Genomic DNA, 144,179 nt, shown 5'->3' on the forward strand with positions numbered 1-144,179 from the left:
GACACCACTTTCTCCCTCTGTGCTGGGATAAGTCCTCCCCACCTGTTAGAGCTGTCCGTCTCCTCTCCGACATCCCTGAACTCACAGAGCTACAACATTACTTCTAATTATTGCAACTTAAATCCCTCACGGGAGAGAAACTGGGGAAAATCTGGGGACAAAAATGACTGCTGCTTATTAAAAATGACTTTCATCGTTTCATGAAATAATTGTCTCAAAATAATGGTGCAATTGTTCTCCAGGTTGGAAACTCTTGTTTTCTTCTACAACAGGCATATTCAAATAACCAAATCCTAACCACCCCATGCTGAAGAAACATCCCGGCTTATGAAAGCACACAGGGAGATTCAGTATGACTCACAGAATGAGCCTGTGTTACATCTGAATTTAGTTCCAAGTTCTATGTCAACTCAACTTTGTTCAATCAACAAACCTGTCACTTCCTCCTCATGCTGTCCAATACGAAGTGCTGATCTTTAGTTTATAAGGCTTTTCCCCGCTCCATTGAAATTCAAAGGCCATTTTTTAAAGGAGAAGAGAAGTCTGATTTGAATTGAATGATTTGGGAGGAACTGACGTTCGAATGTTGCGTGCCTTCATTTAAACACTGAATATGCATCATTGCATTGTTTTTACTAATGTATCGATGCTTGACTCCCATTTGAACTCGTGTCTGGTCGAATCTAAGCTGTTCATAACTCATTTATAAGAGCTAATCATTTGTGAATTCCATCATCAACAATTGCAGTTGATTAATATATTATGTTTATAAAAACTTTGGCCTCTTAAAAGGCTGAAAAAATACAAAGGATCACCAAATGGAAATACTTGAACAAAGTGAAGCAAAGTACTCAATTACAATGCTTTAGTAAAAGTACTCACACAGCAATTACAATGCTTTAGTAAAAGTACTCACACAGCAATTACAATGCTTTAGTAAAAGTACTGACACAGCAATTACAATGCGGTGCTGTAGGCTATATTACCAGCCCTGTAAAAGTGTGATATGTCTTATGAATGTCATATGGCCTAGCACAGTCCACTGAAGACATCCCAACATAAAAAGCACCTAAAAATCTAGCTGACTTAGCGTAAGCTGCAGCTCAGTAAACAGTCATCTAGTGTCCACCTAAGGGTGTCAAAGAAAATCTGATCTTTGACTTGAAATCTGTCTGTTATGCATTTCAAATCATTACAGTGTTTTCATAGCTTTAACAATACAACAAAAAGGTACAGCTCTAATATGTCTGATTTGGACATCACTAATTGTGATATTTTGCTAGCTTTGACTGAAGTCACAGCCTACTGCACTTCTTAACCATTTTCAAACATTGATTCAGAGGCAGTTTTAATTTATATGCTGCAAAGGCTACTGGGGAGGGGGGCTAATAACATGGTATACGATTTTGCATTGACTGACCACATTATGCATTTTAGGCAGTATCAGAGCCTTTTAAGCTACTGGTATTGGAACAACTCTTATTCAGCTGGTGTTTCAAATCCTTTTATAATTGTCCATTTATCCATTTAGATCCAGCGCTATTCCCTCTAAATGATCAAATTCAGCCAGAGAGTGAAAAGACAGCCCCTCTGCCAACACCCTCTCCACTGTCCTTTACCATCACCATATACGTACGTCAGGTTATCGGACACCTCTCCAACACAAGATGGATGTCTCTCTTGTCCTCTTTGTTGTCAGCACAGCTGAAACCAACTGAGTCTGAGAAGATGAATACGTAGGCAAGACAGCTGCCCTTTCCTCCAGAGGCTTCCATGACCCCCGTCCAGAAGCCTATTATCACCTTCTAGATGTTTCTGAGGGGGCTTGAATCCCACCCTTACCCATCAGATACCATGTCAGCGACAGGAGAGAGAGGTGAGAGAAAGATGGAGCTGCTGACTTAGAGGGTTTAATAGGATCTCCGATTATGAGCAGGAGCCTGAAGTGATTAGTAGACAGATAAAGAGGGCCAGAAGTCATTAAGCTGGTGTGCAACTTTACAAGTTTGCAGTTGTTTGAAACAAAATAGTAAGAACCGTCTGTCCCTGTCTCTATGTTAGATCGTGAAATGAGTTTTCACATTTGTTTAAAGAAAATGGTAAGATTGACAAGTATTTATGGAGTAAGTTACCCATGTTTTAGAGGAAGACTGATTTGTTGAACCAATTTGCTTTAACAGCTGTGTGAGAAAAGCGACACAAAAAGCAAATAAAAGCAGCTCGTCTCCAGCTGGAGTTGGGGGCCAACTCCATGTCATCTTATAAAGGTTTTATTAATGTTGTCAGTCACTGACAAACTGAGTCACCACATTGTGAAAAGATGGTTTTAGATAGTATCTATCAAAATACAAATTCAAATTCTTAATAAGATGAAAAAAAAGCATCCTGTTGGCCTTGATACTGTTGAAATACACCAACATGTAATGTTGTGCTGATGGGGAAATCAAGTCCAGATAGCAATTAGGCCTCTGTTTTCAATAATATGATCTTGATCAAGCTACTAGACCTGAATTAAACCCTGAACATGCTGTTTGGAACAAAGAGGCCAGTGTGTTTCAAAGATACAATTTGCATTGAAAGCACATGTCAGGCACAGAATCCAAAGGGAGAAAAAAAAACTAAAATAGTTTTCTCAGTGGGATTTCTTTTTCACAGAGACCAAAGTACAAACTGTTCATAATATAAGCATCATGACTGAAAATGTTGTGAATTCTCATACATGCGAATACAACTTGCCTAATCAACCAGAGATGAGCTGAATAAAAGTTGGACTTAATTCAACTTTCCTATTGTGAGTCACTCATGGTTTTTTATCTCCCAGCTATCCAGCACAGGATGTTGAAAACCACATTGTAAGACAACTTCTGCACATTTTGTGCAAATGGAAACTCAAATTCTCATATCTTTATATACAGAAAGAGCTCAGTAACTTTTGTCTTTGTTTTTAAGAGGTTATTATTTTTACTTTACCATCTGGAACCAAACCCATTTTGTCTTTGGATCAGATCCAAACTGAACATTTTCTCTTGTGCTTTCACCGTCTTCTCTGCAGACTCCCACCACGAATGAAAAGCTACCACAGAGCAAATGGACTGCTCACACCACTTTCACTAGTGATCAGTTTCCCCTGCAGGGCTTCTTCTTTCAACTAAGTTTGGTTCTTAAGCCCCTACTTAGCATCCCTGCCAGCAGCCTGGACCTAAATAGCCTCCCCCATATGATGCAGCACAGCAGTCTCATAAAAGAGGAACTCTCTCCGTGCATGTTGCTCAGCCCGGCAGCTGGGTCAGTTGGAGTTACAGTTAAGAGCGTCAGGTGGGGGATTGTTGGTTAGGGGGCTAAAGGTTTCCATGTATGAGGTTTTGATGAATCAGTACCTGAGAGACATGGAAAATGTTCTGCTTAAAGTGTAAGCCAAATTCATGACCGGTTTGAACTGCCCATCAGTGTGACAGCAGGTGGTAGCACCTCAGCAACAGCCAGTATGGCTAATAAATGACCAGAAAGTGAACTAAATTGGGGTCTAAGGCCACTCGACACCTCTTGTGGCATCTTCCCAAATATTTTGCAAACTCAGAAACTGGATCCTGTTTGTCGATTGCCCTCCGCTGCTTTACAGCTTCTCAAGTTTGATATTCTATAAGCCTACGGAGGGATAGAGCAGTGAGCCCGGCTGTCTGGGATTGAGGTGCTTATTATGCTTGGGGTGTAGGTGACTATGGCAACACGTTGGCAACTCTGAGAACATTTTGCCTTGGTGATACTATAAAGCAGATGTTGTGGTGTGATTCAGCTCCTGTAGAAGCTGACATATGACATTTCCAGCCATGCTTTGCTGAGAAAAGACATTCAGCAGTGCGTTGAACTTTGCAATCTGTAGTTCCATATTAACTTTATAAAACACAGATACCAAAGATTAGTCTGAAAATGTCCCCAAATGAAAATATAAATGATCACTGCTGTGGAAGTTGCTTCCTTCACTTTGGGAAGATGGAAGGCAAAGCTTAGAAAACTATGCAACTTGCAACAATAAGTGCAAAATGTGTGTGCATGCATCCTTCTACACCACATGCATTTGTTTGTGTGTGTGAAATACGCATGGGAGTCCAGTGCATGAGGAAAAACACTTTAGCTTCCGTCACAGCTGCACTTTCTCAAACCCAAAGGAGGCATCCCCAAGGGCAGCTAGTTGCCCAGAGGATAGAGCAGCTGAGGCTGCCACTCTCCTCCTCAGGCCAGTGGAGGACAGTGTGTGATCTGCTACATCAATAAAAAACATTACAAGCCCAACTTCTCCCAGCTGTAACCAACAGAGTTGAAGAGCTGACTTGTTTTCACACTCCTTTAAACAACGATGCTAACACATGTGCTCTCTCCCGCTCTGCAGCATCTATCTGTGTTCCTATGTGGATAAATTTAGTGCTTGTGAAAATCCACCCAACCTTGGGTGCACCATCTTCCTGAGCTGTCACTCAGTATTACAGGCTGTCATCGGTTTCACTTACAGTTAGCGTTCCAATGGATCACTGGTAATCTGAGAACTTAATCAGATGACGGATTGAGCCGAAAGAGGCTAAAGATTCTTTCATAAAACGTGCGTATGTCGTTCTAACACCTAAGAAGCTGCATAGCTTATTTCCTGAACCCTGCGCTGGCTCACATGTACAGCATGTTTGAATTACTTCATCAACAAAAACACATACAAATAAAAAAAACCTGGATGGCAATTCAAATTAAAGAAGGGTTCAAATCAAGTTCAAATACGTATAATTTTGGCTTATTACATCAATGCAGTATGGTTGGGTATTTTCACCTTCAGCTTTCTAGTGCTGGAAATACTGTTTTAACATCTGTGAAATATACATGGGGTACTTGACATCATATAAATTATATTTATTTGTTGATCTTTTCCCGCTGGCATTTATGAGGCCACATTTTTTTCCAAAGGTCATCTCCTTCGCCGTAACTTAATCATAGCAATGAATGGAGGGGAAACTTTATGTCCTGGAGGTAGAGGCCCAGGGCGTTCAGCCAGACTCCTGAGGTCATTATTGCAACTGAGTAGCAAAGTGTGTTGAGACACAGTTGGAGTTCATAGAGCTGAATCACAGCTAACTTAGCAAATTGCCCTACACATGCCCAGTATTCTGACTCACAGGATGTAGAATGGGAATATAAAGGGCTGTAAACGGGGGGCGATGCTGCACTCCTATCAAAAGTTATTCAAGAATCAGACATAGCCAAAATCTCTGAATATTACTGCTTTTAAAAAATATGAGTCACTACTTGAAACAACAATCTCTGAGCTTGCAATCTAAATGCTCAAAGTTTTTATAAAAGATTTGGGTTGTGCAATGAGGAAAATGTTAAGTCTAATATCCTTATGTTGTATAGTGATTGTTATCCTCCATGCTATATGTCTTTTTGTGGAAAATATATTTTTTTGGAAACCTCAGGCTCACCAGCCCACATGCAAATGTTCCACAAAACAAAGTTATCTACTGTCAATATATTTCAAGGACACCATCACTGCATAGTATACTGGGCCAAGAAACACTAAAGACGAAACATCCATTCATACAACAGAACACTTTAGAAAAACTGAGGTGTCAGATGTTATTCAGACGTTAGTCAGCCATTAGTCTTTAACACTAGAACGACCGGCATTCTATCACTACTAGAAAGGCCATAGCGGTCATTTTGACTGTTTACGAATTATTTGCATATCATTTCAATAATCAATCTCAAATATAAGAATAAATGGATCTGTAATGTTGTGAAAGGTATAATAAACTTCAGGACACAAACATTAAATTCTAATGAATCTGAAATTTGAATAGTTTATCGACAACCACGGGAACAGCAGCCGGCGTTTTTTGCGAATGGGAATGATCTCTGTATCATTCTCAGGTTCAATCTCAGAGTCAGTGTCAGATGAAGTTTCAAGAGACCCAGAGACATCACTTTCCGTATCCGAACCTGCGCCTCCATCAGACTCTGCCTCATCAAGGCTCTGGAGCCTCTGTGGCAGCAATCCTCCTCCTTCCTGACATTTCGTTCTATTCTGTTCTAAATCAGATCCTAATTTACTCTATTCAGCCTTTTCAATGTTGATTAATTCAAATGTATGTCTCCTATTCTTTCTATATGGTTTTAGGCCGGTAAGCTTTCTTTCCTCCTTGGCTCGAGCGTTATAAACAATAATTGCAAGGCAACAGCGATGCTCACCTTCAAGGAGTGGTGGGCGATATAACGATCTTAGATCGTAAAGGATTTTAACTTGCTGACGATCTACCGAAGCAGAGAGATCGTAGAACCGGGCTAATGTGTTTATTCTATCATGCTGCAGTTTATGCTCCGACACAGACGTGTCTCTCTCTCTCTCTTACATTACATGTAATGTAGCTGAATGTCAATCAATAACCTGTTTAAAACAATAAGAGAGTCGGAAGACACTTTTTGTAAAATGTTGTAACACCTTGAAATGCACCTTATAGTCTACTGGCAGTAAGTTGAATGTATGTTACTTGTCTGTTGAAAAAGTTATGTTGAATATCAACTGACACACTGTTGACATGCAACTGAATATCTACTGATAGCTTGTTGAGTGTCAACAGACGGACTATCAAAATAAAGTGTTACCAAAAATCGTGATAAAATCGTGATTGTGATTTTGCCAAAAAAAAAATCGTGATATGATATTTTTCCCATATCGCCCACCTCTACCTTCAAGAGCGGGAAAAAGCAGTGAATACTGAAATGATACACTGGCTATAATGCATGCAGTCAATATGACCGCTATGGACTTTCAACGTAGAAATACTCAAAACTCTTTTGTGTTTTTGATAAAATAACAATGCTAGAATAAAATATAGACACATTTAGGAAAAGTCATGGTCCTGTAGTTTTATTTTAAGTAACTTATTACATTGCAAAATTAAAAAAACTGTCAAAATGACTGCCTTGGTCTTTCTAATGTTAAAAGTCTAAAGACTTATAGAGGAAGTTAAAGTCATAACAATTTTTCCATAGGTGACCTTACGCAAGGATTGTTACCATAGCTAGCTACTCATACGTGGGGATTTTGAGGGCCATCGCAATTTTTGGAGGACAGGTCAATGAGACCATTCCTGCTTTTTGCAACTCCACCACTTTCTCTCCCCTTTCCACAGTCCAGGAGAACCACAAGTTTCTTCACCTCCCTGCGATGTTTACTAGTTTGCAGCTCCCTGTTTTGGTGCTGGCCAGACCTCTCCAATTGGTTGGTGACAAAGGTCAAGTCATTGAACAGCACAGTTTGCATAATACAAGACTAAGACTTGCAATGATAATAAACATGTTTGAATTTATCATGACGCCAAGATGAGGAGAAGACTGATTTAAAACAGCTCGTGTTAAGTTTTATGACAAGATCATGCGGTAGCGCTCCCAAACTCTAGCAAAACTCTCACAATTTTATTCAGACTTGAGAAATGTGTGTGACTATGAAATCCCATAAAATGTTGTTTGTTGTAAGGCCAGCATAATTTTATTTGAATCAAATGCAATCAACAAAAAGTGTTTTTCCCCCTTCAGCAAAGTTCTAAAACGGACCTGCTTTAGCACTGGTACTATATGTGCCTGCCTGGCTATTTGAGACAACATGCCAAGATACAAAAAATGTGAATTCCATGCAATAATACCCCTGAAGATAAGCCAGTATTACCTTACATTTATTGACCATTTATTCACTCTTTACTACAGTTTAGAGCTCAGAGTAAAGGAAAGGGGTTATCAATTAATAGTTAGAAATAAAATATAGACAATAGTTACAACAAGAGTAATAATATTTACAATATTGATGATGCAAAATATATTGAACAATATCCTTAAGGACTGTTTCACTTATAACAATAATGGCCTTTATCAGGAAAGGGGATGATTCTAGTACTTTGACCTTTGTTCAATTAATGAAGTAATACATCCTGGTTGTTGTTATTTCCTGTGCTCTGCATTGATCATAAAACTCTTATATACCCTACTTATTTTAGTCTGCACACTTTGAGAAGGCACTTTAAATGCCTTTGGAAAGAACAAAGAATAAACTTGAATCTGTGGTTCAATAAGTGGAGGCAGATGCCCACACTGCAGGATTACATATCAACATATCCACTTCTACTTTCAAACAGGAACAAAAGTGCAATGACAGTAAATCTCTTACAAACAAACAAGAGTGTTGAATTCAACAAAATTAATGAAAAACTAAAGAATTCAACCGTCTAAAAAAGAAAGCATTGAGGAAGTAGAGGGAAACTGAGGAATGCCATTGGAAAAACCACAGTGAGTCACTTTTGGTGAAAAAGAAAAACACCCTGCCAATTCGACTTCAGCAGGGACAGAAACATGTTTGTATAGGGTACATTCTCTTCTTCTGGCACATGTTAGTGTACACATAGTTTTTTCCGTTTAAGGTTGAACATATTTTCACATATGACTGCAAAGCCTTTGGATATTTGGCATGTCGACGCCAAACAGACTCTCACACACTGGCTGTTGTCCTCAGCTGCTATTGTCGAGCAGTGTGGATCCATTTAGCTTGCGGCTGAAATGGTCATAACACTTGTGGCCTGAACGCGATGACTTTTTGAAAGCCTTTCCTGACAACGCACACTGTGTTCCTCCTCCACTGTCTGGACACTGGATGCCTGTCATTGGCCCCTCGGCTATAGGAGTGGTGCACTGTAGGTCTTAAGCAGTCTGTTGACAAGGACTACATTTTCCCAGTCATCATGAAAAATGGACATACTGAAAGCCTCAGTAGTCACTCATTCCTGAATGTGTCATCTTCAGTTAAGCCAGGTCTAACAGCAAGGAGTCTTTCAATCACTCAGTTAGCAGGTACTTTGTTATTGCCAAGACTGAACAGCTAATCTGTGAACCTTTATTCAGGAAGTGTGGGATTATACAGAAGATTTAGTCTTATGACAAAAAAACACTCACTTTTTCTTACTCATTGTTGTCTATCCAACTATAAAGCTGTGTAATTTCCCCTCTGGGACAGTTAAGTATATGAAATATATCTGAGATATCTGCTTCCATGGAAGTAGTTGGAATTGTTAAGTGTTTCCAGGAGCATTTAAAAGGATGCCATTACCAATAGCATTACAAGCAATCAAATCATTAGTTGTTTTATTCTGACGATTCTTATCCTTCCTGTCCAGCCCCTTTAAATAGAGCAAACTGTGTGGGCTAATAAATTCACATTTTCAGTTCATAGAACAATTTCTGTAACACAACACATAGACAGTGCAAAATTAAAATGCAACACTTTGAAAATGACACGCCATGATAAGTGGCTTTGGTTCAGTGGTAGAGTCGGTCGTCTCTCAACCAGAAGGTTGGGGATGATCCCCAGCTCCTGTAGCTACATGCCCAATGTGTCCTTGGGTAAGACAATTAACACCAACTTGCTTCCGCTGATTCATTGGCAGAAATAAATGTGTATGACTGGGATAAGCTAATACTGGTCACTTGACATAGCAGCTATTGCCATAAGTGTGTGAATGGATGTGAATGTGTAGGTCTGACCTGAAATTATATGATTATGGATATATGGATACAAGGTAACTTGTTGGTACACCAACAGTTGATACCTCTATTATTAAGTCATGAATGGTATGACCATAGACTTGTATATGTAAGCATGCCAAGGCTTCTGGCGGCATGTCACATTATTGCACACTGCAGGAAGTTAAAGGTGTCCTAGGGTGTTTTGACCACTAGTAGTGCTTATGAGTAATGAGGCCAGTTTGATAGACAGATCTTGGTGATAACATGCAGAGCTACCAAGTAATATGCTGACTAAGAGAAAGCAAGAAAAGGATTGCAAGATAGCAAACATGGATGTGAACAATGCGAAAAAATTGAAAAGAAAACTACTATTAAGGAATTGTTTTAAACATTTTTGCCAGCCTTCAAAGATCCAAAAGACATACACATTGAAGCATATGAGCTTGACTAAACTGTGTAAAACCCTTTTTTCAAACGTTGTCCCCTGACTGTTCACATTGTGTTCTTCAGATTACCAGTAGTGATAAGGAATTTATGTCTGAATTTTGCTAGGAATTTATTGAAATACATTTTTTTTCCACTGAAAATCACATTACTGTAGTCAAAATCAGGTTAAAAAGCCCAAAACTGCTTGACTAGAACATATTGTAGTGGTGACTGAAAAAACATGTTAGTTTGTTTTTTGTACTTTGGATAAATGAACCCTGTATTCCTTCTGGTTTTCTCTAGATATTCAACTTTGACTTCAAACAAACAAACACAAATTAGAGGCTGTCCTCAACATTGCTCTTTCTGTTCAGTGTCTGTGTTAGAACATGTGTTTTAACTACAACATTTCCACTCTCATTAATAGCCTCTGGTGTTGCTGCTCTGTTTAGTTTGGCTACGTGTGTGTTGCCTATGGACCTCAGTAGCTTTTCAAACTCAAAGGTGGAATGAATGGAAAGGCCAATGTCAATTACGTCTATAATTCAAATACTGTAAACAGCAACTGTCACAAAATCTACTGAAAACTGTCCCCTTTTAGCATTTGTACCCAGAGCCATTCACACATTATACATCTATCTATCACATATGTTCATGTTTGCTCTGCGCATACATATGCTCCCCTTAAGTTATGTTCTCCTTCAAATATCCAGTCCCACAGAGTCAAATATAAGGAGCGTTGGACAACCTGAGCCTCTACTGATACCTGCTGACCTGCAGCAAAGTCCCTTCTTCTCCACAGCAGGAGATGAAGCGGAAAATTGTACTTGTTTACGTTCCTCCCAAGACGTTCGAAGCAAGTTTCAAGATTTAAAGCAGTCACCCATTATAACCCCGCCCTTTAAAACGATTAGTCTCTAATGGGATGCTAAGTAATCAGCAGGGACGTGCCATAGCACTACTTGGAACTGCAACCACGGAGACGTTAGTTTCACCTGACTGAATCTGTTGACTGTGTTGCCTTCAGGCTATAGTCAAACTCAGAGTATGTCTTTTTTGCCTCTAGTGGCCTCGTAATACAGACTAAAAAAATTACATAGTTTGACGACCTCTTGAAGTAAGCTGGAATCATGGGACTTGTTGTCTTCATTCACCACTTTGGCAGAGGAGTTGTACTTCACATGTACTGCCGAGGTGCCCTTGAGCAAGGCACCAACACCTGAACAGCTTTGGAGTGCTCCCTGTGTAACAGAATGTAGCAGCCCAACTCTGACATCTTTCCATTAATGCATGTCCACGGGTCCTGTTTGTGCATGTGTCTAATTCAGGTGCATGTGTGAGAAGCATGTCTCTCAATAACAGAGTGTAAAAACAGAATTTCCCCTCGGGATAGTACAATAAAAAAATGTTTTAATTAGATGTAGATGGGAACTAGTAAACAAAAACTGATGAATAATCCTTTTAGTCAGATCTGGTATGAATAATCTACTTGGAAGAGTAATTTAAATAAAGCGCCAATTTGTAGAAGCTTTACAAAATAGATCTGCATATAGTCAACTGTTATTTGAGTTGATATTTGGCTGATATTTATTTTTCTTTTATTGCTGTTGCATGTTCTCCTCTTTGCCTCATTTAACCTTTTGTTGGCTGCAGATGACAGTAATTACTAACACAGCACCAGCAGGGGTTTGCGAGAACTAAAGGGAAGCACTGACTTTAATTAATGTCACATGGCTCAGTTTTATGGTGGAAATCAGGCAAAGGGGGTATTTAAGGCTAAATGGGTATACAGCAATCTTATAGAAGATAAACAATCTTTTAGAAAAATGGAGAGTGAAAAATGTCTCATTTGGAAAATGTGTTTTTATTATTGCTCACAAACATCAGCTGAAGGGAGTTTCCAAGTGTCAAACTTGTGACCAAAATTAGACGACAAGACTTGTAATTGTTTTTCAGTGTGTTAATCCCAGAAGAGATTACCACAATGGTTAGGACAAAGATTTAATCAGGGAGGTCTGTGGGGAAATCATCATATCTGAAAACGTGTCACACTGCCACACACAGCAACACATTAACTATACAGCCAAATGTAGCACGACTAAGCATGACTTTGGATGCTTTGCCATATTAGAGATGTAAATCTTTCAAAAAGTGTTTATTTTTCAACTAAACAATCATGATATCTAGGTTTGTCTTGGCCACTTAAACAGTCACTTATCTGTATTTAACAGAGCATGGCAGATCAAAAAGGGCATTATCAGAAGTGTATTTTTAAAGGATGACTGTGTGCTCTAAAACTGTCTTTCCTGGCCAAAATTCTTTTAACATTATGGAATGGGAACATTATCCAAAGCTCCAAAATGTCTTCTTTGAATATTTATGCCTGCCTGAAATATTGTTGGGGAAAAGAAAACGGAGTAGATGAATATGAGCGGAGTAAGATGCTGATTTGGTTTCAATTGTTATCTTGTGCTCACCCAGGAAGTGACCATCAAACAAGTCCTTTAGCCTAATGATCTTTTTAATCAGAGCAGTCAGGGCATCGAAGTGATGTACAGAAAAGCCCACATTTTCTGTTTGTTGATCAGCTCTTTTCCTGGAGTGGCTCCCATCCTCTATGATGTGCCAGAATCCCATCTGGGTTTGATTCCTTCTTGTACCGTGTAACTTAAGTGAAAATAACTGTTTTCCCAGAGACGTGCAGCCTTCACTGAAAGTTAATGCAACTAAGAAAAGAAAATATCGATTGACGTCAGATGGTGCGTAATCTAAGACACCATTATGAATTGTGATTTATATTAATTGCCCTTGAGCTATGTTAAACTGTTTAAAGACTGATTAACACTCAATTTGGCAGCTAACGATGGAACACTTAATGATCAACATGCAGTCAGATGTTTCTGTGACTCTGAATCTCAATTTCTAATTTAAAAATGCAACTTATCCCAAAGTGTACTTGGTTTCAAAAGTAATATTGACTTTGCAGGCTTTGAACTGAGGTACATTAGAAAGAACATTCATTTGAAATTGTTTAGGAAATGGTTGTCAGTGCTTAATCACTCGGTTGTTTGTTGATTTCAAACTGAAAGACAATTTGAGATTTAGCTGTTTTCTAATCTTTTAAGCATTTCTTATTGGACAGAGACCTTATGCATAATGACCCAAACATATTTGTTTGGATGCTAAAGGTCTGTTTGCTCTACGCAAGTTGACTAACTTAAGTATTGCTAATTTGAACGGTTTCCTGAAGTCTGAGTCAAGCAGACTTCTTTCAACCAATATGTTCAAAAATAACTTTTTCCCTCAATCAAAAATGTGTAATGAAAGATTAAAAGAATTAAAGAGAAAGAGAAAAGTGGAAACTACATGTCTTTAACAAAGAACCACGTGTTAAAACTGGCCTGCTTTCTTGCTTCCAACACAAATGCTATCTAACATAACTCAACCACTGACAGGTGCCATTGTAGAGAGATAATCAATGTTGTACACGCCACCTGTGAGTGGTTGTAATGTTGTGGCTAATCAATGTGAATGTTAATCCATGGAGTCATCCCAGACAAATCGAAGAAAACCATTTCAAGACAAGTTTTAAATCAATTCTGCTGTGCAGCAAAAAACCAACCAAACCATTTTTATTAGGGCTGCTTGTGGGAAAAACTTTTTTTTTTTCCAATAAATTGTCAGCTGTTTAAAAACTTTGTGGAGTTCCAATGTGCTCACATTATACTATTCTCTCGTGTGAAAGCTACTGTTCCAATGATATAAGCGAACAAACGGTTACTTTGTGCCTGAAATGGTTTAGTAATAGGCAATCGTTTTTTAAAACCTTTCCCTAAGCAGGAAGAGCACAAATAACAATGTTTGACAAAAAGGGGCTCCCAGATGTTCTTCAAGGAGCATGTTTGAGCATCTGGTTTCATTTTTGGTACTGAAAACACTAAGAGTTTGGATATTACAACACTTTCATGTGTGTTTTCTTGGCCTTTGTTGCTTACTGTTGTCATTATTAAAATGGAACGACTTTCCCACAGTCAGAATATGACACACAAACACCGAAACAAAAAAGGAGACTTTACGGTTTCTATTCTTCTTAGCTTGTGGCCCTGTTAAAACAGATTTGGCTTATCATGCTGCAATGATTAAGTACCATTAGTCATTATCAGAAATCTGCAGATCACTTTCGGGACAGACTCCCCTACCATTTGCATCTCTGTATGCTCCTTACTTCTTCATGTAACTAACAATACAGAGGGAGCTGAACAATATACCTCTCAATATGCTGATGACACTGTGTTGTACGTACGTAATTTCCTTAATGACATCAAAATAGAGACACTTTATGCAATACTATACTATAATGTTCTTTCTCAAGAATCCATATTATAGTGTGAATGAATATACAGAATGGCCAGTAGATGTGTTTATGATTTAATTTCATAATAAATGTGGTTTATTTTTCCAGCCACCTATCTGTATTTTTCAGCCATGTTTGATTTTGGAATTAGAAAAGATTTAATACTTTACCTTTCAAACTTATTTAATGCAGAATGATTTGCTTAGACACCTTGAGGACGATCCAGCTATTGACTAATATCACTGAGTATGCGAAAGTTGTGATGAGCCAACCCACCTGTTTTCTCTCATGTTTTAATTTAAAAAATGTGCTTGTTAGACTTCCTCAGAGATGGCTTTTCTTTCTGATGTGAATTAATGTGTTCAAGATTGTTTTCTCAAAGAGTTAAACAAAGTGGCAGGGGCATAAAGAGGGTCAAAGCAGAATCAAACTGTAATGTTATTCTTCAGCTCGAACTCCAATGAGGGAAACATTTCCAGTCTCCTCCACTTCCGAAAGAAACAACTCCAGTAGGAAAAAATGAGGCCCCTTTAGCCTCAACCCAAGCATTTTTTTTTGTTCTTGTCATCCACCTATAGTAGCTATATGATGAAATATTATTGCATTTAACTATAAGTCATAAGGGCTCAGCTGCTGTCTTGCAAATTTGGAGAAAAAAAAAAGTTATTTTCTGTCTGGATTTGAAAAAAAATCTTAATTTTTTGTGATGGCAAAAGAAAAGTGATCTCATTTTATACCCATTCAGTCTGGAGCCAGGGAAAAATGGTTTGCTTTGAATAGAACTACTGTTCTGCTTAGTTCTGTCCTGCTAGTCGTCTCTGCAGGGCTCAGAGATGCTGGATCCAGAGCTACTTCTGTGGCTTTTGGTTCCACTCCAAGGCTCAGTTAAGCGGTATTTCCCCCCTTTTCCCCCTTGAGTCTCTGATCCATGCTGCAGACTGATTCACGGTCTGTATGTACACTTGCTTCAACACATAATGCAGAGAACAGCCACGTTGTCACACATGTTCCATCACTCTCTCCCTCATGTGGATACAAACAACATTTTCCATCTCACAAACATATTTTTGTTTTCCACAACAAGGGCATTCACAGTCTCCCCTGTGCTGCCTCTATGAGGAGTTCCTGTTTGGGGGCAGAGTGAGAGAAAGCTGTCTGTCAGCATTACATCCAAGGCTGTAAGGCTCAGAGAGCTTTCTGCTTTCAGGAATAGCTATGGCGACATACTGCACCTTTGTAAACTCGCATGGCATTCTGAAATTGTTCCCCTCATAAACAACCCCAAGCTTTAAATGATGAAATCATATCAGGTTCATAGGAGGGGCACAGACTTAACCTCCTCTTAAATTGTCTCACCCCTGCACCTTTTAAATACTTTTTTTCTTAGATCTCAAAGCAACATTTAAGTATTGTAAACTGTTGCTCAACTTTTCATGGCCACTGTAAGTAAAGCATTCATAGTAGTTAAACACCTAAAACAAAGATTGCATAAAAGATATGGACGTAGCCTTTGGGTTTAGAAAAGTGAAGCCAGTTAATTGCCTTAAACCTGCATTTTTTCAAATAGCCAACAGGGGGTTTACTCCACTAGTTGTGAATGGACGACAACTAAAGGTAGACAAGTGGCCTAGCGGTTAGTTAGTGCACCATGTCTACAGGCTAGTTGACATTGCCACTGTATGCTCTATCCATTGCCCTGTCAAATAAAGACAAATACAACTATAAGTAGGCATAAGAAAATGACCCTACTATAGGTTTTTGTTGTCCAGCAGCAGTAGCCTGAGTTGACAGAGCTTTTTAAACCTGACAGTCGTAGGTTTTGAATTTCGTTTTTTATTTGATACACAGTGTTGATGTGCTTGTTGTCTAGCAATTATTTTTTTTCAATTACATTATTACACAATCAGTGGATTTTATTTGTTCACTAGTGATTTGATTTAAATGACATGACTCAAATCGAGATATACATTAAGGTTACAGGGCCCATAAGACTCGATAGCAGTAACAATGAGCTCAACACATTACAGATTTTTTTTTTTTTTAAATGCAGAATCTGGTCCTTATGGAACTGGATTTGGATCTATCTAGTTTCCAAATTCTGTTATTTCTGGCTCCATAAAATCAAGACGCTGACAGCCAAGATGGCACACCTCAAGGTTTCAAAAGGGTAGTCCTCAAACAAAAGGTTGTAGAAAGGTTGCTATGTCCATTTCTTATGTTAGATTTCTGAGCTACAGATTTGTGTTATATTATGCAACTATGTGAGTAAAATTCTATTTAGCTAAGAGTAGTCTAAACATGCAGACAGCATATTCCATGTGCAACTTAGCCATAAAGGTATATCTTGAGAGTTCACCATTTGTAAAAGTTACTGATTGTGGTCTTCCTCCAATTCAAAATGAACCTCGAGATGTTGCACAAATTCGACTCAGCATCTGTCCAAGCATTATGCAATGCCAGTCATTGGGAAATGTCTCTTTATGATCGTTGTGTTTAAAGATACTCGGCTTTGCAGGGGGAATTCTAGCACTGGCACTAAACCTCCGGATCTCAATCCCCATCAAACTGTTCTCATCATTTTTTGTATTTTCTGTCCCTAAGGCTCCCACACATTGTCCGTACTTCACAGGAAGATGATTTAGTGCCTTTTTCACACCAGATGAAGAACACATGTAGAGAACTTTTGGTTCTGGTGTTCCTTTTTCCGTGGCCTCTTTTTTTATGGAAAAGGGAAAAAGACAGGATAATGCCCTTTTGTGCAAAAGGTTGCAAAAACCTCAGCATGCATTTTGCATGGAGAACAAACATTAATCAAGTTTTTTGGACTGCACCTTAAGAAACATACCAGGGTACCAAATAAAAGTGGCATGCTCTTGACAAAGTCTTTCTGATGGGAGGCATGGAAAGTATTCATTTGCTGAAAATAACTAATGGAATTTATGCACTTGTTATTCTTACTTTGAGCCCAATGGAAGAAAATGTTACAAGATTGCAGAACCTATAATCAACTTCTTCTTGATACTTGGTGTTTTATTAAGGAGAATAAGACACGTGGGAACACACTGTGCTCCTCCTGCAATGTGCATTCAGCTCAAAATCTGTCAACACACTTTGCACATATTGCCTCTTTATTTCTTCTAAACAAAGCAGAACACAATTCTTAAAGCTTAAAACTTCTCTTTCAGCATGATCCCCTCAGCTGAGCGACACCCCAGTCTAAAAACGGCCGTGTGTATAGTAGTGTGGCAATTCCTGCGACCACCAGTTCTCTGGCTAGCTGCATCCTTTTTTTGGCTGCAGTGACTGTTTTTGGAGTTGAGTTATGCAAGCTCACGATTGTAAACGAGTCCAAACCGATTTTAACGTAACCAGGACCAGCTTACTCCCCTTCATGCCAACCCCAATGCTTCGCCAATGCCAACCATGAGAAAAAATGTTTCCTTGTTTGGGAATATCTGTGGGCAGGCAAAAACTCTCTGCAGGACTCTTTAAAGACCAAGCAGTCTGGAGGCACTTGATGTGATTAGGTAACATGGAAAAGAGAGGCTCAATGACAAAATGGAGTCTGGTGGTGAAGAAGAAGTTGTGGACTTCTGTAGACTTTGGGTCAGCTGCCATGCTGCTGAGCAAACCCCCTTGGAATTGAGAATCTGAGAACATCTGAGGGCAGAAAGGCTGACAGAAGCAATGACCAAATGGATGACTTCAGGTCAGAAGCCTGTGGAGCCACTTGTGAAGTTTCTTTTAAAATAAAGTCCACTCAGAAAGATGTTGAAGGCATTCTGCTTACTTTATGAATCCACAAACTGATCTTGTGGCCTCAAGAACCTCGAGCCTGGTGGGCGTCCTGCAGACAGCTGCTGTTTATTTTTAATTAGTGCTGGTCTTAGGGGATGGAGGAGAACAGTAACCATAGTTTTCACCAAGAAGGAGTTTTGCTTCAGTTCAGGAGCTCTATAACCCCTCATGGTGTGTTATCTGAAGTATTTTTTACCCACGCTATAGGAACTGTCAGATGTTTCACTGGACTATAACCCATGCAGCTGGAATAGTGAAATATACGGTACATGGGAAACAACATGACAGCATGTTTCAGGCTTTTTTCTGATCGGCACCATATGCGTATGGTAACTCCATATATCGTGTCCATGTGTCTTGTAAGTAGTTTTTATATCACAGTTGCTTAAAGTAGTTCCCAGTTCAGGTTCAAATAGCATGTCTTATCTGGATTCTCTTCTTTTCTTCCATTCTTTACTCTACAAACATGCTGTGAGGGGGTGTGGCCAGTGAGTTCACTCAGGGATAGAGAATGCATATTTCATCTGTTTCATATTAAACCTCACTACAGTCCTATTTGTAATTCTTATGTTGGTTTACATCTACGATATACAAACATGATGCAGTTTAACAAGCAATTCCCCAACTTTCTGTCCTCCTGAGAGAGGTCTTTGACTTTAAAGAGGCAATGTGGGTCAGTGGCAGCCGCCTCCAGAAGCCCTCACTCATCTTTAAATATGCTGAGAGATAAATTGGGCAGAAAAAGGCCCGTCTACATCACAACCAGCAGCACCAGACCAAAGACCCAGACAGATGACACTGCTGGTGACTTGGCTGCTGCTCACATGTGAGAAGAAAGGAGCAGGAAACTGAAAAAAAAAGGATGGTACATTAATGGACATGGGGGGATTTTCCACTTCTAAAAGTGAGAACCAGCTGTGCCTGATTTCCCTACTGGGAGCGCGGACAGAAAATTCCTAGTAAATCATGACAATGACCGTCCTCTTGACAAATTGTTATACTCAAAAGACTTAAATAGTTAGCTAGATATTCAAACAATAATGCTTAGTTAGTCTAACTGTCTTACTGCCATGTGGATACACATTATTAAGAGATGATTTTGAAATTGCACACAGCAGGTAGCTGTTTCCTGTGTTTTGCAAAGTTAAGTCTAAAGAATAAAGGAAAATAAAAACTTCCTGTATACCTTTAATAGCATTAATCCTCAAAATAAAGTTCACAAAGTATTTATCATTAGTGGAATTTTTAAAAGCAAAAGATTACAGAATTTTATTAAAAATGTAACTTGCTAAAATACTGACGGCCCGGTCTCACTATACATGACAATTCTCTGGCCCTATTCACTTGGTATTGGACACGACATGCGAGTTGTGCATCGGATAATGGGAGGCGAGATGGTGCAGGCACGAGAGGTGAGAAAGGGGTGGGGCAAAAGTTGAATTCCAGTGAACAATGTCTAAATGAGTGTGATACGTTTGTGCGTTCCGCCATTTGATTGGATATTCTCCATTCTCCCGTGATTTACAGGAAAGATTCAACATTCAAGATGGCGGCTTTTTCGTAATATCAAAATACCTTTTTAAACATTAACATTGCACTGATACCTCATTTTGAAAGTATTTGGTGCAAGATATTTGAAATGTAGTTTCTGAATCTGGACCCATTTGTTTGACCTGTTTCCTGTACTGGTTTAGTTTCTATAATTTATATATCCAAAAACATAATTTTTTCAATTTTAGACAAGAACCTATTTGCAACCTCACAATATCTCACAATGATTCATAGAAAAAAAAATGTGTGTATCTCTTGGATGCTACTTAATGTGCTAAAATATGAATTATCATTTTTGGCTGATATTTTTATAAAATTAGAGCCATATAGAGAGTACACTGCAAGTACATGAATACTTTTTTAACATTGAATGCTTGTGTAAAAAGTAGAAATAATAATATCCAACCCCAGTCACACCAAGGTAACAGAACATCAAAGAGGAAGACAAACACGTCAGGGGACCGCTCACCTGGTGTTTACTGTCAGTTTATGTAAATACTTCTTTATTTTCAGTCTCTTTTTCACACCTCCTTCACTTTGTTTTGATCTCTGGCCCAGTGTGGTGTGAAACAGAGATGTGTCACTGTTTTATTTTTTTAAACTTTCCTTCCTCCTACCAGAATGCTTTCAGTCTGATAGCGCTGACAACTCAGGGCCACTGTCACCGGGTGGATGGTAGTTTCAGCCCCCCTCTTCTGTGTTCTCTCGCTCTGCTCTCCAGGGTCCCAAACGGTTGCTCTCAAATGTCATGCAAACACACTCCCTCGCCGCACAGACACTCCTACACTTTGCAGTATGTGCACACACACATAAAACCATACACAAACAGAAATGTGGGAATGCAAACACAAATTCACACACATTCTCTCACACTGAGTATCTTTTCTCTTCCTCCCACACAGACAGACATCCTCCTACCTAGACATCTCTTACAACCCTTTGTTGACCCCATGACAGTTAATTATTGGGATTCTAATATGGCAAGTCCTCTATGTAGTTTTGCTCTCTAGTAAGATAGATAAAGAAGAGAACGATTTAGAGCTTTTGTGACTTTTATTTAAGAGAAATCAAATGTATTTTATGATCCTGTTATGGAGGTTTGGACTTTAGTTAAGCATGTGAGAAAACAGCTTATTTCCAAAGCTATTTACTTTTGAGAAAATCTCCAAACAATAAATTACAGTGACAGAAATTCATTGGGATAAAAACAGTGCAGCTGCTTGTAACCACTCTGATGGCTGTAATGTTCCGCTGTGTCACAGCAACCAAGACACAACATTTCAACTGAGTGAACATATACCTCAGAGAGACATAAGACACTACAGGTGGTGCCTGGGGGACACTTAGATAAATCATCCATAGGGGTTCTTCTTTAGTGAGCCAATGGTAACACGGGGAGACACCGGGGAGGATCCTGTTTCTACATTAAACATTTGGCCCCAGTTCCTCCGTGTGAGCCCCCGTTTTAGAGTTTTCCTTCCAAATGGAACAAAAAGAAAACTGAGCGATCCAAAGGCCCGAGTGTAGCTGGCAGCGAGTTTGCAATGAGGGATTAATTCTCAGTTATCCCATGAACTGAAAATAACCGAGCTTGCAAGCTGGCAAAATTGAAGCCGCTTGTCCTCTGCGCGCTGATTGGCAGTGATGCTGTAAAGCTGTCAGCTCCAAGATGAAGAGACAACGGATCTTTGAAACTAAAACTGTGTCGATGTCTAAATATGAAACCCCTGGGGTGGTTGTGATACTGTTGTTTAGCCACTAGAGGTGTGGTTATTGGGACATCCAATGTTGGTTAGTCAGGTGGTCTGTTTTTCCACTGGTTTGGTCGAGACTGAAATATCTCCATGACTATTGGACGGACGGTCCTGACATTGTACAGACAATCATGGTCCCTGCAAAGAATCAAGCCAGCTGGTGTTGGTAATCCAGTTGCTTTTTCCCAAAGCACTTTTAAGAGATTTAAGATTTTGAGTTGAGTATAATTGCTGTATAGAAAGAAATCTTGCAGACTTTATTGATCCGATGTTTTTAGTGCCTCAATTTCTGTTGTCGACTATTATGGTTACACAAGTACATTCCCATCAGTCTCAGCTTTAATTGGTCTTTAGCTCTAACTTGAAAATATTAGTATGCTGACAATATTGATGAACATTGTGAATGGTGTACCTGTATAACACATGCATGGTAGCATTACCATTTGAGCTTGTTAGCATGTAGATGTTAACATTTTCTCTTGTGTGCTGATTTTTCTTGAACCACAAAGAATGGAATTTATCCAGTGTTAGGTGTTATAAAAAACATATTCCAATTAGCAAGAACTGGAGCCTTCTGGGGTTTTTGTTCGGACTAGCAGTGAGCATGCTAACAATAGCTGTAAAGATTGTAAATATTACACCTGTCAAACACAAGCATGTGGGCCTTGGATGTTAGCTTTTTGCTCTTAAAGTGCAGATTTTACCTGAGTCACCAACTATTTTGACACTATTTTTTTTATTTTTTAAAAGAGAGTAGAGAGTAGTAGAGTTGTAAAATCCAGAGTAGAAATATCTTCATTTATTTTTTCTAGACTGTACTCTGTGTTTATTTTCAACCTTCAAATATCAGCATGCTAATAAAATGTCTAAAATGGTTAATATTATACCTTGCGTTTGTGAACCTGCCAAAAACTTGCATGGTAACAATTTGATTTGGATCTTGTTAGAATATGGACATTAGCGTTTTTACTTGTTTGCAAGTTTTTCTTGTACAAAAAACAATTTGATTTGTTGGATACTTTGTTTTTTGACCAAGTTCATGCAAAAACATTTTTCTCAGCCTCAGCTATATGTCACATTTAAGTCTTACTAACAAATGCTAGCATGTTAAAAAAAGCATTCAACATTATAAATATTATACCCGCAAACAATAGCATGACATTAGCACTTTGCTCTTATGTGCTGAGTAAAGGAGGATATACTTACAGCATAGCTAGTGTGTCATCTAGCTATGTGTGTTTCACATCTTTGACATACCTGTCGGAGATTTTATCAAGATCTTGAAAACGATGTATACAATTAGCAGAGATTAGTACATCAATAACTTTATTTTATATGACGACATTGTATTTGTTGTGATGCAGGTCCAACTTCTGTTAACAACAGCTACTCGGGTCTACATTTTGCCAAAGTTGTAAATAAAGGAATTTCAATACTGATCAACTGCCAAGCAGATGCGCCAGTAAAGTAATCAGCGACTTGTGCAATAAATATGTTCCCACTTTATTAAGGCATGCGTTTATTCAGTGTACCCAAAGAAAACAACAAGAACGCAGAGTGTACTGAGGTCAGACTCTTAAATTCTTAAGGCTTGGTGGAACATCAGACACCCAGGAGGGACTTCATTAAAAAGCACCCATATCTGACGAGTTGTGATGATGTTCCAGCAGTTGTCCATTTAGACTCAGCTGCTCCCTGCCCCATGTAGCCCACCCCCTGATGTGAGGCCATGGGTTCTCTGTGCAACCTATAAGGGCAGCTTGGCAGTAGCGAGGCCCCGTGGGGGTCGCTCTTAGATCTAGTCCTTTTCGTCAACATTGCTGAATGACTGCCCTGCCCGAAACCGGTTTCCACAGGGATCAAGAAGCAGGCTTGCTGTGAGCGGTGGCCGTCCTGTGGCCTTTCATTAATGGTCTGCCATCTGAGAGCAGCTGTGCGAGGAGGCTGTTGCTGAGCAGACAAAGACGGTTCAACGTGAGAGAGGAAGAGGGGTGTGAGCATAAACACTGGAGAAGGTTGTGGCTGTGGGCTTTGATGGTTGTGATGTATGAATAACTGTAGCCCTGGTGGTCTTATCTGGAGAGGTGTGACCTAGACCTGACCCCCCCCCCCCCTCCCCCATCCCGCCCCCCATCTTGTTTAAAATGGAGGCTGAGCTGAGCACACTTGCTGTTCTTAAACATTTGCAAGATTCCTGCCAGTCCTCAAGTGCAGAGATTTATGTCTGAGACAACAGTGAGCTTGTGTCCCAAACTATGCAGGCTGCATGCTCCGCACAGAGCAGCACCAACACAAAGGTTCGACTACGTGCCTGTAAAGTCGTCACACGCGACAGAATGTGATTAGATCTTCTGCTCTTTTTTTTTTATGATCCGTCCCAAGAGAGGAGGATAATTCGAGTCCAGCCATGGATAGTGACACCTCCAATGCACCAATCAGCGCACTTACACTGTACAGGCTGAGGAGATAATACACCATCAATCACAGTGACATGAGGGGTGCACTGCAATGCCAGAGCAACAGCACACCTTTATTCTTTGACTACAAGGGGCCGTCTGGAGCTTCTTTTGAATCCACATATTGTACTTAATTTATTTTATATCCTCATTATGTGTAAATTTATTCAGAGTCTTGGAACTACTCATCCTGTAACTGTGCACTGCCTCACTGACACCTCCCTAAAAATAGTGCCCACTAATCCTCTAGTCCCCCTCTGAGAAGCACCACACATTACCAGGCATTGACAAGCACACGCACTAGGTCCAAAACCTCTGAAGGCTTATGCATTTTAATTCAAACTGGGCCTTTTTGCTACGCAGACATTAAGATATGGAAAGAAGTGTTTACCATGTTGATGCACTGTTGTATCAAACTACAGGGTAGGCATGAAGCAGGCGAGATGTAACCTGGCTCTCTGTCACCTCCTTGTTGCAGTGCTGCACCCTCTGCTGGGGTTGATGAATACAGCTTTGACAGGAGAGCCATGTGGACAAGTGCAGTAACAACACAAGACACCAGTGGGACCGTGTTGTCGAAACACACACTTAAGGTGTTGGCAGGATTTTCACATCTTTCTCAAGGAAGCTCAGGAAGCCAACTGGCTGTGGCAGAATGTCAGTGTGAGCTGTAGGCTACGAAGTGAAGCGTTTTTAGTTCTTCAGTATAAGCGTTAAAAGCTCTGACGGCAGTTGAGAGTGGAAAAGAAGTGCAGGGCGTTAATGAAAGCTCAAGTTTGCAAACATTTTGGTGTGAATGTGTAGTCATATCAGCGCTTTAAGAATGATTTAGCTTCCAATGAAAACGACCATGATTCAGTGTTAAAACAAAGTTCTCACTTACTTTAAACACTGGTCACATGTATGTTGGGTCTCCTTTATATGACAAGTATTTTCCTTCTTTTCCATCTTTGGGAAAACATCCCTCTCAAAGACAGTTAAAATAGAGTCTCCATGCATTGCTCAGAGCTTTCCATTGCATGGTGATGAAATAATATGAAGCCCACTGGGAGATAAAGAAGGCCAGCCGTGCATCACAAGTTCAAGTTAACAAACTGTACTCCGTCGTACTACTGGACTCCACTGCATTTCACAGGCAGCTATAAGTCATTTGCATCACATGCCTCACTAATCACCATGCAGGACTTGTGTCTTCCTCTTTGATAGGAGGGGGACATAAATTGTGTTTTAGTGCACTGCAGCTGCCTTGAAGGTTGGAAACAGTGTGCCAGGCCTTGCACTGGCCACAGGAGTATAGTGAAAGGGAGGGAGGCAGCCCATAGAGTGGCATGTACCCCCTGTGGGGATTTTGTAAAAGGAGACCCAAACTGAAATGGACAGCTGAGCCAACTCACATGCCTTGTATATCAACTGGAAGGCCCTCCAGTACCATCTCTAAATCTGTTTTCCTGGCGGTTAGCATGCACCGTTTTTTGTGACTCTCAGCGGTGGTCTCAGGGGTTTTTCCCCCCTTGAATGTCAAAATATTGTTGAACTTCAGGAATAAAACAAAGCAAAATGAAACACAAAACTTTCCCAAACTGTCAAATTGATAACACATTATCAATCTTGCATGCCTGTTTTAGATGAAAGAATCTGAGGATGTTTTACTTTAAGATTTAAGTCTGAAATTAGAACATCTGCACTCTTTCCTGTCTTCCCAAAACAAAATCCCCTGATTTCATCAAATGCATCTTTTTTTTTTTTTCAGGAAAAATAGAATCAGAGACGAGTGACTGGACAGCTTGTCTTTAATAAGACTTAAAATACTCCCACTGACCTTGTAACGCACATCAAAATAATTATAGCATATACACGCACCAGCATTTCAAACACATATGAGTCCATGGAATCTCGATGCACACGAGAGAAGACAGTGTCATGCTTGCACATGTGAAATCAAACAGTGTTTACCTGTTAAATAGTGGAGTACATCTCTGTTTTTAAGGAGCATCACCTTTGAAGACTTCTGGTTTCTTTATCGTCGTTGTTGCGTTCTCATTTTTACATCCAGTTCTGCATACAATCAATCAAAGCTGAGGTTTGAGCAGACGGTATGTTTACACATAATACGAAGCTGCTGCGTGTGAATGTACATTTCAAATCTCCTTCTGTGATTTCTCGGTTCAACTTTACAAAAAACTGTTACATGTGGCTTTATACACACCAGGAGGTTCAATACCTGGCTTTCTACTAAGAGTAGCATAAAATGACTCCCTTTCATACACCTTCAATCGTCAGATTAGCCGTCCTCTGTCCATCACACAGTTAATTTACATTATTCACAAAAATGTACCCAGTCTTTTATATTTCTCTTTCAGTTAAATAACTAAAGAACAAAGTAAAACAAACGCTTCAGCTTATTGTAATCAAAATTACACAGCTGTACCTTAAAGTACAAAGTATGATGCCGACACTTATTGAGGTGCATGGGATTTCTGCCACAAAGATCTTCACTAACGCTGCATCCTGTTTTGTCTTCTTGTCTCCTGATGCTTGGTTTGTCACTTTCTGCAGCCCGATTCATCTTCAGAGAGAAGTATGTTTGCTTTCAGGGGCTTAGAAAATAAAAAAAAAAGGGTGGTTGATTGGCACAGGTCACAGGAGTCCCCATGTGAGCGTCGGCAGGGCTGGGAGAGGTCGGCGGCCTAAAAGGTGACGAGCGCTTCAGCACAGGAACATGTCACAGGACCTCTGCGAGAGGGAGGCAGAGCAAAGGGGTTAAAGATCAGCAACCATCGAGGATTCATCAACACATGCTTACAGACAGAAAGTTGTTGGGTTTGCAGTCAAAAGAGGGTCACACCCTTCGATCTGAGCGATGACATGGTCTTTGAACCTTTGACCTTGTGGCAAAACTCAACACAAAAAGACGATGCAGCGACGAGAGCCTGTTAGGATTTACTGTCCTGTGAACATGGGAGTATTTGAAAGAACTCAAATGAATAATTGTCATCGTCAAATGCAGCCAACTTAGGGAACGAGTTCCTAATTGATGTTAGGCCAAATGATTTGACTGACAACGCCACATGTGCCTACTCTAAATAAATACGAACATTCAAATAAACCCTGGAAGAATGCCTCGATATATAAAATGAAGTCCTATGAAGTTACATTATAACATGCAATTAGTCACGCATATCAATCGTCCCTTCTTCATAAATGTCTTACGTGGTAAAAGGCGTCTCGTGTGTCCACATTTACAAGAGTGAAAATGAGAAGAGAGAATGTTTGCTTTTTATACGTCTGCGTCAAAGGCAAGGGACGTAGGACGAAAAAAAAGTTGTTATGTGTTAATTAATGTGTGATAACATTTAAGAGGACTGCCTCTGTTTGCTTTCAGTAATATTTACGACCTCTGGCTTGTCTTCAGGCTATCAGGTGCAGGTTAAGGTCTTGCAGGAAGGGGAGAGTAAGGTGCTGCTGACGTTGACACAGGGTGTTTGGTTGACTGAGGGGTGATATGGTGCTTAATTGCTCCGGGGTCCTGTTTCTAACCCCCTTGCCGTGAAGCACTTGCGGATAGAGTCTCCTCGTCACCTCGGGCATTCTGGGAATTCCTTGCAGGCCCCTGTCAGAGGGGCTGCTGAAGAAAAGCTGTCATCAGTATAAAGATACCCCACTCCTCTTCACCCCTTTCACTTCACTATTTCTCCCCTATCCCGTCTCTGGCCCTTTGTGGCTGTAAGTGTCCACACCGTCCTCTCCTCGGGGGGGTGATGATCTGCACGTTCGGGGAACAGCAAGTTCTGGTTTTGGTCTCTGTGTGCCGTGAGTCACAACTCTATCTATGACTCGTTCTACTACTGTTGTTCTTCAGTAATGAGAACTTGGAAGTGTAGAGCCAATTTGAAATGAACCATGGTTATGTCTGCTGCTCCTTTTTATGAGGTAAAGACGAGAGAACAAACTGTGACCGACACACTGGTGATCCTGGCTTAACCACATGGCTGTTGGGCAATTGTAAAAGTGCTTTCCTCTTATTCCCTGGATTAGTTTATTAATGGCACATTAAGTAAATCAAAAACATTAGATTTGGATTGTGTTGTCTGTGTGGAGTGTGACTGCTGGGTTATTCCTTTCTGATGCTGCACAAATACAGACATACAGTACACTGTTGTTTTGGCTGTACCCATTCAGTAAAAGAAAATCATTTTTTTAAAGTGTGTTATCTATAATTCACTGGTATCTGAAATTTAAATTAACAGTTTATACAAAAGTCTCCATATTTTAGTGAATTTCTACCTCTGGCATCGACATATCTTTAAGATTTGCTCTTCCAACCTTGGGAAAAAGGAGTGACCCTTTCTAAACTAAACTCTGTATCAGGATGTGAACGTTTAGTCGACTCAATAAGCGTTGTCACAAGAATTACTATTCAGTTAAACACATTTCTATATGCCGGTCAAATATTATATCCAAGCTGTAACGCAGTTGTCCACCACTAGCTGGGGCTTGAGCAGTAGACTAGTGGTAGCTAATGGACCTTCTCTTCTGGCGCGCTAGCACAGCTAACATTAGCCACACTCAGCAAACCAAAAAACATTGTTTACTTGCAGACAATTTGAAATAAGTTGCGCTAAATTGTGACTGTCTTCTGAGTGTTTAGTCTGAATTTAAACATGCATTTAATTGATTTTGAATTAGTCATCTTGGAAAATCCCTCATTTTTCATGCACCATGTTGGTAACATTTGAAAACGATGCTAATGCCTATTACACCTTTTCTACCATTCTGGACTGATTTAAATGACAATAAATTATGAGATTATAAAGTTAGCACGGAAAGGATGTTTCTGATATTGTACAGATTAGCTCTGGTAGTCTCAATGGTTCTCCTTGTTTTCATTCCTCATGCTAGGCTAGTTTCATCATCTGCCAGGTTGCTTTGATCGTGTCTTTCTTCTCCTGATTGAACAGTTGATTTTTGTATAATCATGTCGTGAGTGTTGTAAAGCAGTTCATGACTGTGTACCTGCAACGTGCTGAGGCTTCATGGGGCCGGCCTTTTTCAGGAATGAATCCTCACTTTCAAACGACAGGATGGGATCAGAGTCCATGCTGCTTTCAGAGTTATCCCGCGCTCCGTTGGTGGTGTTGCCATGATTTGTGAGATGGAGGATATCCCCAAAGTGGGCGGTGTCTCCTTTAGTGGACAGACCGTTTTCATGTCTTGTAGGCTGGACCCCATTGACCACTGGAAGCGAGGGGCTGCTGAAGAGGGGGAAACACAAAGAAAAATGTGGTTTTAGTTATTAAGGGTGACTCGTATAACAAATGAGTCATCACAGCATTGTCCAATTACGACACTTTTTTTCAGTCTACCCCATGAAGAGTCTTTAAATACAGAAAGTAAACATTTCAAGAAACAATAGCTTTCTCCAAACTCTTCAATTCTTCACTGCAACAAACAAGAAGCAACCGTTTGTACCTTTCTTTGCCATTGGTTTGTCCGTTGTCTGTCTTGTGAGGCAGGTTGACCTCTGGCTTTGGCGGATATTCAGCAGAGGCTAAAGGAGACAAATGAATCAACCATTTATCCAGTGTAAAAACAGACACATTAACATGATCATCTCACATAAATAACCTTTGAACGAACATCAACCAAAGCATGAAACCAATAATGGCCTTCTTCAAACTGTGTCAGGCTAACTGCTAAATTGGCAGAAAAAGGGAGCTACATTTTCCATGGGTTTCCTGCCTGTGTAATCCCCCCCTTTCCCGCTCTGCTGAGGACACGGCTGTGGTTGAAACAGATCTCCACACACACCGACTACAATAGAGGCACGCCTGCCAGACCTCCGACCACATCAGTGGCTGGCTTATGTCTTCCTGTGATGGGGAACTTTGCCTCAAACAGCATATCTCCGTGACCACATTGATCCTCTTTATCTTACTCATCTACTGTATGTGACGTGGAAGCCTGGGCAAAGAGGGTGTACGCTTCTCAGTTTAGTTTGGATTTTTTTTTGGCAAAATTAGAAGCTACAAGATCACACGTGTCCCTGTAGAATAGCTTGTGTCAATAGCTAATAGCGGATAAATGCTGCAGGCTCTTCCTCTCAAAAGTCCCTCTGTCCCACAGTTTGGACAACAAGCAAGCACACATGGGTCCTATTTTACAGAGAAAAAACTAGTTAAACTGCAGCTGTGCAGGATGTGAAGCAGAGATGTATAATCTAATAACTCATTTTCTACAAAATCGTCTCAAGGAAAGCTGACTCAGGCGGAAATTAGAACTTAAGTGCAACAAATACTTGTGACTTTGTTTAAGCTAACATATGGAAGAAGTAAAATAAGCAGAGCAGAGATGATACATGTGTTCTCTAATTCAAGCCCAAAGGATGAATAATAAAGATTTCTTTGTTGAGCAATAACATGAGTCAGACACTGTCTTAAATGTCATGTGTTCATGGTTAAGGTCGATCTGCTAATTGCAAAAATAGTAAAATCCCATTTTTGGGTGGATTCTGCAAACCAGCTGGTCACAAAGCATACACAATAACTGAACATCAGTTAAAACCATTACCCTTCACAATCCAGCTAGATTAAAGGTCACATAATATACTAATTTTCAGCAAGTTTAAACAAGTCTCAGATCTCCCTTAAAACATGTCGGTAAAGTTTCTTCCCCATGATCCATTATGATCCTGTATTTGATCATGCCTTTAAACCCCTCTATTTACACCCTGCTCTGAACAGCCTGTTTCTGTGTTTATACCTTTAAATGCAAGTGAGATGTGTTCAACCACACCCCTCTAGAAAGGTTTGGATGGTTTTTGGGCTTTCTTGAACCATGCCTGATCGTTTATAGTGGAAAGGCGAACTTGGAGGACCGAACAAACACCTAGCTGTGGGAGTGTCACTCACCTGGGGGAGGGGTTACTCCCCTTTGTGATGTCACAAAGGGAAAATTACCAAAGGGCCTGTTTTAGCACACATTTTCAGAAAAGTGGAGGAGGCAAAATACAGAGAGGATGGACTTTTGTCATTGTTGCGAGGTTTATTGACAGGCTAGAGACACAGAGTAGTGTGTCTCAGAAAACAAAGTGTATTTTGCACAATATGTGACCTGTTAAGGCTAGTAGTGGGGTAATGATTTAACTCCATCACTTAATCCCCTGTGAGGGGTTTGAACTGGTTATGAAACAGATTGAAGTTAATACTGATCCCTCACTATGAGTTACAAAAGGCAAATATGACCATCAGCAACAGGAGCAACTATCGCTATATAGTTATTTTTCATGCCTTTAACCACTGCCAGGGGGCAGTTGTCAGACAAAACATTTAACGGCATGCTGAAGAAACAGCCCTTTTGGTACTTTACACAATAGTTACTGTATTATATGAGACTGATATGTGTGATTGTTTACAAAAGCAAGATGAGTTTTTCATCACAAAACACTTCTTACAGATGTACAGGACAAGATATGCAAATACATAGAAGCCCCACTTTGTCTGCATAGGGCGGCAAAATCGACAAGTTCCTCAAAGGAGCTTTAAAGAAATTGGGTTTTTTTCCGCTTACCTTTGCTGCTCTCTGCCTCTTTATCATTGCCATTCGTGGGCGGGGAAGACTTTGTTTCTTTCTGTAAAAAATATATTTTTTGTCACTTTTTAGTCAGATTTTTATTGTTGTTTTATTATTTTTATTACTATTTTTTAAGTAAAAACGGAACAGCAAATGTACCTTGTCGCCGCCATCTGTCTTGCGTGTCCGCTTCATGATCTCGTCCAGACGCTAAAAAACAAAAACAAAAGAGAGAAAAATAAGAAAGGAAATGCCACAAAGAACAAAATACCAATCACAGCACTTTTTTAAATAAGATCACAGGAAAGATCAGGACAGATGTGTTTGTGAAGTTCAAATATAAGGGTTTCTGTTTCTCATTACACTAATCAAATGCATTATTCATTATGGTTACAGTTAGCTAAAGTGCCCACACACTTTGACGGACTCATGTTTCACATTTCACTGTTCTCTGCTGAAAAAGCTTGAGGTGAATGGACCGAGTCAAACTGGGGCCCTTATGTCTCCAGGTGGAGGGCTGTGTCAATAACGAAGCAGCACTTGTGTTTTCAGCTGGAACGTCGGCGTAGGATGGTCGAACAATGAACAGTAAGAACGTCTATGCTTTACAGCCAACAGGATGGAGAGATTTGTCTGAAGATGACGATCTTCATCTGAGGGACACAGCTAGCCTGAGACTACAAGACCGGAACTGCAGCTGTCACTCATAAAAGGGAAACTGTTTTAAGATCCAAGATATTTCATGGATAGCTCATGCACTTTTGGAATCTCATCTTGCTTCTTCCTTTGGCAAAAGACTTTTGTATGTCTAGTTGCTTTGTTTCCCATTGGGCTATACTTAACACTCTGCTCTTGCTGACCACAAAGTCTTTTTTAAGAGTTAGTTTTGTTTGAAGTCAGTCAATCTGCAGCAATATTTCATTAAGTGTGACTAAGCAGAGAGTCTTTGGAGCAGAGGACATGCTGTTCAATTGGGAAAAATCAAGCACAGAGCCAGGCTCGGGCAGTCTGCACCGGGCCTGGCATCTCTAGATAAGAGCCTCTTACACATGGAGCTAGACGAGGGTAAGGAAAGGCTTAGCTAGCATACAAATGCAGATGTGGGTGGTTTACTCTATTAGATGGTCACAGTCATAGAACACACACATAGATCTGCACAAATCCACACAGATAATGATTGGCACAGCAAGGCCTCCATTATTACTGTTTAAATATAGCTCTATGCTCATACACAGTCTAAGCCTTGTTAAATCATGGCATGCAGACGGCCAATCCTGGATAAGCCAAAAACATCATTCATCTTGGTTTCGGGGACCCAACTTTCAAGCCTGCTCTTGTAATGTCAGGAGACAGACCACAGTTTTATGTACCCCAGAATATGATACCCTCCATTGAGGGAGGAGAGCTTATTATATAATGACTGTAGAATTAATTTTGTGTTACCCTGAGGTGTATGCAGAGAACAGACATGGGTCTAGGGATGTAAAATACTTTTAATCAATCAATTTGGACATTTTAAGGTTGTTTGATTCCCCCTTAAAAGGATTTTAAGAAAAGAAACCAAAAAAACCTGATTGAAGGAACAACAATGGGAGGACAGATGCATTGCCCTACCTTTTTCCTCTCCAGCCTCTCCTGCTCCTCCTTCTGGAAGTGTTTCTCCCTCTCCAGACGCTGCTTCTCTGCCTCCTCCCGCGCTTTAGCCTCAGCCTCTTCTTTCTGAAAACACACACACACACACAGGCGACAATCCAACCCAAATGTTAATGCCAGCATAGTGGGGGAAAAAAAATCTCAGCCAAAATAACATGCCTTTTACGTAACAAGGGCGTGGTTGCACGCTGCAATTATTGTTTACAGCCATAAAAGGAATAGTTTTTCTGTATCCTTCAGCCAAAAAGTTATATTTTCAAAATTGACAGCTTTGTGAGAACTACTCAAAGCAAAACACAATACTTTCTTGATTATGCCTTTGCATAATTTTATCAGATCATGTTCAACCACGAGTGCCAATTCTGTGAAAGACCACAGGGGGGTGGCAAAGAGCAATGGCTGGATGTATAGACATTATCTGATGCCAGGGCTGCTCATGCTGCAGGATGACATCCACAATATTTACAAACAAACCAAGGAATGGTGGTTATTTCTATAAGAAAACTCTAAAATAGAAAGGGAATTTTAATCATATGCAAGCTCACCAGTTTGGTTTAATATATGACTAAAAGGACAACAACTTACAGCTTGTCCTGAAAATACTGTTTACAAAAAAAGGTCAAGGTTGAGGTGAGCAGCTGAACTGAAACGGTAAACAAGTGAGGGGAAAAACAGATTGTTTGCTTAAGATAGAAGAGCATGTCATTTGTGGTGTGATGGGCAAAGTGCCTGGGGATAATGTGAGGCTGCAGTGTGAGAGCACCAATGCGTGTGTCTTGACCTTTACTCAAAAGGCAGCAATCATTTTTACACTGGTGCTTTATGGACCTTATCACTGCAACAGCTTCAAGTACTTATGAGTTACTTCAGCCCTGATCTAACTAGCACAGCTCGTCCACTGCACTGTGTTCACACCCAACAACTTCCACTTCAGTCGCTTGCTCTGCTTGCTTGATGAAGACGGTGAAGCGTACCTGTTTTTGCAGGCGCAGGTTCTCCTCCTGCTCGGCCTTGGCTCTCTCCTGAGCTTCTTTCTCGTCCTGCAGGCGCTGGGCTTCGTCCCTCCTCTGTTGCTCCTCGGCCATAGCACGGGACTCTTCCTCCCGGAGCCGCCTCTCCTCTGCCTCCCTCACTATCCGCTCCTCTCGCAGGATCCTACAGAGTATGGACGGGAGTTTCGGTTAAGCAGGTTTTCACTAAATCATTTAATCTGGTGCACACTAAGAAATACAATGACTTTTCCTTGCTTTATTTTACACTTGTCCTCTCAGTGGAGATTAAAGCACCAGCAACAAGAAACTATTTCAGGAACTGGAAACAATCAGAAGTATGAGTGCCAACAGGAGATCACATCTATTCCCGAGCTGTAAATAGGAACTTGTTGCGGTAAGAATCAGTCGACAGGCTATCAGTTTCTTAATGCTTCCACACCATGGCCAGTGAGGACTCATTCAGACACACATCTGATGTGAAAATGCATGGAGCAGTCCTGCTTAGTTTGACAGATGTCTGTTTCATGTCTGGGAAATACAAATACGTCCTGTGTGAGGTTTGTTTTCAATATCAAAATGTCTATAAAAGCATATTGTACACCTGTGATTTCAGAATAACTTTCATAATACATTGGCACTTTTGGAAACACTCTTTATAATGCTTTATCACTATTCAAATGTCCTAATGACGCTGACATTGTCATGTTCCTTTAGTCTCCCTTTAATAACCTTTTGTACAATTCTGATCAGCTTGTTCTCTTAACTATACATTTCTTAAATTATCCTGCCTGAAATCGCAGCTTGGGAATATACCCTTCAACAAGGACACAGACATGTTTATTAAAAAAAAAGTGTTTTGAGGCTTATTTCTAATCCACTGACTTGTCTTTCTCCTCCTGTTCACGTCGCTCCTGCTCCTCCCTCTCCCTCTGCTCCCGGGCCTGTCTGCGTCTCTCTGTCAGGATGCGACCCGCCTCCTCTGCGTCATTGGTGCCTGCCATGGGCTTGGCTGATGGAGAGGGTGCGGGTGATGCTGCAGAAGGAGCTGAATGAGCCGGCTCAGGTGAGCAGGAGGCTGCAGCGGTAGTAACTGTCGTGCTCGTTGCGTGAGGGGAGGAGGCAGCCGTGGCTACTACGATAGCAGGAACCAGAGGAGAACCTAGAAAACAAGGGAAACAGCTGTTACACAGAGACAGACACGTACAGATCATCTGCTGTGTATCAAAGAAATGACCATCAGGTCATCATAAAATGTTCAGCAGCAGCCTTTTCTCTCCACATTCACTGTGAATCATTCTTTCTTTAGCAACTGGAAATGATAAACAGCAGTATCTGCAGTCTAAGAAGTCAGTAATTACATAATTAAGGCTGATTAGTGCAGCCTCTCAGTGCTGTGTGTGACAAGACGCAGAGTATGGAGCTGTGTGTGGCGCTCTAAATACATTTGCATGGCTAATTAAGCCTGATGTAATCTCTGCCTATTGGCTCTTGAAATAGACTGATTTTCCAGACGTTTGTTCACTTTTTCCATTAGATTTTTTTGTCTTCTGGCAGGCCAAAGGAAGAGACCAAGCCAGACAGTGAAGAACCATTATAACAGAATACAATAACACAATATGACTCAGATATGGAGAAGGCTACCAAGTGCTTCTGAACCACAGGACAGGCCAAAAAGCACAGTGGATTACTGTAGACAAAAAGAACCTGCAACAAAGTGCAGATAATTGTGCTGCATTCTGTTCTTAAAAACTTACATAATAACATTAATTACTAAAGATCCTTTGATTTGCTTGTTCCACATCATTCAAACACTTGGTATGGTCTTCCTCAGTGGTCATCACTGCTACCTCGCTCAACGTGTGATCACAGGCGGACAACAGAAGTTCTTTACTTAGTTAAAATGTCAGCTGAGCAAACTCCATCTACTAATGCCCCTCAACGAGATATGGTGGAAAGCTCAGGCAAAACCAGTACGATTTTAGTGTTACAAACAGGCAAACTTTCTCATGTTCCAGATAAAATGGACAAATTGAACTTCATAATTTCTCCTCCAGCACAGAGTTTAGATTGTTATGCTATGAGTCACAGCACTGGGATACAATCAGACCCTAAGTTTATGATTTCTCTATGGAGGTGACCTTCAAAACTGTGCACAGGCAGCCTGACTGTTCTTTTTGATTTGAGAGTAACCACAACAACACCAAAACGGTTTCCTGTACTTACCCTTTCTCTCCTCAGGGGTTGCGGGCCTGCGAGGCTCCTTCACTCTTTCAAGGGGGGCGGGGGAGGATGTACGGGGGTCTATCCTGGCAGGGGTCCTGGCTCTTTTCGGCCGACTTTTAGGGGTGGATGGGCTTCCACGGGTGGATGAAGGCTTAGGGGAGGGGCTTCCACGTGTGGATGAAGGCTTAGGGGAGGGGCTTCCACGTGTGGATGAAGGCTTAGGGGAGGCAGCAGGGCTGGGTGAGGCTGTTCTGCCTTTAGGCGTGGCAGGGGATGACGGCCGTTGTCTTGATAGAGGACTAGGACTGGAAGAAAGGAACATTTGGGGATAAATTATACGACTGATGGGAAACATGTCAAAACTTAACCCAGTTGTTGATTCTCAGAACAAAGCTGAAAATGTAGTTTAGATATACAGATGTCCTGATGAAACCTGACTTCAGAAAACAGATGCACGGCAGACGAGGCACTCAAACATTGCATCATCCTTACAGTGCTTTGTCATTCAGCTACACACAGGCAATGCAACACTTGGAGAAAGACATGCATTATGATAAAGGAGACTTTTTTTTCCCTCCCGCCTTCGGGCATTGTCAGCTCTGCCAAGCTCTTTGATGCTTTTTTTATTGACTCAAAAGAACTTTCTTTTCTCCTCTTCCATCTCTTCTGTCATAAAATGTCATTTATTTCAGTTGCCTAAGGATACGAGAGGGGATGACCACGCGTGTCAGGACCTTTCACTCACTGCCAGGTCTTTAACAGAGCACTAACTATGATGTCATTACAGTGCAGACGTAAACATCGTCGCCCTGGCTCATCCAGCCATGGAGCACAAACAGGCTGTGTACAGGGGGATGTGAGGTGAACATTGTTTAGAATATTGTTTCTAAGACCGGGTCTGTATGTATGTCAGAATTTGACAACAGCTCTTAGGTCATTTTGGGTAATAGGATGTTTTCTAAAGTGGGGGTGGAAGCTTTTATTGGATATAACCCTTACATGGTCCTAATGGTGAGCTTCTCAATTGGATTGATAACAAGAGCTCACACTTGTCTTGCTATATAACAGTGTTAACGCAGCTAATGTTTATTTTTCTGATTAAATACAATGCCCATTATTTACACAATATATGTTTACATTATACATATAATTTAAAAAAATGATTATTAAGATAAGGTCCATTTTCTTTTGTTCTATAAAACCAATGGACAAAAAACCCCGACAGATATTCAATTACTAAAATCATAAAACAGAATCTCTACACAAGTGAAGACTGAACTACAATGATTTGAATTTTTTCCCTTGATGAATCTACAAACATTGAAGTGGAAAAGGTCGGTTGTCCAACATTAGGTCTTGTAACTAATCATGGGCTTTGTCAGTTTTGTAAACATTAGATTTACTATCTCAATAAGAGTTCGGTACTTTTTCAGATTTGTAAATCATTAATAGAATCTAAATCAATACATTATTGAATGTTTAAATGAAGAAAAATAATCATTAGAAATAAGTAATAACATCTTACCTGGGATCAGTTCTGTGTCTCATACTGGGGAGAGACTGTCTCTTCTTCAGCACCTTCTCTTTACTGAGAGCACTTTTCTCCTTCTCGTTCTCCCGCTCCTTATCTTTCTTTTCTTTCTTGTTTTTATCCATCTGTAGGTCAGAGGGATGAAACACACGGTTCACAAATGTCAGTCTGTTCATGTCATTGCATTATAATCACAACAGGACAGATGACTACATATTGGTCTGTATACATTGTCAGTCAGAGGACAGCCAAAGGGCAGAAGTTAATCAGGCAGACTTACGGGTGTGGAGCTCCGTCTGTGTTGGCGCTGCGTGATGTCTGGCGTGCTGGACGTCACCCTCCAGCGGTCGGAGCAGCGGCGGTGGGGCTGGTGGGCGCACAAGGTGAGGGGACTGGCTGAGGCCGAACGGGGGCAGAGAGGAGAGTCTGAGGCAAAAGCGGCTGATGTTAATGATGCTGAAAGATGTTCATCTAATGCAAGTCCTTTTTCTTTTTCTGTATTTTAACTTACGACCATCTTTGCCGTTTGTGAGGACACTGGCAGCACTGCGGCTCCTTGCGAGGAAAGACAGCGTTGGTGTCATCAGGCGGTCCACAATACTGCTCTCCCATGGACTGAGCGTAAGGCCGCGGGCTGCAGGAAGGAAAAACGGAAAGAACTTTTTATTTTATTTAAAATGTGTCTTAAATGGGTGTCCTCAGTTTAACAAGAGGACCGCTTGAAGTTTATCGACCCAAACCGTAGTGAGATTTGAAAAAATTAGAGGAATTGATCTGAGATCGATCTTTACAGAAACCTTTTATTCACAACCCAGACAAAGACAGTCCAAAAAAAAAAAAAAACATCTACATTTTGTCACCACAGGGAAATGACAAGAAACCAGGTTGTAGCTCAGAAATACCAACATGCCCACAAGTCATTAAGACCCCATCACACACAAAATCCCAGTTAGACACTTCAGTGCCACCCAAAGAGAATATAAGAGAACCAACACAAGCTCAGTAAGTGTGTCTGCTATAACCTTGGGCTGCAGTGGTACCACCCAGGAGAGAGAGAGAGAGTTATTTGAAATGCTCATCTAGACTCTGAGTCACTTATTTATAACCACAGCCCTGAGCTTACAAACAGTGAAGAACTGGAGAGTATTGTAGTGTTCTGTATTTTCTTGGGGGGACATATTTGCTTTTTTGGCTTAAGGTGTGCATGTCACACTGACTACTTGCAGAATGTCTTCTGCTGGAATTGTGTTGAAAGAGTTATAAAAAATATATAGTTGTCACTCTCCTGAGCAGCACAGGAACAGGACCTGCTGCAGGGAGTTTTTCAGAATACATTATCTCCTGAAATATGCTGACTCACTCACTGACTTTACTTTTTTTCAAACTCAGGAGTTTCTCATCCTGTGCAAGGATACAAGGTGACCTTATTTACTTCACAAGTATAAAAAAGAGAGCAATAACACATCGGAAATGGTTGATTAAAAGAGATAGAACCCACCTGTGTGATCATCAATACAGGAAGCCAACATAGACAACGTAAGAGACATCCCATAACCAGTTTGTAATGATGACAATGAGCACAAAGGGATCCACTGGACGATGCAAACAGATGTCATTACCACAAAATGAACCAACCAAAGGACAGTAAAAAGACAACAAAACCCAAAAAATGAACACCAATAATTATAACCAAATTACAATATGAGCATGCAGAGCATGTCAAACAAAGCCTCGACCCAAACTCTGGAAAGTAAAAAAGAATTTAGTTATTTGGGAAGATGGAAATGGATCACCTGTAAACCATCAAGCACAAGAGACGGACTGAAATCAGAAAGGGGAAGAACTGAAAAAAACAGGACAATGATGGACGGGTTCGGAGGTGTTGGCGGTGATGAACACATTGAAACGGAGAGGAGGAGGAGGGGGTGGGGGGTCATTCCAGGTGTTGCCTTACTTCTGCTGGGGGAGTTCCAGAGCGTGGCGGAGGACTTGGACAGTCGCTTGTTTATAACAGTGTCCACGTGTTTGGGCAGGTTGACCGTCGACAAAGAGCATCTGCCTAAGAAGCCAAGAGAGCGCCACACAGATGTTCACACAGGGCACATGGTAGAGAGGCGGGGGGAGATTCTGTGGCATCATGTGTTACGCTTGAATCATCGCCCTCTACAAACAAACACCCACAAACTTGAGAGGAAACTACAATAACGAGTTTGTGAGTTGAGCCCCCATGATTAAAGAAAGAATCCTACGCCTGTTTATATACCAACAGACAGACATCTATGGCAGCAAACATGCCAGACATGATATATAAGGGTTTTCAGTTCAACCAAATCACAAAACACTTATTTTTACTTCACTGTAGTCTTATTAGCATTGGTCACTTGGTTAAGCATAACAGAACAAAAGTGAACTAGAAAAAAAAAACGTTTAAAACTACAAAAACAAGTGAAGAGCAAGAAAGTCATTTAAAAAAAGCTGCATAAAAAGAATTGGAAATAAGCTGCAGGAAACATTTACTCATTTCAACCTTGATGGCTTAGACTGATACTCAAGAAAAGGGAAAACTCTGAATTCTTTAAACCATCTTTGTGGAGTACTAGTATCCTTCCCGGTTGTCTATCCATTAAATAAACTGCAACCAAATGAACTCTGCTCTTTTTTTCCAAATGTTGTCAGGCATGACCCAAAGAACATTACTGTACAGGAGGTGCAGTATTGAAGCAGGACTTTCCTATTTACATTTCCATTAAAGTAGACAGGGCTAGAGGATGAGGCAGTTTGCTCTTTTGAAAGAAGCCAAGACGGGTACTTGTAGCATTTTCCTGAATAACATCACAAACTCACAGCCACTCCACTGTCGCCTGTTTACGCTTCTTTACTGCCATAATCTGACAGGCGACAGACTGGTGAGGGGGGAAGGAAGGCAGAGATTGATGAAAGAGACAATAATTCTCCCTGGCATTCAGCAGGGTGATTACATGACACAAGAGAGCGCTCAGGACTCATATTATAGCTTACATTTAGAGCTTCCAGAGGATGGCACAGAGGGGCAGAAGCATCTATCAAGCACTTAAAACAACATTTCTACAATATAACATGGTCTCTGCAGACCCTGTTTCATCGACTGAACCCTGCATACTGCAAGTGTTGCAATAAAGAACTTTAGCGATCAATACAGACCTGTAATGATCAGGGGATAATGACAGCAAAAAAAAAACAGCCAGCTAAGACAGAGTTGTGGTAGCTTATACACGAGGAGAAGCCGTGTGTTAAGGTTTTTAAATGCAACAAAGACACATCAGACTGAAGTGTAACCAAGCAAAAAAACACCTGATGCTTTCAAAGTCTGTTTGGATCCCTGATGTGCATCTGCCTCTGTCATATACCAACCCAGCACTGTGCATAAAACACTGCATACCAAACAGACACAACAGTTCTGCTGTTGGAATTAAAGAACAAAAGAACAACATGGTTTTGTTTGACTCATGTAAAAAAGTAATAACTCACTATTTTCATGCTGCATTGTTTGACTTCCACAAATTGTTCCAGTGGGGGAAAACTAACCAACCAATTAGATAACAGGTTCATTTTTTGAAATATTTATCAAAGCAGAAGTAGAAACGTTTGCAAGTCTGTTTCTTAAATCGGAAGTTTAGTTCTTTATTTCTTCATTTTTAAAGAAGATTGTGTTAACTATTTTAGACAAAAGAAGTCCTTTGAAAAGCTTTCTGATCTTCGAGCATCTGAGATGAACATTTCTCTACCATTTAATACTGTTTAAAAAAACCTCAATCATAAATGACAAGTCGCATCTTCCTTTAAAGTTAGAAAAAAACCTCTGCAAGGACATCACACTGTATTGAAGATCGTCAGAGAAAACCACTGAGAGAAGCTGCACGCTAACTGGTAATTGATTTCCCTCTAATGGACTTATGGGGTTAATGGAACTGGAACTGGATAGCCAATGATGACAAATAAAACCCCCAAATGACAGAATCTATGGCCATTGAAAGGTTCGTATATCACACTGATGCAAGGATAACTGAGGCACACGCTGACTATTATCAGCTTTGTGATTCTTGAGTGGTTACTATTGATTCCTTAAGGTTTGCAGAATCATCAATCTACTGTACTTACTTTCTTTCTGGCTGGAGTTCTGGCTTAGCGCTCCGGCCCAGGACCATCTTTGCTGGCGGATTTCTGCCCACGTCTTCTTGGTTGATCTGTGGATGGCTGCCTCATAGCGTTCCTGGAAAGGATACAGGAGGAGATATCCGTTATTTAAATATCTAATTCAGTAAGTACAGGATCCAGAACGTGGCAGCATTCAGCTGAAAAGCCTTGATTCAACCCCTCAGGCTGGATTATGTGTTCTTCAGCAAAATCCTAAATCCACTCATTTGCAACTGACCCTGTTCAGCAGTTTTTCCAGTGAAGGAGGGCGGCGCACACCGTGCTTTTTGTTATCGATGAACTGTTACACTAACATCACAACCTACTTTATTCTTCTCCAGCTTCTGTTTCTGTCTCTCCTCCAGGGCAGCTCTCCTCTTCTCCGCCTTGATCCTCTGTTCCTCGAGCTTCCTGCGGCGCTCCTCCAGCTGCTGCTCCCTCAGCTGCCGAGCCTTCTCCTCCTTCTCCAGCCACTGCGTCTTTTTAGTAGCTAAGACGGGACAGAAAACGTGCAGTCATCGGGGTAAGTTTTCGCCACAAGAGTACAGGACAAGAAGCCCTCTCACTCTTCCCTGTCCTTTCATAATACTGTTGTCATTGCTTGCACTCTCTCCACTAAAACTCCACTATTTTTCACATCTATTGATGTTTGCCGTAAGTATGTGTAAGGTTCACTTGTTACTTAAAGCGGTTGTTGAAAAAACACTTTGCCCATTACCTCTATTGTGCCTTTTGTTTGAAATATATAAATAAATGTAATTACCTGACCTCTCATGAAATACCGAATAATGCTGAGTTGTTCAGACACTTTTGTAGCACACTAATCACATCGAGCCTCTATGTCAGCTTCAATAAACCACACACTTTGATATGGAAATCTTCTCCTTTTGCCTGAGCCATTCAAAGAAGGTGTGAAGAAGCCTTTAGCAGCTGCCTCTCTGTGTACACAACTCACCATATTTCTTTTTAACTACAAAGGAAAAACCTCCATGAAGAATCGGCCTCTGCAAAAGGCGCCGGGCTCAACTCTCTTAAAGCACTTGATGCAACAAAAGCAACTGGTTGTGGATTTCTGATTATGGTGGAGGATCATCGCAGAGATGCTGCAGGCGAGAGTGGGGTTAAAATAAACGGGGAGGCACACAGTTCAGCTTTTATCGGGTAAGGGAACAGAAAGCTGAGTTATAAGGAGGCGCTGCCTGCCAGCAACATTTGGCTGAAAAAAAAAAAAAAAAATCTGCTGCAGTGCGTATCTCAGCTCATCGCAGCTCCTTGGCCTCGATTTGAGCAAAGCCGTACTTTTACCTTCCAGTGATTGAATTCTGAAGGGACACGCTGTAAGTGAAGTGCAGTGGAAACTGCTTCATTATTCACTGGATGGGCTGTGGTGAAAACAGAGAAAGGAGGAGAAACCTACTTCAACTGCAAACAAACACCAGTTCTAAGGACGGATGAGAGAAAGATTCCAGTTTCCTTTTCCACAAAGTTTCCCCCCTTGTGATATTTTACCATAAAAAAAGTTCTTCTGAATGATTTAATCTCCTGCTTTATTTAATTTAATAGGTGTCATTTATCATCATTCATGTATCTATGCATGGACTTAAAGTGATTCACACGTCTCTTTCTGAATATCTTAAGATGACACAGTTTTAAAATGTATTCCTCAAATCTGTCCAGACATTAATCAGTGCCGACATGTGACATCAGGGCCTACTGTAGTAAAATCATGAAAGAATCATAAACAGAGTGCTGCTCTAACTCGGGTACATTAAGTATTTAAACCCTACCACCAAAGACAGACAAGGAAGGAGAGAAGCTCCGGTTCCTGTGCAGACAGCTCCACGATGCAGGTCTTTCAAAGGTCTACTTGAACGGAAAAAGATTACACCACAAGATAAGATGTGCACCAAGTATTCTGTTTGCTACCAAACTAGTACCACTACTGGTGATGGTTGTTAAGATCTCTTTTAAGCTGCTGATGTTGTAAACACAAGCTTTGGTAGGATCTCATCTTTCATCCCAGGTCTGACAGAGTATTAGATCAGACACGCGCCATCTGGCAAGCACGGCGATCGCCCAATTAGACTGATCCGTGCTACAGAGTGTGTCAAAGTCATCTTACTGCTGTTCAAAACACACAGAGGGAGGGATTAGTTTCACTGAAGAATAAGTATGAACGTTTTGAAGAAATTTGTGTCATTTGAGGCTTTATGTCATCATTATGAAGTCATTCTGTATTTTGTAGAGAAACTTGTGTCTAAAAACCAAAATATTGAGTCATTTTCATGTCTAGCATGTTTGGACTCTTAAAAATTCTCTCTCTGGTTTAAATAAACGGCAATATTTATGAAAATACATGACAATGAAACTATACCAGTCTCTGTTTCTGTGAGATTTCTTGTTTGGCATCACAAACTCACACAGACATAATCTAATTATAATTCACAGCCTATATAAATATGGCTACATCTCTTAAACCTCCACGTCCTCCAGTAAGGTATGGTAATCATAGCACTTGTGTGGGGTGTGGTTCAAACATGTCATATTTAATTACAAAATCCAAAGAGCTCTGTGGTGTCTGCAGCTGGAACATGTGGATGGGCAAAGGTCAAGCTCAGGGCATGCTACATCCTCTCATATCTATAGGATTTAAATTCGGGGACTGAGCCCTGTTTAACAACCAATAGAAACATGAATTTACAGATCAGTGATTGGTTAAGCTACGTCTACATGATTTGTTCCCAAAAGACACATTGATGGTGTTTAGAGAGAACAGCTGTTACATTCAGTTTGAACTTCCCTTGAGGAAAAAAAAAAAACATGATTTTAAAACGATGAACACCATGGGGATTAAATGAATGAAACTGTTCAAGTGCTGGGCAATGTGACCAAAACTCAACATCTTTACTCTCATGTGTCATATTCTTGATAATGACTTATTTGAAGATATATCTTTTTTTACTTTCCATGAGAGCGTCCTGATGAAAATACATCGACATCCTCTCAACACTCTAAATAGAGAAGCGTACACAGAAAAGTAAAAGATGAGGAGCCAAGGCATTTGACATGTATCTTTAAAATCAGACCATTACAGCCATAAGCAAAGAGCTGTCAGCAAACATATCAGAATGAAAAAGACGGTGAATGAGTCAGAAGTGTTTTGGTTTATTGCCCAGCTCTAGTTAAAACTACTGATCTTTATTATATTGAGACATCCAAATGGAAAAGAATGATCATAGAGGGTAACCACTAACACCACCACCACCACATACACATAGGTGAGTGGCTTACCTTGTAACATGCTGAGCTCTTCTGCAGTGGGGGAAGAGGTGAGAGAGAAGACAGAGGCAACTGTCAATCATGCAAAGCAGCGTGTAGCCAGTGTGACAGGCGGCTCAAACAATATGCAAAACCAACTGACACAACAAGTAAAGTCATGTTAGTCGTTACTGTGCAGAAGTAAACGTTCACGATAGAGTGTTAAGAGTATTCACAACTCAAACTAAGCTCAAATGTGGAAGTCACAAGAGAGATTCATCAAAACTGTAAAATAGAGCAAAATATTGTAAATTTGTCGCTTTTTCCCCAACATTTATTTTCCATGCCAGGCGATACATTTAAGAAAACACAGCTGGGCTACACAGAAAGCAAATATTTTGACACAGCTGGTGAGTGTAAAGGCATGCATTAAAAAAAAAGAAGAAAAAAAAAAAAAGAATGCTCGCTTGTCTGTGATAAAATGGTGGTTTTGGCTTTTGTTCATTTTAGCCACTTTAGTGCAGAAGCCCAAACAACCATTTTTCTCCTCCCTGTGCAACATGTGCATGCCATCTGCAGCATGGAGTCCAACCAGCACAAAACCCAGCTGCAAAAATTAAACAAAATATCTCCATTACCCCAACACTAGGGGGAGCTCTCATTCTGTGCAAAGGGTCATCTTCTCCCTCCTCCACTTACCGAGATATTTGGCCTTTTCTTCCCTCCGCTCCTTGGCAAGCTTCTGCCTATCCTCTGACTTGATGAGGTCTACGATGAGAAAGGAGAGTGGGAGAGGGGAGAAAGATTAAATACAGAGGAGGGGGTAAACGAGAGGTGCCTTACTGTAAACATGCACCAAGGTCTAATGAAATCACACTTTGGAAAAGTACATAAATAATTTCTTTATGGATCCTTGCAGCAAAAATAAACAAACACTCGATCATGTTTCTGCAAAACTAAGAGCTTTTGGACTTCCATCTCAGTTACATCCATGACATATTTCCACATAAATAAACAATAACAGTTAAAACACTCTTACGAAGAAGCTAATTAAACCTGTTTAGTCAAGTTTGCCTTCATGAGAATCATTCATTAAAGACTATCTGTGCTTACATAGCATATATGATTTTGTCATAAAAGATGATAGTGTAAGACTGGCCATGTTAATATTAATATTATCCGTTGTAATATTTTGTCGAGTCAACTTTATATATTTAGCACATTTGAACATCCAAGGTTAACCAAAGTGCTTAAATAATCAAATCTATTGGTTTAAAACATGATTAAAAAGAAAAGAATCTGTTCGAATAAAAAACGTTTTCATCGTGAAGGCAGAGCCAAAGAGAAGAGAGAAGTCTTCAGCATTGATTTAAAACATTCAAGGCTAGGGGAAGATCGTATATGAAGAGGTAAACTGGTCCACTGGTTTGGTGCAGCTACAGAGAAAGCTCCATCGCCCTGGTTTTGAGCCTCGTCTTAGGCACATCCAGGAGCAGCTGGTTGGTGGACGGCAGTGCTCTGGCTGGAGCATGTACACTGATCAGTTCACTTCAATAAGGCAGTGACTGATTTAGTTAAGAATAGACGAGTAAAGGGACTGGAATAACCTCCAGAATCCTGTTAATGTCCAGTTTGTCATTCATTATTATAATATATGTTTTGTGTGCCAACTTTCATATCAACTACTGTCCACATCCATCAACTCAAAACCTCTTGATGAATCTTTCTTCTGGTGGCCACAAGAAACATTTGAACATGTTTTCTGTTATTAAGTCAGTGCAGCCGAGAGTTCGCTTCGAAATGTCACCACATGGAAATGCATGCCACCAGACAATGACAGGAAACTGACGACACCAGCATTTCCAAAGTGATTCTAAACAAATAACTAAAGACAATGTGTACTAAATCTTCCATAATTAGGAAAAAAACAATTTGAATGTTTAAATAATATCTACATGGAGGCCAATCTTCTTCAAATAGCAGCTGCAGGATGTTTCGGGCTCACTGAATCTCCTCTGCCATCTGGATGTGGGTGTATGCTTTTTATGTTTGACTGTGAAATGTTATGACTACAGGGGGCACTTACATATATCTCCTCTCCCTGTGACATCCCTGATGTGTGCTCATACATATCATTCCTTCCAAATAGCTCAGGGGAACCTCTCAAAGAAAATGTAGAACAGCAATGCAAGTAAACACTGAACTAAGCCATTTGAAAAATGCAAACTGCATCCTATCAAGATAGCTGGTCCTAAATCCTGATTAAAACAAATATGCTATTAGCTTGACAAAAGCCAATAACAAAAGCAAATATATAACTGATTGATTTATTTATTGACTGTATTTATTGACGTGTCATGCACCAAAGTGCCCGACCCTCACAGGTTTTTAAGATACCAGAAATTCAGTTGCAGTGGTTTACTGATTCATTGATTAACGCATGTATTGTGTTGATCCCTCCAATTCAGTTATCAAACACCTGTGGAAAAGATATGCAGTATAAGGTAATGACAAGATGGTCACTCAACTGGAAAGAAACTGTGCATGTACGTGTGCCACCGCTTGACTCTCTGCAGATTGATAGCGCTTGTTGTAATCCATAGAGCGCCCTCTGCTGGTGAAAGAAAACTGCTAGTGTAATATAACGAAACTCAAATGAAATGCGATTTGACTGGTAAATCAATCTAGTAATATCAGCGCATATCTGTGATAAAATTAGTCGATACTTAAAGTCACTTGATATGCTAATATTGGCCGAAATTATCGGCTGGGTGATTAATCAGTCGGGGTCTAATTATAACCTAAAGTCAAACGGTTTCAGCTCAGAATTTCCAATCCTTTTTATGAAATCACAGCATGTTTTTATAACTGTGTACCCTTTATGTCCCTCATTTTTTAAAACCAATCCAAATAAATTTGCTTGAAAAGAATGTTGACCAAAACAGCTTCCATGTTAAACATTCATCTGTAGTAAACCACCATAAATAGCCTGTCCAATGCTAGGTAAATCTAGCACAGGCTGCAGTCTTGATCTTTCTTGAGTCAGTCTTCATGACCAGATGTTCAACCAAACTCTAACATAAAGGACATCCACCTTCAGCTGTGTCTAATAGGTGGAGGCGTGTATCATACACATGAAAACAATCTGTCATGCTGCCCTCCCTAAGAAAAAACCTCTGACCCACTTTGATATTTATAGAAATATGTAAAGCCCATGTGTTCGGCCTTAGTCAGTGTGATGTGCCGCTGTTTGCAACTCACCACCAGCACCATGTTAATCATAACGTCACATGCACAAAGCTTCAGAGACTAAAAAAGACTGGCCCAGAAAATACTGTTAGGTGTGCTGTTTGGCTATGCACTCACACACTCACGCACCCTGGCATCTTCTCAAAATGTCAGCTCTGCACTCTTTTGTTTGTCTCTAAACGAGGGTGTAAAAGCTGCGATGTAGGATATAAACACATACCGCCTTCCATGCAACCCTTATTAACCAATTCTTACATTTTGCACATATAATAAACAAGAAAAGTAATCCAAAATCCAACTTGATAAACTCAAACCCAACACTGGAAAACTCTTCCACGCCACCTACACAAGGGTATTCTACCAGACGGAAGCAAAACTGATTCTAAAAAGACCCAACCCGGCCTAGGCCTCAGCTCCCATCTGAACTGCAAGCCTCACCGTTTCATTTTACTAATTAAAAAGGGACACAAAGTGCTTTTCATCTCCATCATGCTCCTCCGGGTGCTGCAAAACCTCACAAGTAATGAGATTTACAAAACTAGCAGAAAAGGATGGAGAAAAGCGGAGTGTGGGTCATATTTGGAGACTAATGACTCAACAATATCAAATATATTTCATGAAAATAGACTGTAGAAAATAGATACAAGATACCATTACAGTGATGTTGCTTCATAAAAGTATTGTTACAGTTTTGGGAGCAGTTAGGGACTCTGGGGGGTTATCCATGTCACCTCACACTAAGGGAATAAAGACCATGACCACAGAGAATGGATTAATGGATAAAGAATAAAGGGGAGAGAGAAAAGAGGCTTATACTCCAAAATCCCTTAAACATGTTCCTTAGAGTTTTATGTGATTTGTTCCAGCGGCTGCAAGGAGTTCAAGTAGTGGCATTGTAGAAAACTCTACAGTACCAGGTCAAACTAAATGTCTTGTTGGTATTGCTTATTGAAATGGGAAACGCTGTTAGGTTCCCTTTGCCCACCTTTCATGAGGGCACAGTGCCGTGATCAGCATTAGCGAGCCCCTTAGAGAGTAAGCGCATTTGTCCATATTTTACTGGCATATTTTCTTTACTACTTTAATTCTGCCAAAATCTTTGATCGTTAGGCTCAGATGTTTCCACACAGCGGCTTTTGTTCTGTGTTTGTTTCCGACACTCAAAGAGAAACTGTAGCAGCTCTATTGGATTTAACTTCACGTCTGAAAGCATGTGGTCACTTTTAGTCAGATACTGAAGCATTATCTTAGACTCGAGAGAGCTGACCTAACCCCAACAGACTGCAGATGTAATGGTACCATTAGAGGAGCTGCTCCATGTGAGGCTAAATTTAGCTTCTAGTAGAATTTAACTTCTAAGCAAAAAAAAACCTTCAAACTAAAAGTTTCTCTTTACCTTCCTTCCTTTTCGTCCTGGGGAGAGGTGATGCAGGCGACCCTGGCGATCGAGGGATGATGTCAGATATTGTCGGAGTGGTCAGTTTCTGGTCTGTATCTTTCTTAGCTGGCGACTCCATTCTCTGGGTGATGCTTTCTGTCTTCGGGGGGCTGCTCTCCCCCTCCGGATCCGGCCTTGTAGGATTTGTTTTCAGATCCGAGAAGGGAGCTGGTTAAAGAGAAGGGACAAAGAATAAATACAAGTGAGAAAATGATAAGGCAAGAGGTAAGACAAGCACAGAGAAACAACTCAACCAGTTGGTCTTCATTCCTCTCACGGCTGGGCCTATGAAGTAACTCACTGGGATGACGTAAACTTCCTCCAGAGCTGCATGTATCGAGTGTGAGGGGTGGGGTCCCCGGCTATAGGGAGAGGATTGTTTTCTTTGGGAAATGGTTCAATTTGATAAGTCACAACAGAATGAAATGGAACACCTCAAAGGACATCATGTAAGTTCCTTTATTTCGGTACAAAGTTTCTCCAGTTATTTTATCTGCTGCAGTGATTACACAATTTGTTCAGAAACACAAGATTTAAAAAGAAGTCTGAAGCTTGTTCCTCTTACTCGATGTCTTAAACCATTTCTACTCTACACAACAGATTTATCGACAGACCAGCCTCAGCAAATGGACAAGCTCTCTGGCAGAACAAAACACACTACAGTAATTGCTTTTTGGCATCCTGATGATTCTATTGAGGTGAAATGAACTGCTTACGAAAACAGAATCAGATTGATCATCTTCCCAGTAGACGACAAACAAGTTTTTTTTCTGCTGAAAACTTCTCGATGGGAGCCGGTTCAGGCTCATGAGTCATCTGTACTGTCGGTGTTATTTGATAAGAAAAAATCTGTGCCGGTTTGTTGGGACAGCGGCTTCACTCACAGCACCATGACTCACATTTGGCAGGCTGCTGAACTTGAATCTCTTGCTCAAACATTAGTTAGGCCTGGCTTTGACGGCCAAACAAAGACCCTCACGGGAGGAGAGGAGGGGGGAACTTGGCTTTGTCCACTCAGCACTGTACCCCCACGCTCCCTTTGGAACCGTGTCGGAGAACAGACTCTTCTGCGTAGTCTCTGGAGGTAAACACTGGGGCAACATGCTGTAAATTATTCAGACTTTGGCTAAAAACATCACAGACAGTAGGGGGGCTGTCACACTGGGATGGTGAATGCACTAAAGATTTACTCGAGAAATGCTGTGCTATTCAACAGTTGTAAAGGACCAATGAGCAGCGAGACCAATGCTGTGCAAATTTAAAGAGACTTAATTATAGCTGCAACTGTACTACTATTATAAAAAATCTCTAAGAGGCAAAGTCCGGACAAAGATCTGCATAAATAGCTGTCGGCGAAAATAAATAAGTCAACTTCTCACTTCTACAACTACGAATGTTTAGTCGCAGTCAGTGAGATATAAGGCCCTGTGGCAAAGATTTGTCTGTGCTCATGTATTCACAGAGTGTCTATGTCATGACTCTGATGACCCTGAGTCAGACTAAGCCCAAAAGCAGTACGAGTCCACGAAAGAGCTCATGTGGGAGACAAGACATTGTGTTTCCCCTGCAGAAGCATGCCACTATTAAATAAGCATTCCTCGAGCGGTGATGCGCCCTGACAGAGAGGGGCCATTGTTGTGGTCTCTGCATGGCAACGGGACAGCAGCCAAAACATTGCAATGACAGCAAGAGGATAGGGGAAGGGAGGGAGGGTATGTTGTTGAGATGAACTGAAAGGAGAAGATGAACACTGGAATGGGTTCAGTCCAATTTAGTGACAAAATGCATCTTTGTTGGGGGGAAAGCTAAGTGCTGCTGGCGCCAGAAATGTACTCAGTGATGAGAGAGTCAAAAATAAATTGTTTACAACCGGAAAGAAGGCAAACTATTTAAAACACAGCACCCAAGGCTTGCAAACAGCTTCATTTAAACATGAAGAACTAAAGTAAAGCTGCTTGCTCTTCTAAATGTATCCATGCCTCTGTTTGGGGGAAGACAGAAAACCTCATGAGATACATGACCTGCAATTATTTTCCAAATCCAGACAAAACATTTGCAAACAAATGATGCAAACACACAACCACAGGTGTTCCATTGTGACTGACCGCTCAGGTGCTGAATAACACAACTTTAGTCCATAAATACATCATCTTACACCATTTTTTCACACATGTCGCAGGGTGGACTTGACAGCTGCTCTTTCAAAGGTGGTAGTAGTATGTGTAGCTTTGACAGACAGGTGTATTGTGTGTCATATCCCTTGAAAGTTACCCATACACCTGAGAACATGCATCACAAAGAACTGGCTTTCTGGCAGGACTGTGGGCGACGGTCGGACAATCGCTGTGATCTATACCGTCAGTGACGAGGAGAATGGGAATGTAACACACTCTGGTATGTTGATGGCACAGACAATGAATACCGATGAAACCTGAAGCTCTCAGGAGGAAAATGGGATGGGAGCTGAGGGAGAGGACTGCCGCTGTGCTGCAAGAGACTGAAACAAGCGCTGATTGATGCAGCACTCTGCACAGACTGTCTCCACTACCAGACTACCGGGGGAACAGAGTGTACGATAGATGACTGAAAAGAAATGGAAAATCTGAATATGCAAGTTACATTTTTTAACATTGGCCAGTATAAAAATGATCTACCAGTAGTATTGGTAACAGGTAACTATTTGAATGCTTCAATCACGCAGTAAGAAGACAGCAGACAAGAAAACATCAGCCACCTTTACAAAGCCTGTTCAAGCTGTCACTGTAAAAGTTGCAAAGAAAGGATACTGGTGCAAAGATGTTCAGCTGTTGAGCTGGCATTAGAAGGTGTCAGGACAGAAAAACATTATCTGTGTTTGACATGCTTGGGCTAATTGTTACACACTTGCACCTTGTTTGATTCTGCAACCCTTAATGCTGTATAAAATCACACACACACACACACACACACACTCTGGGACAGATATATGTTGATGCCGTTTGTGATATCATGTCAGAGCTTCATTGCGGCAGTGCTGTTGAATCTCTGTCTGCAAGCAATCCAAAACATATAGATATGTGAAAATGTTTTCTGCAGGGAACCTTATTTTCCTTAGAAATTATGCATGTTGCTATGGAAACTCTGAATGCTGAAAAGCTTGCACTGAATAGTTGATGACTTTGATTCTGGGATGTTTGTCCCGAGCTGACATTGAGATGGGTACAAGAGTAATTGGGAAACTTTGCCCAGTGACCCGTAACTGCAAACAAAATCAGCAACATTCATGCAGGCCTTTGATGAAACTGTTTAGGTAATATTGACACAGATGTACTGAATGCAATGACACCGTCTGTTCAGCCATGGACTCTGTGTCCGGGCTGTTGTCATCAACAAAAACAAACACGGCTTGAGCCAAGCTAATTTAATTACAGAGGTAATTTTGTAATTGAGTTTTCTTGTGAGCACTATTTACTTGTGAAATCATTCCAGAGTATTTGAAACAAGAAAATCAGCCTCTTTCGATAATATTTTTTTTGCAGCAGTGAGTCTATCAGAGGAGAACAAGTACCCTTTGAGAATAACAGCCTCTTTACAATATTCACACTCCAGATTCCCAGAGGCGCTGCACCCAGGGGACGACACCAGCGATAAGCCTTTAGACCACCCTCTTGGGACATCACTTACATTATTTATGGTTATAAAACAATGCACACCAACGTCTTCCGAGATGCTCCAGTCTCCATCAAGTCTGAACACGAAAAAACACTTTGTTGGAGGCGCTTGCCATTGTGAGCCAAGGGGGGAAAAGCCTAGGACAAACATGTGGTCAGCATTTCCAGAGCTTGATAACAGGCCTATCCCAGTCATGTTGAAGGTGCAGTCTGCACAACCAGTAGAATAGAATAGAAGTTTATTTATAAAGCACATTTCATTACAGGAATGACAGGGAATTTTTTAATCAGCATAATACTATAAACAAATGCCTTTTTACAATAGTTGAAATAATGTACAGTATTCCTGTTTTTTTGGACAAATATTGGAGGTGTTTAAGTTCTTAGTTTACTGTCACTATCGTCTTATCTCTTACTTTACATTAATTTGGAGGTTTTATTTAGAAGTACATCAACATTAAGAGCACATAAAAGTGATGATGTCATGGCACAGTAGCTTTGTTTCTTTCCCCTCCCACTGACTATCAAATGGGTATTCAACAGCTACAGGATGAGACCTTTCAAAGTGGGTCAGAGGAGGTTCAGGAATCTGCGGCATGCTGTGCCTGTTCACTGGTTGAACATCACACAGTCACCTTGCACCACAGCTCCGTTAGCCTCATCATGCCTCCCTTGGGGGCCTCTCTAGCTGCTGGTGTCAAACAAAGCCTTAAGCACAAAGCTGAACCCACTATTAACATGCAAAAAAAAGTGCTACAATGGAAGAAGAAGCTACTGTTAAAGTCAGCAGAAATGGTACAGGAGCCCCTGCAGAGGTGGGTATATGCATGCATGCATGCATGCATGATGAGCACAGTGTGATAGTCGAGCGGCAGGTTGGGAATCAGCAGGTAATTAGCACAGACTGTGTGCCACTTTCCAGTCCAAGGCGTGTTCGGATGGATCAAATATGTGCAACTCCAAGTGTTGGTTTGGGGAAATGTAGCACAGGCTCTGCAAAGCTCATTAAGCATTCACTCCCAAAGTGCAATCACAAAGGACTTTAGTACTTTACAATTTGGCTGATGACATTGTGTGCAAGGAGCCAAGCTAAAACTGGGACAACTGGTAATAACTGCCACAAAAATTGTGTTTTAGCAGAAATCCATTTCCACAGCATATTCATTTGTTAGCACAGTTTAAAAACTCACACACAGGGCATCTTCATGTAGTGCAACTTCACTTCCACATAATAAGACTGACTTTCAGAGTCACCCCCAAATCTTGGAGGCACAAGAGCTTTTCAAATGTAACTCTTCCAAAAAAAATGAGGTTTTCAATGTCTTGTCTATAGAGGTAAAGGCGACTTTCTGCTATTTCTCTTCATGTTTACCTACTTAGCATGGGTTTCGTGAATCAAGTTAAGCTGGTGTCCTCAACAGCACAGCAAAACACATGACTCAGTGTATGACAGAATCAGCAAACTATGACAGCACATTCTTATGACAGTGTTTGCTCACTAACAGCTTAGGGAGGGATCCTTTCGGTTGACTAGAGCTGTAAACAGAAAGAGCAACGTGAAGCTACTTGATATGCAAACAAGCAGACATTCCCAGAGCTAACCTGATACAAATAAGTCATGTTAAGTTTTAAAATGACCTCAGTTATATGACAGCGTCAAGTCATAATGATTACAACTTATAACTGATGCTCCTTTTCAATGCAACATCCAGCGCTCTGCTAGAGTCTCACTCCCAGACACTGTGCAGAGTAAATATATAGGGCAAAGCATGGATTATTAATGAGCCCAAACACAACCTTCTCTGTCTCCAGCCGAACAGATAAGAAGAGGAGAGGCTGCACTCTCCGCATTCCAACAGGAATGACTTCAGATATATAATTCAACGACGGAGAAAAGACGCAAATCCCCAAATCCTAAGAAGAAATATTTGTTAAACAGGTTGGAGTTGAAGTATGGTGTCTTGAAAAATGAGACTGAGGCAAACAAGCAGCAAGGAAACAGACCCAAAGTGTGAACTCAAAAGAGTGGAAAAGGAAAAGGGCGGCAACACCCGAATAAAGAAAGCAGGAACTCGGAAAACACACAGAGAATGGATCTGCATCTCATTTGTGATGGGCCAGGGGACTAATGAACTACCTCATCGCTTACACCCCTAACCCGTCGCCCCTTCACCCTGTTGTGTCCCTCCTGCACCGAATAGGGGTGATGTAAGAGGGGCAAAGGGGGCCCAGACACACAGGAAGCGTAGTGTAAACAACAAGCACTGACCCCATGCCAAACTAGGCCCTGTGTATGTGTGTGTGTGTGTATGTGTTTGGAGAACGTTTTCATTACGTGTGCTAACAACTGAGACAAATGGCATTTAATTCCGCTCATAAGCACTGCACATAAACACCACCAGAATGCTTTTGACCTGCGCTGAAATGACCATTTGAGTTCCACAGTATTATTATCTAATATGTTTACAATGAAAGATATAAGATTTTAAAAATAAAAGGCAAATCAAGTTTCCAAGAGATCCAGGTGACATTGCTTTTACAATTGATCAACAGTCGAAAACTAAAAGTTTTCAGTTCAACAATGACATTAAAAAAATTGAAACTGAAGATGCAATGATTGTTAAAATAAGTTCAGATACCTTTGTTTAAAATAAAAAGTTTGCTGATTTCCAATAATGATGTTATTTTCATACTTCTTTGTAATTCTCGGGTCTGTTTTTCAAGAGTCACATATTGCTCCTTTAAACTGATGTCTCTGTCAGTGACTCAAGTAGCTTTCATCCCACCACCTGGCCTGCCTGAGAACAATCTCTTCTATTGCTCCAACAGAAATGGATAAGTGATCTCAAACGTCCAGCCAGGGGGTCGGTGAGAGTGTGAAGAACCGCCAAACTCGAGCCTTTTTCAGTGTCATCAGAGGATGCACAAGCTGCCATTCACAACTTTAAGCACATCCACATACCATCCAGTCGCTCCTGGCAACCAGCTCCCCCCCTCTCTTTTGGGGGTTGAGAAGTGACAGCGTGATCTAACGCTTACTGATGTCAACAGGGTCTTCAGGGCCCCTAGGATTAAATCCATTTGTACCAGTTTGTGAAGAGTTTGTCAGTCGTTTGCTTTGCATGCCCCAGAGATGGGCCAAAAAATCCTACTGACAAGAGGAAAGATGCTTTAAAGTGCAAACAGCAACATTATCAGGCTTTCTAAAAACGATTCTCACGACTAGCCACAGAATGAAACGAAGACGGAAACATGGCGATGAGTAATGGGAATTGTAGCCTACATTAATAAGTGTGAAAATGTAAGGCTTAGGCTCACTCGTATGAGAGCAACACCTGGGAAAGACTGACTATTTTGGTATCTGACTTGTCAAGTTACAAAGAGTCAAATATCCCAGTCAACTTTAAGAGTTCTAAGCAATAAAATGTAAAAATTGCTCTTAGAAAGTCTGCGAATCAGGAGAACTATACTTCTCAGCTTGTGAAATGGGCCCATTAGAGGAGTGCATAAAAGCAGCATTACACAGAAATATTCATTCTAGATTAGAAATAGATGCAATGGGCTTCAGTGGTCTGAGGTAATAAAGTTAAGCGCTCGAAAAACTTGGGTGTGACTGATTTGAAATGCAACATCACAACATTTATCAACGACAAAGACTTCAGATATCTGTAATCCCCTTTAAGAGTTTACTATCTGTAGATGGAGTAGAGAGTCTCCAGTGATCGTTCTTTGCTCTTGAAGTATGTTTGTGATTAATGAGTAGATTCAGGTCATATAACTATTGACATTTTTCATCAGGACGGCCTTGTTGACATTTGGGAAGAGCTGTGACTGTGTGTGTCCTTGTCTGGGGTGTAGCGCTCAGAGCTGTTTGTCATTTCTTTCCAAATGGCTGTTTTTGTAAACATCACCTAAGGCAAAATAAAGCGGAGGCAGTAATCTTGTGCTTCTTTTTTAACATACAATTACACCTAACAGTTATCATTAACAGCAAGTCTGTCTTTCAAAAAAACACAACGTTTTCAGCTTGCGTCAGGGTCCAATCATTGGTTTTATGATAACAGGTGACTCCTTCTCCTTCAGGGATCAAGTCCAAATCCATCAATGTAAAAAACTGCAGTGATTTCAACATTTCCAAAAAAAAAGCAGGCATAACAACCAAAATAACACTAAAATAAAAATAGGTCAGACAATGGCTGCAGATGGAATGTGGTGCACCTGCCAATGAATATGGAGTCCAACATGTGTTTACAGTGAAGGAAGCGTGCCCTTTAGCTGAACAGGGCCTGGTCTAATATTAGCCGATAGGTCTGGTGACTGGATCAGTCAGACGACAGGAGAGCACCGAGCGTCCACGTCTGGGATATATCCAGACTTTGGTGGAGGTGTTTGGAACGAGCGACTCTTTCCACATCAAGACTTCCCTCCCTTTGTCCTTCCTCTCGTGTCTCAAGGAGAACTACAGTACAGCTGACCGACTATAAATGTAGGCCTTACACACAGCGGTATCGACCTTCTCGCTGTATGTCACAGTAAAGACTGAAAGACAGAAAAGGGTCAAAGACGAGCAGATGCCTTCAACATGCCACATGTGTACACATGTTTAGGCTTCTGGTGCTTTAGGGAGGGGGTATTGGTAAAAACTGCATGTTTCTTTGGCATCACTTTCTTACTGCACAGCTGGTGCAGCTGTCAAGCATATGAACAGAAATGAACAGAAAGTTCCTTTGTCCAATTTGAAAAAAAAAAACTGCAGTCTTTCTGCTTCAATAATTCTATGATGCAGTCAACTTATGGGCTATAAATGTTTTCTTGTTATCAATCGGCTTATATTTGTATAAGGAAAGTAGCTAAGATACATGAAATACAAGCAATGTAAGAAACATCTTCACCCAAAGGTTTGCTAAGATTAAGAGGGGAAGTCAGAATATTGGCTTTTCACACCGACTGGAAACAGATCTTAACATCTACCTTGGCTCCGTCAAAAGGTCACAAACTCTGTCCGCCAACCAATGATGCTTAGTAATACGTTATTTATCATATATAATTATAATAATAATAATAATAATAATAATAATAATAATAATACATTTTATTTATAAGTGCGTTTCAAAACTCAAAGACACTGTACATTTGTTAAAAAACAGAAAGAACAGCACAGTAAGGACAGACTAACAGACATTGCAACATTACACACAAATGACAACAACAATAAAGGCACAGCTACAGAAAACAAAACATACATCACACATATATGTAAAGAAACAGGAATTTCCCCAAATATCACCCTATTCCTTTTATCGCCATCAGTCATTTTGACCTGGGTTGTTACACGCAGGCACACGGACACACAAACACACACACATCAAATACTTGGTATAATCACCACAAACTTTAAACTGTGCTATCTCTTCTTACATCTTAAGCTCAAAGTCATCACAGGTGGTCCATGACAAGCCCTAGCTCTCTGAATGATCAACTGTATTTGATATCAAAGATTCCTGTTATGAGGAAGAGACTAAAGGAGCTGAGGGGGTGAAGACAGGTTATAGATCATTAAAGTCATTCTTCAAACATATTTTTTACAAGCCAGACAGATTCTTGGATTAATCTATAGAGTAACTGTGTATTTGATCTGTTGTAGAGGCTAATTTACCAAAACAGTAGCCCCTATTTGTTTTCAGTGTGACTATAAGACCATGAATTGAGCTATTGGGGGTAAGGGAAGTACTGTGGTCAACATAACTGTGCAAAATGTCCAAGGTAAAGAATGAGCTTGTATCAATTGTTCGTACTATATCAGCATTAGAGTAGTTTGTAGGTGAGACTACAAAACAGTCTTTGTTAGGTTTTTGATCCTTTCTTGTTGGAGGTGGTTCAATGGTATAAATTCACCTTTAATCCTGCCTAAATCCATGTTTTCAGACTAAACATCAAGTTTTTTTTCCTGGAGAAATTAGGTTATCTCTGTTGTCCAGGCTCTCAAAACAAACATGAATTGTGCGTGATACATGTATTGACCGCTTTCCGCGGGCAGTTACCTGCAGGTCTAACTCTGACAGAGGCTGAGACTTTGTACAGTTTGAGTGCTGGCTAATGGGAAGGCTTTCAACATGATTTGCTTTTTTCCAGAGTGCTGGGTTAGAGATCTATCTCTGAATTCCCTCATGAGAAGCCAGTGTCTGGCCGGTGTGATTTACACCATCCGGGTGTTACAGAGAGGACTAGCACTGACGTGATGCCTCCTCTATGTGGGGAGTGTAGATCAGGAGAAGGCCTTTTCATCATGTTTTAGCACCTTTTTTGTCTCTGTATTGACTTTTGTCCCCTCTGTTTTGTTTGATTTAAGAACATAATAGAACAGGACTACCTGACACAAACAGGTTCCTTTTCATTTTCTGATTCTTGTACTACATACAAAGGCTTGCAAATATATTATTGAAGCTCCTTTAAGTGAGTAGTAATCGCTCATTATTGCACGAGGAATAATGTGATTATAGAGATTAATTTCACACCTCAACTGTTAGGACAGTGACAGAACTTTTTACTCTGCAATCCAATGCATCTTAAATTGGGGTTCTGTTACTCTCAGGGAGTCAGTTGGAGATCTGCAATGGTATTTTTTATGCAGATTTAAACATATCAGTCATTCATAGTTCTGAAATAACTAGTTCAATATAATCTGTAAATTTAAATTCAATGGGTCACGTTTTACATAGATTCAAATGCAAACGTTCGGGGCCTAAATGTCAATAGTCAAAGCCAACATAATTAAGTTCAAGTTTGTTTGAGAGGTGATTTAAATCGTGTGAAGCCAGTTTTGATACTAAAAGACAGACAAAAATCAAGACAGTGGATTTGTTGATGAAATGAAGCAGCAAAACAGATGATAAAAAAGTGCAAAACAAAGCAAAATAATATAAATTTGAGAAGAAATAATGTTCAATCCTCCCTTGACTTTGTGCAGCATTCACTGAAGCACGCAGAGTAAAAAAATAGCTGTTTCAGTCACAGGACTGTTGATTTGTAAATTGAACAACGAGCTTTGTATTGCACCTCTCTATATAACTGCTGCTGCAATCCAAACTGGATGAAGAGTGTAGGGAATGAAGCCCAATCACATCATGGTGAGCTTTTCAAAACGCAGAGGCTGTGGCTAAAATTAAAAAAGTGATACAGCACTGCTCAAACCAGTACACCGTGAACACCCTTAAATCTGTAACCCCTGTCGCTGTTGCATTTTAAATCCAATGCTCTGTCGCTCATAGAAGCCAAAACCACTTAAAATAATGTCACTCTAAAAAAAACTGCACTGCAGATTCAAAAGCAGACCTCAACGCCACAGTACTGGCAGGACTTCAGGCAGCTCTTTGTGACTCAGATGTTTCTGTTCTTCTCCCTTTCTCTCCAGACTTCACAGGCTCAAATAATGTGCTGAAGGGGGCTTTGAACTCTGGTGAACATACAGAAACTGGGAAGCCCCCCCCCCCCCTCCCCTCCCAGTTATTTAAACCAACAAAACCACCTGAAGTGGCTTTACAGGAGTAATCAATTAATCCATACACTGAAAGAAAAGTGCTATCTTTTTGAAAGAGTATGGTTAAGTATCAGTCTCAGTTAATCATTTTAGCCATGCATACCTGCAAAAAGCCATTTGATTGATAAAGCAAATTGCGATTGCATCCACATACAGTGTATTGAATGGATTAGGAAGTAAGAAGCCAACACATTGGTTGGTTCCTTTCGTGTGCACCATAAAATCGCAAATCGCAAGAATAGTCTGAATGCCATGGCACTTTTTTATGCTTTGGATATATTAAACATTTTTTAATTCAGACTGATTCTGCGGGGGTGAGTGCTAGCCTCGATTAGAGCACCCAACCGATGGCTCTACTTCCCCCATCCTCTTTCTAAGGTCTCTCTTCAGACTTTACCCGTTGTCTTTCTATTTCCTCTTCTGCTCTCTCTGCTGTTATGTTCCATCTGTAATGTTGGCGCCAGGAATAGTTGTGTTTTGTTTGTTGGGGACAATTTGGGCCATGTGGGAGGAAGGTAGGAAGTGTCTGCGTTGTCACTGCCTTGCTAGCTTGCTTAAACTGAGCCTGGATCTGTTAAAGGTGGCAACACTGTTTTGACTGCAGTTGCAACGAGTACTAATAAGGGCCACTAGGTTATGAAACATTATCAGTAGGGTATAGGGGCATAATTGGGATTAGGGTATTTCAAACACTAGACTTTAAATATTCAAGTTTTCAGAAATAATGGCACAACTAAGTCTGCTAATTGACCTCTATAGTAAGGTTAATATCTAATTTATAGTTTCAGTTAAGCCCAACATTACTGCACAATCAAAAATATCCAGAAGTAAATAACTCTTATATTATCACATACTACATCATAGCTTGTTTTCTTTCTACATGGAAGAAGATTTGGTGACACAAACATTTTTTTACCATGTGCTTTACCTGTTGATTAACACAAAAACCCCTCATTATTACACACACACTACTACTGCAGTGCTCTCTGTTTTTTCCTGAGCAAAAAAACAATGGAGCCATCCCATTGTTATCTGGCTCCTTTATTAGGCAGCGAATCTTGGGAGGCCCATTGGGACCCTGCCCGCTGCTAATTTACAAAGACACCAAAGCAGCTCTCTTGCCAAAAAAAAAATTTAAAAAAATGGGACACGGTTGCACGTATTCCCCTGATTACATAACAACTCCTGCAGCTGAAGATGTGTAGCTGACTGATCCTGTTCACTACTGCACAGGCTTGACAGCAAAGACTGCTGAGTTCTCCTATTTAACACGATAAGACAAGGACAACACAGTCTCTCTCTCCACGACAGTCTGCTGAGGTCCATCATCCTCTGTAAGGCTGTAGTAAAGCAACGTTCTTTTTTCAGATTGAAACAAAAGTTTGAAATTACATTTCAGTATCTTATAAACTGTTGCCTCCAGAAAGTATTTTTTTGAGATGGAGTAGCCACTTTCATCTAAGTTGACCGTGAATATCCCATAAAAGGCAAATCCAAGTTTCTATTCATCTCAGCTGGTCACAGATTAGCTGTTCAGGTACGGAGATTAAAGAGGACGACCAAACAGAGCTGACTGTCAAAGATCTGCAGAACGGAGAGCACTGAAAAAAGAAAACTGCATAAAGAAAAGAGGGATTAGACGATCTACTCAAGAAGTCCTGACAGCAGATTTTCACAATGCTGGCCTGGGCTATAGGCTTTCAACAGTGCCGGTTTAAGGACTAGTTTTCAAGCAAGACAGATCAAGTGAGTTTTCTTTATGCCTCTGTTTCAACAAAAGAAGAAGACTTTTCCGATTTCCCAACTGCTTCAAGGTGTGTTTGGCAAAAGGATTTAGCAAAATACAAAGGAAAGAAAACATGTCTTTCTTTTTTAAGATTCTTAGTTGTGGACATTCACTTTCCCTTCAGGACAGGGTAATCATAAAAGGTCAAAATATTTCTCTAAGGCGACTTTGAGCACATTGCACTCCGAGCTTGAATAATGCACAATCAGTGTTGGAACTCAGATGACCAGTTGCACTTTGACCTATCAGAAACAGCTGGAAAAACAACTTTAAACAACTGCTTTTCCAGTGAGAATGAGAAGCAAAGTAGTTTGGCTGACATCGCAGGAATCAAGAGCCCACCTCTGCTGTGAGTCACAACATGTACGCTGCCCGGCCCTCCTATCGTTATGATTATATACACACTATGTTCAAGACTATTCTGTCTACTGGTCAAGACTCTCACGGTCAGGGTGGAGCATGCCTCTCCTCCTGCTTGATGCAGACAGAGCCAAAAACAAGCTGACTTCCCCGCACAAAGCCCCCTATTGGCAGGAAGGAAGTTCTTTTTGTTGTCACAAGGAGGAGGTCACATTGTGTGTGTCCCATTCTATTTCCAGAATGAGGCAACATGTCAGTGCATCGTTCTTGTGCACGAACTCGGACCACAGCCGGGTGTCCTGAAACTTCACATCGGGCCAAGTTTCCAACATGTAAAACTGAGACATTGTTAAAGCTCAGTGAGTAGACGTGACACCGGCCTGGCACTGCATGATCACGCCATCACAGTATTTACAATTGAACATCTGACGCAGAAAGTGAGCCAGATTTGTCCACGAGTTTGAATTGAACCCCTTATCCTGCACTTTACTGAGTCTCTCTTCAACATTCACTTCATGCAAGGCGTTTTGTGACATGCATCTCTGCACCAGAGGCAAAAAAAAAAACAAGAGCTTGACAGCATCTGTGCATACAAAATCTACATCCACTGCATTAGGAAAAACACATCCTGTGGGAAGGCAAGCAGCAAAGAGGAGATATGAAAGGATGCCAGACCGCCTCCTATGGGTCTGCATCACGTTAGTAGTGAGCTAAACATAACATACGGAGGGGGATGGGATGGGATGGGATGGGACTAGTCAGATTACCTCATCTAGCGCAAATTGTGTTATCATAACCCTGTTGACTAAACTCTGTGCAAGAGCAAAGACGTTGTGTCTTTTTCCAGGGACATCAGCAATAGGATGCAGCTGATGATCAGAGCAGTTTTTAGTTTTCATCATCAAAAAGGATTTGAGATTGTTAAATCATATTTCACTGTCACCAGATTACATTCTGGCTTGAGGTTTAGGTGTTAAGCTTGAGGACAACAACAACAACAACAACAACAACATTGCATTAGCTTTTGTGATTTGTGGATTGTCTGTCTGTTTCCGCAACGCATAATGCATCAGTCATTTTTATTCCACACCGCACTGTAGCCTACTGCTTCACCTTAATTGCACCAAGGCTTTTCAGACACCTAAATGAACCTGTCGTGCAACTATAAAGTTAACACAGACGAGACGTTTTTAATCATTTTAGTTACGTAGAGGACGTAGATGACAAAGCACCCGTCGGTATTTTCCTTTAGGCTACACGAGACAGCTTCCAGGTAGAGTGCACTATAGCGTCAATAAACACTTACATGTTGCTCCCGGTAGAATATTATCCTCCATTTCGGCGGCAATACCCTCGCTTTCTGTTCTTTTGTTCATTTCAAACATGCGAGTTTCGGCTCTTCCTCTCCGGCACTCCTCTCATTCCTCAGGCAAGAATAGAGGTGGGGGAGAAACTTGGTCGAGTCACTCCAGCAGGATAGCACCCGAAGTCCTGAACGAGCCGGGGCTGGAAACCTTGCGTCCCCAAAAAGAAAAAAAAAAACGTAAAAGGTTGAAATAAAAAAAATAAAAAACACTGCCAGTACCTGTTAACGCCTATTAGCAGGGGCACTGGTGGCTCCCGAGATAAGTTAAATAGAAAGGTGTCTGAGGGAATGTGGGAGACAGCAAGCAGCAGAGGAGTGAGAGAACTTTCTCACTCTCCGGCACACCACAGCTGATGCTTCGCTTGTGCGGCTGAGTCCCTGACTGGCCTCAGGATCGGACTGTACCATTAGCCAAAGGGGGGGTACTGTTACTAACCACAGCATTGTTCGTTAACCGCTAGAAATAAAAAGTCATTAAATAAAAATAAATAAAATAAATAAAAACGCAGAATCTAAGCGCCGCAACTCAACTACTGTTGTATATTTGAGGGAATAATTTTCGCTTGAAACGAATTTCTTCATCGGAGTAAAGTATTTGTCCCCCTCTCTTTTCATTGGCGCATCCGCCCACAGAACTACAATGCTCGAACAACTAGCCAGTTCACAGTTCACATTCAATTAAACCTTTTCCTTAAAAACCTTTGACCACAGTAGCAGTAGGCATAATGTTTGTCCTCTTTTATTTGGTCATTTGCTGGTTGTGAAAAGTCATTTTTAACATTAGATTTTAATGCAGTACTAAGAATTAAGATCATTAGTATTTTAAGTAGGCTATTGTATTCACAGCTCTTCATTGGCAAAATAACAAATACACTGATTTCCAACGTGTAATAATATAAATTTATTTTAATCACCACTACATTTGCAGGAAAAAAAACACTATGAAATGGAATAGGAGAGGTTGTCAGAACACTTTTTTCTTCTACGCTGACTTGTGCATGAAATCAGAAAACAACAAATTTGGGGGCACTAAGATGAGGATCTTTTCAGCCTTTTAAAATTAAACCTACTGAGACTTAATGAAATGTATAGTGTTAATAATTTGTTGAAGCAAATAGGTTGTACATGCATGTAATTGAAGCGTAACAAGAACACTGGATATTCCTGTCAGCCAGGTTTTGTTTTGGAAGATGGATGTTAGATGCGTTAAACAAGTTACTCCACCCTAGATAAAAAATTTTTTAAAAATACCATCATGTATTTTTATATTTTATGTTAAGTCAGAGCCAGATGCAGCACAAAGAATCTCAAAAACCTTAAACCTCTGAGGAATCTTTGTTACGTAACATGCTTTAAGCACTGGAGAGTGTCCACTCATTCACCACCTGTGGATGTCTCGTAGCATCTGCCAAGGTGGGGGCTGGGCCAGGGGCTGACCGGCACGCTTGAGAGTGGACACCCCCTCAAAAGGAACCTAGTGGGGCTCTTTTGTGCAGCTGTTGAACTGTGTTACCCCAAACCCCCAAGAGCCACCTGTCACTGCAACTGGAAAAAGGGGGATATAGAGGGAAGTGGGGGTTGGGGGTGCTGTTGAATGTGTGGATGGTAGGATCTGCAGCATGAAAGTTTAGAGAGGTGCGTGCACTATGCATGTCTAAGAGTCTACTTTTCATGTTATATTGATGTTATTTAGTGTCCTTGGTGATGCACACTGCCACATCAGTGGTTTTGTCAAAGATCCCAGTCTCCCTGAAGCCAACAGTGTGCAGATTTAAGAACTATATCTGGTATTGAATCAAAGATAAGAATCAATGTTTTGAAACAGGAAGCAATAAGAGAAAGGTTGGAATTATTTTCAAGTCTAAGAAAGATTAAAAGAGAGCATTGGATGTTTTTTTTAATATCAATGTCTCATCAATGCATCAATTCTGCATCATTTTCAAAAGGAAATAGAATAATCCTTTAATAATCTGCCATCTTATCGTTCAAAAGCAGCTCAAGAAACACAAAACAACTCTGCATAAAGGGAAAAAAGAAAGGTTAAACTGAAATATTTTGGATATACTCATATTGTTGGTGTTATTCTCTGTTTAAACTCTTGTGCCATAATTTATTCTGTTTTATTGTCAAAAAGATTTAAACAAATCAAACAGGAAATTTCAGTAACAATTTCATAGCTCCTCTTTATATTTGAAAAGATGAAACAAATTCTTGATTAGTTTAACAAATTCATTGTTTAAGGACCTGTTATGGACTATGAAAAAGTAAACCAAATTCACACACAGACTCCCTTTTCAGTTGCTTTCAGTAGCAGATGCATGTTCTTAGATCCTTTGTGTGGTCTCTTTAGCCAACATTGAAACCCTCTACTCCTTTCATTCAGTCAATTCTCATCTCTATACCAAGCTCTTCAGGCAGCACGTGTCTCCTCCTTTAGACACCAACACCTGTGCACACACACAAAAGATGTGGGTTTTTTTTTTTCAATCCAATCAATGTTACATCTCCTGTAGATGTAAGGTCGCTGGGGGGGATTATTATTTTGAGTATTTTGCATCAAGCTCTGTTGAGAAATCAGATAATACCTTTTATGAATAGATACATCGACCTTTAAATTGATGTGCAATAGATACATTTACTTTCTACAAGACAAAACTGCAAGATGAGTTTAAAGAAAAATGGACCAGAAACAAGAAACAATAATCTTTAATCAATCAATCTTTATTTGTATAGCGCCAATTCGTACCAAACGTTATCTGAAGACACTTTACAAAAAAGCAGGTAAAAGACCTTACTCTATGTTATATTATATTACAAAGACCCAACATTAATACATCATGAGCACAGCACTAAGCAATGTTTAACTTTAGATATGAGTATCAACATGGTTTATTTATTATATGTCTGAGAAGTCACCCACATCTAACAAAAGGATACAACATCTACATCAAAATCAGTCTCTGAAGCTTTTTCCATATTTTACCAAGAACGAGATAACCTTGACTTGAATGTGACTGTGCACTGACATTGTAGCCAATAAGTAATTACTATTCAGCCTTCCAAAATTGACTGTAGTCCAGGTGCTTGAGCCAGCAGTCTGATAGGAAAATGAAAGGCCTCAGTCAGGATGAAAGCATACCTCAGAGTCAGGAGGCGTGTGTCCGTTTATCTCACATCACTGTACCATGCTGTGCTAATGAGACGTTCAAAATAAGGTGGATGCAGATGAAAGAAAAAAGCATGGAGTTGACCTCCATTAGCTGCATTTTTGATGTGCTGAAATGTTACCTGTCATTGTTGCATTCTGCACACAGAAGTGACTGAATGAGATACACATAAGTGCCTTAAAGCAGTCGTTCTCAACTGGTGGGTCGGGACCCAAAAGTGGGTCGCGGGGCCGTTTTCAGTGGGTCGCAAATGTGTTCCTGGAAGAAAAATTGTTGTCAAAACGAATATGAAGCGCTTTTTTTAACAAGTTTGTTTCATTCAGTTTTGTTGTTCTAGTACGCTTTCTACCATTTGAGGTCCAAACTAAACAGTTTTTCTTTAAATATATCTGATTGATTGAAAATTATGAGAAAATTGGGTCACGATTTTTCATGAAAGGGAAGATGGTGTCTGGATGCCCAGTTGAGAGCAACTGCCATTTCTAAAGCGTCTTTATCTTTCTTTCTTTTTTTGTCACATCCCTCTCTCCATTTCTCAATTTGAATTTAGGCTAAATTGCGCAGAAACCTGCGATCGTGTCATCTCCATTTGTGAACCACTTGTTTTTGACTCACTGCACACAGGAAGCGGGGGTGGGGGGGGGGGAAGAACCCCTCCACCTCTCTCCATCCCTCAGTGCTCAAGAAAGGACTTGATGTTGGGGCTGCAGCTGCACTCCCCATCCTAACACACAGAGACCTCCATACAAGCACACTCACACATCTCATTAAACTGCCAGCACCTCATCATGCCTCCTAAAAAAAGGCAAAAAAAACCCCGAGAACACAGTGAATAAAACAGTAGACAAAAATCATTCTTTGAGGATTTGATTGCATCAGTTAATTCACACAGAGAAAAGAAAGGGAAGTAACTGGAGCGATAGGAATGAAGGGTGGGAAAAGCTCTAAAGAAAAGAAAGGAGAGTTTAGGGTCCAGTAAGAGACACAAGAGAGCAACTGATAGGGCAGAAGAAAAGAGAGTTGCTGATGAGGAGTTATCTTGGCATAGATAGTATTCTGAAGACTTCTGTGTCTCTCTTCCTTCTGAACCCCTTTGAGGGATTTGATACTTCAGCAGGAACTGATCGTAGGAGGAAGTTAAAACACAGAAAAAAAAACATTATGAAGCTTGGTTTTTCAAATAGATAAAGCCCTTCAATAGCCTACAACACCATACAGCCTTAAGAAACATAACTCAGAATTTTGATCGATGTGGGCCCAGATTGTGAGGGCACTCACTCTTTCTGCTCAGTGAGAGTGGTGAGAGAATCAATTCATTGCAATCAGGTGTGTGTGGCACTGATTGGCTTTGATTAAGCCCAGGTGTGGGGAGTTTTCATATACCCTGAGTCTCCAGTGCTCTGTGCTGACTCATTATCTCACCGTTGGAGGTTGTGAGAGGTTCTCCCTGTGGTTTCTCGAGTGGTTGTGTGTATCTACATATAAACACCAACTAAGAACTTTCTGCATAAGATTTCCGTTGCTGCTCTCCCAGTGTTTAACTTGTGGTGCTGGATAGTTTTGTGTCTACTCCAGTCTTTTGTGTTATCAAAGGTCTCACTGGATCGTCTGCCAAATGTTGGAAGCTAAAAATACAAAGGGTCACCGATGTTCTGTCTTGAATGTCTGCACCGAATATTCATATTCATATTTAGGAAACCGATTAAGTGGTTGATTGCCTTCTCAACACCACAAATGTTCATCTCATAGTGGCATCAAAGGAAAGTGAGATTGGTTTAGCCAGAGCCCTGAGGAGAAATTACTTATCAAATCTCGTTCGCTTTCCAGAATGACCAACTCTGCCTTTAAGGACTAAAAATGCAATAAGAAAAGTACATTATAGAAGCAACCAAACTGCATTGACATCAGCAGTTTTGACACATAACAAAACTTTTTTTTGCGCCATCACTTTTGCTAAAGAAAGGGCTCCTGTCAGTCTCTTCCAAGGAACACCGTCCCCACCGCCTGTTAGTCTTGAGGTCAGCCAGAGTGAATGGCAAGGGTAACCCTCGGCCTGGTAATGAAACAACAATAGCAGGAATGTTCAGAATGTCCCCAGAGAGTATAGACCTAGCCGATGTTATAGACTACTGAATACACTAGCTCTGCTTCAAGTAAATGGTACATGGCAGCAGCAGCATGGGTGGGGTAGCATAAGGGAGGGGTGGATATATGACACTAATTAACGATGATGGATTTGCTGAGGAAATATCTTTGGTGGTATTGTCTTAATCTATTCTAGTTAAGACATTTAGCAAAGACAGTTCTGCACAAATATTGAAGTAATTTAGTTTAGTTTAATAGGTTTAGTTTTCAGGTTTCTGAACTCATCCCCATTCTTGTTTCCTCATCTCTGTCCAGACTAAGCAGGGTCAAATGTCCCCTGCACCTGTAGGAGGCATTCAGATTCACATAATTTACGACCTTGTTGTCTTTTGTTTGCTGTAGTGTGATTTAATCAGACACTACATCACATGTCACACTGGGAAAATGTGTGTGTAAGCGCAGACGGAGCGATAGGGAGAGATAGAGTGTGGGAGAGTTCCCTGTTTCTTTGTGTGTCTCTCTGGGGTGCTGGGAAAAAAGAGTCCTGTTTGGTATGAATCATCTGAATTTGGTCTACTGCTTATTGTAGCCATGGGATTTTTGACTTGAGTTGGGACGTCTGGATGTATTGCAAGAGTCTTTTCATATGCATGTTTTACAGTACAAGTACAAATGCTGAATGTTGAGACCTGCGGCTACATTGTAACAACGCAGAGCTATGGGCTAAATTCAAATGAAAAAAAGGTCTTCATGGCCCAGCTGGCTAGTACTTAGTATGCTGGCTGGATGTCTCATTCAATTTCTGTCTCTAATTGTTAGATTTTTTTTAAACACATGATGCAACAATAATAAAAGGATTACTACAGAAACATTGGTCAGTAACATGGACAATTCCACCATGACCTGTCTGCAAACGTTTTTAAAACCTTGAGTATGACATTTTGAGAATCGTTTGGAACCAGACCTAGATGTGGTTTTGGATGAACATTGCTTTACCCCTCTTTTTGGGCTGACAGGTTGCTGTGGTTGCGATTTGTTAATCAAATGTATCATTCTGCATTGAAGTAGACAAGCAAATGAGACAAAAAAATAAGACTGTTTACAGGGAGCTGATTGCCTAACAGTTAGGATGCACCTAAACATGGACGTAGTCTCAGTCATGTTACTCATTGGTTTCTGAAGTGTTGTTTTATCCCCTTGATAGCGGTTGCCATACTGGAACCTACCTAACTTTAGGTCAACCAAGTAACAAGCAAAGAGCTAAAGTTGAGGCAGACTGTGTCTCTTGGCAAACAGCCAGACATGATGAATAACTTTTGCTCTTAATATAACCAAAACAGATTAGTCATCTCTTTTAAATCCCCCCCCTGCACAGTGTTGCCGACAAAGAAATGAGCTATTCACCACAATTTTGTTTATTGAATGTGTTTGTTTCTGCTGTAAAACAGGTATTTTTTTGAATGTTTGCTTATTTGACTACTGGAGCTTTTGCAGCCAGCCTCAAGTGCACACTTGGGGAACTGCAGTTTTTGCACTTCCACATTGGCTTCATTTTTCCTGGAGGTTGCCACTTGGTCACAGACATGTACAGAGGCAATAGCCCTCCAAGCACGCAGCCTGGGTTCAAGACCGAACTCCAGCTCCTCTCCTGCATGTCATTCCCCACTCCCTCTCCTCGATGTCCTACACCACTTTCCTATCCAAATAAAGTCATATAAGCCCCCCAAAAAGTCAGCGCAATGCAGTTTAATGCACTTCCATATTGACTTCACTTTGAAATAAAAAGGTCCAGACCACTTTTTTGTGTATGGTCGTGCTCCATAATGCAGTTATAAACCTGATGAAATCATCAGGGTTGTGTACCATATTTTCAAGAGCCTCCACCAAAGAAAAAAAAAGAAACATTGTAGTACTAGTTTGATGAGCTTCTTGGTTCTCGGACTCAATGACCTTCGTGTTTGAAAAATGTGGAGTTCTCCTTTGAAAAAATTACAGCAGAATTCTAAGCATTAAATCTATAAAAATGAGAACTATTGCTATTTCTTAAGCTAAGTTAAATCATTGAAACTGTTCCCCATATGGTATCCAATAACACAGCCCACCACCGCTCATAAACGCCTTGTGCTCTGATCTTCCTTGAACAGCCTGTCCGTCCTCTCCGACAACAGGTGGCATTACCCCGGGCTCATTACGTCGTCTTCCATGAGGAATGTGATTCCACAGCAGTATGTCTCAAACAGCACAGAGCCTGGCAGACCATGACGTAATGGTCTAAAACGTGCTATCAGTTAGAAGCGGGGCCAAAACACGTGGAGTTGGCTCCGCTCTCCCCCAGGGCCCCTCTCTATTCTCCTTTTCCCTGTCTCTCTCCCTCGACCCCACAGCCCCTCCACCTCCCTTCTGCTCCACCGCACTCTCTGTTTATGAGTGCATGAATCGCTCCATTTCACTATACCCAACTCCCGGCCCACTACCAATCCCACAACTGCCTCAATAATAGAAGTCCCCCCTCCCCATAGTTTCATTTCCATGACAACTAACAATGAGGAGAGAGGGAGAGAGAGACGGAGGAAAATAGCAGAGGTAGGGAAAAAAAAAAGTGAATGAGAGTGTAGGAAGGCCTTGTCTTGACCTCTGCTTCTGTTTGTAGGGAGGAAAACCTTCAACAGGCAAAGTTTCAGTGAGGTTAAACTGACCAATCAGGAGAGCACCAGCAGAACCGCTAGGTCACCATGAACGTTACCTCTGGAGCAAGTTAGTGAGCTCAATTTAGAAAAGGTTACAGCGTAACTTACAGAAAGAATTAAGGACAGAATGTCAATGAAAAAGAGGCACACAATAGAGCAAAACAGAACAAATTGTAAAGAAGAGGAAAGAGGCTTAAAGCATCCAAACGCTAACATTGCCATGCTAACATCCACACTGTGCAATGCTAGCATGCTGAGGTTTGGCAGGAATTATATTTACAGAGTTCACCACCTTTTTGTATCAAGCCAGCATGCTAACAATACAGCTATGCTAATCAAACTTGCAGAGGGTTTTTTTCTTTTAAAAATCTTAAACAAACTTCACAATGAATGAAACATCTAAGATAACCGAAGTCCTCACCATTGACCTTGAAGTGGCATGAATGCCTACCAACATTTCATGGACATCGACACAATAATTGTAAAGATAGTTCACTCAAATCTTAAGCAGAATTTGTAAAAACAGCAAAAGTCAGGGATCACTAGAGTGTTTGATCTGAGAAAAAACTTTTTAGTAATATCTCATGTGTTGTGACGATCTGTCAAATTGATGCTGACATTTTGTATTGGTGTGTAACAGCTGGTTTGGGTGAACACAACACGATTTATCTTCTTGGCACAAGTTATGGCAAACAATTCAGTGTTGAGAGAATTTCATGAACAATTTTGTTTTTTAATTTATGCTAATTGAGATGCCAGAAGAAGAGAGGATAACCAAATTTTGTAGAATTCATCCTCTCTAGACTATGAAGCCACCTAGTCATTCAGCTTTATCATGACCGACTGATCAGTATGGCCAATGCAAATGTCAGCTGGTAATGTGACTAAAACTCAAAAGCCAAAGATTAACCACAGGGGGAAAAAAAACATTACAAAAAGTGAAAATGACAAAGAAAATATGTGAGTTCCAATAATTCGTTTTACGAGGTATACGATATGACATGATAAATTACTTTACAATAGGATAAAATGATGTAATGTGATATGAAACGATATGATATGAGATGGTGCGATACGATACCGTATGGTACCATATGATTCAATATAACTCCATATGACACAAAACACTATTAATACAAAACAACAATGACCTATATATTTCCTGTTTTACATGACTCATCAATATTTTCCACTTTTTAAAATATGTGTGTTAATTGGTTACCTTCCCTTGTCATTTTTGTAAAAGCTCTCAGTACTGCTAGAAGGTCACAAGTCAGCCTGTGATAGAAAGCATTGATTCATTGTCATATGGAGGGGTTCCCTTCAGAGCGACACAAACACAACGGAGATAAACAAAGGGTGAAAGGGTATGAGGTCAAGCTCCAGGGAAGCTTTGTCACACTCACACACACATACAGGCTCTTACAAACGTGAATGCACCCACACATACATAAGATTAGTTTTTTTTTTTTTATTCAACCCCCTCTGCTCTGGATTACAGCCAGGATTAATTCTGTATGCCTCAGAGCTGCTGAGGGAATATTTCTATGAGGCTGCAACTATTATAGGTGTCCATCAGTTTGTGTCAGTGTTTCGTCTGCCCTTTTGTAACACCAACGGCTACTTCCTAAATGAGTGGAACAGAGGCGATAACACTTCCCTTTCCATTCTTATAAGATTACCACTTCCTCCTCATGAGGATCATGATAAGAAAATTCCGCCAGAGGAAAACAATACTGCAGCAGAGATTAACAGCTGCACAAAGTGTTCGGCTTAAAAAAATCTGCATATCAGAATTGTGCAATTAGATACCCAAAAGTATCCAGCTTTTTGCAAAATTGTAGTGACGCTATTTATATACAAGTTCAAATTCCAACACAGTAGCGTGTCGTCAACAGTCAGGGGAGTGACAGCAATGTGAAGAATGTGCTCGTAACCTGCTGTACTTTGATCACCTTACAAACTCACAAACTACACTGTTAATAAAAAAAGATCTGGTGGGGAGAGACATGCAAAAAAAAATAATGAGGAAAAGGGGCCTGAACGTGATCTATGTGTGTGCATGTGATGAAACCCCTACAGGCATGTACGCATGTGAGTACAGTAATAGAAGCACAGCAGCTTGTTAGCGATCTCTCTTGTTAATGATACATTATAAAACAAATGATGAATCTGTAATTAACAAGCTGTAGTGCACAGAAGACCAGAGACTCAATTTGGTCCTCAGAGCGGAAACAAATGTGATTCATGCTGCAACCCCACTGCTGCATTTTTAATCAAACCCCCTGCAAGACATGCTCAAATTTAGCTTCCAAGTTGAGTCCAGGACACTGGGGTGACCTATCCTAGGGAGCTGGAAAATAAAAAAAGAGGGTGAAATCAGTAATCCTATGCAAAGGTTCTAGGGCCTCCCAGTGCAGCGTTCTCAATCCCCTCTCAAGAGCCTGCCAAAATCCCCCAGACAGCAGTCCTCATTATTTGCCTATCAGTGGCTTAGCTCCGCCCTCAGACAGAACAGAGATGGAGGGATTTACAATAGAGTTAAAAAGGAAGAATAGAGACACCCTTAAGACAATACAAAATCCCTTAGAGCCACAGGGTTGTTTTTATGCAGACAACTAGAGAATTTGAGCATAAAAAGTATCAGTATTATGATGATGAAAAGAGGATTTATGGGAACTTTAGATCACATTGTCAGTATGAACAATAAGAAAACACTGTCCTCTCGGCTCTCTCCATTGTAAACAGATCCGTTTTCCACATGATCCAGTTGACACTGACTCTGAGCACCATTGTCAGATAAAAGCTCTCAGTTAGCATCCTATTAGCGGACAACCCTAATGCTATTGTGCCATAGCTTATTAGCTTATTAGAATAAGGGAAGCTCAGGGGGCTGCACTTACATTACATTCAATTATCTGTAATTGGAAAGAAGTTTGAGGTGACAGCTGTCGCCGCCTGCGTCGTGGCTGTAAGGCAGCGCGAGTCACCGTCAACGTAGCACATTAGCAATCGTTTGCCTCACACGTTAACTGGCGCTCTATGCCTAATTGTATGGAAATAATATGTGCTCTCATATATTCCAAGACTTTTTATAATGTTTTTCTATAATAGGAGATATAACCTTTGAAGTGTATGTCAATAGAGCACATAAGGGCGCTCTGAATGTGTAATACAAAGACGATGCTGGTAAGGGTTTGCATAACAGCCAAACTATTTTACAGTTGAACTTGCTTATTATTGCCACTTTGCATCATGGAGGAAGAAGTGAAGAGTGAAATTATAAGCCGTGTGATTGACATTCAACCTGGGCAGAGCTGGGGAGCAATCTGGAGTCAAGGACACATCGACATGTGGCTGCAGGAGCTGGGGATTGAACCCCGACCCTCTGGTTGAGAGACAACCAACTCTACCACTGAGTCACAGCTGCCCTTGTACAATGGGGGAGGGGTGGGGTGGGTGGGGGGGGTATGTCTTTATTGTAGAGACAGGAAAGTTGATACTCAGGGAGAAAGAGAATGGAGAATGACATGCGGGTTAAGGAGCTGGAATTCGAACCCTGTCTGCCTGCCTGGAGGACCACAGCCTCCGTACATGGGGCACTGCAGTTACCACTAGGCTACCGGTGCCCCACAATATTATATTTTTTATTACTAGCATTTAGGAAAATATAGTTTTCCCCAAACAGTGTTCAAATCAAATCACAGGAGAATGTTTCTATTTATAGAAACATCAATTTATTACACAAATAACAAGAAAGCAGGGAAGCGAGCGAAGACACAGGATGCTTCCAAATTGAATTTAGTCGATAAAATCTGGGTATTAATTTCCCTCCTGACACCATCCAAGGACAAAGGAGGAAGATGCCTGACTTGATTTATTAATCTTCTACCCTCTGATCTCTTAAGCATTCAGGATTATTGCAGAGGTAAATCAAAGACTGTGATCTTCTCTGCGTCGAGCCTTGACAGTATTTTTGGAAAGGGGGTGGAATGTTTATTTTTTTAACCTTGTGATGCTGAATGGATAAATTATTTCATAATTCTATTAAAAAAAAAAAGGGAAAGGATTATGACCGTCTTGATTTAAAGTTGACGTTTAAAAGGGCTTCAACACAGTGCAGCTGATTTGAATGACCTGCATCACAGCATACGGTATACACTGACATGTATTCAATATAGACATTAAATCAGAAGAGCAAAGGGTGTAGACATCCTCTAAGGTCATTAGTCCAGTCTTGCTTATATGCAAATACAAGACCAACCACTATTTATATTTGTCTGGATATATTCCCAAATTTATAAGAAATTATGTCAAATATGGTTACAGAGTGGAGATGACATCATCTGAGCTGTGTCTTACTTGTAAACCTCTAGATTTTAACTATTTTGCACACATAATGCTGCTTTTCAATCATACACTCTATAACTTACATATATAAAGCCAAATTCTTCAGCTGATGTACCACTGTAAACATTGCAAAAATAGGATCAAATAGTACATCAGTAAACTGCTGACAAGCACAGGAAGCATCACCTCGTTCATTTAAAAGAAGAATGTGTAACATTTACACATGCATGTAGCAGAAATCAAGTATATCCGATGTAAAATATCTCTCTGAATCATGACTGTCTACAGTGAGTGAGAAGCGTGAGACTCGCTTGCTGTGTTGTTGTCAGAGCCGTGGTTACATCGTGTTTACATGGACGGAATTAAAGAATGAAAGAATAACATACTCAAGGCTTGTTTTAAACGTCATGTAAGCGTTTCTAGATAACGGTCACTCCGTGTAAATGCACATGCAATGTGGAGCTACGAGCTAACTAAAGTGTGCTAGCTTAAGCCGGCTAACACAACAATGCAGGCCACAGACAGTTGCAACTCGAGCCGAGGACAATTCTGTCCACCGCTTGTGCTTGACTCCTTCATGCCAACGCTAAGGCAGGAGGGTTTGAGGTGTGTCGCTGAAGGAGAGCGGACGCCTTAGCATGGTGGAGGTGTGGCCAAAACAGCAGGTTGTTTTGGTTTCACGCTGGTGCTCAAAGGCGACATCTACTGGATATAAAAGTTGCACAGTCTTCCTTTAAATTATGATTATGATGTCACGTTATGAAGTCGTTAAAGGCAAAAGTAAGGAGACTTTTACTTTTATATTTATGATTCGCCAAACCCAGTGTCACAATGAAGTCATACCCCTGAACACTGAAAGACGCTGGAGGTGATATGTTATGGCGTTTAACGAGCCTCAGATGAGCTTTTCAAAAATAATGTGCATCCTCTGATCTCACATAGACCGCTGAGATCACCAGGCATTCACGACACACTGGAAAGTCTTCATAGACATGTAAAAAAAAAAAATATGCACCAACCGCTCTATCCCCTGATGTTCTGAGTACGCCCTTTCAATCCTCTTTTATTTCCACTCGACATATTCTAACGCCAAACTTCTTAAGTTTAAATCCTGGATGCGAGTGTTAACACTTATCTCCTACCTCAAAGACGGATGACTCGACAAAATGAATCAGAAAAACCTCACCCAGAAGTCAAAACTCACACAGTGGACCCTGACAGATGTAATGCTACACAACAACACACACACACACACACACACACACACACACACACACACACACACACACACACACACACACACACACACACACACACACACACACACACACACACACACACACACACAAAGCCCACTTATGTCACTGTTTCTAAGGAGATGTCAACATAGTCAAAACAGGAGAGGGAACATGTGTGGAATTTTAAAACTGCCCACTGCTTCATCACTTCTTCCAGCTTACGTCACTCCATAACAAAACACACACACACACCCACACACACACACACACACACACACACACACACACTGCTGCACAGAGATAACAAGCCAGTCTGAGAGATTTAGAGTTCCTGTTTATTATCTGAAAGAGTTTTTGATATAAAGTTAAACATTTATTTTTCCCTCCTCCAGGCTGAAGGGACGTTCATCTTAAATAGTTAGCTCTTAGTAACTTAGATCCTGCTAAGTTTCTGTTAAAACACATTCAAGCATCATCACAAGGCACCTTTAAAAATGGTTTGTTTGCAGGCAAATCGCCACTTTACTAGGCAGTTTTTTTTTTTATGAAGACATATTCATAGCCCCACCTTTAAAAAAAATCCCTGAGAAAATCAACAAAGAAATGCTGCTAAGACGTAGCTTTAAATCACACTCTTCCTACTTTGCATGCAGAAAAATACATTCCCAGGTCAAGAAGGTAAAAAAATAAAATCTGCTTTCTATCAAAGTCAGTTATGTTTGCCTCACTTCCGCCAGATGACACAGGACCAGCCTGTCAATAAATCTGTCCTTTGATGCGCAACATCAGCAGCCATTAAAGCGTAGAGTCCTCGCTGTCCTCATCGTGTGTGCTGAGGTGTTTCTTCCTGTGAGCAGTGATGGCCGTCCAGACTCGACACAGCATGCCCCCTCTGAAACATAACAGATTCAAAAAGAGTTACTATCCCAAATCTTTTTTTTTTTTTTCATGGAACACAAAATAACGAGGTAGCCTGCATCTTTTCTACACCACCAATCCCTTCCTGTGTTTCTGCATGGACTGACGATGTGAGGGTGACGCACGCGTCATGGCGGCTCACCTTATTCCACAGTACATCAAGTCATCCCTGGAGTCGATGAGGAGGAGACAGTCCAAGGTGAACCCGTGAAAGAGCAACTAGAAAAGAGGATCACAAAGAGGTGGATTACAAGTGCATGTATGAGTAATATCAACCAGCCTCGAGGGAGAAAAACAGAGAAAGAGTGGCTTAGTTTACCTTGTTGATAGTGTCTTGATCTACAGGGACAGACTTGAGCCAGCGCACCAAAGCCTTCGCTTCTGGATTAGAGCTTTTCTGTTGAGCCTTTCCTCCATCTATAAAGTACAGAGACAGCAAACATTTAGGTCATCTGGTGCACTTGTACCGTATCTAGTGGTGTTATCTTGTTACCAATGGCAAACAGTATAATAATTTTCCAAACCTACAAGTCAAGTTTAAGCACATTACAACTGATGAGTCGATGGGTTTTTACGCCTCAGACACAAACCAGTCAGGCAGAAATCCTGCGCCTGGAGCTGAGGCATGGCGGGGATCGACTGGCCCAAGTGTTAAGAAACAGCAATGAGTAACAACTAAGTTTACTGATGATCCAAAAGAGGGTTGGGTCCCTTAATGCAACACGGGTCATGCTGCAGCTTGTGTGGTTATCATCAGACGGCAGACTGAGCTCTTACCAAATCTTAAATGTTTGCTTATTTCTCGAATAATTGGTAAATGACTATAGAAACACAAAATAAGACAATTATCTACACAAAATAGGACTATTACCTGTGTGTTTTTTTGTTAATTTATAATAATAACCACAATATAACTAATATATTTTAGGCAGTCCAGATAGCAAATATCCCTTAGTGATTGTTTTAACCTAATAGGAGTAAAGGATGGAAATGTTTTTGATGGACAAAAGTTAAAAAAAACAACAAAAAAAACTGTATGACGAAACTGTGCAATAAATACTTTATACATCACCTACTTATTTATTTTGTAAATATTTTTTGTAAACAAATATTTTGTTTATTTTTGGGCCTTTATTTAGAGAAAGGGCAGTGGATAGATTACGATATTGGGGAGAAAGCGAGTGGGGAAAGACATGCAGGAAAGGAACCACAGGTCGGATTCAAACCCTGGGCCCCCTGCTTGGAGAACCACTAGGCTAATGGCTCCCCCTGTAGAAAAAAAAAAACCCATATTCTTAATTCTAGATGTGAGTTATTGGATGGTGTATTCTAAAATTGTCGTCTTTTTTTGTAGATACTGTATATCCATATTTGGGTTTCAGTGGACAAAGTTCTCTTGCTGAGCCACAGTGGAATGGTTGGTCATGCTAAGTTAAATCCACAATTACTAACATGTGTCCATTAAAACAAAGAGACAGACTTATGTTGGCTTTTGCCTTTTTTGACTGTTACAGCCTTCAAATGAAATTTGGCTAACATAACAATGTTTTTTTGGACAGAACACATGATTTTTAAACTTCATCTCAGCGCATTACCCATTTACAATATATCTGATATGTGAGTATTGTATTCAGTTAGAGGCTACTTTTTCTATAACAATTTGTCAAAAACTACGGTTTGTAAAATATCTTAATTCAGCATAAAAGCTCCAAAAAGCCTTTTACATAAACCATCTCTGGCACTAAAATCCACTGTCCTATGCTTCAGTGTTTTGCATGGATGTAACAAAAATCACCTTCAGCTACGGCTTCTTTCCTCAGTGTATCTATCTGTTCCTGTCTCCTCTGCACAGAGTTCTTCAGTAGCTCCTGGTACTCCCTCTCCTTCTCGTTCAGCTGATTCAGCAGTCTGCAGCACAAAAGGCCTTCATTACTCAGCAGAAAGCAGCAACTCAAAAATTCTAATGAATCAGTGTGTTTACTGCCTAATAGAGAGGCCAGAGCTGCAAGGCAGTGATAATATTTCATTTACATTTTAAACCTCTTAATGCTGTTGCCCTTGTTTATCACTAAATTCCCAAGTCTTTATTTAATAACATCAAAAATATTTTGGGGCACAACATGAAACATTCATGAAAAAGTGTACCGTCGGGTCTCTAGTCGCAGGTCTCTCAGTTTCTCACTGAGGGGACAATTGGAGTTGAGGGCGAGGTCTGTTGGGGAGATTGGTCTCTCTGAAGGCAGAAACCCATTTACGGACATCGTCGTCTGGGAGTCTGCTGGCGCCACCAGCTGGTCAGGGAAAAGAGCTACAGGAGTGTCTGGGTCGGCACACTGCTCCTCAGAAGTGATGTCATCGACCTCGAATGAGGACTGAAGCTGGATTTTAAGCTCTGAGGGGCAGATGGGAGTAGAGGGGGGAGAGGAGGGAGTATGGATAAAGTGTAAACAATGAATAAACAGAAAGTAAACAAACAGGCTCATGAATACATGGAGAAATGTACACAAAGGATACAAAATGAGAGGAAAATATTAATCTCACTCCTCTAACTCTAACTTCACTTGTCTTCTAATGTCTGCTTGTAACTCTAGCGATGAACCCGAACTGAATGAAGCTGTACCTGGTAGGAGCACAGTGAGGGCGTCCTGGACTGCCTGTCTCAGAAGATTGTCCAGAGCAAACATCCAGTGAGGTTTCACCATCTGCTGCTTCAACACCTTCTTCACCTGAATACAGAGCACAATGTTTTACACTTCAGCCAAAAATCTCACAAGGTGTCTATATGACAGCTATGTAATCTCCAGGGAAATCTGTGAGTTGGCTCTGAAGAAACTTACTGCATCCTGGAAGCTGAACAGCACCACCTGCAGGCTGCTCATTGGCACTGCAGCAGTGATCAGTGTAGCTCGAAGGTCTAAAAGGCTGCTGGTCAGCTGCCTCCTGTCTGGGGAGCGAATGTTGTCTCTCAAGCATTTAATGAGCTCAGTGATGTACTCTGCAGTCAGCGGCGATCCCTCTCCATGCTTTTAAGAGATCAGAAGAATTAAGCACAACAAAATATACTGTTCTAAATGTGGAAATTCTCTTTAGCTTCTCTTGAGTACACTTTTTATGTCTGCAATTAAATTATTTGTAGTCAGAATTCTGATTCTCATTTCTATTTGTCACAATAACTTTTGGATACTTAAAATCAAATTATAGATATGTGGAATATTTTATTTGGAATATTTAAAAATAAAATTATGACTAGTAATCCTAACCCTAATCCTAAAATGGGAAGTAGATATCCAAATTGGGAGTTTTCCTAAGGGGAACTCTATTGCAGATATCCAAAATCTTTATTCTGAATGGGAAGAATGCTGTTGTAGATATCTGAAATTCAAAGCCAAGTTCACATAAATGATGAAGCTAATGTAATTTCTCCCAGGAAGAATGATGTTGTGGATATCTGAAATGATTATTGTGGATAGGAAGTTTTTTTTTTTTTAAGGTTATGAGGAATAGACAAATTAAAAATGTTCAGTATTAAGACAGTTTTGGAAATGTATTTTAAACTGCTTAGCCCTATGTCTTATGGATGAATCTTTTAACAAAGGAATTTTTGCAGATTCATACCTTTAAATCAGTATGAAAACATTAAAACAATGATAAAAGGAAATTAGCATACAATGTTATGTCACACATGTTTGACAAAAAAGCGAAAAAGGTGAAAAGCTGTCAAGCACAAGACAGAACACGTTCAAAGTGCGAGAGTTTGGGGATTTAAACCTGGGGCCATGTGCTTGGAAGACTACAGCCTTTGTACATAGGGTGTGCGCACTAACCACTAGGCCACCTACGCCCCATCTCTGAACATTTTGTGATTATCAAGTTGAAGAAGGGAGTCACTTACTGGTAAAAAAAAAAAAAGGCTCTGTATATCAGCTACAGATAACAACTTGACCTTTGATTTAAAACTTTTAAATTGTACTGACAAACAGGATCTTTAATGTTTAATCACAAAATCTACCAATCAATCAATCAGATTCAAAGAAATGCCAAGAAGAACTTGTAGTCTGAACCAAATTGATCAATTTTGTTCACTGTTATCAATTGTTGTAACATGAATTTAAAGTCTAACCGGGGGACAAAGATTGCAGCTTGCTTCACATTGTTTTTTCCTGTGTTTCTATGACTTCACTTCTTCACCCACCTGAGGCACACTGTCCTGTATGTTAAAGACGACCAGACTGATGTAGTCAGAGAGGACTCGGTGCAGTGTGGCTCTCCTCTCACTGTCCTTTCTCAGCATGAAAAGACCGACACTCTCCTCTGTTGAGGCAGGACTGCACATTTCAAATGCAGAGTCCTCTGGTATCCTGGTGCATTGGACACAAATGAAGATATATTATGTCATTCACTCATTTGTGATTTCAGATTTCTCTAAGCAATACACACTTAAAATAAGACTTTCCATAGAGTGTGCTATCTTGTGCCTACACAGGAAACCTCAGTGTGGTTTGGCCACTGACGCAAAATCCTGTAAATTACAGCTGCGTGCAGATACCCACTGACTTTCTTCGTTTGTTGAGCAATAATCACACTCACGAAAGGAAGCTGCTGGTGCTCGTTGGGCTTTCTGAGAATTCATTCGCTAAGTGGGCAGAATGGGGCCTCCTGAGGTCCAGAGAGCAGGACAGGTCGATTGAACCAGAATACGAATCAGTGTCCTCCACAAGGATGGAGATAGGTACAGACAGGCTGCGTTGATAGTCAGCTGTAAACACCAAGAGAGATTAAAGTCAGATAAGTCACGTTTGAACTTTCAGATACAATTTTGACTGATTTATTCATTTATTGGATTGGATTTAGTGGATAAAGCAGGCTCAACATAACCTCTAGGCCATCAGCGCCCCCAGACAAAATTTTGTAAACGGAAAAGGAAGAATTTTAGATAAACCATCCGATATAATACGAGGAGGAACATTAAATTGTAAATGTGTGCTGAATCTTCACCTGAGGAAAGGTAGTCTTTAGTGTCTGATTCCTGCTGAGCCTTCACCTTCTTCTTGGGAGACGACCTGAGGAAGGTGTCGTTCAGCAGCTCTTCAGCTGTGGCTCTGTCGTCAGGGTTCGGCTCAAAACAGTTCATGAGGAAGACCTTCGCCTTGTCCGACATGCACTCTGGAACCTTTGGGTGGATCTTGAACATCCCCACCTTGATGGAATCGCTTAAAGGTTACTGACCGAGTTGGACGTTTATTACATTTACAATGAAAAGGAAATGTACATGATCATTTAAACGGCTTTAATATTGGACTATGTTTTTGAATAGATCAAATCAGCCCAAACAAACCCCCATGAAGTACATTCAATCCTAATTTAATCAATACAGTGTTTGATTATAAATGCACAGAAAGGTTTCCTCCTGCACAGCTAACTTAGTTATCAGAAAAAAAAGGTCTTGATGATTCAGATGCTCGCAAGTCACAACAAGGGGATGACTCATATCTCAAAGAGCTATTGATTATTCCGGGGTCACAACTTTAGACCCAATAGTGCTCTTAGCTAAAACTTACATCACCAATGATAAGCATGCTTCCACTAGCTGATCACATTCTAATGTTTTTGAGCTGTGTTTGACCAAGCCCATCCAGAGAGGGGTGTGGTCAGACACAGCTCATTTACATTTAAGCTACAGACACAGAAACAGCCTGTTCTGAGCAGGGCTATAATAGAGGGGTTTATAGGCATGATAAAATACAGAACCAGAGTAGATTTAGAACAAGAAACTAAACAGACATGTTTTAGGGAGCTCTGAGACTTATTTAAACTTGTTTAAAAATTACGATAATATGTGACCTTTAACATCCACATTAAATACAGCTTCCCCATATTTACCTTAAACATGGCTGCCTGAGGACTTCCCAGCTCATGGAAGGGTGTTTTGCCTGTTGCCATCTCTATGATAGTGCACCCAAGGGACCAGATATCAGCCGGCTTCCCATAACCCCGAGGCCCCTGGTCTATGATCTCCGGGGCCATGTACTGGAGAGTCCCTAATGAATAACAACATCATATACATGATTTAAATGAACACACATGTTGTAGTTACGTCTGTAAATGGGGATCACGGTATGAGTTATTGTTTTCCTTTTGAACACAAATCTTACCAGCAAATGTCTCGGTACATGGGTTGATTCCTGCTAAACGTTTGGAGGTTCCAAAGTCCGAGATCTTTAACACTCCACTATAGGTGTTGATCAATACATTATCACCCTGCAGCAGACACAGATATTTAGTTTAATAATTCAATAAAGCTTACACCGAATTTCTAGACAATATAAAACATATTCTCCTGTAAGTTCTACCACCGAATTAAAGGCCGCTTTCTTCACCTTAATGTCTCTGTGGACGATCTGATTGTCATGAAGGTACTTGAGCCCCTCGAGGATCTGTTTGGTGTAGAAGATGATGGTGGCTTCGTTGTCTTTCAGAGGACCCCATTTGGAGCGCAAGAGAGATGACAAACTTCCTACATGAAGGAATGAGAAATAACACAAGTCGATGGAGTTTTCAGAAAAGAGTGCTGCCGTGACACGTAAGTGATTGTTGTGTCAAGTTTTTTGCACACCTTTTGATCATGGACAAAGTATTTCCCATCTTCGTTATTAATTTCTGTACATGTTTGTCCCATGAAAGTCTGTTGTCAATGATAACTCCCAACAGTTTGATTTCTTCTACTTGTTTTATTATTGTCTGAGCTATACTTAGATCAAGCTTTGGATTAGCACATAAAGAATAATTATTTCCAACCACTAAACTGTTAACTCTCTGTAAATTAGTATTTAATTCATTGATGTTTCCATCTGCTAAATATATGGTGGAGTCATCTGCATACATTGAGATACTTGCTCTTTCTAATACAGAGGGAAGATCATTCGTGAAGTTTGTGTACAGGAGCGGCCCAAGACAGCTTCCTTGAGGAACTCCACGTTTCACAAGTTTCACATCTGAAAAGCTTCCATTAAAATACACCAACTGCTTTCTATCAGTCAAATAACTTTTCATCCACAGTAATGCAGTTTGAGAAAAACCATAATATTTCAATTTTTCCAACATTAACTTATGATCAATAATATCAAAAGCTGCAGAGAAATCAAGCATAATAACACCAATTATTTTCCTCGACTCTATATCCTTCGATCAGTCATCAACCATCTGAGTCAGGGCAGTGGCTGTAGAGTACTTTTCTCTGTATGCATGCTGAAAATGTGTTATTAAATAGTTATTTGAAAAATAAACCTGATTTGTTCATAGACAATCCTTTCCATTATCTTACCTAGAATTGGTAATAAACGTATTGGTCGACTATTGGAACCAGAGAACGGCTTTCTTTTATCTTTAGGTATTGGGACAATTTTTGACATTTCCATTATTGCAAACATACATTTTCATTAAAACACTTGTTTATAATGTGTGCAACCATAGGATCAATTATTGAACCTATAGGTTTTAGCAGCTTGCTGTCAAGATAGTCAACCCCTGGTGCTTTATTTTTACAATTCATAAGAAGTAATTCCACTTGAGCAAAATTGATATTCTTAAATTCAAAGCTGCATGTTTTACTTTCCATTATCTTATTTATTAATTTGTTTGATAGATCAGTCTTCTGTGGCTGTGCTGTATTTTTAAGTTTGTCTATCTTGGTTATGAAATAATCATTTAAATGATTTGCTATGTCTTTTGGTTTAGTTAAAAAATTCACCTTTACTTTCTAAATAAGCTGGGGTTGATTTAGTATTTCCTCTTAATATATTCAAGGTATTCCATAATTGTTTTTTATCATTTTTAAATCATTTCTTTAATTTTATTTTCATAAACAACTTATTTTTCTTCTTATTTGATTTTGTGACAAAATTCCTAAGTTTACAGTATATTTGCCAATCCAACTTAAAATGAGATGAAACTGCTGTTAGTTTGGCTTGATCCCTTTGCTTCATTAGGTCTTTTAATTCTTCATCTAACCATGGGGCACTAACATTTCGAACTGTGAACTTTTTGATCGGTGCATGATAATCAACAATTGTCATCAAAATTTGATCAAAAACCTGGAATGCTTTCTCTGGATCCTCTTGTAAGAATACTTCTGACCAGTTAGCCTTTTTTTTACATCATCTACATAACAGGACTGCATAAACCTCCTGAAGGGTCTTTTCATTATGATTTTTGGACCCGCTTTAGGAACTTTAGTTTTCCTCACAATAGCAACAAGATTATGGTCACTAAAGCCGATTGGTACAGATGTGGCGTTTGAGCAGAATTCTGGTCTACTAACAAAGATGTGGTCTATACAGGAAACTGATCGCGTGCCATCTCCTTTTATGCATATTCTTGTTGGTTTATCAATGACCTGTGATAATCCATAGGCGCAAGATGCACTCATTAGTTTCATCTTCATTGGACAGAAGGAGGAGTTCCAATCTATATTCAGATCACCCATGAAGTAAATTTCATAATTTGTACTACTAGCATAGTCCAACATATCACAGATTTGATCTAAATACCCACTATTAGCACTAGGAGGTCTGTAACAACATCCAATCATAATAGGCCTCAAATGTTTCAAAGCAACTTGTAGCCATATTACTTCAATATCAGAAAACATGAAATCTGGCATCACTTTTACAGGTATATGACTCTGAATATAGATGGCAACCCTTCCTCCATATACATTCCTGTCATTTCTATAAATGTTATATCCATGTATCATTAGGGATGTGTCTTCAAATGTAGAATCTAAATGGGTTTCAGAGACTGCCAATATGTGTATGTTGTTTAGTAAAAGTACATTTGTCAAATCATTTAATTTATTCCTTAAACTACATATATTTATATGGGCTATTTTAAGAGCTTTCTTAGGTAATGTAAGTATCATACCAAAGATTAATACTTGGATTCATATTGATAAATTCAAAATCGGAGCAACACAAATCAAAATAGAGAACTACATTTGACCACACACACATACAGACACTCAAAAACACACAAAAAATAATGTTTGCCACTCTGGATGTCAAAGTTGCACTCCTAGGTAGGCTGATCTCCTCTTTTTCTTTAAATTATTCTATATATATATATATATATATTTTTTTTATTAATATTTTGCTATTAATACTCTTTATTTGCACTGGGTTCTTATTAAATTTATTTTCCATCTCAATAGATTATTGCATTCTTAATCTGTGTACCAAACTAAAAAGGCCCAATGCTTTATGAAATCATATTACTCATTTCTTTTCCTCATTTCCTGACATCGGGTTAATCCGTTGGGTATGATATAAACAGAAAAACGTATTTCCTACAAAGAATTGTCTCCATTAGTCCAGAAAAAATGTTAAATGTCTGTTACATTTAACAGTACCTCATGTTGTTCAGAAACACATGTTTACATGTCCATAGAGTTTTTAATTTAGTCCAATTCTGGTAAAAATAAAAAATCCACCTGCAGTCGTTTTAATATTAACTGTTTCTTACAATCATTACTTGTCCCTTCTGCGCACTACCATCACCTTTCATGAACTGACCGACAACGTCGGCATAATTGATTGATTAAGGTACTTTTCTGCAGTTTTCTGATCCTGGAAATATTTTGTTTCTCTGTTAAGTGTTATGATTAGTGTTGCTGGGTGATTCAGACCGTGTTTTATTCCTGCCTGATGTAACTTCATTCTGAGATCCTTGAACTGAGCTCTTTTTTTGGATACCTCCACTGTCAAATCTGGGAAATTTTTTTATCTTCATCCCTGAAATTCAGCACCCTCTCCTTCTTTGCTATTTGTAAAATAGCGTCTTTCGCCATGTACCTTTGCATTCGGACGATCATCGGCCTGGAACCAGATTTTGTGGCAGGCGCGCAATTTCCTCATCGGGTTGGCAAGGAAAAATTTTTTTCTTTAAATACTTCATTGAAGAAAGACTGCATGAATTCGGTAGGACTTCCCTTTTCCATGTCTTTGTCAAGGCCAAACACTCTGATGTTGAATCTGCAGCTGTACATCTCCAGCTTTTCAGTTTTTTCTCTTAATTCTTTGTTTTCTTTGCGGAGAGTTGTACACTCATTCTCCACTTCAGCCATCCTATTGTGTACATCCGATAGAGCCAGCTCCACATCATCCAGTTTGTTCTTACATTCCTTTAATCCGATCTGTAAAGTGTCCAGTTGAGGCTTTAATTTACTTATTGCCTCGCTTATTTCTTCTTTAATTATCGAACGGATTAATGCAGCCAGTTTGGATTGATTTGCCTGCACTGCTCCTGCTGCCATCTCGGTACTCTCAACTGTGACAGGTGAGATGATTGTCGTTTCTTTTTTTTTCTTTTATTCTTTTTCTTTTTTAGGCATCAGATTTTCTCCAGCTCCTCTCCCACTTTTTAGATAGTGTTTAACATCAACAACTGGAAAGTAGATGCTTTTGGATCTTTGAATTCTGGGTTACTTGTTATATTTGTTTGAGGATTCAGCGGCCTTGGCGTTCCATGCTCTCACTCACTGCAACCGGACATGACGTTGTCTGAGGTTAGAACCAGTGTCTGACCTCTGATGTCTCTGGAACCATCCGCTTTCTTAACTCTGACTTCATGTTACAAAATCATGCACACACACGCACACACACTTACAAATCGAAATACCAGACAGATGCTGACTTCCTGTATACTTATTACAGGATTCCCATGTAAACAAAGACACACAGTAACTAAGGAAATACAGGCCTTCAAATCAGGGGCAAGGCTTCTTTATGTTAGCTTTTTAAGGGGAAACCAGACTGGTTTCTTTTTCAAGTTCCTCATGCACAGTCCTTTTTTAGAAGTTTAAGTTTATAAATCCAGTTTGTAGAGTTTGAGTGCAACACAGGAGAAAGAGTGATGATCTCTGTGTAAAATATTGAAAAAGTATCAGTAATTAAAAAAAACAGACTGAGATGAATGATGAAATGATGAAATGATGAAATGATGAAATGATGAAATGATGAAATGCATTGAGTTCAATTGTTTTACAGCTACATTAGGAAACATTATTTCAATAGAATTTTCATTAAAAATAACTCATTTTGATCATTGCATGTTACTTTTTCCTTGAATAAATGTGGACCTGATCTGTGTCTATGACCACCCACTTCTTTGGATTTAGTTTTTCTTTCATTATCCGGTCTGAATCAAACAATCAAGGTTAGCTTGCACGTAACTAGCCAATCACAGTGACTCTGCACAAACATTGATCATCCGGCTTCTCTCTCTCTCTCTCTCTCTCTCTCTATCTCACTTGCTCACTCTCCCTCCGCGATTTCAATTCTAATGTGAGGTAACACTGCACTGCTCTTCTGAAGTCAAGTTTCAGCATTCCTACCTCCAGGTACTTCCTCCATGAAGATCTTGATGAAACCATCCTGACTGACAGAGCCCAGGTACTGCACAATGTTTCTGTGTTTGAGCCTCTTGTGCAGAGCGATCTCCTCATGGAGGGGCTGCGAGTACCTGGGAGGAAATGACAAATACAAGTGTGAGTATGAGGTTTTGGTCAACAATACAACACTCCAGTATCTATAAAATGTAGAGCCCGACCGATTAATCAGCCAGCCGATAATATCGGCCGATATTAGCATATCAAGTGACTATCGGTGTCGGCTCATTTTATTGCAAAGATTCCAGATGTTACTAGATTTATTCCCCAGTCAAAAAGCATTTCATTTGAGTTTTGTTGTATTAAACAAGCAGTTCTCTTTAACCAGCAGTATGTGCAATATGGATTACAACAAGCATCATCACTCTCCAGAGTGTCAAGCGGTGATGGATGTACATGCGCTGTTACTTTCCAGTTGAGTGACCATCTTGTCTATGTTTTTCTGTATATCTTTTCCTTAAGGGTTTGATAACTGCATTTAAGAGATAAACGCAACAAATATCTATATCTATATATCTGAAGATCAAACATAGATCTACAAAAGATATCGGCACAATTTATCTATATCAGATTTTTTTGCTTCCTAATACAGATATCAGTATCGGCCCCCAAAATCCCATATCAGGTCGAGCCCTACTAAAATGTGCAGTTATTGCGTGACAAGCATCTGTTTGTCCCCAATTCCAAATAAACTGGTGTGTTATTGTTCAGAAAGAGCATGAACAATTGATCGGAGATGCAACGCTGAATTCCAATGGCTGTGCTACATAAACCTGATTTTCTGTCTGATTCGCACAGATAGCAATGTGTTTTTTATACAATATTTTTCTCATTGAAGGGAGCTTAATGCTTTAACTTTTCATTATAGTATTAAAATCGCTGATGCCACGTGACAGCTTTCATTGCACTGCATTTCAATGGATTTTCTTTTCCTTCTCCAAGTCTCACTTTAGCAGGATCGTCTGTATTTGAAAGTGTTACATCCAGATCAGCACTATGTCAACAACTACCAATTGGACACATTATAAACACCCAGAAGAGTGACTTCGGGTAAACACTTAAAAGGCATTTCAAAATATCACATTTCCTTCGATGGAATCCTTTTTGTTTCTACATCACTCTGCTGTTACAAGCCAAAGCTTTGAGCAGATTATACTGAGAGTAAAAAACAAAACAGGAGAAGTCTAAACACTCCCAAATCCCCTCTGAGTTTCCTAAAAAGCACTCGGGATCCATAACATGCCACTGAGTAGCATCCCTGCCAAATCCTTTCCCGTTAAGGATATCATGGAAAAAGAACATTTTGTGAGAAACAGAGAGCAGCTCTGTGTCTCCCAAGCAAGAGTGAAAAAACTGTGCGAGTGCTGGGTTTGTCGTACGTGCTGTCCTTCTCAGGGATTTCCTTGATGGCGATGCGTACTTGGTTGCTCACGTCTCTCCCTGCGTACACCACACCGTATGTCCCTTTACCCAGAACCACCTTGTCTCTATTGTCATTGGTCTCATAGATGTACTGCAGAGAGAGAGAGAAAAGCAGGATAGCATGAGTCAGAAAGTGATGACTGAAAGTGGAAACGTTAGGGCAGTTCGGAGGAATTTCACAAGCAGCCACAAAATATTTCATAGAGCGAGAACTGATGCATCATTCATGGACTTTTTATTTTTTTATTTTTTTACATGAAACACAAGTCAAGATATCTGACAGTGTCATCAGATTTAATATGAATGAGTTTATCTACACAAACATATACCACACATCATGTTAAGTTAAGTAGAATGTATTTCACATTCTTTTTGATTTCTCTAGATATGTTGGCTGTTTTGGGAAGTAAGACCTAAAATGTCAGAGGAATGGAAGACTCCGACTGACCTCAAGTATCCCCCCACTCCCGTGGTCCAGGTTCTGATCATGGTCTTCAGCCTGCTGCAGCAGAGAGTTTACCAGCTCGCAGAAACTAGGGTGAGGAAACAGAGGGACAAGGCGATGATGTAAGTGGTGAAGCATGTGGCTATTTTAATGTTTCAGAGACTCACAGCACCATCAGATGTCCCCTCAGAAAGTTATTAGCAATATTTCACTTAATTAAAAACAAAACAACATTTGGAGTATATATCCACTTTGACAAACATAATCAACAAGTAGCTCTTTTACCTTTTAGCAATGTTTGATTATTTTTTTTAAGTAGCCTTTTATCAAATTTTGCCAGGGACAACGGATGAAAATTTGCCTTTTGCTTAACTCTGGCATATTTACAGAAATGTTTATTATGCACTGTCCCTGTAAAATAAAAAAAATAAAAAAAATAAAATAATAATAATTTAAAAAAGCTAGTAGTCCTAATAGAAGTAGAAGAACACTTCTAATGACTTAGTCCCTACTACAATTCTACAATTCACTTAGCAGACACTTTTATTCAAAGCGATGTAAATCAGAGAGTAAGTACAACACAAATAAGGATCTAGGGATCTAAAAAGGGAACAATGTCAATATTGCTTTCATGAGAATTAGACTTATTTGACCTAGGCCTTATTTGCTTTTCAACACAAATATCCACCCAAGGTCGACAGTAGAGAAAATGAAATGCATAGAAAACATTATATTTAACAAACTACTTAAACCTATCCTCTTCGCTATACCTAGTTAAGATTTTTAATTTGTACTATTCCATAAACAGAATTAAGTTTGTGCTTGGCTTGAGTTCACAAATCTAAACTGCACAGATTGTTAAACACTTACTTTTCTATTTTGTTCGGGCATAAAGTTAGTTTTTTATTTTTGGGCTCTTTATGTCTTTATTACAGAGAGTCAGCAGGAGGAGAGAGAGAGAGAGAGTGGGGAATGACATGTATGAAAGGAGCCACATGTCAAAATTTGTTTTTGGGTTAAGGTTTTCTCTGTTTTGTTTAAATGTTGCTTAAAAATGCAAATGCAGAAAAAGAATAGATGTTCTTAATGCTTTGAAAATGTTTGATCAGGAAGAAAAATAACTTTTTATGAGACTTTTAAGATCAACAAAAAGAGTGTAGCTTTGAGAAACAGAGAGTTCAAAACATAGCTTTTGTTTACAACAACATCTCCATGGAGATCCCTGAAGGGTTTAGTTGGCCTGAATTACATCAAAGTACATTTCAAACAGTACATGCCTACTTCCTCGAGGTATTATGTAGTCATACAAAAAGTGTTTATTTTACTTTAATGATTTTAGCACTGCCTGTTCTGAAAAGATGGGACATATTGTCTGGAAAACCATTTGAAGTAACATTAAAAAAAAATAAAAAATTGTATCCATTAAGTGAAGGTGGCAGCAGTGGTGACAGAAATAGTTTTGATTTGGGCTGTGGTAGAAACTAGAGATCAGAAGCAAATAGACATTGTTCTGTAATTAAGGTCGCCTGACATCTGCCCTTGGGGTTTTTCCTAGAAAGGCAATGAGGACATCATGACCCATTTACTGGAAATACATCACACCTATTTCTCCAAGCCACCGGCTAGACTCTGCAAAGCTTGTCTGACTTTGTTCCCGCACGCTGTAATAATGGTCTGTTCTAATTTACCCTGCAAGTCAGTTTGGTCAGTAAGAGCTACCCATCATTAGCACTACCTCACACACTCACACAAATACATACCCTGTCCAACCCTGCTGTGTCTTTGCCAACTTGTTAGTCACTCACCCTTTACAGTGAAGCTCAGAGGGGAAGCAGAGCTGGAAGTCATCTGAATTGTAGTGGACATACAGGAAGCAGCTTCGCTCGTCATTCTTTGAAGCACTTAGAAGGGAAAATAAGGAAATCAAGATTTAACTCTTAAAACAGTGAAAAGGCCTCACTTATTTGAGTTTAAAATTCGTAAAGGGATTTTAAATGTATTAAATCAACCACTAATGATTAAACTACAAAAGGTTTAAGTACCCAAATGGAGGGGGAGGGGGGAGACTATTCAGTAAATGCTGATTAAGAGCGAACAAACACCAAAGAAAAAGATGCCTCTCCTCTATCTGCAGACAGTGCAATCTGACAAAGTTGTTTATTTACTGTTATTTTAAATGAGTAACCACATGACTCTTTTGGGTGATTGCAAAAATCTGCCAAAGTGCAGACAAGACAACGGGGGTAAAGTCCAGACTGATCAGTAGCTTCAGATGAACAAACACAAATTTAGAAACAACAACGAAGCAAAGCCTAAAAACTAAACGTCTGACTGACAGCCAAGTTTTCCCAGACAAGCAGTATGCTTTGGGTTCCCCGGGCTTCGCTGCAGGTTTGACCACACCCAGCACTGACAGAGCAGATATTTGAGAGATGTTAGCACACGCTGTGTTCCGTTTTACCTCACTCCTCGAATTGCACAGGCTGGGAAAGTCCACTGGTGTAAGCCTTTCTGTGGAAATCAAGGATGAAGTTAAATAGCAGGATAAAGACTGTCTGACATGATGGAGCAGCTTTTATTTACGCGTATGCTCACATGAAAAAGTGAGGAAAAAAAAAAAGTCAACATTCCTGGCCCCTTGCGTATGAAGTAGGACACAGTGACGAAGAACACGCCCACACTCTGTTGGATTAAACATTCACTGGAGCGTAAACCAGTGGAGAGATGTTGGTTCTTCCTGTTATTATGCAACTTCTTAGAAGCATGCACCTCAGATCTAAGGATAGGATGGGGGTGGGGGACAGAGGGTCTACATACCTTTAAGGGTGTGATGTGTTTCAACTGGACAGTTCGGCTTTCGTCCTCCTCGCTCACACACACAATAGCTGGTTGGAGGACTTTACTAGGCTCCAGAATAAGCACCTGGAATTCAGTAATTATTACATTTATATCTTACAATAGCCACATTTTTCTTTTATTTCTAATGAGCAATTTAAACTGTGTTACTTTCTCATTATTTCCTGACTAAATCCCTGAAGCTGGAATTAATGATGTCATCAAATGTCATGTTCACTGTTTGTCTGCTGGACAGAGGAAATCGATCCACCCCTCATAAACACATACAGTAAGTTGAAATTTTATCATGACCTTTCCTATCAGCTTACATCACCTAGGACTATAGTCATGGCTTCAGTCATGGTTGATATGTGGAAACCTGAGGATTCTGGAAATGATTCATGTGTGACCCAGAGGAGTACAAGAAGAGCAACTAAAATATCTGATTGGAGTGCAACAAAACAGCTGTGGGCTGCAGGGTTCATTCTTTTTTGTGTTTTGTCACAGCGACTGTGAAAAGTTTTTTTCTTTGGTCAGTCTTACTGGGCAGCGATCTGTGGAGACAGAAGGTTTGCAGGTCTGCAAAAGCAGCTCCATCCAGAAGTCCACAGTGTCCTGTTTGGGAGACTTCACCTCGGGCGGCTTGGCAAATTGACGGTACAGGATGAAAGTCTCCATAAGTGATGCCACATACCTGAAAAAAATCACGCTTAACTCATTAATCCAGAACATTTAAATCTGTAAGTAAGATCAGAATCACTCAAAACGCTTTTGCATCCACAGGGGTTTCTGATTTTTTAATCAAACCCATCAAATTAAGCTAACATGCGCTTCAAAATGAAGCTTGATGATGCTGATTAACCCCGCTTGATCTGCATGATTACTACTAATCAAGAGCCGCTGTTTAAACCTCACCAGATTGGAGTGTTGAGTCTGTAGAGTTTGTCGGAGCCCTCGATGACTTTTCTGTGTTCGTTAGCGAGGATGTTGGCTCCGACGTAGAAGCCGACGTCCCAGTAGTCCTTCATCTTCTCTAAACTGCCCTTTCTACCAAGCAGGGTGCTCAGAGTCACACCTAAACACCGACATGATAAACACAGAGCACAAAAACTCATCGACAAAATCACGTATTTTTGTCTCACCTGATAATCTAATATGTAAAACGACAACAATGTCAGCCCTGTGAACAACTACATGCTCATGCATTTTCTAAGGTTTTGGACCGGAGCAGGAACAATGTAGCAGTTTACGCAAATTATCTGCATCTTAAGTGCATTGCTAACCCAAAACAAGGCAATGGGCATGTAACACTGCATTGAATCTTATTAAATAACCAGCTCTTAGGAATATTATGTAATCTCCTACATACACTGGTTTGCATTTAAAACCGAACTTCATGAACTTATCAGTGAAGGAAAGTTTACATTTAATTATCATATGATATCATTTTTTCTGAATGTCACAGTAAATCTTAAATGTCATATATTATGCAAAATACACTTCTGCATTTTTTTCTAAAACTAATATTTGTCCCTAGTCTGTTTGCAAACCCCCCAATTATGAGAAAAGTCGATCCGCTCCGCCTTTCATCTGCTCCACATTTTAGAAAATGTGTCCTCAAACAGGCCGTTTGGAGATTTTCCCTTTATGACATCACAAAGGGGAGTAACCCCTCACCCAGGTGGGTGACACTCCCACAGCTAGGTGTTTGTTCTGCCCTCTGAGTCTGCCTTCTCACCAAAAACAATTGGGCATGGTGCAAAAAAGTTAAAGCAACACAAGTCCTTCCAGAGAGGGGCGTGGTCAAACACAGCTCATTTGCATTTAAAGCTACAGACACAGAAACAGTCTGTTCTGAACAGGGCTGAAATAGAGGGGTTTATAGAAGCATGATCAACACAGGATCAGAGAGGATTTTCAGCAAGAGACTTCACAGACATGATTGGGGGAGCTCCGAGACTTATTTAAACTTGTTAAAAAGGAGGACAATATGTGACCTTTAAAAACATTTGATATGGGGTACTGGTTTAGCTCAGCTGGTAAAGCAGGCCCCCCATGTACAGAGGTCCTCTTTGCACTGGTCACAGGTTCAACACCTGATCTAGACGCTGTGTGGCGCACTTATTCCCCCCAATATAATCTTAAAAATATAAAAACTTTGATACAAGCTAAATTCTGTCCTCTCAAAATCAAGATATTGGTTGCATAATGGAATACCTAAGGTTAATACCGCTTCAACTTCAAGTGTGAAGCATTAGAAGTAGAAACTTTATGATGCATAATATATGAAAGCATTAATCACCGATTTTGCGCAGCTCAATGGAAGTTTCAAATTCATGTCCAGCTGCCATCAGGAGGACCACGTTGTTGATGCCTGAGTGAAGAGTCGGCTCTGTCTCGAACGCTTTTCCGTACCTGGTGGAGAATATAAAGGCAGCACTGATGTGTTAAACAACAACACGAGAAAAAGTAGCGTGGTTAATAATATTTCAACATAAACAACAAACAAGTACAAGCAGCTACAATTTAAAAAAAACATATTGAAGTCTATAGTGCCAAAGTGTTGTACAAGTGAAAAAGACAAACATGTCACTGCATGTGGACGAGTCAGTGCAACAAGACAGCAAACACAAACACATAGCGGTTGTACCAATAGCAAGCCTGGTCTCTGCTGGACACGTCAGTGAACCCAGAGCTCATGAACATGTCTTTGTAGATGCGTCCACACAGGCAGAAGACATCCGACGCCACCTTCTGCCCCGACTCCACGATAGGAAGAATGGCCTTCAAAGCTTTAGCACGATCTCCAGGATGATTCCTCCTGATGTGTGGAAAATTCAAGGAAGAGTCAGCAGGAACGGGCTGGTTAGTAAATGGTCATAAACAAAAATTAAAATGGAAAAAAACTAGAGACCAAGATGAAGCCAGAGAGATAAGAGGATGATATGTAAAGCAGAATGTAAAACTAGTAGGATCCTTTTGTTTACCTGTTCAGAGCAAATATATAATGAAACTTAATATTCTGATGTCCTGCTACCAGACACATGGGCAGGTTGTTCAGGGTCTCCACCAGCGTGATAATGGAATCGTAGTCCTGTTGGAGGAGGGCAGTGTGGGACTGAATTTACAGATGTTTCATCTAAATAACATTTACTGTGTTATTGCAGCATTCATATCTGATTATCATTTGGGCCTTAATGGTGCACTGTGGAGTTTTAGGAGAGAAATGTGAAAGTTGGAGAAATGTACACATTATGTGGTATATGTTCATAACTCTATTCAGAAACTGTCCTCAGAGGAAAATTTGGTCCCTGGAACACGGTTTGAAGATAAAATGCTGTGCGAGAAGTTGTGGTGGGGGGGCCCGCAAGAGAGAAACTGTAACTCTCCTGGTAGCTATAAAGCTCCAAACTGTGTTCCAGGGACCCATTCTTTCCTTTAAATAAAGTTTCTGTATTAAGTTGTGTGAAAATATAGCACAGAATTGCTCCCGTTCTCAAACTTTCAAATTTCACTACCAAATCTACACAGTGCACCTTTAACTGTTGCTTCTTAAAGTGTCTACACAAACTTACATGCCATTTTAATCTGGGGTTTGGCTCATCATAAACTCTTGCAGGGTGCAAGTGTGTCAGCTAAATGTACGTATGTTTATGTTCAGTTGATTCACCAATTACTGGAATCATTGACGGCCTTTATTTGTATTTTTTCATATAGCCCAGACTTCACATTAACTGAATCCCTTTCAATTATTTTTCACAATACTGCATAAGTGAGCATTTCATCACATGCACACATAAACACACACCTGGATGTCCCTGTAGGACAGCAGCAGGTTCATGACTATATCAGGAGTGAGCAGCTCCACACTGTCCAGCCGCTTCTGTATCCGGCTCAGCTCCTCGCTCAAGGCCTGCCCGCTGAACCTCTCCCGTGCCGTACGGATCTCATGCCTGATCGACTCCCGGAAATACTCACTGTGTGCACGCAGGAAGAGCAGAGAGAGTCATAATATTCTCACACTTTTTTGATCATCAATAAAAAAAATTTAAAAAAAGCTGAGTGAAGTCTAACATGAATGAGTTACAACACAAGCAAACTCGTGTGTAACCTGAGATGATAATGTTTTTTGGCAAAGCACGTGCCGCTGAGCAGGGCGCCGCAGTTTGGGTCTGACCTGGTGTGAACATGAACATTGTTGAGCAGATGAACCAGTCTCTCCACCAGCGGGGTCAGCAGGGGCTCCAGCTGGAAACTGGGCTGCATCAAGTCCTTGATACCAGTCATCATCGCAGCATCAGAAGCAAACACTTTGCCCTGAGGGGACACTACGTACGGGATCAACGTGTAGCACCCACACTGCTCCTGAGGGCAGAAAATACAAGCATCAAACAACAAACGAACCACCATGGTCTCACTTGATTTTAGGCATCTTAATTTGAAAACAGACTGAGTGGAAACAGTTTATTAATTAGGCGATACCAAAACTTTAGTCACCTCCTATTTCCTTTTCTAATCTCAAGTTATACAGTAAATTCCATAGGCTACAAAAAAATCTTGTGTTGGGAACCTGAGGGTGACCGGGTGTGTGATTCAGGACCATGCGTTTGACAAGCATGTCTCTCAATAACAGAGTGTAAACCAGAATTGAATAAACGTCTGTTATATTAAAAATACATAAATTCTATAATATAGATCATTTCATGAATTAATTACTTAGAACAAAAACAACTCCCTATTGTTAGTCCAACAAAACCAGACATTTGCGTTGGGATTATGGCATTTAGCTTTAAGTTTCTTTGCTGTTCATGAACATAATCAGTAAATCATCAGAGTTAGATGCAGTCAAAGCATCTAACTCGTATCCATCTCATGTTGTTGTTTTACAAACCAAGAAGACCGTCTTTACTCCTATTTTAGTAATAGGGGCCAACAATCATCTTGGCCTCATATAACTCCCTTCGCTCACAGAAAACAATGACTGCTGCATACTCTGATGCAAAGATTCAACCACTCCATTTCTCCCAAACTAGTTTATAAAGCTGTAATGGATAAACTGATCTGAAGACATCATCAAATATGTTCACAATCGATTCATCTTGGTGCACTTAAAGCAGAAACATACATGTTGTCTGGTACAGTAATCAGGCTCCGGGTTGCTTTATTTACCTTGACAGCCTGTAGATCACTATCTTTCTTGTAACAGTACAGTATGATGTTATTAGTCATGCTGAAACTTTCTCTCACTCCGAGGTGATAGAAAAGGGAAGGCTGGCAGAAGAAGTCACTCATCTCCACCACTGCAACATCTGTGGGGAGGGGAGGGGGTCAAAACAGAGGGTGAGTTTGCGTAATTCAATGATTACCACTAGAGTCCGCGTGCCTGCACTTGCCTGCGTTGTAGAAACTATCCAGGATGTCCGTCGCGCCCAGTGAGATCCTCTCAAATGGAATGGTTTTGAAGACGGCGTGTGCGTCCGCGCAGGCTTCCTTTAAGCATTTCAGGGATAAGTTCTCCTCAGTTTGCGGCACGGATGCGTCCTCGTTCACAATGTACGCCACGGAGAGAGCCCTGGTCCGACTCCGCGGAGAGACGATCTGTTTACCGCCGTTCAGGTCTATGGCCAGAGAGTCCTGCCACAAACTTCCAGCAGACACCCAAACCGGGTCTTTCCTCTTCAGCTCGTGCAGGCTCATTCGCCGGCGTTCCGAGGTGTACATTATTTATGATCTGCTGGAACTCAATGCATTCACTTCTCCATTAAAAAAATGACACTGCAGGGTTGCTTGGCCGTGTAATTCCCCAGGTGTGTCGCCGCCTCCTTTCATAACGAATATCCACTAACATTCCCTGTGCTCATCGACACTCGACCCGCCCTCCTCCCCTCCTCCCCTCCTCCGCTCCGCCCGCTGACATTTTCAGACTGAAACTGAACACCACACAGCCGCGAGTCTCTTATGACCTCTGCTGAGGGGAAACTGTACAGCTGATGACATGAGACACTTAGAAACCGGTTACATTTTGTATGGTTTAAGTATGCTTCTGTACATTTTGATCGCTGTATGCCTCCCAATTTAAATTGGACACTTCGAACCGTGCAATGTTACATTTAGATCTTATTATTAAAGTGATTTTATAAAATGCATGGCATAATGTTGCGTGTTTGTGTACTGTGCTTTGTATTCTCGGTCTTCTGTGTTGTCTTATCTGGACCCTGAGTCTGAGTCTTACTTTCTCAAGGTTTATGTATCTTGTTTTTTTTTTTGTTTTTTTTTAGTACGGTGGCCCTGAAGGACTGCACACTTATTTCATGATTAAAAAAAAAAAAACACATTTCACAAGAAGCTCAAAACATTTCACTAAATGCACAAAATATTTAATAAAATGCAAATACATCTACAAAAAAGGTAAGAGTATTTCATGAAACATCCAAAAACATTTGACTTACTGGAAAAATAATTTGTCTTTGCAGTAACAAAATATTTGTGCAGTCAACCTTCAAGGCCACCATATTTGTCTCATCATCAAAAAACAGCTTTTTATTAGCGATGGACTGATGCGGGGTTCATCATCGGCCGATATTGGCCCTGTTGACCGACATCGGCACAACGGCAAATAATGTGGTATAAATCGTATGTTTATCTGTAGTGCCAAATCAACTTAAAGCTGTCATCTAGTACACCGAACTACTGATTTAGATGAAAGTCTTTTTTATTGGGCAGAGGAAGACACCTGTTGAACAAACAGACTTGTTTTCAGTGTCAAACATGAGAGAAAGTGGTGGCATTGTGGGAGTCTTACACTGAAAGAAGTCATGAACAGACATCAGCCTCGGGAAAAGCTCAATAGTTATTTCAAACATCGTGATCGACCCTGATGTTTCCTATCGGTGAATCTTTCCTTTTAAAGTCGGAATTTATTCTGATTTCACTTTCTTACATTGACTTACTAAATTAAGCCAAAAAAAAATGATATGCAGATATTTATATGCAATAAAATAAATAACAACGTTGTCTTGACTGTGATTGCAGTTGCTGCTGTGACGGTGTCATTTCCTGCAAAGGACCGTCTATCTATCTATCCATCTAAATTAAAAAGCTTCCAAAATGTCTTTATTTTATTTAAATACTTCAATCTTCATATCTGTCTTTTTTTAGAACAATAAAAAGATCTGCATTCATGTACACAATTCTTCAGACTGTATATAAAAACTCAGGAGACTGCAAACTTTTACGGTCTTTATTTACAATACATAAAAGGACATTGACTATAAATGGGGTGGGCTTCAGTAAAGACAAACGAAGGGGAAGTCTTTAAACACACAACAGTATCAACTTTTTTCCCTGCTCTACAAAGCAAAAAAAAAAAAAAAAAGGCAACATCATTCTAAGTTGAATATCTGTAAAGTTTAACTCCATCACGATGCTGAATAACATGAATCTAGAGTTCACATTCCACATATCATGTACGATGACATCTATAGCCCAAAGACAGAAAACAAGAGATGATTATTCAGCTAAACGTTGCACTCAGTGCTGTAATCCAAAAATATAATAAACTATTTCACTTGGCGAGATATCTCTATCTAGCACCAAGCACTTTATGTTGTGGGCACTGTCTGCTGTTGAGGTCAGTCATGCATCCCTCTGACGTTACACAAACAACCTGAGAATAGGGAGTCTTCCTGGAGACAGTTGTGGCAGGTTTAAGCAATAGTTCGGTAATTACATAAAATACAAACAAGCTGTGTTCCATCGTTTTAGTGTAGTCCACTATTAACCATCAATACATTGTTTCATTCCCTGCAGAAACAACTGTCCGATATTAGGTCGATGATGTTATCTAAGCCTGAATGAACACGGGCGAAAGAGAGTGTGAGAGCTATTTACTCGTCGAGGCCCTCGTCCTCTTCGTCTTCCTGCTGCTTGGCGTCCACCTCGGCGGTATCTGAGAACTCGTGCAGGAGGACGTACTCGCGGCTGCTGAAGCCAAACTTGATCACGTCCTTTTCTTTGAGCTCGTAATAACGCTGGGATTCGATGCGCTGGTTATTCAGGTAGGTGCCGTTGCCCGAGCCCAGGTCAATGATGTAAGGCCGTACCCTGCGTCCAGAGGTGCCATCTGCTCGTGTGAACTCCACCAGTCTGCGGACAACCGAGAGAGAAAGGTAGAGATTTACTCGAAAAGAAATCTTCCAGGTTTTTACGCGACAGACTAAAGATGACACATTTCAAGACGTAAGACTGTTTTACTTACCTGTACTGGAATACTGCATGTTGCTTTGAGCAGGATGGGTGGTCAATGGGGATATCAGCGATTTTTCTCTGCCTCCCCAACAAATAGGCACTCTGTCTGTGAATGTACATCACAGGAAGGGGTTCGTCATTCTTGAAAGGGTACAGTCGCCATCTGCGTTTGGGAATGCGCGCCTCGGGTGGCTCGTTGTACTTGATCACCACCCCCCGGAATGTGTTTGTATCTTCTGTGAGCGCCCCGGACAGCCCGAAGTTGGGCTTCTCCACCTCAGCAGGAGCGGGATTGGAGTCGTCGTCTCCTTCCTCTGACCTTCCGAAATCTTCCTCTTGGTTTTCCTCGCGGCGCTGGCGGTTTTCCCTGCGCCGCTGGTTGTTCTGCTGTCGCTCAGCTTGTTGGGCGGCAAATGCGCCTCGGCCTCTGTGTCTGTCTCCGCTGCGGTCCCTGTCCCTCTCTCCGCTGCGGTCTCTGTCCCCGCTGCGGCCTCTGTCCCTGTCTCCGCTGCGGCCTCTGTCCCTGTCTCCGCTGCGGCCTCTGTCTCCGCTGTGGTCTCTGTCCGGCTCTGTGTTCTGCGGTCTGTCTGATTCCCACCTGCTCCGTCTCTCTTCTGGTGGGTTGTTTCTTCTCCTCCTCTCGTCACCACTCGCCCGAGACTCCTCCCGTTCCTGTGGGATATTTAGAAAAAAAAAAGAAGGTTCAATTTAAATTATTAATCAAGGAGAAACTTTGCATAGTTGTGGTTTTGTACAGAAGAGTCACCATTTCAGGGGTTATATTGTCAGACGGATATGATTGAAAAGCAGCCATTACGGTATCTGCACTTTACACTGATGAGTCTATAGATATGCTTGTACTGTCATGAGTCTCTTATAACATGGATGTAAGTTTACTGCAAGTGATAGCTACAACATCCTTATTATGACACATGGGAGTGCTTTATTTTATTATTTTAATGAAGATATACAACTCATTCATTTTTCCTACTTTCATCCTTCTGTCTTTTAAATTCCGTTTTTTTTGTTGTTGTTGTATTTTATCATCTTGACTAAAGGCTATTCTGTCTGAACTGTTCTTGTCTTGCTTTTGTTTGCACCCATCCACTTTGTAAACTCTATTCACAGTGTGTCCCTTTAAAATGATAAAATCTATAATTGAATTGTTATTATTATTAAACATTATGAAAACACATCTCAAGAAAGCAGCAGATGTAAACCCTTTTGGTAACTGTGTTATCTGTTTAAACTATAACCACATTTTGGATGCCTAAAACTGTATTTGATGAGAAGTTTAGCTTTTCTTTCTTGTAGTAGCTGAAACTGCTCAGTCTTGAAAACGTGTTATGTATTATATTTAGACGCACCCGTTTTACTTTGACATCAGCACCGCGGGGAGGACTTCGACTCCTCCTGTTTCTGGGCGACCTGCTGCCTCTTCTACCTGGAGAAGTGTCTCTTCTACCTGGAGAGCGGTCTCTCGTTCTTACAGGTGACCTACAGAAAGAAGAACACAGAAATAGACTGTTTACAAGACATTCAACAGATCCTACACACAGCCACGTTTTTTTTTTTTTTTAAACTATCACGACTAATACGCGATGTTTATGATGGCACACTTATCTTTTCCGTTCAGGTAAACAACGAGAATAAGTGGGACAAATCGTAAGATGATGGTATTAAATCGAAATGACCTGCTATTTCGTCTCCTCGGTGGACTCGAGTGGCCAGCGGATCTGGATCGAGAGCGGCGCGATGTCTGTGGCCTTTCCGGGCTCAGTTTCTCCTGCTTAATCTTCACTTTGGACTCCCGCTCGGGAGATTCCCTCCTCCTGTGTCGCTTTTCTTTGGTCATCATAAAGTGTATAAACTAATACAGTCGCGTTGAGAGCGAACTTACATCTGCGTCCTTACAAAACAACAAAGAGAAACTCAAAAACACGTCGCGACAATAAACTTTGTCTGTTGCGCAAACTACGAGCTTCCGCTTCCGGCGGTTCACTCAGAAATGATCTCGGCTGGATTACTGTAAATCGTTCCGTGTGTTCCTTCTCGGTTACTTGAGAACAATTTTTTTTTTTTTTTAACAAACGTTTAAGAATATTATATAATAATAATAAAAAAGAGAACATTCGTATTGCCATTAGCTGTCGTCTTTTGTAGTGCTTTGAAAAAAAAAATAAAAAAAATAAATTATACCAAAAAATAAACGATGCAACATAATACTCGAAAAATGAGCTGACAAGCATTCATGTGTGGCGCATTGACAAAAAAGATACAAAACCACTTACTAAATATTAATCTAACCACTGATTCCAGACGGTCAAACTGAAGAGGGACACTAGGACGGTGTTGCTATGACAACACAAACAGTGCGCAAGAACGGCGTCCTTTGAAACAGCAGCGATATCCCTGTAGCTGAATCACAGACCAACCAGGAGTTTCTGCTTTTATTTTGTTCAAACTATCAGATTGAAAAAGATGATTCCACCAGCCGAATCTCTCCTCAAATACGACAATCCAGTTTTGATCAGCAAAAGCACTGACAGAAAATCACTAAAGGTAAGTTTAGTAACGCCAGCCGAGTTTTAGTCGACGTTTAAGTGGTCAAAGTTAGGCATGATGGCGTACAGATATTCCTGCTATAAAGGCTGTTTCTATGTTGTTGTTTTTTTTACCAACATCTTTCAATCCCCAAAGCTTTTTAAAGTTATTAAATGATGATGAATATACTGTATCATGTATTTCAGATAGGCAAAGAAAGTTGGTTCATTGTGTAACATGACATACTTTTCACAACAGGGGCGCCCTTTAAAAGTGGGTCCACAGCAGGTGAGGGGACAGTCTACCCCTGTTCCACCACCTCCAAAATCAAAACCCACCTCTACTGACACCACCAAGCAGGAAGATGAGGAGATCCTAACCGCCATCCTTCCACCCAGGTACAGTTGCATCCATCTACAGTGTGTCATTCATTAAATTCAATCCACTCAGTTTATCTAAACTTCTGTTATTGCAGGGAATGGACTGACGGAACCCAGACGTGGGTGCAGCAAGTGTCCAGTGCACCTTGTACAAGAACAGATGTTATTCACCTGGAGGAGCTGCTGGACACAAAGCTGCAACAAAGGCAGGCCAGACAGACAGGAATCTGCCCTGTCCGCAGGGAGCTCTATTCTCAGTGCTTTGGTGAGAAGGAGGCTCTGATATTTGTGATCACTGAGGCTATTGTGTCGACAAGTATTGAGGAATTTGAACCAGATTTTTGTGTACACATGGCTTAAATTTCATTGCCATACAGCTTTCTTCTGAAGCATTTTGTATACCACTGAAGGCACATTTTACTCCTCAAATATGTTACTGTTGCATTTACTCATTTTCTGTTTCTTTAAGATGAGCTCATCAGACAGGTGACCATCAACTGTGCTGAGAGTGGCCTGCTGCTCTTGCGGGTCAGAGATGAGATTCAAATGACTATTGCTGCCTACCAGACTCTGTATGAAAGCAGTGTGGCCTTCGGTATGAGGAAAGCCCTTCAGTCAGAGCAGGGAAAGGTTGACATGGAGAAAAAAGTAAGGACATTCACTTTTTTGTTGTGTTTAGCAACAATAGATGGCATACAAATGTGTAATGTTTGCCAATATTGGCATCCATCGATAGTATAGAGAATATACAGTATTTGCCACAGAAGCTGAAGGCATAACTATCGAATGCTATTCGGTTTAGTATCCAGCAGAGGGCAGCATTCCTCTAAAATAATGTTTGGTCTTAACATCGTTGATCCTGCATTTGAATAAACTTCAAATACCTAGATTACTGATCTTGACGATGAGAAACTGGAGCTGAAGAAGCAACTGAACGAACTCAAGTCTCAATGTGATGCCATTGAAAAACGAGAAACTGAAAGGCGACAGATTGAAGAGAAGAAGCACGTGGAACAGATCCAGTTGCTCAAGAGAACCAACCTGCAGCTCAAGGTGCCGTTTCAAGGCTTCATACCACAGAAATATATCTTCCCCCTGCACTTGTTCCTGTCGTGGATGTGGTTATGATGTTAATATTCTTTGTTTTGCTCTTTAGACCCAACTGGAAGGGATCATCACACCAAAGAAGTAACACCACCATCAATAACAGAGTGGCCATTTGACTGCACACAATGTGACATTTGTCTTGTTCCTAAATATCTATCAAAGTAAATTCCACACTGTAATCAGAAAGAGTTTCATTTATTCCAACAGCATGACATGACAAGTACAGCTCATGTACTGTACACATCTCTTGAACATCAAGAGAGCATCACACGTGTTTATGATGAATGAAAAGTCATTCAAACACAGTTCTTGGTTGAAGGGGAGAAAAAGTTGAGAAGGCAGTTTTTGTTCCGAGAGGGACACGCGGTCAGGATAAGGCATCAAGTGGCTACTTGATAAAACCCTTTATACACACCTGTTATAAGTCCACCGTCTTTCAACTCCTTGATTCCATTAATATGTCCTTTTTTGGGCTAATTTAAATAGAAGAATCATTACATGTTGCCTTTAAAGACTTCTCTCTAGTGCTTCGATCTTTTAGCCTTGTGACCCTCTGTGGATGAAGCCGGGGCCTTTCTGTTCTTGTTCTTGTTTTTCACGTTGTGCGTTTCGTAATAGCGCACACCAACTTTCTTTGCTTTCTTTGCACGGTCCATCGCTCTTCTCTGTTAAGACAGATAAAGCAGAAACAGAAAAATTATTCCGTTAAAAAATGTAATCAGTGTTTCATTCTTATTATTTTTTTTAAACCTATTACATCAGTTAGATGAATAGACATTTATCTTGTCCAGGCAGAGTGATCTGTTTGACGTCAGAGAGAGCAAACACTGCATACCTGTTTGGATGTCAGTCTGCGCGCCTGGGTGGACTGCTCGTCATCCCCGGCTCTCCCCTTCTTCTGGTTCGCAGCTGAAGTCAAACAGAAGATTAACAGATCTGATGTCAAGTGGCTGGTTGACTTTAAAATCAACTTGACCTGGTTGTATAACTCCTGGTTAAACTCTGGGAAATGCACCATCATAACAGTGAGTTGGCATGCGTGGGTTTTTGTTAACGTAGTTCTGAGAAATGGTGCAATATTTTTTGAGAATAAATGATTTGACATTCAGCACCATACAAGGTCTTGACAAACATGTTGACTACCTTTCATCTGTGCTTGTTTAGCTGCTGCCGCTTGTTTAGTCTTCATGTCTGTGAACACTTTGTCAGAGAGTGCCTTAGGTATCCTGTGTGATGAAAAAAAAGAAAGCAATTCATTACTCAAGAAAACATTTCAAACCGGTTGGGATCTGAAGAAAGGATCAGCAATTTAATTAGGATTTTTTTTTCTCACTTTGGGCTGCATGTATGGGCTGAATTTCAACAAGAGGACATGCAGATTAAAGCTCCTGTGAGGAACTTTGGTTTGGTTTGATTGTGGCGCCCCCTGTGGACAAATCGATACCTCTCTTTTCTTTGCTGATTTTGTTCTTAACATTTTAAGGAATTTTTCTTAGCACAAAACCTCATCCTGCACCCATTTCAAAGGCAAGAGTATACCTTAGAGAATAATTTCAGTGGAAAATGTTTTGAAAAATGGCTGTTTTAACAGTTCACTGTTTATCACATTGTTTGACACCTACCCTCATGGAGCAGCCCCAAAAAACACATAAATAGTTAATCTTTACACTGATGGTCTCATTTTTTTAAATCTCAGAGAGGCCTCTTTCCTCACCAGCTTGAACTTCCTCACAGGAGCTTAAAAAAAACAAGGAACGTTGGGGTCTCTAATCAGGAAGTTAGAAGTGACGACTGCTTGTCCTCCAGGAGGTTAAAGGATTGCTAGCAACAACCTCCTAAAAAAAAAAAAAAAAAATCTATCTGTCTCACAAATGTGTGCTACTTTACTGGATAAGACATATTCAAACAATGCATAACACATAATGTTAAAGTTAGGTTAGGATGGGAGCAGACGGACCGGATTTCAGAGAAGCGTTTGGATTTGGCCCGGTCCAGGAACTGCTTGTACTTGGCGATCTTCGCATCTAACTCGCGAACCACCGCACGTGGATTCTTGTTGCCGTCTGCCTTTCCAGTCGGAGTCGTTGAAGGCTCTGGGACCTCAGTCTCACCATCGGCTGGCTTAACTTCGGTCTCGTCTTCGTCTTCCCCGTCCTCTTCTTCACCGTCCTCCTCGCCATCCGAACCGGAGTAATCAGCCATGTCCAGGTCGGGCATCTCCACGGGAACCAAGTCTTCCTCGCTGAACTCGGGTGCCACGTTGATCTTTCCAAAGTTCTGTCGAACGTTAGACAGAATCTTCTGGACTTGCTCTTTCTCTTTCTGCTGCCGCTGCTGCTGTTTCTTGTGTTCCTCCGAGGTGGCATCAGGATTGTCGAGCTGCTCCTCCTGGACATTCTCAACCATGTCTGAGGGTCCTTCGACTGCCAACACCTCCTTGTCCTGGAAACATTGCAGTTACAAAAAAAATTAAGTTGACACAGAGGGCACAGGTTAGCATAGCAAGAAACATCATTAAATGGAACTGCACAGGTGGAAAAGTCCGACAAACTCATACCTCTTGATCTCCTTCAGGTCCAGGGGGCTTCACAAAGAAGGGGATACGTCCCCTCTGCCAATCATTCAGCACCATTTTGGAGACAGTGGAGAGATCTGGCTCCCCGCCCTGTCAGAACAAAGAATACATTGCTCAGGCTTGGTATTTAAAATGAGTTGTTCATGTTGTTTATGACTGACAGCTTTCCAAAACAAAGCACATAATGGGCGAGGCAGATGCACCAGATGTTTTACTTTTAAGACACTGTCCTGTACTTTAGAAAACGGACAAACAAAATACCTTGCTTTACTGAGAATATTACTCGTACTGATTATGAAATGCAAAGTATGTCCATTTTTTCAACAAGAAAATAAAAACAAGGACATCCAGACCTTCAGGAGTTTCCCAGAACGAAATGCTAGCTTCTCAAGAAAGTCTTCAGCGTTGTTCCAAGTAGGGATGCGGTAGGTTTTCTGAATGTATTCAGGCTTGGCCCGCTCCAGTACGGCCCCGATGTGCTCCTCTGGGCACTTGATCTTCTCCACTTGAACCTTTGAGAGGAAGGTGAAGACAGGGGCGTGCATTTAAAAAACAAAATATGAGCCTGCAACCTTTCAGTTACGGAGACTGCATGGCCTACATGCTAAACCTTGGATCTTGGAAAAAGGACCAAGAGGATTAGAATCCGAGCTGATCACGGCATTTTTTAAAACAGTCTGGTGTTAGCTATAGCAATACTTTCATCATTCTGCTGGAGATACTCAAGCCGTCAAAAATGCCACATTAACAGTCGGTGGATTATCCTGAATTACTTCTGCTGTTTTTCAGGGCTGTGGAGGATGAACTTTGATTCACCTCCAGTGTATGGCACTGGAGTTAACAGAGGTATGCAAAGCTGAAATCTTGATAAAAACTTGAAAATAATGAACGATACGTACCACTCCTTTCAATACGATATCAGATTCACTGTCTTCTGAAGGGTAGACGACACCCGGACAGTCGATGAGGAAGATTCGCCTCATCAGAGTGATGTACTGCCACACCTTTGAGCCCAAGGAAGAAAATCAATGTTGGCTGTGCGGTCGAATCATTTCAGTTTGATGACAAAGTCAGCTTAATATTAAGAAAATAGTTTTGTGGTAGAGCAAAGTCAAGACTTCAACTCTTTATTCTCTCTTCTCCCCTTGATGCTACAAACAACTTTTAACCCCCATGATTGCTTCATCAGGGAAACACATCATATGTAACATTTCACATGAAAATAACAAACGTGAATTCTTACTAAAGGAAGTAACCATGGTCACGATTGTTCCTCAGCGAGTAAGTCTGTTTGGCTTTCCTACAGTTGAGTACTTGGTAACAATCACAGAATAGGCAAGTAGGAAGTGCTGACAACAGGCCCTGAAGATTCAGATTGATAGGTGCGTAAGAAACTCTCCCCTCTGCTGCGGTCGAAGTTCACAGCTTTTGTGATGCATGAAAGAACAAAAGTATTTCCCCTTGACCCTGCTTTGGATATTCAGGGTTTTCGGACATGTTTCCAAATACAATAAACAGCCAGAGAGAGTGAGATCCAATTAAAGATAAAAATGAATTTTTTCCTCTATCAGTTATACAGTTTAGGGCGCAAACACAATAGGCAAAGCACGATCACATCACTCTACTAATGTCCCTTCTTTGCTTCTCAATCTGTATGTAAGTTTGTTTACGTTCTTTATTCAAAGTCTGCACAGTCTTCGGAGAAACTGACAACCAAACAGTATTCAATCTTTCAGATTTCAGAGTGGACTTCTATTTCTCTGTGTGGGATGTTGCATATCAAAAAGGTTTACATTGAGTCTGCATTGTTGAGAAGGAGCTAAGACTTTACCTTTGTTTCTCCTGCAAGGGGGGCTACATTGCAGACCTTCTTCGACCGCAGCGTGTTGATGACCGAACTCTTTCCTACGTTAGGATAGCCAATGAATCCCACACTTATCTGTTTCTTGTCTGTGTGGAGCTGTGAAGGGAAAGAAATGACAGTCAGAGAGTGTTGTGTTTCCTGAACGACGGCCTCATCCTGTCCTCACGTCACAGGAGTAACTTCAGATCAGGCTCTGTTTCCCTTACCAATAAAAAAAAAGGGAACCAGTCCAAAACTTCAGTGTAGTTTGTTCAAAACACATAAAGGATATCTTTAAAAGGGATCTTTATATGTGGCCAAGATGATCATGAAGATGTAAACCTTTAAAAGAAATAAATACAACTGTCTTTTATTTCATGTCCCCTGATGGGCGGCTTTAGAGAAGGTTTGTTTTTGCCTCGTTATATTCAGACTTCTTGGTGAAAGTGGTCCAACAGAGAAATTCTTTACAAGGAAACACAAAGTTTAGTGACTCTCTCATAAAAGCCTCTTTGAATAGAAATATTAACTCTAACGAGAACGTTACATTTAAAATGTATCTGGATCTTTAATGCTCCAGCTTTCACAAAACATGCTACATTACCCGGCTACTAAGCAGCCCTGTGTGTTCAGGTCTGGTGGTAGAGAGAGATGAACCATTTCAACAAAAGTTACAAGTTTATTAGAGCAGAATGAGTATTGAGGAACTCTTCATTTGTAATCAAATATCTGAAGGGACGCTTTTAGGCTGAAGCCATTGATTCTAAATTTGGGTTTATTATGAAGGATTTCATTTTAACATTAATATAGCCACTCTGTTTTACAGCTATTGACAGAAATGTGTCACTCACAGAGACAGTTACAGTTTTGACCTCAGACGGTACAAAACAACAAACGGAACAAACCTAACAGGTTTAAAAAGCTGATCCTACCTTTCCAAACTGCCGGAGCAGCTGGATGAGGGAGCCCTTTCCAAACGAGTTGGTGAGGCTGGCATGGAAAGCCAGCGTGGGGTACTCGTGTGACAAAACAGCGACCCACCGTTTCTGGTTCAAAATTGAGCGGAAACAAAAAGACACACACACACGAAGTTCAATACCAAAAGAAGCCACACAGTCACATTTGATGAATGTGTTGTAAATGTCATACCGTGACCCAGGTGGGAATGAGATCACACTTGTTAAGAACAAAGATGAGATGTTTCCAAGGTTTCTCCTTCTTCATATATGCCTCTATGCTCTTGGAGCGTGTTCCCATGGGGTCCCGAGCATCCAGCACTTGGATGATGACATCCGATGAGTCGATTACCTACAAATATGAAACAGTCAGGTATGTACCGTAAGGACCCTGTAACACTTCAATGTACCAACCAATTTTCCTTCAATGAACTCTAAGGAGAGGAGAACAGAAAGGGTACCTTGTAAAGTTCTCCCCAAATCCTCTTGGACTGACCCTTTTTGAAGATTTCCTCACGGGCCTCCTCCCTGTTTGACAATGGAATTACAATGGATTAGAAAGCGACTTCTTTTAACCTTTAAATATGAAAAGTGAGAGACCTCGCCTCTGGCCAGTCAGAGTAGCCAGTAGGCTCGATCCATTATAGAATCTGAAGGTCTTACCGGACCCCTGTGTCCTCAGTCACCAGGTCTTTGTCTTTGTCTGCACTGTAGGTCTCAGCTGAGGCCTCGGCCTGTTCTAGGAGGTCCTTTACGTCCCCCACCACCAGACTGGGCCTCTTCCTCTGAGCCTTGGGCCCAAATGTGGTCTCAAAACCCTCTGTGTCTAAAATGTGGACCTTAGAGTTCTAAAAGTAGAGAGACAAAAGGAAAAGGATGAGATATACACCTCTATCTGTATGTTTTTAAAAAACAACAATAAAACTGTTGAGAATAGTTTTGTTGTGAAAGATAAGGAACGGTGATATCTAGAAAAGTTTCATTCAGATTTGATAGAATTTTGTGATTTCTTAAATAAAACTGCTTCTTGGTACATGTTCAAACAACACCGGGTGTATATTAAGATAAGAAGTAGATGTAGGATTCTTCCTCAATGTGAAGGAAAATGGGTTAGAAAATATATTTTCAACTAAACATAGGACTTTACACACTGAGTCCGATGCGTTTATTTTCCTATTAATTGTGAAAAATTTGCAGTATGAGACAAAATGTACTCATACTCATCACGCAGAGTGATCAAGCAATGAAGTTGATTTTGTGGTTCAACGTGGTCAGTCCACATGAGCGAGGAAACCTGTCACCTGTTAATCAAAGCAATAAATCTCTATAGATCGAACATAGATCTAAGAAAGATATTGACAGATATATTGGTATCGGATCTTTTGTCACCCCAATATCGATTTCAGGATTGGCCCCAAAAATCCCATTTCGGTCGGGCCCTACATGTAACAAACATGAAGTCAAGTTTTGGCCTTGACGACAGCCATGCACAGACATGTTGTATTAATATTGGGGAAAGAAAATGTACCCACTGAAAGTTGCCCTTCAAGTAGCTGAAACATTTTTCATTTAAATAACATCGACCACAGTGAAGGTTTAGAGTGTCCTTCAGGTTAATGTTCAGGTATACTGCAGAAGTGATTCATGATTATAGACAGAGATATCGTACCAAGGCTCAGGCTCACCCTGAAGCAACAACATCCACACATTATTGCCACATATCAAAAACAAAACATGTTGGCTGCACATCTTGTTATTTATTGTTATGTTTTAAAGTGGTTGCCACTGATGTCGACCAAAGGCTGAGAATTTGTTGCCAACTTTACATAAGTTACAAGTGGTGACCTGGAAACTATTAGTGTTTAACAGATAAAAGTTTGTTTGACCAATCCTAATACACTCCTCTGCTACAGTCCTTCCAGGGGCCTCAAACACTATCACAGAACTAATCCAAACAGTAAACAGAACACCAAAATATGTAACAAAGACGCCAATAAAGCAGCCAATAAGTCTGTGCCAGGGTGTATTAAATGTTCCAGCGCAGTTGAATCACAAACCATATCTGTATTAGGACACCACCACGAGATGAGCGAGGACTGAAGTTTACAAGGTTGGTCGGAAACAACGCTGTTCAAGGCTTCAGGTTGCCAAGATTGTCTACAGAGCTCCCTGAATTTTTGAAAAAGCACGACCAGGACTTTACCAAAAAGGTATTAAACCTCAGGTTTAATTCAAGGACTCGCTGGAAAAACAAAAACAATCAACTGCCAGACATTAAGACGGAGTGGCATCTGTTTAAACCGGCTTATCAAAAACATCAGGGTCATGAAAGAGCTATAAGCCCATATGTAAAGGATGGAGGAAAAAATAATGTTCTGCATGAGAATGATGAGAATGTATGCTACACTGACATGTCAATATACTTTGAATAGTAACATCTGTAACGAAACATAACTATTAAAGGAGCAGTATGTAACCCTGACACCTAGTGTTTAAAAGTTTACTGCAGTCCAAATTCAAAACATTGGAGGGAGCTGTCTCCCTCCGTCTCCTCCCTCCTAGAGTCGATGTTCAAGCAGGTTGCCATGTCGCTGACACTGAAGCTTCAGTGTTTAGCCAGCTCTGTATCGGTCTTGAAACATTTCTGTGTTCTAATCTCGCTCCATCTTTCAAAATCATTCCCAATATTTACCCTCGCTTGACCACGTTTCTGCTCGTGGAGCTTATTAGAAAACGCAGAGGCTATCTGAACCAGTTCCTGCCCGTTTCCATCGCTGCAACACGTGAAATTTGCCTGGCAAACCAAAGGAAGTCCACAACGGCTGTGTGGGGGTGCCTTAAAACCGCTTACCTCCACTGGTCAAAACATAAACAGACCATTCAGGACCAGAATCTAAACCTAGAAGGAGGACATAATGACAGACAAACCAGCACTCCAACATAGAATGTTTTTTTAATGTCTGATGATAAATTAAGGTTCATGATTTAATTTAGTAGACAGCTTACATATTGGTCCCTTAAAAAGAGAAATCTCTTTCTTTAGTTATTTCAAAATTCAAAAAAGCTCTCAAATTCATGCAGGAAAACGGTAGGCAAAAAGACTGAAACATGTCCAATGAAATATTTGAAGGGAACAAGAAGAACTGGATCGTATTTGAATCTGCGTTGGTTATGAGGTGGAGAATTCAAAGTCTGGCAGAGTGCAGCTCTTGATGCCAAGCGTGGAGCCAGCACACTCAGGGTCACAGTGGGCCAAAGTGAGAATTGAATGAGGATTAAAGTGAAGCCTCATGCTCCCCTCACCTCATAAAATCCAAAGCACCAGACTACTGAGTTAAAAAGGGGGCATGATTCTTCTTCTGCACTGATTAATAAAAACATCATAGTTTTACGTGCCTAATATACCTTCAATAAAATTCATTAAAAAAAGGTGTAGAGTTCAAACAAACAACACCCAAGCACACGTTCGGGAGAGACTAGAGCCTTTATACAGACAGAAGGCCTAAAAATAGAGATCATTTTACAGCAGAGTAAACCTGTCATACTCACATGGGCTTTGACTCTGTCGTGCAACAGGGACATGGGAAGTTTGCTCTGTCTCATCACAACACGATATGGATCCTTCTGTACTGCTCCCATCTCCTCTTGGAACTTTTGGAGGGACGACTGCTTGATCACACGGGTATTTGCTGAAATACAGATGAAATATGAAGATGCAAAGTTAGATTTTTCATGTTCCAATTACTAGGGGTGCAGGGACAGAAAATCTCACGCATCATATCGCGGATTTATGTCACGTATCTGACTATGTTTTGTGCGATGCGTGCGACTACGCAATTTCACTCTCTGTCCTAACAAGCATGTGGTGCGAACAGGTTGATCCTAATGTTTCTATGTTCATTTCTGTCAACATGGACCAGGGACAAAGAACAAGGGAGATCAACGATGTGCTGGAAGTGTCTGACAGGCAAATTTGATTTTCCTTTCACTTTTCTCGCTCAGAGATGGCTAGTCGGTTCACAAAGTGGAGATGGAGCTGCATTAAAAACATCCATATCCATGATTTTAGTGTTGCTCTTTGATTGTGTTAACACAGGGGGCCAAACTTCAGCTCACAGATGCAACTCCATATCTGACGCTCACGTGCTGCAAGGACACGCTATAAGGCCAAACAGAATCACAATAGATCTCATAAATTCCAAAAGGCCTGATGTATCTCTTTCTCAATTCCTTCACTATACTGTATACACAATGATACAACTCAAATCACAACAAGCTGTCAAATAAACCTCAACCCCAAACATTGAGTTGTTCAGCAAGAAAAATCCATGTTTTCAGTGTTGTCTATCTCATCTCCAACCTTATACACGTTTATCTGTAATCCATGAAGACACAAGTTTATCTGAAATAATCTGCACGGCCACTCTCTAAAAGATGATGTTTTTTTATATAAAGTGTATTAGTAATATGACATTTAGTAATATGGTCTACTAAAAAAACACACAGATCAAATACAACATTTTTTTTTTTTTTTTAAAGTCAAAGTCAACTTTATTGTCAATTTCAAAATATGCCAGACATACAGTGGAATCGAAATTGCGTTTGTCTCCGTCCCGCGGTGCAATACAACCAAAAAAAGGCAAAATAAGATAAGGTAAAATAGATAAAATAAAATGAGGTAAAAATAAGATAAATAATATTTACAGTAATAAATTCTAATTCACTTTGACAGCAACCACAAGGCTGCTACAAAAAAATAAAATAAAATAAAATAAAAAAGGACAAGGAAGTGCACTTACCAAACCACTTGATATTGGGTTCAACTCTGGCCACTGTCCCTGGAGCCACTGTGGACTGAAACTGTAAAGGTCTGATGACTTGTCCACGGTTGTTACTGAAAGCAGAAACGCAGAAGTTATTGATGTATGTTATTGACACTCAAAAAAAAAAAAAAAAAAAAATCTGGCATACAATGACTCGAAAGTTCAATGCAAAAAGTGTAACATCAATTACCATCTCTGCTTTTGTCTGTACATATTCAGACGCTTGATTGTGGATCGGTCCCTCATGTTGCTCCCACCTGCACCTTTTGCTCGGTCTGTGGATCAAATTGACAGTTTTCCACATGAATTATCATTTTAAAAATCAGAATGCATTCATTTTAAGAGACAATACTCTTAACTAATTCACTAAACACAGACCCTTCCCTTAGAGCTGACAACTGTCATATTTGAAATGCCTTTTTCTCCACGTACACACCCCAACTACATGTTAGTGTAAAAGTCACACTCCATACTTTTTTGTATTCTACACATTGCCCACTACATTTTACAGACACTGACTAGTTAAATTCATAAAATAAGACAACCCTTAATTGCCTTTTCAGAGAATAAGCAGCACTTAGCATTAGCTGTAAACAAACGTGAATGCTAACGGGGATTAGCTCACCAGGGTTGCTGCTGGACGTTGAGGTGTTTATCGAGCTCTTCCCCTTAAAACGTGGCTTCACCATTTTGAAAGCTTAGTCGGCAAAGCCTTCCGCGGATAAGAAAAAATGACACGGCGGTGTCTTAAATCTGAAGTTTAGTCGCTGGTTCTCCCCTTCAGCTCTGAACTGTGTACCGCACACGTGTTGTTGCGGCGAAGAAGGAAGGACGTCATCAAGAGAGCGACGAGGACCAATCAGAGGAGCGAGCGCCATCTGACCTGAGGTCGACGTTATGTGGAAATAATTCAACTGTATCAACGATAGTGTGGGTTTTAAGAAGTTTGGGCGTTTGCATGACAATATAACTTCTACGTCATGTTGATTTTAAAATTAAAGTAATGAATACTAAACGTATCAAAAGGGATGAACGTGTAAAAAAAAATGTTCCGCTAATAGATGTGCAAAAGTGCTTTCATAAAAACAAAGTGAGTCAGGCTGCTGTCACATCGAAATTATGATACAAAATGATGAAGACTGAATTCAAACTAGATCTGATGTTTGTAGAAATGTTGCTATGTTCTGTCCCCCCCAGAAGAGGGTGCAACACAGTTTCTATTAAGAGTAATGTCATGTGCTCACAGCCTATCAGAATCACGATATATGAGGCTAATTGTAGCCCTTCTGTGTGGTGACCTGATTGACAACTGTCTGCAATGATTATTTGGCAATAATTAAGGTCATAGGTGGCTTCATTAGACTTCATTAGAGGAAAGTGGCCTGGGGTATGAATAGATGTTTTTAGGCCAAAAGGAGGAGTAAGCTTGGTCAATCTTATTGTTCATATGGCTGTTAAATTATAGTTTACTGATATTGTCTCACAAACATACATTTCTAAATCATGATACAAGGCCTTTCCTTACATCTAAAGAAGTACAATTTACAGGTAGGAAAAGAATGAAAAACATTGTATTATATTTGTTCTTCAAGCACAAAGGGTGTGGCCCTAAATGGTGGCCAAAGTACTCCTGAAAGGTAGTTGAAACAAATCAATCAATTGGAATTATTGAACAGGCACAGGTGATTACTCTGTTTAAAGGATCAAAGCTTCAAGCTTCAAGTTTTTCAAAACCAAAAAATAGTGACAGGAGAAAAAGTTTTGAACTCATAACTGATGCAGGTCTTCAGAGGGCCGGTATGAAAGGCAGAGTTTGTCTGGTTGTGATGATGATGCTGCCCTCACAGTGTGTACGGTATGTAACACAAGTGTGGCTCAGGACCAAGGTAGGCAAGTTCATCTACTCCAGTCTTGAGAGGCGCCATCCAGTTTTTCAGTTTATACAGCAGGGAGACCGAGGAATGTTCTCTGTTCATTTTCATACAAATGAAATTGGAACTGACTCCATCAGCAATCAACTGCAATAAATTATTTTTTAGATCAGAAAGTGGGACCCCCCCCCCCCCTCCTTCAAACTGAAATCAAAGCAGAAGAAAGCCTAACAAAAGGAAAAAAAAAAGATGTTTGGATTTAATGTAAATATTTCATTTGATTTAAATCTACATTTCACTATAGAAATCTGTCTTACAAAGTATACTTGTGTTGTGGATTGAGAAACAAACAATGTCAAGTCCCTTTATTTCAAGCCAACTTCAATTTAAACACAAACTGTTGCAGTTGTACTTCAAAATTCTTACCATCTTTGCCTTAAGTCTGACCCTTGTTTCTAAGAAACAGTGAAAAAAGGCCTCAATAACACCGTTTAGCCTCAGTCATTCTGTCATCGGAATGAATGCAGGGCATATTTTGTCTGTCCTTGTAACTTTATTCGGCAGTTGTGCATTTTACAGCGGCTGAATCAACAGTTTGGCTGAACTTGGTGTGACCTTGAATTGCATGAGAGCATGCAGCTCGACAAGACGCTAACATCATGGAGAAAACACATTCATTGTAAAGCATCAATTTGGCTTTTGCATGCATGAAGGCAGCACGACAAGGACAAACCATCTGTCCACCAGCTATGACAGAGAAACCACAATTTATGATTGATGCCCTCTGAAAAAAAAAAAAACACCACGCTGCAAAAAGCAATTTTAGATCAATAAAACATTTGACATGTTACATGTGCAGTTTGAACAAATATGAAACACATTTTCTTTCCAAGAAGTTGAAAATCCAATATTTCCCCTGCGTTTGAACAATAATACTTCAGTACTGTTGCAGATTTATTCTTATTGCATCAGCTGGTGGCTACTCTGTTCGTTTTTTATATAGACAGAAATACATTCAAAACAACTTTGAATTAAACAACCACACTAAAATGCTGTTATAGGGAGCAGTATTACATCACAACACACAATTCTGTTGCACACTCACTTTTATAGACCCATATAACATGAAAAGGTAAAAAAAAGGGGGAGAGCTCCATGTTTTTTGGCCTCCCATAAAGGTGCTAGAGCGAGATCCCTTGACAGATGATGTGAGAATTCGCCTTTGTTGCCTCTCATCTTTGGTCTTGTAGCTGTGGAAATTGGAAGGTAGAGTTTGTTTTTTTGGAGTGCAAACCAGTGAAGTCACATCATTAATCTTTCATGCTGTTATTCATTCAGCTAATCAGGCTCTACAATTTTTGACTGACAGCTTAGGATTTGTAAGGAGTGGGGCATTAGCTGTATTAGGACACCTGTGTTGATATGGAGGCGCCGGTGACCCATAGGCGGTCCTGGTTCAAATCCAACCTGTGGCTCCTTTCCCGTATGCATGTCATTCCCCACTCTCTCTCTTCGATTTACAAAACCATCCACTGTCCAGTCTCTCTATTTAAAAAAAAAGTATAGGACTGCACAGATTGATGATTCGGTTAAAGACTTTACGTATTTCACCTAAGAATCTAATTCCAAATTGAAACAAACGATAAGAGGTCTGCCTCTTGTAAAACTGACAAATTATTTGACAGTGAATAATATTAGAAAACCATATGACTCCTGTGGTCTAGTCCTTGGTTTGTTCGCCCCATGTTTGGAGGCTGTTGTCCTTTCGGGGCAGAGGGCCCTGGATCTTGTCTGACCTGTGGTTCCTTTCCCGCATTTCGTTCGCCACTCTCACTATCCCTGATTTGCAACTCGATCCACTGTCCTGTCTCTACAGTAAAGGCACAATAGCCCAAAAATAAATCTTGAAAAAAGAGTGAAGTCAAACTTCCTCTGGGCTTTTTGTTCCAAGGTCTGTGTTCACACTCAGGACAGCGCTAAACATGATTCTTACATGTTTTTTTTTCTCCATGTGAGCCCCTCCATCTCCAGCTGTTAGCCCTGCTGTAGTAGCACAGTGGTGGAGTGGCATCAAAAGTGTACAATCAAGGAGAGCCAACAGATCTGAACAGGACAAAAGATCATTTTTGGTCTAAAATATTTCAAAGAAATACGAACTGAAACAGCTTTGGGCTACATATCTGAATGGACATCAGTCTTACAAACGGCTGCACTAAATCAGAACACTGAGAGAGGGGTAGGTGAGGAGGGAGGTAACTCTTGCAATAACAAGTCGGATACAGAGAATGGAAAATAAACTAACATTAAAAAAACAATATACAATGTTTAACAAGGATTGCTTCAATGGAAAAGATTGAAATTCTAACAAGTTTACAAAAATAACACATTTTACAGCTTGTTGTTAAACTGCAGCCTCTGAAAATTATAGGGTACACACAGTCACAATAAAAAACACAATTAAGCTACTATTTGCTCCCTGTTTCTCTGGAAGGATCTGATAAAACTGTGGCAGGAATTTTAGACATTTGCTTTAATAACTCTGCCCCGTTGTATCCCTTATTAGGTGAGAAATGCCAGTTGCAGATTTCAGTAGGTAAGGTCCTACAGTGTTTTGAAACTACAATAGACAATTAGAAAAGAATAAGAAAAATTGGGTTAGTGTGACAAGTCAGTGGGAAATGGGAAAGCATTCAAGCTCTCTGTAACTGTTCATGAGGATGTGTGCATTTGTGGGTAATATTTCAGCTTGGCTCACAGGCCGAGTCTCTGCTTCGAGTCAAATTTGGAACACCAGCTAGATGACAGAGTGCAGCCTTCCAGGCAGGCTGACTAAACAAAAAGAGAAAAATTGAGCAAGGCCTAAAGGTCGCTCTTCCCTGTAGCCTCGCTGTTGAGATTGTTTGCAGTAGAGAGCTAACATTTCTGCTAAGCGTGCATCATGGCTTAACTGCAGGGCTACTGAGCTTAAGGCAGATGGTCACTGCGCTGTCCTCAGCTATTTCATCAAGTTTTCTGTCTTCAGATGAATGTGACTGCTGCAACCAGGGGATGACTGTGAAGAAGAAAAATGTTAGTTGAGTTCAGTTTTGGATGGAAACAGTAATTTACAGCAGTGCTAATGACTTTGTGAAGCTGTACTCAAGCACAAAACTGCTTTGAGCAAAATGTTATTCCAGCTTGCTCATCATAGCTCAACAAGCCGTCATACTATACATCTTAGAGGGTTTGTCATTTTTCACCATCTTAGCTTTTTGTGTTAGCATGCTAATCATTTTTTAATCGGCACTAAATACAAACAACAGTGGAGGAATTAGGTATGGTTAAGTGATATAGTGAATACAATTCATCATGACTGTACCAAACAGTCAAAGAGGTGGATTTGAGGCAGGCCTTAAGCTTCTCCTGACAAAGAGCTACAACACACATGCTTGCTTTCAGTCATGCCCCCAATTATGGATATGTTTTATCCTTTAAAATCAAAACAGATGAGTTTTAAAAATAATCACACATTGGACATGTTTATTTCTGATGTTGAAATGGGTGTTTTTCAATGGGTTTGTATGTGACTTGCAGGGCTTTTTGAGGCAGTCTCAACTGGACACCTGGGGAACTGCAGTTTTTTACACTTCTGCATTGGCTTCATTTTTCAACACTTGAGATCAAAGTGTAAAAATCATATCCACCAACAACTTCTCCCTCACCATCGATGGCTCCACAGTGCTCCTTCCCCCCCCCTCACATCCGTAACCTTGGTGTCATCTTCGACCAAACCCTTTCTTTCGACAAACACATCAAACAAATTACTAAAACAGCCTTTTTCCACCTCAGAAACATCGCCCGCCTCCGCCCATCACTCTCATTCTCAGCTGCTGAGACCCTCACCCACGCATTCATCACCTCCAGACTAGACTACTGCAACCGTCTCCTCTATGAGTTCACCATCCAAAACACTCAAGAAACTTCAATACATTCAGAACTCCGCTGCTCGACTTCTCACACACTCCCGCACCCGAGATCACATCACCCCTGTTCTTCATGACCTCCACTGGCTCCCCATCCCCCCAGCATATACACTTCAAACTCCTCATCCTCACCTACAAAGTCCTCCACAACCTGTGCTCCCCCCCCTACCTGTCTCAGCTCCTCCACCAGCACACTCCCAGCTGCACTTCTCACCTTCGGTCCTGGGGGGACAGGGCCTTCTCCATTGCCGCTCCCACCCTCTGGAACTCTCTCCCTAAAAACATCAGAGACTCCCCCCTACGCTCACTTCCTACAAGAAATCCCTAAAAACTCACCTTTTCATCACCGCCTACAACCACTGACTCTCATCCTCTTCCCTCGACACTACTTTTATGTTGTATTGTTCTCTTAGTTTTTGCTTTGTTTTTTGTTGTTTCCTGTCTTTGAGTGTTTAGAAAAGCGCTATATAAATCAAATTTATTTTTATTATTGTTATTTATTAAAATTATGATAGGACCAAATGTAGGCACCAGATGAAAGTCCAGGGAATCAATTGGTGAATAACTGAAGTCAGGATTTGTCTTCTGAAGACCCCGAATGTTAGTATCAATGCCAAGCCAGCAAATAATAATTCAGATATTTCAGTCAGTCCCAAAATGGTGAAGAAGAAGAGGACTTTCTGGCACAAACTTCACCAACTGACAAGGTGCATGAAAAGTGAAAGGCTTAGAAGAGGTAAAATGCTCCAGCAACACTTGTAGTAAGAAGATCAACTTCATTAGCAATCAGTCCCAAAATGGTGGACAGACTCATACACAGATACTGATACACTGATATTCATAGAGACAAGGGAATATCTATAATTTCCCAGACATTAAATGCACAGCTCTCTATATTAAGTTCTTGGAGACATTTAGAAATGTCAAAGTCTTATATTACAAGCTTTACGCTGTTGTGTAAGGGATGTAACTTTACCCTTTTTCAAAGCATGAATATGAACAAAGCACCCTGGCTTCTGGCTCTCCTGTCTTCATAGCATGAACACCTCATTTATATATGGTGATATTTTTCCAGGTCCAAGGTGGGATTGGACAGATATGAAATTACAGTGGATGTGAGTATCTTGACACAACCCTGGACATCTGAAGATGAGGTAATGGGACATGTTCCACTAACGCATAATATCATCTTATGTTGACATTTTTTTTAACCAAACCTAGATTTTCCACTTATGGAATTCACAGCTTGTCGTGGTCACGAGTTTCACACCACATAAATCATGGCACATTCTGTTGGCGTTTGGAGCGGCCGGCCTTCTCTGAGCCCTCTAATGAATGGTGTTTATGACTGCTAATCTGTGGCATGTAAACTAACATTTGTGGTTGAGATAAGCCACAATAAGGCAAAAACTCATTTCTAAGTGTGTTTAGTGCAGGCTGTATGCTCACTACCCTTGGCTTGAAGGTCCTTTTTTACTTAATGTTATCAGTGACCTTTTGGTTTCGAGTCATTTGATAAATGCAAGGTCGGAATATTTACAAATTTTAACCCTGAAAACTAAACATAAAAATAATAAAGAATGTGCTGTCAATTTTAAAGTCTTCACTTAAGGTTTTTTCACACCTACAGTTTGCTCTGTTACATTGTTGCATATTTACCTCAAGTTTGATCTGAGGACTAAAATGTGTAATGAGCGAGTAAAAATGATCTCTAATTGGTCAGAATTTCTAGTAGTAAACAAAAAATAGTTGACTCCTGTCTGGCTGCAACTTCTCCAAATACACTTTCTAATCTTGAAATGGACAGACGACTACCCGTACAGATGTTGGCTCTAGTCATCAGTTTTTAAATTGATTGCATTCATCACTATAGGCAAAACATACAGTTTGAAAATAAGGCAAAAAGAGATAGTATGTTGATGTGTTGGAGTCACATTTGGGAAGTCGCTGAGGGCCCTTTTCACAACAGTTCAGGTGAAGGTGCACGATAATCATCCTGAACCCGCTCATCCACAGAAAGTGTTTCAGAAGATCCATCAGGTGTTCCTGTGGTCTTTAACACATGTTCAGCAATGATGAAATAGAGAGGGCCACGGTGTTTCCTTCATGCAGTTGGGTCTAAACAAGATTGGTTAATGTTCTTACCACAAACAAACCACACCAGAGTCTGAAAAATTAAGTGGATCAGGACCCATCTTTTCGAGCAGTCTCGGTACAGTTGTTCGGTCCCCACCACGGTTCGGTTGACATATTTCACACCAGCTCAAACCACAGTAACGTAGCAAATGGACTAAAAGTTCATTTTAACTGAACCAAACATAAACTTTTGGGAATCCAGGTGGAGGTAATTATTGAAAGCACTTTATAAAAAAAATCTGGTTTTACAAGAAGTCCTGATGTCCTGTAACACTGTTTTTCACTTTTGGTTAGGATTTGCCTGATAAGATTGATATCTCTTTGGACACATTTGGGAACTATTTCCAGGAATAGGCCTAAAAGGTCCAAATGACTAAGATCTGGAGTGATTTTAATGAAACAAAGTTAAGGGTCTCTATCACAGTAAACCTCAGTACAAGACTTATCTTATTACATACGTGTGTCTTAAAGTTGTCCTACACTCATAAGGCCTCTGTAAAATTGTAAAAAAAAAAAAAAAAACCATAGATGGCCCATAAGAAAATGTACATCAAGAAACAAGACAATCACTTCCATTTGACTACTTCCTTGATTGATTCTAGTATACACCCAATTTAAACCCAAAATCAAGGAAATGTACTGAAGACTAATGTTGGATTGATACTTTTATGTAATAATTCTCAGATGCTGCCTTTAACGTACGTTAGACCATAAATAACATGGATACATGGCTATCTGACATTTGGGTTTGCAGTGGCTTTGGAGACAGTGACAGGTTGATCCATCTTTCTCCCTTATATCTTAAAGAATCGTCTCTTTCTTCCTTTCTTTTTCTTTTAATTTTTCTAAAAAATATTTTTGGGGTTGTTTGTCTTTATTTGACAGGACAGCTATAAACTTGCGTATCATAGAAATACTAGTACAATGTTTAACCACCACCCCATGCGTTTAAAGCACAGGGAGAAACCAGTGGAGACAGACAACAGGCAGTCTCACTTCAGCCCTGTGAGAACATGTTGTGATAATACCAGAGCAGAGATTAGCTTTATGTCCAGATAATAATAACAAAAATTAACAAAAAATGAATATAGCTGTCCTACAGAAAAACAGTATTTATGAGCGGCACACCGCAGAAAACCGACCACCTGGAGGTCCAGGTCTGATGTTTATTTAACAGTAAAAACAGAACATTAATGGGTACTCAAGTTTTTTAGATGACTGTAAATGCCCATTCCTGCTCTGCACTTGGGGCTACTCTACCAACAAAGCTAATCTTCTTTCTAGTCTGGCCTGCAATTAAAAACAAAATGCCCCAAGACAGGCAAGAATGCAAGTTTTACTTCTGTGAGCAAAAAAAAAAAGATTTCCTTACAGTATGAAAAATACATCAAGAGTCTATCTGGGGCTTAATACTAACCTGAAGTTAATTACAAAAATACGTCCCAATGCAACCTTGATGAACCTTATGTCGTTGGTCGTTTGAGCACTTGGCAAAAGAGCCTGGCAGCAGGTCTTCTTTTGTGAATCCAAGACAAACACACTCCACTCGCAGAATCCAAAGATGAGTTGCCATGGGGTTAAGGCCCCCTTTACCTCCGGTCCACTGCCCCAACTTCACCTTGCCAAGGCATGGTGTCCATGCAAACACTTTGGACCTCTACACAAGTGGACTGTGGTTCGGCCATGATGTAAACTCAAAGAGTCAGCTAAAAATAAGTGCTGCATAGCAGGTTTTAAGTGGGCTGTGTGCCACAGTGCTTCTGGCCAACTATATGCTCCATTTGAATTGGAATAGTGTTCACCGGAGGTGGGCATTAACACCCCTCGCTCTCTTTTCTCTGCTTAGTTTTCTGTGCCTCATCAAGGCAGCTTGTCTTTAACATTTATCTGCTGCCCTTTCAATTAGATAAGGACAACGGAGTAGCCCTGTTGAACAGAGGTCTGTGTCACCTCAAGGCTATGGTTGCCCCTGCTGAGGTCATGCCATGAAAGGGAAATGGAGCACTACTGTTTCCCCTGAGCACTCTGAAACACAAGTGATTACACTGTCTGATCTGTCCAAGGGACCCTGGTTGGTGAGGATCAAAGGCAGCCTGGAGACCACCTGGAACTTCTCTTGGCAGTAAACTCGGCCTGTAGAGGGATGAGAGGCTCTGTGAAAAGGCTCAGAAGCACTGTGCCTCTTGTTCCCATCCTGATCTTCGTGAGAACACAAGCTTACTGAGTGAGGAACCTCCTTTGCTTCCAATGGGATTTTTTTCCAAGCATTCAGTGTTACATTCAAGTGAAATATACCCCGTGCTCTGTTACAATCTAAGAAGACCGGGACTGAATTGGGTGGGTCGCCACACTTAAACAATTTGTCTCTTTTTAGCATCTTGGTAGGTCTTTCTGGACCCCCATGAGAGCTGGATAAATTAGTTAGGACTACAGAGCAAGATTAATTTCAACTTGGTTTTTAAATGCTGTGAGGTGAAGAAAAATGGAAAAATACTGCAAATCACAGAGGGACTTTGCAAGAGTAAGAACAATGTTGGACCATTCAGCTCTTAAATTCCTATCTTAGGGCCAGTAGTGTGGTTTGGCAGACACATTACCCCTTTTCTACCCAATGACAAACACACCCAAATGTGTACTTAGTACAAAAAGAGAACGATACATTCGGCTCTGAATTACAGGGTATGACTGTGTAAGGAGTCAAATTCAACTCATTTACATTCAAGTTACAGATTGTTAAAAGAGAGAGAACAGAATGGGTTACAAATAGTGTTCCTGGTGGTCTGAAAGTATGCCTGTACACAAATCGATATTGCATGCATACAGAGCCTTTTGCAGATGTGGCAGTTGTAAACATTTTTTTTACTTGACCATGAAAAATCATTTATGGGGTTTTGTACCATAATAACATGCCATCACGTTGGTGGTGTTGTTATCATTGATTCTTTCTTGGTATTTGGCTATGCATACTCTAGTTGTCTTGGTTTTGGTTTTCAACAATTTTGAAAGAGTAATTTGCCTGAAAATTTGCTTTTATATATATATATATATATATATATATATATATATATATATATATATATATATATATATATTTATTGTAATTTTCATGTTTATGCCTTGGTATTGTGTGTACATTTAGATGTTTAGCTTCCTTTGTTTAAAATGTGTAACCAATGTACTTAATAGGATAGGACGGATAATACTTTATTGATCCCCAGAGGGGAAATTTGGGTGTTAATCATGTGACTACTACTGATCATGTGACTGGTTGTAAATCTTGAAAGGAAGTAGCTTGGCGGCCATTTTGTACCTGCCCTGATGAATGCCAGTATGGCTGAAACATGTTGGCATTTTTTATGAATCTGTAGCCCTGATGAATTAAAGGGGTTTATATTAACTACCCCTCTGAGTACCTCCGACCTCTTCAATATGTATGAAAGACAGTTTTGCTCACCTTTTTATCAGACAAGACAAGATTGGTGGCAAATCTTAAAGATCCCATATTATGCTTTTTCTGGTTTTATATGCTCTTTAGTGTGATTTAGCGTGTCCTGTCCATGTTTAGGCACATCTATTTGCAAAAATTCAAAGTCCGCAGAAACGCGGCTTCTCCTACACGTTCTCCTGTTAGCTGTAGCATTAGCTGCATGTAACGCTCGGTTCTAGCCCCCCTCGATAAAAATGTGTCAGTCCGACGTCATTGTCAGTGTGATATCACTGATCTAAGCCCATTGGCTCGTTGTGGCAAGCCCAGCAGCTCATGTTGCACGCCCATTAACTTCTGTAGCACGCCCACGATATGCTGTAGCCTGTGGTAGCACAGTAGTGCTAAGGTGCTAATGTTTTTGCTCCCCTCGGATGGAGCCAGTGGCTGCATTCCCAATATGGTAAAAGAGGCGGGACATTTCCGAGAACCGTGCTGAGCAACTGAACAATTACAGCAGAGCCGACAGGCCGACCAATCAGATCACACTTGGCACACGTGGGGACTCTGAACGTGGCCACTTTAGAGCCTTAGAGAGAGAGTCAGAAGCGAGCCGGTGCATGGAGCGGCAGTACATGAAAACAGACCCTTTTTTGAAGTTTAGCTATTGTGAACATACTTTAGTAGGTACATAGATTAAATATACGAACCCCAAAAAGGGCATAATATGGGCTCTTTAAATCAACGTGACATAACTTGGCTCAAGGGCCGTGACAAAAGACGTAAGGAGACACAAGTCTGCCAAAGTAAGTACATAATTTATTACAAAACCAAAGAACTAAACTATCAGTTAACAAGGGTATGAGGTGTGTTCAGTCTGTATCATCAGTAGTGTGTATGTGGGTGTGTGAGCATAGCGTGGTAAAAGGTTTGTGTGCACTAACATTAAGAAATAGAACACAAATGGTTCAGGCGTTGGTCTGGCTGAAGGAGAAATAGCAGGTCTGAAGGAAGTTGGCTTTTATATCCAGGGTGGAGCAATAGGCCCAGGTGCTCGAGATCTAAGAGGACATGTTGAATAAGCTCCTTGGCACCTCAAAGAGACATTGAGGTGCATTCGTACATTTCTAAACATCACAAATAAATGTTATTAATGTGTATCCAGGAAAAAAGTCAGTCTAGACAAACTCTATGCATGTGAAGGTACTCAGATCTATTGGTTTGGTTTTCTTCTGCTTCCATTGCATTCTTCAATGACACTGTGGTAGGACACACGAGTTTCCAATGGCTGAACACCAGCGGAAGTAAATGCTTAGTATCATCACAAGTTTACATGGTGTTTGTTTCCACAAGCTCAGGTTTTCAATGATCTGTGACCGACATTATTGCTGGATGAAAATGTTTTGTAACCGTGTCCTTGGCAAACAGTGTCACTATTGTTTAAATGTTACCTTTAAAGGAGAGAGAAGCTTAGAAAGAGGATCAGGGTAACTTTCCACCTCACCTTGCCAGTATGTAACCTGCAGCAACCAGACAAGACAAGAAAAAGCAACAAGGCTTCCTTGGCGCCCTTTTACATAGCTCTAAGACATGTTTACCAAAGTTCTGTCATGGTCCTGCTAACCATGATGCTGATGTTCTGGCTTCAAAAGTAATCATAAAAACGATATTATCTCTTGTGGCTCTTCTTCCAGCAGAGTGAATAACAAGAGCCATTGGAGATGGATTTATTTCCCCTCTGGCACCCCCAAAAGTACTCCGTACTCTTTGACCCCCTCACAGTCCTACATGTCTACTGAGTACATAGCTCTTTATGGGCGGCTGGATTACAAATAGAGGACCAAGTTTGGACAGAATGAAAAGCCGCTGAGGTCTGTCAATAAGCAGTGCCCTTTGTGAATACAGAGAAGCTGTTCCAAAGAAAAAGATATACGAGTTTGTCTTTCAGTACTATCAACAATTCATGGAGTTGCATGTTGGATGAGCATAGCTGACAGGGCTTTCCAGAGAGTTTAGTTAGCAAACTGAATTCTGAATCCACTAGAAATGAATGCAGTCATAATAATTTTGTGCACAAGAACCTACTTACTTGAATGCTCCAGGGATTGCTAGAATTCTTCAGTCCAAAACCCCTCTGTCTTTCACAGAATAGAGCCCCCGGCCAGCAATTCATGATAATAAGAAATGTATTGGTATACTTGGCTGGAGCTTATTGTCCATAATTATGCAAAACTAATGATTTATATAGCCAAGGCCTCCATGCCAGAGCGCAGAAATAACTTTTTGGGACCTAGACAGATCAGCAATACAAGTCTGTGAAGAGTTGGCCCTTAGGGGAAGATTAATTCTTGCTTTACATTTGGTGAGAAAACTTGTCTTGAATTTTAATGAACTGCTTTGCTCACCATGTTGAACTCATAGTGATCTAAAGGTGTTGTAAAAATGATCCCCCCTGCCATGAGCAATATGAGATCAGAAATGTTGGTTTAATCAAAGAGCTGACCTGGGTTTGTCTCCAGGAGGAACTAAACCTGACTCTGAAGGAATGCACCAGACCATAGAGAGTTTCATTGGTGTACATCAGAATCCAGACGCGCAGACTATTGTGAAGGGATTATTAGTTCCCATGTAGTCCTCATGCTCTCTAAGCCCCCTTTTCCTTTTCCCTTGCTCGTCTTTGTGCATGACTCCACTCCCTGGGTTCACTGAGCTGTGAAAATTAGGTCCTGCTCTGTCAAGATTCATGTCCATTAAATACATGACGCAGCGTTTGTTTTTTTGTTGTTTTTTGGTTGGATGTGTCAAAAATATGTTTTAATAATATTGGCCTGCATATGATTTTACCATATTTCTAAAAAAAAAAAAAAAAACCTTTGACTTTAGGTCTGCCTTTCCTTTTGACTTTAATGTTTTAAGTTGAACCTGACCTAAAGAGCAAGGAACAATTTGCCATTGCCTGCGGTTTTAGCCCTAAGGCTTCCCCAGCCAACTACAACACTCTCTCCATGGGAGGCCCAAGGACCTGTAAATTAGAAAAGCTCCCCCAATCCCCCGTTTTTTTTTTTTTTTTTTTGATGAATTGACTGAAACAATCTAATAGTGTTTTCTAACTGGGCAAGCGAAACTGCAGGATTTGGCATCTATCTGATTGTCCTGCTGTGCAGGGCTCTATAAATTTTCAATAGAGTTTTGGTGTTTCTGAGGTCGATATGCCATTCCTCTCACTCCTCTGTCTATCAGGAGAATGAGGAGAGATGAAGACACTTAGTTTGCTCATGGGTTTGGTAATGATGTAGTTTAATTTTGACAAGTATTTGCTGTTTTACTTTTTGTTTTATACATTTTCATGTACTCATGTACTTTATATTCTGCTTGTATAATATTACACAAATCAATATATATTACTGCACTGTTACGCAATTGCAATTTAAAAAAAGGCTAACTTCTTAAGAGAAGCTGATAACATGGAATAAATACATTGAGTACCAAAATAAAGGCCCGAAAGAAAAGGATAACCGTGATATTGTAACTATTGACTATGTCTTCTTCAAAAGTAAGCAAACTCAGGATGCCGGTGACCTAGTGGTTAGTGTGCCCTCCCCATGTACAGAGGATACGGTTCTCAAAGCGGGTAGCCAGGGATGAAATCTGACTTGTTGCTCCTTTCCTGCATGTCATTCCCCTTGTACTCTTCATTGTTGCCCAGCACAAGATGTACTTCACTTAGTTCCTTAGTACATGTTGATTGATCTCTTTATACAGCATCTGCTTAAAAATCGCAGACTGAGGGCGCCAGTTGTCTTGTGGTTAAATCGCTACCCATGTACAGAGTAGACAGCCTGGGTTCAAATCCGGCTTGTGGCTCCTTTGCCGCATGTCATTGCCCACACTCTCTCCCTGATTTCCAATTCTACTCACTGTCCTGTCTCTCCTATAAAGGCATTTAAAAAAGCCCAGAAATAAATCTTAAAAAAAAAAAAAAAAAAAAAAAGCAGACTCCTTGGATTTTGGTGGGTATAGTTCTGGTTTCCATTTGACGTCTGAGAAGTATTGACCGCTAGCCATGGCTGAATGCAGGGAAAGAATCTGTGTGAAAATGTAAAACCTGTTGAACACATTCTGTCATAATGCAGTGCTTCAACCAATAGGCAGTAATTTAGCAAGGTGTTAGCTTTAATAAATTACTACAAACAGACAACTTCATGAAGTGTCCTTTCTCAACACCCACTCCCTTCCCACCTCCTTCTCAACTCTCAAGTTGCATATCCATAAAAATGTTCTTCTTGCATCCATTGTGTGACAGTTCCAATTCTTGTTACCTCTACCTATTTGAACAGTTAGTGTACTGCGTTGGCTTGGAGCTGCAGACAGCCTGAGAACATTAGAACTTCAGTCAACAAAAACTTGAACTCTCCATCACATAATAGCGAAACAGTCAGAACTTGTTAGAACATGACGGTGTTGTTTAGCGGTTTGTGTGAAATGCCAGAATGACTTTTACAGACTCTATTTAATAATTTCTACAATTTAGACATTAATGGAATATATCTGAGAAAAACAAACATGATCTTTTTTTAGAGCAAGTGCTGCTGGGTTGTCATAACTTTGTGGCCATGAACCCCTCTATCACATTTTTTTTTTTCATCTAACCATGCATTTGTTCCAGGACAAAATGTTTTGAGCCCTGCAGGATAGGATCCCGCAGGTTTTCTGTGACGGATCAAGATATGGCATGGCTGCATTCATTGTGACAGTGATTGGCCCAGCGTCTGCGTTTGTGGTCTATTTTATTTTTGCTGAAGGGAGAACTTTCCCTGATTTTTAAAAACAAGTTTACGCTGAATTTCTACAGAATTTAATGACAACATTGGACATGACTTCCACAGGCTTGCCTTTGTGATATTCTCCAAGTATTTGTTTTATAAATCTGATCTCAACTATTGTGAGAAAGACAGGGACTTGCAGTCTCTGTGTTTGTTAGGCTCGAAGTGTCTTTGCTCCTGCTGCCTCACTCACCTCTCACATGAACCGCATCTGGAAGGGATCAGCTGGAAGGGCCGAAGACCGTGAAAAATTAAGAAGCACTTACAACACAGCCAAATATTTAAATTGAGCGAGCAGATAGGATGTGTGAACTACACCTCCTTGAACTGCAGGAATGTGGAACTGGAGAATCTGTGTAAAATGCTTTACTCATTTCCTCCCTCTGCACTCCTCACACTCCTTTATGTTTTTGTTATACTTTCAGCCACAGTAACATCTCCTACAATTCTACAATTCACTTAGCGAGCGCTTTTATCCAAAGCGCCGTACATCAGAGAGTAAGTACAACACAAGCAAGGGTCTAGAAAAAAGGAAACAATGTCAGTTAGTGCAAACAATCAGCTTTGAGTCCGATTGGACACACAGCTGCTGACAGGCATTGCACAGAGGCAAAGCACAACATTGACGGCAGTTCTTGAGAGCTCTAATCAGGATAGAAACCATCTTATAAGTCATCGTTATCAAACAAAAACAATCGTCACAACCATCATCATCATCAATGATATCGAGACCATCATCATTAAGTTAGTAGGTATTCATGAAAGAGCTGGGTCTTTAGCTTTTTCTTAAAGGTGCAGAGGGACTCTGCAGATCGAATGGAGTTTGGAAGTTCATTCCACCACCGGGGGGCGACAGAGGAGAAGAGTCTAGTCAGAGACTTAGGACCCTGTTGTGAAGGTTGGATCAGACGCCTTTCATGGCAGATTTCCTATTATTGTGCTATAACAAAAAAGAAAAATGCCTTTTACAGAGGTTTCCCTGGGTCTTTTTTTTTTTTTAACAAATTCTTGTGTGTGTTAAAATGAACACAGACTTTTGGATGGACTCTTTATTTTGTTCAATTTACTAAAATAATAAAATAAAAGTTTTCACACCTATAGTTTGTATGCCTTGTTCTGATTCATGAACCAATTTGATACATTGTTGCATAATTTCCTCAAGTTTGGTCTGTATTCACACGTGGAGTACAATAATGTGTGATGCATGAGGAAAAATACTCTTGTTGATCGGAATTTCTTGGGAAAAGTATACAAACACTAGTTGACTCCTGTCTGGCTGCGGCTGCTCCAAAGACACCAATTTCAAAATGGAGGGACAACTACACAGACTGATGTTTGCTTTTAGTCATCGGTTTTTAAATTGTTTCCATTATCACTTTAGGCAAACGATACAGTTTGAAAATGAGCGCAACTGCTGCTGGAAAATGCTGATGGAGCCTTATGTGGACAATTCAGGAGAGAGCAAAGTTACGTTAATCCCCCTGAACCAGCTCATCCAACGAAATTGTTTGCGTAGATTCGTCAGGTCAGCCTTTGGTCTTTAACGCATGTTCAGTAATGATAATAAGAGACAGCCCCCGCTACGGTAGCTGTTTTAATCCAAAAAGTGAAATGCTTCCAGCAGTTAGGCTGGATCGAGGTCGGTTCATGTTACCAAAAAACGAACTGCACAAGAGTCTGAAGAAAGTGGACAGAGACCCACCTTTTCAAGCGGCCTGGGTATGGTTATTTGGTAAATGGACTTGAGCTTATATAGCGTAGTCTTCCAACTACTCAAAGTGCTTTTACACTGCATGTCACACCCACCCATTCATACCCTTTCACACACTGATGGTAGTGATCACTATGTAGTATCATCCATCAGAAGTAATTAATCCCATTCATATGCTGTCACTGAGGCAGCGGGAGCAATTCAGAGTTAAGTGTCTTGCCCAAGGACACATCGGACATGTTGCCCAGCTGGGAATCAAACCCTTGACCTTCCGGTTGAGAGGCGACAACTCTACCAACTGAGCCAGAGCCGCCCCGGAACCCTGGTCTGCACCAGGGTTCAATTGGCAGCTTGTACACCAGAGCAAATGAACCTCACTAACATGGTGGTCTGACTTTGTTTTAACTGAGCTAAACAGCTAAGGTATGAAAACGCCCATAGAACCATGATTGGTGAAAACCATTTGTTGATATGAGAATATGGGCCTTAAATCATGTTTGATGCTTTGAGAAACCAAACATTGCTTTTACAACAAATGGTGTCCTACCTATTTTTTTTTTTTACATTTTCTGTATTTAAGGGTGTCTATTTCCAAGACAAAGGAGTTTCAAATGATTCTTTTGGCCAGCACTGAAGATTAACAGCAAGGTTTCTGAACCCAACAAGTCGGCAACCAATCTTTAAAAATGTTTGATATTTATATAGGAGGAGACTTGAGTGACCAGAGTGCACACACTGACCACACAACAGATAACATCAGACCACATATATGCAAAAGGAAGCAAAGGGTCAGAGGTGTGCATATGTCACATCAGTCTATCAAACCCACGTAACAGGATATTAAATGTTGTCTTTAGCAACAGAATAGTGATTCCATTTGAGACAGCTGGGCTGAATTTTGGAGAGACCAAAACCAGTGTCATATTGGTTCTTTGTGTGCACGTCTGGCATTTCATTCAGTCTCAATCTCTGAATGGTCCTTTTTACTTGGTTTCTCGTTGATTTTTATTCATTCAGTTATATTTGTCAAACAAACACAGCTCAAGAATTTGTCCATCAACCAACTCAATCTGTGCCTGTCACTTTTCATTATTTGTCTTCGTTTATTTTTACAATTGTTGGATTCTGACATTCAGATTGACTTAACACCACTTGATATTGTTGTTAAAAGGTTGCACGCAGTCATAAGCATCTCATTGAGGGTCTGCAACAGCTTAGATTCACATCAGATGACTTAAAAACCTAAGCTTGAGGTTCCAGGTCATGAATCGCAGACATTATTTCTGAAAGACAGACGAAGAGAAGAAGTTGTTAGTCTGATGAAGTGAGAACTGTTCCTTACTAAAGAGCTTCCCACAGAAGTTGTGCAACTGAATATGCAACCACAGCAATGGCTTCTTTCCTGCATACCTCTCTCAAACTTTCATCTCATTCACACATGATTTGATTTAAAGGAATTTCCAGAGTGTGCCATATCTTTGTTGTACAAACTGATCTTTTGGTTCCTCGACAAATCCTCGCTGGCACCCGCGCTTTCTTTTCCGACAGTAATCAGTCATTTGATCCTCCATTGGGGTCTGTCTCCTACTGCAGCACTTGTGCTCAATTATTGGGCTGTGAGCAATTTGTAAACAGTTTAACTGACTCTAAAGACTTTGGGTAAAACCAAATCTTGTCAGAGATTTTTGTCTTTTCTTTTCATTCCCCCCGTACTTACAAACTCTCATATAAATCAAATCAAAGTCATTCTTCGCGGGTCAATTAGGAGCTGTTAGGCCAAATGTTGCGTGTTTATTAAAGGTCCATTGAGGGTGCATACGCCTGCAGTTGATGCGTGATCATTTCTGGTTTCTGAGCAGCAGGGTGTCATATGGGGTTTTGAATCATGGTGTTTACTGCACAGTGACATATTAAATCGCTAGCACATTCAGACTTCCAACACGGCCTCTCGTGCATTTTGCTCGTGCAGATGGGAAACAAGTCCCATTAATTACCTCGGCTCCTGAAGAGCTTTTAAGTGGGATACATGTGCATGTGAACAGGGTTTGTCTGCTGCGTATGGTTGATCTGATTTTTTTTTTAAACACCATCATATTCATACTTCCAATGTAAAATAATGAAATTATATTTGAGGTTTTTTTTTTTAAAGTTATGTTCCCACACTTTTAGCACTTTAATGACAACTTCCTATATAAGATTAAGAAAGCAGAAAGAGTCAGACAGCACAACCGTTTAAATTCCTTACTGATTTAAACATCCAAGAACCATCTACAAGTAGGGCCTGAGTGGCCTCTACTTGAGGAGGCTGAGGTCCTTTAACATCTGAAGGACCATGCTGAGTCTAGGACGTTCTATGACAGGGGCATGTTTAAAGGGGCGGCCAGGGTATGGCATGGGCCCTCCTATAAATCTGACTGCCACCCCAAAAATCTGCTATGTTGTGTGTAAGAGTAACTCTAACAACTGATTTTCTCCTCAGGGTTAAATAAAAATGTTCTGATACTGATTTGCATCACTCACATTAAGTCTGGCCGACACTTCAAGAATTTAATAAACTTAACAGATGGTGATGATGACTTTGCAAGCCGTTCTGGAGGCTCAAGATTGAATCTTTGAAAACCTTGCATGGGCCAATCATTGGTCGCGACCAAGGTGCTAAACCAAAATGTATCCCCTGGTTGTTGGGAGGGGCGAGTCATGTATAAATCATTCCAAATCTCCTGTATTATAAGCACGGCTTTACTAATTTATCAGTTAAGCTTTAAACAGGCAGTAACTCTTCTCTAAATGTGTAGCTGTGATGTGTAGAATAATATAATAGTTCTATTTTGTGATGTCTCAAAATCAGCATAATCCTTAAAACAGGAGCATCCTTTATTCCAGATCCTGATTAATAGTTATAAGGTTCATGGACGGTTGCAGCAGTGTGCAGTTACTTTGTGTTGTCATCTGTTTTATGCTGAATTAATTAATAGCAGAAAATATTGTTGTAATTACCAGGAGACACCAGCAGGGTGTGGAAGTGCGATTGAGTAACGTTAAGTGAGTTCAGTGTTTAAAACTCCCCCTTAAACACTAATTTCACTGAACAGAAAAAGATACTTTCAATCATCAATGTTTTTAACCTCAGTAATATGAAGTAACATTCCTTTTACACCACCACCAGGGTTTTTTTTTGTGTGAAAAACATGGAATATGCTGATTTTAATATTTTATTTCACATGTTGTCGTCAATACTTTAGCCCTTAAAAACTAAACGCAAATCGGGCCCAAAATGGTCTGGTGTTTAGCCAGCCTAAAAGACAAAGCAGAACTCCTTTCTATTGCCTGAGGAGACACCACCACTCATCCTGTTCTTGCTTAACATTGGCAAGAATATCCCTTAATCCGGTTATTATTTCTGTAATGGTGTCATTGCAGATCCTCAAATAATATTTAACACATCAATGAACTGCTTCTACAGGGCTAGATAAGTTTGAAAAAGATAATATACAATATAATCACTAATTATCTCAGCAGAGGGAAGAGTCTATCCTCCATAATAACTTCCAGTCATGAGTCCAGATGACAAAAGCAAAGTCTGCACAGTGACTCCATGTGCTTTCCTGTGAATATGCTGAAATGTATATTTATTGAACTAAGGCTAAAAGGGTTGTTTCAGATGGTTCCGATTCATCAGCCAGATTGGACATCTGTTCCTGGCTCAACAAAGCAATATGACTTAACATACAAAACTATGTTTCTTTTGGAGGCTGTTTTCTGCGGCCTTTCCAATCCTAACATGTTGTCAAGTATCTACAACAGACAGGTAAATTGCATAGCGCTGCCTTCTGACCTGTTCGGATACGTGATCGCTTTTCCAAGCACGAGTTAAAAAACACACATCTTTTCACTTAGATTGTAAACTGAGACAAGAGTTCTTGAGACTTGAACATTATTAGGTACTAAAATGCTTAACCCCAGAAAGAAAATGATGGTTTTGGAACCTGTTTTCCAACTTGAAACTGAGTGCTGTTAATGCAAAAAAGAACAGTGCAATTTCATGGTGAATAAGAGTGCTCTGCTGGCTTTTATTTGTACTGTTTGGTACTCATTATGGTGACTTTTTTCATTTAAGGTTAGACTCAACAGAGCAAAATGCTACTAAAATAACACTGTCTTAAAAACGCGGTGGCACCGGTAGCATAGTGGTTAGTGTGCACGCCCAATGTACAGAGGCTATGGTCCTCCAGGCAGGCGGCCCAGGTTGGAATCCGAGATTTGGCTCCTTTCCTGAATGTCATTCAACACTCTATATATTCCAGATTTCCGACTCTATCCACCGTCCTATCTCTGAAATAAAGGCAAAAAAGCCCAAAAATAAACCTTTAAAAAGAAAAAAAAGAAAGTTAAATGCTATCTGATCTTGCTCTTCCGTTATACAGACTGGTATCTGTTGTGATCAGTTGGCATAATAACTAAAAGATTATATAATATATAATTAATCCCTCATTACTGGAACAATTCCTCCTAAATTTAGGTTTACACCTGTATCTGAACAAAAACATTAGTATGAGTCACAGCTCTTCTCAGCAGAGTGCAAAGTGCCTGGCTTCAGGAGTAGGGCTGTTTCCACACTCACACAATTCATTCCTTATCACTACATTATCAACAGAGCGTGAATATGGGAAGTGTTTCCTATGATTAAGAGTTTTAAAAGTGAAGAATTAGCATACCATTTCCCTTTGGCCAAAGCTATTTCAGATTAAAGTTCATAAAGTACAAAGAAATGTTTCCCCAAGCATTGGCAAGTAAAAACACAAAGAACAAAGTCGAGCATATTAAATTGTAACCTTTCTGTTGGAAGGATACATTCCTTAGCAAGTACAACTTAGTCTATTAATCACAATAGATACTATCATAATAAGAGAAAGAAGAAGTCGCTTTATGTGTTCTCAAGGAGACAAGGAAAAGGACCTTTTTCCGGTTGACCTTGCTAACAAGCTAACAAGCGGCAAATTGACTGTATTTGCATTGGTGAAAACATAGACAACTTTATAGATCTCTACATTTTTTATACTCTACAATTTATTCTCGGTACGATTGTGATGCACGCTATCCCTCTAGCTAAAGATGATTTTTAAAGGCAGACGACAACGTGACTTCTGCCAAGCTATGCATCTATGCTGTTCAACTTCCGGGTCAAAGTCTCGCTTGGGAACTGTTGAGCATGCACCGAATGCTTGGCCCAGTTTGCGCCAGGTAAAAGACCTTACTCATTGCTATATTATCAACAAAGACCCAACCTTCATCCATCATGTCCACAACACTTAGCAACATTTATCTTCATGCTGATGTGATTGGTTGCTCTCATATCAGAAAAAAAACGTTTGGTTGAGGCAACATTAAAATAGCAAATTTATCGGACATTCTGCCTATTCTGCAATCATTGATTGTACATCACACAGTGAGCAAAATTATGGTACAAATATGATATCTATCATACATCAGGCAACCCTGTATCTGGGTGTGTTTGTCCAACTTCCGAGATCCAATTTCCTACAATTTCAGAATGACTAAGATGTTTTTTAAAAGATGCATTTTGGCGCTTTTTGCCTTTATTTGATAAGTCAGTGGATAGATCAGGAAATTGGGAAAAGAGAGTGTGGAATGACATGCGTGAAAGGAGCCACAGGTTGGATTTGAACCCAGCCGCCAGTTTGGAGTACCATAGCCTCCGTACATGGGGTGCAACCTAACCACTAGGCCATCTGCGCCAGTTTTTAGTCTGTTTTACACAATAAATTAAATTCTTCCAACTGCATGTAAAAGTAATATTATTTTAAAGAAAGTAAGTAGTATTTGTGTCTTAAAAGATAGATAGAGATTTTTCAAAGAAGGCAGAAGCCATCAGGATGAAGTTTGATGGGATCAGGAATATCTACACCTTTTTGGCAATCCACATTGTTTGTTTCAGTCTCGACTACTGAAATGGACCAACTGACCAGAGAGCAAAAATGTTTCATTTTTCAGCAGCAGATAAAATGTTTCTTCTGTGTCTGGGAGTTTTTAATACCAGATGAAGAAGAAACACATTTTGTTTTGGCTAAAACTGCTCAGTTGATCATTTCATGACATCTCTAATAAACAACTTCAAAGATGACGTTACCCACTTTTCAATGCGAGGGTTATCTGGATGAGTCATGTTGTGCTGATACTAATGTCTGGCCTTTGTTACAGATACTCCAGTCTCAGTCCAAAGGAACATTGAAAAAATGTTTTAACTATAATATCCAGACACTGTTGTAAACGTTTGAAGTCCAAATTGGCTAGATCATCTCAATAATTTTTACCGAAAAGAAAACGCAAGTCATGGTTGAGTTGCAATATTTAACAATCAAAGATAACCAGGATAGTGCAGATGGCCCAGCTGTTAGGTCGCACCCCATGTATGGAGGCTATAGTCCTCCAAGCGGGCGGCCTGGGTTCGAGTCCAGCCTAGGGCTCCTTTTCCCTAATGTCATTCCCCCCTTCTCTTCCTGGTTTCCTACTCAATCCACTGTCCTATTCAAATAATAATATCCACTCCGGGAGAGAACCAACAAGTTCCCCCTGCCAGAGCTTAATAAATATCAAGGCCACTGACACAATTGATTTTCTATCATGATGCAGTTTGTCTCCAGTTCTACATTTTTGTGTGGGTTGAAAAAATGAAAGGGGAAGATTTCCAGTATGTCTAAACCAGCATTGTTCTGGGATTAGAGTGCATATAAGGATAAAAGAGGTAAATGCTGGCCACATAATTGAATGAAATCAGTCAGCAGTAGCTGTCCCAAAGCCTGTATCCTAAATAAGTTGATCCATAACTTGAGAATTTATTGCATTTGGACTCGGTAGAAGGAGAGGAGGACTTCTTTACTGTTTGTGTTTTTTAACAATTTATCCAGTTTCGAGACCAGGCTGACATGTGTGTTCACCTGCACACGTGTACATGTGCCGTCTTGTCTGGCCACAGTTGGTGTGACTTGTTGATGCTTGGCTTGCAGTCATATAGCATCACAAAATTAAAGATTCTGGTTCATAACGAGAGGGGAATGCTTTGGATTTATAAAGCACTCTAACTTTAAACCATAATTAAAATTTTGAATCTTATAGAAGTGTATGAAATTACATTTTTATACTCGTGCAAAAGGTCCCACACAGTCAGTGGGGGTTCATACAGTGAAATAGTTTGACGTGAAACAGCAGCCATCCTTATAAATCCTGAGCTCCAGAGCTGTGTTCCAATTTTTATTTTAACAGTTTAATATATTTTGTTGTTTTGCTGCTCAAATGTCCCATGACATTTTCTGCAGTGACGTCACTGTGACATCACTGTGACATCACTGCACACATGGAAACATTTACAGTTGCATGTAAACAGCCATGTTGGAAATGCTGTCACACCCTAACTTTCATTCAACCTAACGACAGGCTGAGACTTGGAGCTGAGGCGGGTTTTAAGCCTAATGACAAACAACTACACCGTGCCTGCCTGTCAATCACATCATCTTCATACATTATTATGAAGGACGCCTATCCTTTATAAAATAAAATAAAATGACTTCTCAAAAAAAATCAACACTGTGTGTCGGGAGAGACATGGGCTAATCAGACCAAGAGCTGCCCCTACAGACTTGGGGATTCTAACTAAGTTGACAGGATTTGCAAGGTTTTTGTTCAATTTACTTTTTCCTTTCTTTTGTTCATTTCATCAATTCTGTATTTGCTGAAAGGTGGTTTGTTCGTTATTTTCTTCGACACATTTTTTCTGTTTTTCCCCCTTGACTCTGGCTCTGTGTATTTGCTTTATAATTGTCATTGTTCTGAGGATGTTTTTCTGAATGGAAATGGGTTTCAGGCTGTTGTATCGTTGTATCTGATCATGAAAATATTTTAATTTGTTGTTCCATTAACATTCTATCAATAAAACAGTGATTGTCAACATTTTTTTTTTTTACAATATGATGATGGTTGGAAATGTGCAAGACATGCATCACAACTGACTTTAACTTAATTTGTACTGCTATCATTTATTTAGTGGGCAGGAATTTTCAGTGATAGCTGTTCAGTAAGACAATGAATTTTCACTTGCAAATACATTGGCTTGCTATGCTTGCAGTCTATTCACCTTCACTGATTTTGACTCATGTTGCACCTACAATGTGTGTGTGGGTGTGTAGTGTTGGGGGAGCGTGGGGCAATTACCACATTACGTAGGTCCTCAATGTTTCCCAAATCAATTTTAAACTCTGAGGCAGCTCTCCAGACAACAGTCACATCATGGTTAGCATCAGACCTGGGGCTTCTGGTTGCTGCTCAGGCTAATGGAGTAGTTGAGGTTACATAACTGATGGCAATTTTATAAAGTCACGCAAGGCAGTCTGATGTTTTTGTGCTGACATCATCAGGCGGTGCCTTTAGGAATTTTAAATAAAACCTTTTCACTCTTGTCTTAAGTTGTTTTCTTGTTTGATGACTGTCAAGAAGCAAAAAGAT

General features: G+C 40.4%; 5 protein-coding genes across 12 annotated transcripts; 1 reads left to right on the top strand and 4 right to left on the bottom strand.

Annotated features, from left to right (window-relative positions):
• Nucleotides 1-25,660: 25,660 nt before the first annotated feature.
• On the bottom strand, nt 25,661-65,022 carry map7d1a (MAP7 domain containing 1a). 7 transcript variants are annotated; one of them, XM_020633528.3, is made up of 19 exons: nt 64,614-65,022; nt 49,933-50,142; nt 45,987-46,055; nt 45,321-45,341; nt 42,356-42,519; nt 41,994-42,105; nt 39,811-39,915; nt 38,368-38,490; nt 38,137-38,252; nt 37,851-37,981; nt 36,326-36,630; nt 34,985-35,261; nt 34,085-34,265; nt 33,072-33,176; nt 31,617-31,667; nt 31,455-31,515; nt 29,358-29,436; nt 28,902-29,140; nt 25,661-26,621 (listed from the first exon to the last, which is right to left on the bottom strand). In XM_020633528.3, exons 1-19 carry the CDS (start codon nt 64,690-64,692, stop codon nt 26,611-26,613), a joined length of 2,439 nt encoding a protein of 812 aa, XP_020489184.2. In that variant the 5' UTR covers nt 64,693-65,022; the 3' UTR covers nt 25,661-26,610. The 7 variants fall into 7 exon arrangements, with proteins under 7 accessions (XP_020489184.2, XP_020489182.2, XP_020489181.2 ...); XM_020633526.3 differs by having other exon boundaries at nt 28,902-29,137; nt 38,137-38,282; XM_020633525.3 differs by having other exon boundaries at nt 38,137-38,282.
• A 13,492-nt stretch (nt 65,023-78,514) lies between these two features.
• Nucleotides 78,515-101,144, bottom strand: si:ch211-1i11.3 (mitogen-activated protein kinase kinase kinase 5). Its single transcript, XM_020633495.3, has 28 exons — nt 100,654-101,144; nt 100,430-100,569; nt 99,438-99,625; nt 99,069-99,237; nt 98,248-98,354; nt 97,911-98,081; nt 97,563-97,675; nt 96,176-96,335; nt 95,804-95,954; nt 95,243-95,347; nt 94,887-94,936; nt 94,231-94,326; nt 92,429-92,513; nt 91,938-92,071; nt 90,505-90,632; nt 85,496-85,632; nt 85,271-85,376; nt 84,999-85,156; nt 84,114-84,315; nt 83,706-83,874; nt 83,311-83,476; nt 81,956-82,141; nt 81,739-81,844; nt 81,264-81,510; nt 80,914-81,026; nt 79,438-79,535; nt 79,261-79,337; nt 78,515-79,092 (listed from the first exon to the last, which is right to left on the bottom strand). Exons 1-28 carry the CDS (start codon nt 100,979-100,981, stop codon nt 78,996-78,998), a joined length of 3,987 nt encoding a protein of 1,328 aa, XP_020489151.2. The 5' UTR covers nt 100,982-101,144; the 3' UTR covers nt 78,515-78,995.
• A 1,342-nt stretch (nt 101,145-102,486) lies between these two features.
• On the bottom strand, nt 102,487-105,503 carry snip1 (Smad nuclear interacting protein). Of its 2 annotated transcripts, XM_065957885.1 has the most exons (5): nt 105,202-105,503; nt 104,875-105,004; nt 104,023-104,179; nt 103,518-103,980; nt 102,487-103,405 (listed from the first exon to the last, which is right to left on the bottom strand). In XM_065957885.1, exons 1-5 carry the CDS (start codon nt 105,363-105,365, stop codon nt 103,147-103,149), a joined length of 1,173 nt encoding a protein of 390 aa, XP_065813957.1. In that variant the 5' UTR covers nt 105,366-105,503; the 3' UTR covers nt 102,487-103,146. The 2 variants fall into 2 exon arrangements, with proteins under 2 accessions (XP_065813957.1, XP_020489156.2); XM_020633500.3 differs by having other exon boundaries at nt 103,518-104,179.
• A 131-nt stretch (nt 105,504-105,634) lies between these two features.
• dnali1 (dynein, axonemal, light intermediate chain 1) lies at nt 105,635-107,724 on the top strand. The gene is made up of 6 exons (XM_020633565.3): nt 105,635-106,069; nt 106,310-106,449; nt 106,527-106,696; nt 106,901-107,079; nt 107,320-107,484; nt 107,588-107,724. Exons 1-6 carry the CDS (start codon nt 105,989-105,991, stop codon nt 107,621-107,623), a joined length of 771 nt encoding a protein of 256 aa, XP_020489221.2. The 5' UTR covers nt 105,635-105,988; the 3' UTR covers nt 107,624-107,724.
• On the bottom strand, nt 107,718-118,567 carry gnl2 (G protein nucleolar 2). Its single transcript, XM_020633497.3, has 16 exons — nt 118,361-118,567; nt 117,926-118,010; nt 117,712-117,806; nt 116,462-116,601; nt 113,576-113,760; nt 113,374-113,440; nt 113,106-113,264; nt 112,889-113,002; nt 111,945-112,073; nt 111,013-111,117; nt 110,467-110,625; nt 110,096-110,203; nt 109,496-109,980; nt 108,682-108,764; nt 108,374-108,447; nt 107,718-108,203 (listed from the first exon to the last, which is right to left on the bottom strand). Exons 1-16 carry the CDS (start codon nt 118,422-118,424, stop codon nt 108,060-108,062), a joined length of 2,196 nt encoding a protein of 731 aa, XP_020489153.2. The 5' UTR covers nt 118,425-118,567; the 3' UTR covers nt 107,718-108,059.
• Between the last annotated feature and the right edge of the window lie 25,612 nt (nt 118,568-144,179).

This window comes from Labrus bergylta, chromosome 8, assembly GCF_963930695.1.
Source record: "Labrus bergylta chromosome 8, fLabBer1.1, whole genome shotgun sequence".
Taxonomy (NCBI): Eukaryota; Metazoa; Chordata; class Actinopteri; order Labriformes; family Labridae; genus Labrus; species Labrus bergylta.

Coding starts and splice junctions, on each gene's coding strand:
- map7d1a (XM_020633525.3), bottom strand. CDS start 64,692: ATGTTTGAAATGAACAAAAGAACAGAAAGCGAGGGTATTGCCGCCGAA. Junction 39,916..41,993: donor GAACTCCAGCCAGAAAGAAA/GTAAGTACAGTA, acceptor TTGGCTTCTTAG/GCAGATGCTCTTTGTCGACG. Junction 33,177..34,084: donor ACCTGCGCCTGCAAAAACAG/GTACGCTTCACC, acceptor GTGTGTTTTCAG/AAAGAAGAGGCTGAGGCTAA.
- dnali1 (XM_020633565.3), top strand. CDS start 105,989: ATGATTCCACCAGCCGAATCTCTCCTCAAATACGACAATCCAGTTTTG. Junction 106,070..106,309: donor CTGACAGAAAATCACTAAAG/GTAAGTTTAGTA, acceptor TTTTCACAACAG/GGGCGCCCTTTAAAAGTGGG. Junction 107,080..107,319: donor AGGTTGACATGGAGAAAAAA/GTAAGGACATTC, acceptor TCAAATACCTAG/ATTACTGATCTTGACGATGA.
- snip1 (XM_020633500.3), bottom strand. CDS start 105,365: ATGATGACCAAAGAAAAGCGACACAGGAGGAGGGAATCTCCCGAGCGG. Junction 105,005..105,201: donor CCGAGGAGACGAAATAGCAG/GTCATTTCGATT, acceptor TTCTTTCTGTAG/GTCACCTGTAAGAACGAGAG. Junction 104,180..104,874: donor CTGATGTCAAAGTAAAACGG/GTGCGTCTAAAT, acceptor AATATCCCACAG/GAACGGGAGGAGTCTCGGGC.
- gnl2 (XM_020633497.3), bottom strand. CDS start 118,424: ATGGTGAAGCCACGTTTTAAGGGGAAGAGCTCGATAAACACCTCAACG. Junction 116,602..117,711: donor ACCCAATATCAAGTGGTTTG/GTAAGTGCACTT, acceptor TCTGTATTTCAG/CAAATACCCGTGTGATCAAG. Junction 110,626..111,012: donor ATATCGTATTGAAAGGAGTG/GTACGTATCGTT, acceptor TTCCTCTCAAAG/GTTCAAGTGGAGAAGATCAA.
- si:ch211-1i11.3 (XM_020633495.3), bottom strand. CDS start 100,981: ATGTACACCTCGGAACGCCGGCGAATGAGCCTGCACGAGCTGAAGAGG. Junction 95,348..95,803: donor TCTCCACAGATCGCTGCCCA/GTAAGACTGACC, acceptor ACTGAATTCCAG/GTGCTTATTCTGGAGCCTAG. Junction 81,845..81,955: donor TGTTCAGCTTCCAGGATGCA/GTAAGTTTCTTC, acceptor CTCTGTATTCAG/GTGAAGAAGGTGTTGAAGCA.